This window comes from Oncorhynchus mykiss, chromosome 24 (genome assembly GCF_013265735.2).
Source record: "Oncorhynchus mykiss isolate Arlee chromosome 24, USDA_OmykA_1.1, whole genome shotgun sequence".
Classification (NCBI taxonomy): Eukaryota; Metazoa; Chordata; class Actinopteri; order Salmoniformes; family Salmonidae; genus Oncorhynchus; species Oncorhynchus mykiss.
The window spans coordinates 18,760,850-18,905,028 of NC_048588.1; the positions used below are offsets into that span (position 1 = coordinate 18,760,850).

The 144,179-nt window shown below is 42.9% G+C and overlaps 5 protein-coding genes across 8 annotated transcripts in view; 1 reads left to right on the plus strand and 4 right to left on the minus strand.

Moving 5' to 3' along the window:
• slc47a3 (solute carrier family 47 member 3) overlaps window positions 1-3,847 on the minus strand; it is a 7,351-nt gene extending 3,504 nt beyond the window's left edge. The window contains exons 1-11 of the mRNA XM_036961084.1: window positions 3,581-3,847; window positions 2,666-2,767; window positions 2,363-2,431; window positions 2,003-2,151; window positions 1,707-1,749; window positions 1,548-1,592; window positions 1,188-1,326; window positions 934-1,001; window positions 639-747; window positions 422-497; window positions 27-96 (exon numbers count right to left, since the gene is read on the minus strand). Of these exons, the coding sequence (XP_036816979.1) occupies window positions 27-96; window positions 422-497; window positions 639-747; window positions 934-1,001; window positions 1,188-1,326; window positions 1,548-1,592; window positions 1,707-1,749; window positions 2,003-2,151; window positions 2,363-2,431; window positions 2,666-2,767; window positions 3,581-3,724 (1,014 nt within the window). The 5' untranslated portion in view covers window positions 3,725-3,847. The remainder of the gene's footprint in view (window positions 1-26; window positions 97-421; window positions 498-638; window positions 748-933; window positions 1,002-1,187; window positions 1,327-1,547; window positions 1,593-1,706; window positions 1,750-2,002; window positions 2,152-2,362; window positions 2,432-2,665; window positions 2,768-3,580) is intronic.
• A 10,559-nt stretch (window positions 3,848-14,406) lies between these two features.
• Window positions 14,407-27,078, minus strand: slc13a5b (solute carrier family 13 member 5b). 2 transcript variants are annotated; one of them, XM_021582599.2, is made up of 12 exons: window positions 26,789-27,061; window positions 25,559-25,687; window positions 24,437-24,573; window positions 23,821-24,038; window positions 23,449-23,623; window positions 23,215-23,337; window positions 22,867-23,079; window positions 21,228-21,334; window positions 20,961-21,082; window positions 17,425-17,586; window positions 15,040-15,177; window positions 14,407-14,785 (listed from the first exon to the last, which is right to left on the minus strand). In XM_021582599.2, exons 1-12 carry the CDS (start codon window positions 26,888-26,890, stop codon window positions 14,660-14,662), a joined length of 1,752 nt encoding a protein of 583 aa, XP_021438274.2. In that variant the 5' UTR covers window positions 26,891-27,061; the 3' UTR covers window positions 14,407-14,659. The 2 variants fall into 2 exon arrangements, with proteins under 2 accessions (XP_021438274.2, XP_036817976.1); XM_036962081.1 differs by lacking the exon at window positions 14,407-14,785 and adding an exon at window positions 17,242-17,334 and having other exon boundaries at window positions 15,066-15,177; window positions 26,789-27,078.
• Window positions 27,079-28,369: 1,291 nt separating this feature from the next.
• On the minus strand, window positions 28,370-33,963 carry LOC110503941 (alpha-2-antiplasmin). Its single transcript, XM_021582606.2, has 9 exons — window positions 33,694-33,963; window positions 32,759-32,832; window positions 32,590-32,664; window positions 32,191-32,497; window positions 31,626-31,769; window positions 30,101-30,289; window positions 29,835-29,977; window positions 29,352-29,556; window positions 28,370-29,130 (listed from the first exon to the last, which is right to left on the minus strand). Exons 2-9 carry the CDS (start codon window positions 32,819-32,821, stop codon window positions 28,757-28,759), a joined length of 1,500 nt encoding a protein of 499 aa, XP_021438281.2. The 5' UTR covers window positions 32,822-32,832; window positions 33,694-33,963; the 3' UTR covers window positions 28,370-28,756.
• Window positions 33,964-34,404: 441 nt separating this feature from the next.
• Window positions 34,405-52,951, minus strand: wdr81 (WD repeat domain 81). 2 transcript variants are annotated; one of them, XM_021582600.2, is made up of 12 exons: window positions 52,795-52,951; window positions 48,633-49,145; window positions 44,854-48,422; window positions 42,093-42,200; window positions 41,592-41,794; window positions 41,161-41,342; window positions 39,630-39,795; window positions 39,287-39,452; window positions 38,286-39,140; window positions 37,950-38,095; window positions 37,464-37,646; window positions 34,405-36,437 (listed from the first exon to the last, which is right to left on the minus strand). In XM_021582600.2, exons 2-12 carry the CDS (start codon window positions 48,983-48,985, stop codon window positions 36,111-36,113), a joined length of 6,258 nt encoding a protein of 2,085 aa, XP_021438275.2. In that variant the 5' UTR covers window positions 48,986-49,145; window positions 52,795-52,951; the 3' UTR covers window positions 34,405-36,110. The 2 variants fall into 2 exon arrangements, with proteins under 2 accessions (XP_021438275.2, XP_021438276.2); XM_021582601.2 differs by having other exon boundaries at window positions 52,704-52,897.
• A 5,427-nt stretch (window positions 52,952-58,378) lies between these two features.
• rpa1 (replication protein A1) lies at window positions 58,379-113,138 on the plus strand. Of its 2 annotated transcripts, XM_021582603.2 has the most exons (17): window positions 58,379-58,539; window positions 58,734-58,784; window positions 59,045-59,123; window positions 60,645-60,753; window positions 60,957-61,045; window positions 61,199-61,270; window positions 63,491-63,620; window positions 63,968-64,070; window positions 64,163-64,231; window positions 64,549-64,741; window positions 73,590-73,726; window positions 75,855-76,003; window positions 85,006-85,135; window positions 94,210-94,386; window positions 95,876-95,983; window positions 96,298-96,384; window positions 112,237-113,138. In XM_021582603.2, the coding sequence occupies exons 1-17, from the start codon at window positions 58,507-58,509 to the stop codon at window positions 112,342-112,344; spliced, it is 1,824 nt and encodes a 607-aa protein (XP_021438278.2). In that variant the 5' UTR covers window positions 58,379-58,506; the 3' UTR covers window positions 112,345-113,138. The 2 variants fall into 2 exon arrangements, with proteins under 2 accessions (XP_021438278.2, XP_021438280.1); XM_021582605.2 differs by lacking the exon at window positions 61,199-61,270 and having other exon boundaries at window positions 58,393-58,539.
• The last annotated feature ends 31,041 nt before the right edge of the window (window positions 113,139-144,179 follow it).

A 144,179-nucleotide genomic window follows, 5' to 3' on the forward strand; every position in this document is an offset into this window, starting at 1 on the left:
ATACAGTAGAAGCATTGACTCCTTACCGATATTGCATATAACAGAAGAAAAGGGGCGTAGAAAGCCATAACTTGAGCAACCCTCTCTCTGATCTGCCTGTTGGTAGAAATTCAGGGTGAATAAATACATTCAGTTATGTAGAATCAATGACAGAGACACCTCACCCTAGTTAAAGTGTAAAGGAATATGTAAGCAAAGTTCATGACAGTGTACGTCTGTATTACAGTGAGTGACTTAGTTATGTCATAGAGAAAGGTTATTAATGTTCACTCTCATACACAGGTCTGGTGATAACGATACAATAAAACACACCAGTGATGTAGTAAAACACAACAAACTGTTGCCATGGTGACGATCAACAGATCCCAAAGCCACAGGAACAAATCTGGAGTGGTAAATTACCATAGACTACATTACTCACTCATCATATGTAAAGACGTAGGAGATTTTGTCCTTTAGTATCCCAACAAGAACCGACAAGCACACAGAAACGGACCCTGGACAGAGACAACAGATCATGCACAGACGGAACACATATCTCCAGTAAAACTTTGAATCCTTTAATTATTGTATGAATGCTTCATTTGCTGTTGTCAAGCTTTGAAATATCATTTGAGGTGTTTGGCAGGCACATGTACCAGCACAGAACATGGCCAGCTTGGCAGACAGCTTGGCCTGCTCTGTATCTCCAGCCCCCAGAGCACTGCCCACCCTCACACTGCCTGCCACACTGAACCCTAGAGGGAACTGACAACACACACACACACACACGCACACGCACACGCACACACACACACACACACACACACACACCATGATCAATCTCTGGGACTGCAACCAGATCATTCACTTCCTATGTGCCTGGTGTGAATATATAGTATGATGGATGAACATTTGCCGAAAAGTTCAAGTAAATCTCAACTATATATTTACCATGTAGCAAATGCTTGCCAGTTCGAAGACGACTGATTGTGCTCCAAGCTCCACCTCACTTATCAGACCTGCCATTGAGAGGTAGTGAGACAGGATATCAAACCAAAGTAGAAACACTGTAGTATCTAAACAGTTTGTAATGTGTAGAAGTATCCACAAGAAAATAGTCAAATATAGAGCAACATTTCACTTTAAAAAAATAGATCAATGGCATTCACAGACATCAAAACAACCCAAATATCTATCTGTCCTACCTGCTAGAAAGCCTCCAATCTCATAAGTCCACCACTCCACACACAGCATGATCATGCTAGGAATAGCCAGGTGGATGTAGGTGCCCCAGTCTTCCAAGCACTCCCAAGACCAACCTACAGGGGAACACAAGGCTCGTCCCTGAAAGGTTCATGCTAATGTTCTCTCAGAAGGTGTTTGGGTCTAAACCAAAACCATGCTGTGTTAATACATTAGGAAGCCACAAACAGAGCACTTGGTTTGACATGGCGCTGCTGTTCCCCTCAATAAATGCATACTAATAAATGTCTCATTCAGATCAAATGGTCAGGTTATAATTCTCTTTGCAGGGTGACTGACCTGAGGTCTAGGTTAGCTCTAACCTGATTCTGTAGATATCTGGCCTCCAGCTGATAAATAAATGTGGCCTGTTAAAAAATAAATGATAAACATGTTTTAGTAAGTTATTGACATGGGAGATTAATTATTTTCTTAATTGATTGTGTGCAAGTGTGTCTGGGTAGATAGATAGGTATACTCACTGGGAGTGCTGGCATAAAAATCTTCACATACACCTGAGACAGCCTAAAGTGAAATAGGAGAGCTCTGTCAGAATGATCCAAAACAATAATCACATTCTACAAACCAATCTCTACATGTCACTTTGTGAATGAGAGAAAACAGCCAAATTCAGAGATCTAGTCTGCGTCCCAAATGGAATCCTATTCCCTATGGGCCCTGGTCAAAAGTAGTGCACTATATAGGGAATAGGGTGCAATTTTAGACATCTATTAGATCTGGGGTAACTGTTTGCAGTGACTGGAGGGGTCTGATCTACCTGGCGACCTCTGGGCTCTGTTTGACAGCCAGGAGGATTGGTTCTGTGTTGATGAGAACAGCCCAGCATGGGAAACAGGCCAGAAGTTGAATGAGGATGGCTCTCTGTACAATGACCCCAACTTTCAAGAGGTTACGGCTCCCAAAAGTCTGCAAGGAACCATAATCAAGTTCACCTTTGAGTGGCACGGCAGGATAATGTAGCTCTGGTCCAGGGCGTTAAATGCTCCTTGCTGAAGCTGAGCCCCAGCAAGCCGCGTGTGACCCCCTGGACCAGAGCTAGGGTGAAGGCACCTTTGATAACATTTTGGAGACAGTGCTCTGTGTTAGGAGGAGGAAACAGACCAGGTTTCATTCCTACCTGAGATATGAGTGTGTCACAAGCTGATGATAAACCATACCCAATGGAGACACCTGTAACATTAATCACCTGGAAGACCAGAATAGAGATTTTGAGAATTTGTTGAAAATGTCAATATCATGGTGTACTGTAATTTCAATATTACCACAGCCAGGTACCAGTCTGTTTGTGCCATCATGTTTGGCATGACAAGGAGTGGCAAAAGTCACATGATGGCACAAACAGACAAGTACCCGGGATAATATTATCCAGAATTGTTGTAATAAAAAAGTGATATAAACTCATAAATCAATCAATACTTACAGCTATGGCGAGAGTGACCCCTGCCAGTTCTGTCTTCCCCAAATGGCCACAGAAAATTGTACTGACGAAACTAACTAAAAAGACCATGAGCTGAGCCATAACCTGGTAAGAATAGAATACATCCACAACATTTGATAAATCAGTTGATGTCGTTGTACATACTATCAGGCATATGTGGAGTGAATAGGCCTAACACTATGAAGTGTTAAACAATCTACGGTTTGAGGTAATTCCAAGTGATTCAGGTTAAACAGACCAGGTTATATATGAATCAATGATTCAGGTTAAACAGACCAGGTGATAGATGATTCGATGATTCAGGTTAAACAGACCAGGTGATAGATGATTCGATGATTCAGGTTAAACAGACCAGGTGATAGATGATTCGATGATTCAGGTTAAACAGACTAGGTGATAGATGAATCGATGATTCCGGTTAAACAGACTAGGTGATAGATGAATCGATGATTCAGGTTAAACAGACTAGGTGATAGATGATTCGATGATTCAGGTTAAACAGACCAGGCGATAGATGATTCGATGATTCACAGACCAGGTGATAGATGATTTGATGATTCACAGACCAGGTGATAGATGAATTGATGATTCAGGTTAAATAGACCAGGTGACAGATGAATCGATGATTCCGGTTAAACAGACTAGGTGATAGATGAATCGATGATTCAGGTTAAATAGACCAGGTGACAGATGAATCGAGGATTCAAGTTAAACAGACCTATATAGTATGCCAGATACCAGTAACCTATAATTATCCAGTGTGCCAGTGGCATTTAAGTGAATTCAATCATATGCAAGCATCACTGCCAAATAACAATAATAATGTAATATAAAAATGCAAAGTTTTATATAACTTTGACCTAATTGTGGGCAAAATGTAATAAAGATGTTTCTTACCACAGGCCCAGCCATTGTTGATAATTCAATAATTTCTTTTTTGAATTCAACAGGAATCAACCTGCGAATACATCTCAAACAGCTCCCACATATTGTCAATTCATTCCCATTCATCCTGCTCTCCACAATTCCATTAGAATCCATTTCTAAAGACTGTCGCTCAGAAAAGTCTGCATGGTCAAGTGAGAACAAGGTGGTATTCTAGCTGCCAGCTGCCAGAGCGAGACTTCCTATCTGATGACATCCTTTGTCACTCCCTAGCTCTGATTTAGCTGTACACTGGCAATCTCAACTAGCATTGTTAAACATGATTTCCAATCAACTGCTGGACAAAGTTCACCGTCTTTTGTCAATTCTGCAACTGCACCACATGATGGAGCTCTTTCCTTCCTCTGCAAACATCAACATTGTTTGAAAATAAAGTATTTCTTCTCTAAAGCCGTGTTCTAGAGCAGTTGTTCCCAAACTTTTTATAGTCCCTTACCCCTTCAAACATTCAACCTCCAGCTGCGTACCCCCTCTAGCGCCAGGGTCAGCTGTACCCCCTCTAGCGCCAGGGTCAGCTGTACCCCCTCTAAGCACCAGGGTCAGCTGTACCCCCTCTAGCGCCAGGGTCAGCTGTACCCCCTCTAGCGCCAGGGTCAGCTGTACCCCCTCTAGCACCAGGGTCAGCTGTACCCCCTCTAGCGCCAGGGTCAGCTGTACCCCCTCTAGCACCAGGGTCAGCTGTACCCCCTCTAGCACCAGGGTCAGCTGTACCCCCTCTAGCACCAGGGTCAGCTGTACCCCCTCTAGCACCAGGGTCAGCTGTACCCCCTCTAGCACCAGGGTCAGCTGTACCCCCTCTAGCACCAGGGTCAGCTGTACCCCCTCTAGCGCCAGGGTCAGCTGTACCCCCTCTAGCGCCAGGGTCAGCTGTACCCCCGCTAGCGCCAGGGTCAGCTGTACCCCCTCTAGCGCCAGGGTCAGCACTCTCAAATGCTGTTTTTTTTTTACCATCATTGTAAGCCTGCCACACACACTATATGATACATTTATTAAACATAAGAATGAGTGTGAGTTTTTGTCACAACCCGACTCATGGGAAGTGACAAAGAGCTCTTATAGGACGAGGGCACAAATAATAATATAATAATAATAATCAATAATTTAGCTCATTATTTAGCCATCTTACATATAAAACCTTATTTGTTCATCAACAATTGTGAATAACTCCCCACAGGTTAATGAGAAAGGTGTGCTTGAAAGGATGCACATAACTCTGCAGTGTTGGGTTGAATTGGAGAGAGTCTCAGTCTTAAATCATTTTCCACACACATTCTGTGCCTGTAATTAGTTTTCATGAAAGTCCGTATTGCCCAGCGACAGCCCCGAAACCTGAAGGATCTGGAGAAAGTCTGTATGGAGGAATGGGCCAAAATCCCTGCTGCAGTGTGTGCAAACCTGGTCAAGAACTACAGGAAACTTATGATCTCTGTAATGCAAACAAAGGTTTCTGTAACAAATATTAAGTTCTGCTTTTCTGATGTATCAAATACTTATGTCATGCAATAAAATGCAAATTAATTACTTAAAAATCATACAATGTGATTTTCTGGATTTTTGTTTTAGATTCCGTCTCTCACAGTTGAAGTGTACCTATGATAAAAATTACAGACCTCTACATGCATTGTAAGTAGGAAAACCTGCAAAATCGACAGTGTATCAAATACTTGTTCTCCCCACTGTAGGTACATGGTTGCAAAGGTTATCAGTGTCATAACAGCGCGATTTGCCAAGGCAGTATACTCTGAGTACAGACCTATCCATAAATCTGGCAGTGGCTTCTGATTAAATCAAATTTTCACAGAACCGCTTGTTGCAATTTCGATGAGGCTCTCTTGTTCAGATATTGGTAAGTGGACTGGAGGCAGGGCATGAAAGGGATAACGAATTCAGGTGTTTGTGTCATCCGTTTCGGGAAAGTACCTGCGTAATTGCGCACCCAGCTCACTCAGGTGCTTCGCTATATCACATTTGACATTGTCCGTAAGCTTGAGCTCATTTGCACACAAAAAATCATACGATGATGGAAAGACCTGTGTGTTTTCCTTGTTAATGCAGACAGAGAAGAGCTTCAACTTCTTAATCATAGCCTCACTTTTGTCCTCCACATTGAATATAGTTGCAGAGTCCCTGTAATTCTAGATTCAGATCATTCAGGTGAGAAAAGACATCACCCAGATAGGCCAGACGTGTGAGAAACTCCTCATCATGCAAGTGGTCAGCCCATATCATTGCATAATGCATAAAATACACGATTGTTCAGGGGCCTTGCTTTAACAAAGTTAACCATAACCATTTTCACTACAGTGAAAACGTATTTCAAGCTGTCAGGCATTCCCTTGGCAGCAAGAGCCTCTCGTTAGATGCTGCAGTGTACCCAAGTGGCGTCGGGAGCAACTGCTTGCACAAGTGTTACCACTCCACTATGTCTCCGTCATTGCTTTTGCGCCATCAGTACAGATACCAACACATCTTGACCACCAAAGTCCATTTGACGTCACAAAGCTGTCCAGTACTTTAAAAATATCCTCTCCTGTTTCCCTGGTTTCCAGAAGAGGATGGCTTCCTTAATTGACCCTGCATGAACGTAACGGGCTCACCACGTCTGTTGACTCATCCAGCTGTAATGCATAGAATTCACTGGCTTGTGTGCGAAGCAGTAATTGTTTCAAAACATCTCCTGCCATGTCACTGATGCATCATGAAACATTGTTGTTTGATGAAGATATTGTCTGTATAGTTTTTTGGGCCTTTTCCCCCAGCACTGTCCCAGCCATACCCACGGCAGCAGGAAGAATTATGTCCTCCACAATAGTATGGGGCTTGCCTGTCCTAGCCACTCGGTAGCTCACCATATAAGATGCTTCTAGCCCCTTCCTATTAATGGTATATTTTGCTTTAATACATGTCTTACTATTCGAAATTGTCTTAATTCTTGCAACAAACAAAAAACGGTGGCTTATTTTTCAAATTGGTATGTTTCGTTTTTAAATGTCTGCGCAAGAGTGAAGGTTTCATCGGGTTGTGAGAGTACCTTTGCACCTATAACACACTGGCTGAGGAAAGGCACTGCTCCCAATATAAGTGAACCCCAATTCGATGTTCCATCGTCCCTGTCTGTAAGGTGCTTTCCCGGGTAAGGGGGCAGTAGCTCTTCGGCCGCATCAGATTCACAACTGTCAGTGTCCATGCTAGCTGGGTTAACAACAAATGTAGAATTACTAATGCTAGCATTGGATGTGATCGTGGAAGCAGAACAACTTGTCATCGACAGGTGCTGGTGCCGGACTGCTGGTTGTAGCAGTACTACCAGTACAGCTGTTATGTGTCTTACTTGTTGAACCATTTATCCATTTTGGAGCAAACGGAAAGAGCAGCAGCTACGTTTGGCTACATACGGAATGTTAGTGGAATTCCCGCGAGAGAGTAACGGTTAATGTGATTGGATGTTAATTATTTGAGTCGACTACCTGTATTTGACATTGTGTTGTTATATCGCTGAACAATAGATGGTTTCATTTTATTTTTGGCAGTGAAATGAGGCTACTCAGGCGAGAAAAAAACATCACCCAAATGTATAACCCCGTTGGAAAATATAAATGGACTATGAAAATGTGAATCACACTTTTATTTGGCGTACCCCCGATGGCATTATCCAGTTTGGGAATACATGTTCTGGAGCATACATTTTGCTCAGTAGCTGATCACCGACTGAGCAGACAAATAATGAGTAGTCATTTGAGATGATTTGGAGATCAGTCAGTCTGTTATGGGCGACTGCAATATAGTCGATTTCCAAAACACCCAGGCAATTTTAACAATGACATTTACAAAGGTCTAAAGCTGCAAAAGTCTCTGAAAGAAAGTCGATGGTAGGTGCCAGTCCCATCAGTTGAAAGATCAAACATATGAGGCTCTAGACACCTGACTCAGAGTATGACCCAGTGAACGCATTAGTGTAGATAATAGTGCCTGTCTAAAAGTAACACAGACCGTACAGCCTAATGGGTCTTTAAGACAATTTCAAGTATGTTTAAAACACACTTAAACCATGAGTATTAGGTATCATACAATCTTGTGCTATCTAGAACCAAAAAGGGTTCCATGGCTGTCCTTAGGTTCCAGGTAGAACCCTTTTGGTTCCAGGTAGAACCTTTTGAGTTCTATGTAGAGGGTTCTACATGGAACCACAGAGTTCTGCCCAACAAATAGAATCTACCTGGAACCTGCCGCCCCTCCTTTGGCAGGGGCGGCAGGGTAGCCTAGTGGTTAAAGCGTTGGACTAGTAACTGGAAGGTTCCAAGTTCAAATATCCGAGCTGACAAGGTACAAATCTGTCGTTCTGCCCCTGAACAGGCAGTTAACCCACTCTTCCTAGGCCGTCATTGAAAATAAGAATTTGTTCTTAACTGACTTGCCTAGTTAAATAAAGTTAAAAAAATCTGGACAGCCTCAGAACCCTTTTGGAAATATTTTTCTAATAGTGTGTACTGTTTGACATTGTATGTACAGTGTTTTGCTTTGTTTTGTTTCATATTAATGCTTCATATTAATAGCTCTTATAATGGGATGGAGACTTATATTCATGGAAACATTACATTTGGTTATTCCAATTTAGTTGTGTTGAAAACCAATTGATTGTCAGAGAATTGATTGTCAGGGTACTTCTCTCGGGTCAGCGTCAACTCAATTTGGGTACCAAGGACACAAGGACACAAGGACACAAAGAAAGGCTTTTTGTCCCACTGTCTTGGCTCTTTTAGCTTGGATGAGAGAAAATTCAATGAGTTAAGAATGTCTGGTTCATTTAATTAGAGAGTGATTTGGCCTGTGGGAAAGCATCAAACACTATCTTCTGAGTATGAGGAGAGGTTGATTCTATCAGACAGGCCACATATTGTCTGCTTTAGTAACTGATACAGTGGCTAAGTAGGGGGGCAACAGAAGCTTAGACATCCTGTAAGGCTGATCTATGAAACTATCTCCATGTCTGAATCAGCATGACTCAGTGGATACAACTCAGGTGTATCAGGTACACAGATACCACACAGAGCTCCCATTTTCCCTGTCCTCACAGACCTTAGTGGTGTCATTGACTTTTGCTGTGTTTGAGCTGAGGTAATAGATATTACTTCGGAGGTCCCAAGTGACCCTAACATGCACCATTGAACAACTATGTGTCTTATTGTCCGGTATGAAATAGTGTTCAATAGCACACACATGGTTAATAACAACACGAGTTCTGCTGTGCTGTGTAAATTTACCAAAGGCCTTTACTTGTCTATAGAATATTTTTTTATGCAACCTCAGCAAAGAATATAGCTACCATTCTCCCTTTCTTGCTGAACACTTAAATGTATATATAGGTAATAATAGAGGCTATGATACACGAGGACTTGTTTCAATTGGATAATGAGTGGGTGTTGCAGAGGCAGCAAAGAGAGAGAAAGGCACTGTAATTACATAAGCTTCTACCCCCTTAGGACGTTAGATCATAGTTAGATCACAGTGATCTGAGCTGTACTATACACCCAGCTACTCCTTAAGTATCTAACATTTTAAATTCCCAAGACTGTGGTCAGGGTCAGGGCTTAGCTAAGATATTATATTTTCTTCCTTCCTTCCCTTTCTCAGTCTCCTCTCTGCCCCTTGAGGTTCCAATCCTCCTCCATAGCCCACAATAAAGTGCAGTTTTGGGATGTTTTAGCTGTCAATGGCCATATCGTCTTGTAGGATTCAACCATTAAAAACCTGTAGAGTGTCTGTGAAATGTCTGCTGTCTTGTCTAGACTGTGAAACATGCCCTCTCTATACAATTCTTTCATGTTAGTGAGATGTTTCACCAGGTCTCCACTGTGTGTTGTATTGAAGTGGAGCTATAGTCCTGGATACTATCAATAGGAGGTTGTGAAATTGACTATGTTGTCTGTACAACAATACTGGGTTTGTAGTGAATCTCCTGACCTCGCCAGGTTCATGCAATCTCTCAGTGGTGGGACAATGACACATTCTTTTCTTTCTCCACAGGTAGAGCCATTCAGCCAAAGCCTGTGTGCTAAGTTTATTGGATCATCTGGGCCTATGTACCAAACCACCAATCACTGAGAAAAGGAGCAGACGAAAACAATAGTACTGTCAGAGTCAGCTGTGAAACTCTGCATGTTTTAGTCATGAAGTTGAGAAATAGCTAAGGAGTAGCCGAGGAGGACTGCTACTGAAACGTTGTCATCTCCTGCTAGCTGTTCAAACACGTTCTCTAGAGCCACGTTTATAGCTGGTTCTAACATGTGTCCTTTGTCTTGATCTTGTCCACATTCTGATTGTATCCACATTTTTAGACAGGTGTAGGCGATTAAAAGACTCATTGTAATCTGACTGTAATCAGAACTTTTTGACCACCTCCGCAGGTAGTTAGGGACCCATTGTATCTGGATCAATCATGTGTAAACAGACATGGATGGTCAGACCATTTAAATCATCATTATACCAGTCTCTAAAATCATTGACAGGTAGCACCATTGACTTATGGCATCAATAATTGTCTTAAAATAAAAACATGCATGTTATTTTGAAATGTAAATATCTGTCAAATAATCTGCATACAGGGAGGCAGCAGTAAATCAGGAAATCTGGAATCTCCCCCACATTTAGTCAGGAATATGAATAAATGTACAGTATTTCTTACAAAGGGCTTACTTTGATCATAACTTACAACATGTATTCCTATGATAATTGTTTATAGGTCTCAAATAAACAAATAAAATAAAAAATAAACATCCTCTCACTGTCAACTGCATTTATTTTCAGCAAACTTAACATGTGTAACTATTTGTATGAACATAACAAGATTCAGCAACTGAGACATAAACTGATCAAGTTCCACAGACATGTCACGCCCTGACCTTTGATACCCCTGCTTTTCTATATATTTTGGTTAGGTCAGGGTGTGACTAGGGTGGGTACTTTAGTTTTTGTACATTCTATGTTTTGTATTTCTACGTTGGCCTGATATGGTTCCCAATCAGAGACAGCTGTTTATCGTTGTCTCTGATTGGGGATCATATTTAGGAAGCCCTTTCGCCCACTTTCTGGTGTGGGATCTTGTTTATGTATAGTTGCCTTAGTGCACATCTGTAGCGGCATGTGTTGTTTGGTTCAGTGAATTTCGATTTATTAAAATGATGTGGAAATTTACTCTCACTGCGCCTTGGTCCGATCCTTACGACGAACGTGACAAGACGTGACTAACAGAAATTGAATAATGTGTCCCTGAACAAAGGGGGGTCAACATCAAAAGTAACAGTTAGTATCTGGTGTGGCCACCAGCTGCATTAAGTACTGCAGTGCATCTCCTCATGGACTGCACCAGATTTGCCAGTTCTTGCTGTTAGATGTTACCCCACTCTTCCACCAAGGCACCTGCAAGTTCCCAGACATTTCTGGGGGAAATGACTTGAGCTCTCGCCCTCCGATCCAACAGATCCCAGACATGCTCAATGGGATTGAGATCCGGGCTCCTCGCTAGCCATGGCAGAACACTGACATTCCTGTCTTGCAGGAAATCACGCACAAAATGAGCAGTATGGCTGGTGGCATTTTCATGCTGGAGGGTCATGTCAGGATGAGCCTGCAGGAAGGGCACCACATGAGTGAAGAAGATGTCTTCCCTGTAACGCACAGCGTTGAGATTGCCTGCAATAACAACAAACTTAGTCCGATGATGCTGTGACACCGCCCCAGACCATGACAGACCCTCCACCTCCAAATCGATCCAGCTCCAGAGTACAGGCCTCATTGTAACGCTCATTCCTTTGACAATAAACATGAATACGACCAGACAAAACCACGACTCATCAGGGAAGATAAACTTTTTGCCAGTCCTGTCTGGTCCAGCGACGGTGGGTTTGTGCACATAGGCGACGTTGTTGCCGGTGATGTCTGGTGAGGACCTGCCTTACAACAGGTCTACAAGCCCTCAGTCCAGCCTCTCTCAGCCTATTGAGGACAGTCTGAGCACTGATGGAGGTATTGTGCGTTCCTGGTGTAACTCGGGCAGTTGTTGTTGCCATCCTGTACCTGTCCCCCAGGTGTGATGTTCGGATGTACCACTCCTGTGCAGGTGTTGTTACACGTGGTCTGCCACTGCGAGGACGATCAACTGTCCGTCCTGTCTCCCTGTAGCGCTGTCTTAGGTGTCTCACAGTACGGACATTGCAATTTATTGCCCTGGCCACATCTGCACACGCAGGGACCCTGGGCATCTTTCTTTTAGTGTTTTTCTGAGTCAGTAGAAAGGTATCTTTAGTGTCCTAAGTTTTCATAACTGTGACCTTAATTGCCTCTGTCTGTAAGCTGTTAGTGTCTTAATGACCGTTCCACAGGTGCATGTTCATTAATTGTTTATGGTTCATTGAACAAGCATGGGAAACAGTGTTTAAACCCTTTACAATGAAGATCTGTGAAGTTATTTGGATTTTTATGAATTATCTTTGAAAGACAGGGTCCTGAAAAAGGGACGTTTCTTTTTTTGCTGAGTTTATAACTCTTTATTCTATAGGGGTTATAATGAATGTAAGGTTACAATGGGTTTCTTTACATTCCAGGACCTGCTGGGAAGAACATAACTCAAGCATACAAAATAATACATTCAAAAAACTCTTGACATTCCTGCTGGCACAGCTCCCCTCTGTCTATATATTTAAAACTGCACTCTAAGTCACGCTCTGTAGAGCTAAGCAATGTCTTTAATCTATTTGAGAATAGGTCATTTCTTTATATATAAAGAAAGGCACACAGTGATCTTGGCTGCATTTAACAATGCTTCTGCCCAGACTGAAAGGTGGACACGTTACACTAGGTTTTCACAATGTTCCTGGGAGGACAGCATTCCATGTTCGATTCTCCTTGAAACAATTTGCCCTGGGTTAGTGGTCCATTTTTCAAGACAACCAACACTTTCCCATTTCATTATGTAACTAATGGCACATGGATGAATGAAGTTATTAGGAGCAATTTAGGTTAGGTAACAGTATGCTTCCCAGGCAACACTAACAAAATGTACTGTTTTTTGTGTGAAAGTGATTGTTTTATATACACATAACAATTATGGAAAAAAAATACATATTTGGTCCGTTAAGATGATTACATATTTTATTTTCCTATATGAAACTGTACAGAGATGTATTTTGTCATTTGTATTACACTGGGCTGAACTACACTCCAATGTATTTTGTAACAAGATACTTTCAAGAGCTGTACAGTAATTCGTATTTTCATTTTGTATAGCGGTTCACCATTTTGTGGCTTCTTTTCACCTTGCATTGGTATCAGAAGTCTAACAGCACTATGGTGTGCTCTGCTAAATGAACTAAACATAAATGTGTATGTAAAAATGGACAGTTGAAAAGCAAGCAGAGTATTATTCTAATGAGCTCTGCCCCGAAACAAGATTTTGTGTAAAAGCGACACAGCTTTGTCAAAATTGACTTTTCATAGCAGGTTTAGGAGGACTTACGCAGTAGGTTAGGAGAATTAACTTAGGTTAGAAAAGGTTAGAAAATGAGGTTAAGCTGTATCCATTCTAGACATGACCCCAAAACAAGGCCAATAATAATACACAGTGTACTTTGCAGTTCAGTTTGATATGTTCATTTTCACATATGCAGTCAGTGCATTCACCTAAGGTAGATAAACAACAACATATCACAGTCATAGCAAGTAAAACATTTCTGTAACCGTTACTGAGAATGTTGTTGCAGTTCGGGCCAGCAACTTGCAAATCTATTTCTGTATTTTAAAATACAAAATACATGTCATTTAATTAAATACATTTCAAAATACAAGTATTTTGTAGTTTATTTTGATACATTGATCTTTATGGTATTCTGTAATTGTATTCTGTAATTGTATCTTGTAATCTTTGCCCATCTCTGACTGTACATGCAAGCAGCCCAGACATTACCTTTGACATTTTGTCAATTTCAAAGGGTGCAATAGCAAACACCATATACAATAAACTATATATATAAACTATATTACATCTCATGAATAAACAACTTTTGATCAAGATAACATACCAATAATTCAATAAAAAGTATTGAATTACATATTATATTACTGTTATAATAAAGGAGAAACGTCAAAGTGTCCGCACACAGTAACCATTGTACAGTGTATTCACATATCTGAGTTTTCAATATGTTTGCATTTTCCAGCCCCAATGATTCAAGTTTAGAAAAGTGTGTACAGAGGGATCTCAAGTTATACAGTCATACAGTATTCAAAGTTCAAATGGGGTCGGAAGTACAATGCACCATGTTTCACCATTGACTACGAGCAAAATGAAAACAAGTTAATATAAGACTATAGATTAGCTAAAAGAGAAGATGGCATACATTATTTGGTCATGGAAACATAGTTCAGAAGCTATTTTGTGCAAATGAACAGTTTATCAAAAATCTTAAACCCCAAATGGATATGAACTATGGGTCTTGAGATATAAACAGACCAACAAATATGAGGCAGAACCTTCTTCTGAGAGTGAGAAGTTGAGAACATGATAATTTGATGGAGATAATACTTGGGCATTTTAAATGGAACTGGACATACTCTGTATAACACATTACAGCATTAAAAGTACAGTAGTGCTACTTTTAACCTCATCTCTGCAGTTAAACTCATCCTCCAATCCCCCCACCCACCTGACCACCCACCCACCCACCCACCCACCTGACCACCCACCCACCCACCCACCCACCCACCCACCCACCCACTCATCCACCCATCCATCCATCCATCCATCCATCCATCCATCCATCCATCCACCCATCCATCCATCCATCCATCCATCCATCCATCCATCCTCTCTTTCCACAGGGTTATTCAAGTGTCCTTTGTAATGGAAGCCATGTGGCTTTTCTCCCAACAACCTAACACGACCAGTCACGTTGGTGCCTTTCTCGCCAGAGGTCCATGGCACATTAGGGGCCCTCTATGTGCATTCCTCATGGTGTGGACCGTGGCCCCTCGGTGCCCTCAAACCCCAGTAGTGTTGGCCCAAGTAGGGAAGGTGTCTAGGTGGAACATGGCCCTGCCCCAGCTGTTGATGGCCAGAGTGATGCACAGGATGCCGATGATGTTCATCACTATACCTGTCCTAGCCTGGGAGAGAGCAGGGAAGTAAAATGAGGTGCAATGAATTTCAAGTTCTGTTAGCAATCATTCAAACAGAAGAAGGCAATCAAGTGATCTGTGGCCCAGGACAATTGTCCTCAAATAATTTGGAAATTGCACGTTAAGACATTTCCTAAATTAATTTAGGATTTGTTTGCTATTATTTATTTTTGTTAATAAATAATAAGATAGACAATTCACTAGATTATATTATCTTTATAAAATGATGTACTGTAACTCACCATGTCAGAAACCTTGAGGTAGCCGTATGAGAAGACGATAGCATTGGGCGGTGTGGCCACAGGTAGCATGAAGGCAAAGGAAGCACTGAGAGTACAAGGCACCATGACGTACAGAGGATTCATTCCAATGGACTGGGACTGAAATAAACACACAGACAGACACACATCTTTAGCTGTCTGAGCCTGGGCTGAGGAGGACACTCTTACTATGAGTCCCAAATGGCACACGTTTTCCCTACATAGTGAACTACTTTTGACCAGAGGCCATGCACCCTAGTCAAAAGTAGTGCACTATATAGGGAATAGGGCGCCATTTGGGACGCATCCCTAATGACAACACTCAAGTCTGCTTTGGTGCTTTTCTGAACCGTAATCACTGGCTCATAACACTATCTCTGATTTTAGTGTTTGTAATTCTAGGGTTCAAAATCGTCCATTAGGCGTGTGTAATTAAGATGTAATTCTTATACATGCTATGTTGTTTGGGGTCTGAGTCATGGCAGGCAAAATGGAAACGCACCACAGAAACGCATCCAGAACGGTGTAGAACCACATTGTAATAGCAAAACATAGATTAGAATGTAAGCCTCGGTAGAGTTGAATATTATCCCCCAAAAATTCACACGACAGTAATTAGTTTGAAAATTATTACTGGCTGAGATTATTTTTCATGTCATAATACTCATCCCTCCGTCAGAACCTTCCTCAACAAATATAATGGATGTTATATCATTTAGTTGGATTCATTTTTGTAGCAGTCTGGAAAGACAATACAGACATAAAACAAGCAGCTAGACACAAAATCACACATCCTAGCATCCTCTCTTTCCCAGACTTCACTGTAACTAGTAGTTGGTTCACTAACCCCATTTTTCTTCCTCTCCTTCCCCTCTTTCACTCACCCTTTTCTATATTTATGTCATCTTCATGCACTCCTGTTGGCTTTGACCTCAATAAATCCTTCTCTCTATACCCAAGCTTGGCACATTCCGGCATGGCCCAGCTTGGGTCCTCTCTGAGTGCTTGGGCACTGGGCACAGTGATACCATTCATCAGTGTAGATGGGGGTGGGCACCAGGACAAGTCACAGAGCTCAATTGGTGTGTTTGGCAGGGTGGCTATAGAAGGAGGGGCCCAGGGAAGGGGACCAAATATATTCATCTCAAATGACTAACAACACAGGCCAGGGCAGCCAAACAAGGACATGTAGGCCGGCTTCCACGGGGAGTAGTTTCAATGCTGCACTCCTATAGGGGAGATTTCTGAATGGGCTTACACTGGTAAGCACTGTACTTCACATCAAGGAGCTACAGTGTTCAGGCTATTGAAAGTATTGCTGCTGCATGTACTATACGTATCCGTGTGTCAGAGCAGTTTACCAGACTGGATAGCTATTGTATTCCTGCTTCCAGCACAAGCATTTCGCTACACTCGCATTAACATCTGCTAACCATGTGTATGTGACAAATAAAATTTGATTTGATTTGATTTGTGTAATACTGTAATATTGTGTAGTAGTGTAGCATTGTGTAGTAGTGTAGTATTGTGCAGTATTGTGGAGTATTGTAATATTGTGTAGTATTGAACAGTATTGTGTAGTAGTGTAGTATTGTGTACTACTGTGTGGTAGTATAGTATTTTGTAGTATTGTAATGTAGTATTGTGTAGGATTGTAGTAGGGTGTAGTATTGTGCAGTAGTGAAGTATTGTGAAGTATTGTGTAGTATTGTGTAGTGGTGTGGTATTGTGTAGTAGGGCTGTTACATCTGCTTCTGCCACGGCCTCTACTGCTCATCCTGTGTCTCCTTGACCTGCCGCCACTCCCCCAGTGCTCTCTCCCTCTCTCTCGCTCTCTGTGAGATTGTGTGGGCGGAGACAGGTGTGCTGGAGTCAGAGCCGATCGCCACCAGCTGCAACCTGTTCCAAAATCAAGACCTCTACAAATACTCAGTCCTGCCACTTCCACACTGCCAGATCGTAATCTCTGCTCAGTCAGTCTACGCTTCTAGCCATTTGTTACTATTTAGATCCTGTTATCTTGTTGTGCCTGTTTTCCTTGCCTGATGCTGTTTTCCGCTCCGCTACAGTTCAGCCCGCTCGGACTCTGGTCCCTGTCTCCAGTCCCACGTCTCTTCATCCTGCTACTCTGTCCTGTATTCCCCACTCTACTACTCCCTTGGATTCCCCAAAGGACCTGCTTACCCTGTCCCAACTCCTCTCGCTCCAGCCTCAGCCTCCGCACCTGGTTTCCTGCAACCTGCTCGAGCTTCCCCTGACCTGCACTCCATCTTCCCCCTGTGTTTCAATTAATACCTTAGTTACTTCATCTCATTCTCCTCGTCTGAGTCTGCTCTTGGGTTCCCAGAGCTGTGTGTTGAGTCTTACCATTGAGGCGAGGACAGGTAGGAAGAGAGTAGCAGTGGCCACATTACTGGTGCACTCTGTGAAGATGGCGATCAGCAGACACAGGATGACAGCGATGGCCCAGGGTGGGATGGTGTGGAGGGGAGTCATCTGGTCCCCCATCCACATAGACAGACCTGATTCCTGTAGGGGCGTGTACAAAACCATGCAATCAGTCTCAAACAACCATGGCACTCTTTTTTTTGTATCCGACACTTAACCAGACTCACATACATCTATCTACACATGTACAGGCACTGTAACTACCAAAATAAAGGAAACACCTGAGTAAATGAAGCAGGTGCTTCAACACAGAATTGGTTCCTGAATTAAATAAGCAATTAACATCCCATCATGCTTAGGGTTATGTTTAAAAATGTCCAGTTGTCCATTATTTTGGCTACCATGGCTAGAAGAAGAGATCTCAGTGACTTTGAAAGAGAGGTTTCAAAGTGGCATAAGGTGTTTAAAGTGTGTGTGTGTGTGTGTATATTTGTGTTTGTATGTGTCTCAGTCGCCGGAACTCAACCCAATTGAACACTTATGGGAGATTCTGGAGTGGCACCAGAGACAGTGTTTCAACCACCATCAACAAAACACCAAATTATGACATTTCTTGTGGAAGAATGGTGTCGCATCCCTCCAATAGAGTTCCAGACAATAGTAGAAACTATGCCAAGGCATATTGTGCTCTTGGTGGCCTAACGCCCTATTAAGACACTTTATGATGGTGTTTTGTTTCCTTTATTTTGGCAGTTACCTGTACATATTGTGAACAGTTTTTCAAAAACAGAAAGGTTGATTTTAGTCTACTTTAGCAGCTAAGTAAGCAGCTAATATGTCACCTGTATCATCCCACATTATATGCCCTACGTTTCATCGTACTTGGGAAGTGAACAGGGTGGAGCTGTATTGACTAATCAAAAATGTCCCTTTGTCACAATGATCCTGATGAAATATGGGATGATTCAGTTCTCCGTGAGGATCTGACTTTTTTGGTTAAAAAGTTTCTGTGGAAAGCGAACAAAGATTATACTGTAGAGATATAGAATTTTAATGTGAAAATAATCCTGCAGCAACAGGAAATGAATTATTATGTGGATTATGAAGGTGAAGGTGGTAAATGACCTTTTAATGGCATCAGACCGAGGCTCTGCATCTGTCCTCGTGCTCCTAGACCTTAGTGCTGCTTTTGATACCATCGATCACCACATTCTTTTGGAGAGATATGAAACCCAAATTGGTCTACACGGACAAGTTCTGGCCTGGTTTAGATCTTATCTGTCAGAAAGATATCAGTTTGTCTCTGTGAATGGCTTGTCCTCTGACAAATCAACTGTAAATTTCAATGTTCCTCAAGGTTCCGTTTTAGGACCACTATTGTTTCACCATATATTTTACCTCTTGGGGATGTCATTCGAAAACATAATGTTAACTTTCACTGCTATGCAGATGACACACAGCTTTTTTTTTTCAGATGACACACAGTACATTTAAATGAAACATGGTGAAGCCCCAAAATTGCCCTCGCTAGAAGCCTGTGTTTAAGACATAGGGAAGTGGATGGCTGCAAACTTTCTACTTTTAAAATCGGACCAAACAGAGATGCTTGTTCTAGGTCCCAAGAAACAAAGAGATCTTCTGTTGAATCTGACAATTCATCTTAATGGTTGTACAGCCGTCTCAAATAAAACTGTGAAGGACCTCGGCGTTACTCTCTACGCTGATCTCTCTTTTGACGAACATATCAAGACTGTTTCAAGGACAGCTTTTTTCCATCTACGTAAGATTGCAAAAATCAGAAAATTAATCCATGCCTTTGTTACTTCTAGGTTAGACTACTGCAATGCTCTACTTTCCAGCTACCCGGATAAAGCACTAAATAAACTTCAGTTAGTGCTAAATACGGCTGCTAGAATCCTTACTAGAACCAAACAATTTGATCATGTTACATATTATTCCAGTGCTAGCCTCCCTACACTGGCTTCCTGTCAAGGCAAGGGCTGTTTTCAAGGTTTTAGTTGGTCAGGACGTGAGTTGGGTGGGCATTCTATGTTTTGTGTTTCTAGGTTGTTTTTCTGTGTTCGGCCTAGTATGGTTCTCAATCAGAGGCAGGTGTCGTTAGTTGTCTCTGATTGAGAATCATACTTAGGTAGCCTGGGTTTCACTGTTGTTTTGTGGGTGATTGTTTCTGTGTCTGTTCGCCACACAGTACTGTTTTGGTTTTGTTCACGTTTATTTATTGTTTTGTATTCATTGAGTGTTCAGTTTATGTTTTTAAATAAACAGCCATGGACACTTACCACGCCGCATCTTGGTCCGATCCTTGCTACACTCTTCAGACGAAGAGGAAGAAAACCCTTTCACATCTCTTCAGTGGGTCATATGATTGAGTGTAGTCTGGCCCAGGAGTGTGAATGTGAATGGAAAGGCTCTGGAGCAGCGAACCGCCCTTGCTTTCTCTGCCTGGCCGGTTCCCCTCTTTCCACTGGGATTCTCTGCCTCTAACCCTATTACAGGGGCTGAGTCACTGGCTTACTAATGCTCTTTCATGCCGTCCCTAGGAGGGGTGCGTCACTTGAGTGGGTTGAGTCACTGATGTGATCTTCCTGTCTGGGTTGGCGCCCCCCCCCCCCCCCCCCCCCCCCCTTGGGTTGTGCCGTGGTGGAGATGTTTGTGGGCTATACTCGGCCTTGTCTCAGGATGATAAGTTGGTGGTTGAAGATATCCCTCTAGTGGTGTGGGGGCTGTGCTTTGGCAAAGTGGGTGGGGTAATATCCTTTGTGTTTGTCCCTGTCCGGGGGTATCATCGGATGGGGCCACAGTGTCTCCTGACCCCTCCTGTCTCAGCCTCCAGTATTTATGCTGCAGTAGTTTGTGTCGGGGGGCTAAGGTCAGTTTGTTATATCTGGAGTACTTCTCCTGTCTTATCCGGTGTCCTGTGTGAATTTAAGTATGCTCTCTCTAATTCTCTCTTTCTTTCTCTCTCTCGGAGGACCTGAGCCCTAGGACCATGCCTCAGGACTACCTGGCACGATGACTCCTTGCTGTCCCCAGTCCACCTGGCCGTGCTGCTGCTCCAGTTAGCCTGCGGCTATGGAATCCTGACCTGTTCCCCGGACGTGCTACCTGTCCCAGACCTATTATTTGACTATACTGGCAATTTCTGAACATCTTAGACATGTTCTATTATAATCTACCACCTGGCACAGCCAGAAGAGGACTGGCCACCCCTCATAGCCTGGTTTCTTCCTAGGTTTTGGCCTTTCTAGGGAGTTTTTCCTAGCCAACGTGCTTCAACACCTGCATTGCTTGCTGTTTGGGGTTTTAGGCTGGGTTTCTGTACAGCACTTTGAGATATCAGCAGATGTACGAAGGGCTATATAAATACATTTGATTATAATTAATGAATAAACCTCAAATACACTACAAGTTTTACATTGCAAGGATGTCAGGACAGTTCCCCTGCAACAGGGTGATCCTACATCTGTATGCACATCCTGGCCCTTGTCTCTCACCTCGCTGCCTTTGGCCAGGGCGAACCCTCCCCCCAAGAGGAGAACGATGCTCCAGGGTAACTTCTTCTGGGCCACCTTCCAGGTCAGCAGAGCTGGTGTGGGGTCAGCTGGGTGTTGGTGCTCTGTAGAGGGGTTAACGAATCACTGTTACAGATATGCTATTGTAATGGTCTTCAAGTCTTCATATCCTTAGATACTAAAGTAGCATACTCAAGATCAGGTACCGTGCTTGTTACATTTTATGTGTTGTTTTAAAACATGGTTTACCAGTGTCAAAGCTTTGGGACCTCCTGCAACAGAAGCGTGGGGGCTTGGAAGGTAGGACGAAGAGAAGGACAGCAATGAACACTGCCACTGTGGCATCAGTTACATACCTGGAGGGAAGAATGGATAAAGATAGGGTGGTTATCTGTCAGCATTCAGACATACAATTCATGTTTTCTTGCTTATTTTTTCTTGTGAATTATTGAAGCATATGGGAAGTGAGATACACCACATTACCAAAAGTATGTGGACACCTGCTTGTCAAACATCTCATTCCACAATCATGGGCATTAATATGAAGTTTGCTGCTATAACAGCCTCCACTCTTCTGGGAAGGATTTCCACTAGATGTTGGAACATTGCTACAGGGACTTGCTTCCATCCAGCCACAAGAGCATTAGTGAGGTTGGGCAATGATGTTGTGCGATTACACCTGGCTCACAGTCGGCATTCCAATTCATCCCAAAGGTGTTCGATAGGGTTGAGGTCAGGGCTCTGTGCAGGCCAGTCAAGTTCTTCCACACCAATCTCGACAAACCATTTCTGTATGGACCTCGCTTTGTGCACGGGGACTTTGTTATGCTGAAACAGGAAAGGGCCTTCCCCAAACTGTTGCCATCAAGTTGGAAGAATGTCATTATATGCTGTTGCATTAAGATTTCCCTTCACTGGAACTAAGGGGCCTAGCCTGAACCATGAAAAACAGCTCCAGACCATTATTCCTCCTTCACCAAACTTTACAGTAGGCACTATGCATTGGGGCAGGTAGCGTTCTCCTGGCATCTGCTAAACCTAGATTCATCCACCGGACTGCCAGATGGTGAAGCGTGATTCATCACTCCAGAGAACGCATTTCCACTGCTCCAGGGTCCAAAGGCAGTGAGCTTTACACCACTCCAGTCGACGCTTGGCATTGCACACGGCGATCTTAGGCTTGTGTGTGGCTGCTCGGCCATGGAAACCAATTTCATGAACTTCCAGATCGACAGTTCTTGTGCTGACGTTTCTTCCAGAGGCAGTTTGAAACTCGGTAGTGAAGTGACCCGTTCTGTGAGCTTTTGTGGCCTACCCCTTCGCAGCTGAGCCATTGTTGTTCCTTGACATTTCCACTTCAAAATAACAGCACTTACAAATAGCAGCACTTACAGTTGACCAAGGCAGCTCAAGCAGGGCAGAAATTTGACGAACTGACTTGCTGGAAAGGTGGCATATGACATTGCCACGTTGATAGTCACTGAGCTCTTCAGTAAGGCCATTCTACTGCCAATGTTTGTCTATGGAGATTGCAGGGATGTGTGCTCAATTTTATACACCTGTCAGCAACGGGTGTGGCTGAAATAGCTGAATCCACTAATTTGAACGGGTGTCCACATAATTTTGTATATATAGTGTATAATTGGTCAATTATACAATGGTCTCAATTATTGTAACGGTCTCAAGTCGTCTTTGTTTTGATTAGGGCTGCATCTCAAATGGCACCATATTCCCTTAATGGCTCACTACATTTGACCAGAGCAATATGGCCCCTGGTCAAAAGTAGTGAACTATAAAGGGAATAGAATGCCATTTGAAAAGCATACTAGGCCTGTGAAATATGCTGTGTATGTACAGTGTAGTATGCATGAACAGTAAAGGGCCGTACTCTGCGTCAGCATTGAAGATGTATGTGGCCCAGCCTGCCACGAAGCCAGGATCTCTGGTGAACCACAGAACCACCAGACAACTGAAGAGACCCAACACACTCAGCTCTCCAAAAGACATGGAGCCCAGCTGACGATGCTGCTCCTTGATCACATTGTACACAGCTATCTCTTTCTCTGTCTTTACTTCCCCACAGCCCCACGTCTTCTTAAAACTGGGAATGGAGGGAGAGAAAGGGGTTGTGGCTTAAAGGGTGACTTCAGTAGTAAATTGAAATCAGTTGAGTGATTCAAATGAGGATGATCTCTGACTGAAAGATAAAAACATCATATTTTGATCTGAAACTCACTTGAATCCCATGAAGACAAACTGCAGCCAGAGCCAAGCCAGGGTCAGCATCAGGATCATGTTGGGGAAAGCAAAGCCGAACCAGGACGCAAAATTGATGACATCGCCATTGTTAGGAAACAGCCTGAGGGAAACATAAAATATTATTAACATTAACACATAAAGAAAAATATTATTTGAAAGATACATGACTTGAAAGTACTGAAATATACTATCCATAGCTGAAGGTACCCACTGGTTCATCTGTCCCTTGAGCACCAGGTTGGGGCCAGTCCCTGTGAGGGTGGCAGTGCCCCCGATGCTGGCAGCGTAGCACACACACAGCGTCATGCCCTTACACATCTTCTTCTTGTCTGCAGCCTCCTTACGCCGGATAGCCTCCACAAACGGGTCTAAACAGGTCACCACAACTGGACAAACATAGTCCAAATAGGAACGTTAACAGCATAAATAGTCTCAAAGCAAACATTTGCAATGCACACTTCTCATATATATGCTCCATAATAAGCTTACATGGTCCCCGAGCTCATTCAACGGATAATAAACTCTTTCATTAAACACACAAATGAACTGTTCATTAATTAGTCCTTCTCTGCTCAGTGCTCACCATGTCCCTCTGCCTGTTTCTCCGTCTGTTTGCTGTCAGTGGGTTCCTGAGGCTGGGTGTCCTCCTCAGAGCTGAGGATCACAGGCATCTCAGTCTCTGTGTAGTTGTTGAGCTGCTCCAGAACAGCCTGGACGATGGGCACCATCATGGCTGTGGTGGCTGTGTTACTGATCCACATGGACAGGAAGGCTGTCACCCCCATGAAGCCCAGCATCAGACTGGAGAGACAGGAAACCATAGAATGTGGAATAAGAATATTCTGTAACACTTTACTTAAGGCATAGCATACAGGTTAAATGCTTTATAACTTGTTATAAGCAGGTATGAGCTTTTAGAAGGTCATAAGACAAAAAAATTATCAGTTAAAAGGCTAAATACACTCTGACACAGAGAGAGTGAAATGTTAGGTAATATGTCCTCATCATGTATAACGGCAAGGTCAATACAATATTATATATCTGTAGATAGTCATACAGATTAACTGATTTCCCTTCTCTAGAGATATATATAGTCCCAAGAATAGCAAGGGATTTGTATTGATGGGTTAGTTAGGTAGTTGGCTAGTTGTTTCATTCGTTCGTTCGGTCGGTCGGTTAGTTAGTTGAGGGTCACTCACAGAGCGGGGCGCACCCCTACAAAGAGCAGCACTCGAAGGGCAATGCGTTTGTGCAGGTTCCAGTGCTCCACTGCCACCGCCACCATCAGTCCTCCCACAAACAACATGTTGGTGTCCTTCAGGTACTGCATACACACCTGGAAGACACACACAGACAAGTGACTCATGGGTCCACAGTGTATTTGTGTAAGCATATGCAAACATCTACCAATACTGTAGACAATGTGCAGACACCATTGTGAAGTATACTAAACACAAATATAAACACAACAATTTCAACGATTCTACTGAGCTACAATTCATATAAGGAAATCAGTAAATTGAAATAAATTCATTAGGCCCTAATTTATGGATTTCACATGACTGGGCAGGGGCACAGCTATGGGAGCCAGGCCCAGCCAATCAGAATGAGTTTTTCCCCACAAAAGGGCTTTATTACAGACAGAAATACTCCTCAGTTTCATCAGCTGTCCAGGTGGCTGGTCTCAGACGATCCCGCAGGTGAAGAAGCCGGATGTGGAGGTCCTGGGCTGGCATGGTTAAACGTGGTCTGAGGTTCTGTGGCAGGTTGGACGTATTGCCAAATTCTCTAAAACAACGTTGGAAGCGGCTTATGGTAGAGAAATTAACATAAAATTCTCTGGGTACAGCTCTGGTGGACATTCCTGCAATCAGCATGCCAATTGCATGCTCCTTCAAAACTTGAGACATCTGTGAGATTGTATTGTATGACAAAACTGCACATTTTAAAGTGGCCTTTTATTGTCCCCGGCAGAAGGTGCACCTATGTAATTCATACGGTTTATTCAATTTCTTGATATGCCACACATGTCAGGTGTATGGATTATCTTGGCAAAGGAGAAATGCTCACTAACAGGGATGTAAACAAATTTGTGCCCAATATTTGAGAGAAATACCCTTTCTGTGCTTATGGAACATTTCTGGGACCTTTTATTTCAGCTCATGAAACATGAGACCAATACTTTACATGTTGCGTTCATATTTTTGTTCAGTATATATTTAATATTAGTAGGCTATTATAGTACAGTTTCATTAGACAGTTTTATAGTAGTTTCATTCATCATGTTATTGAAAGATGGCTTGAAATAGAGGCTGTCTTACATCTTTGGACTGCATGATGCCAAACATGGGGAAGAGGACAGCAGGGAGCAGGGCAGTGACAGCCAGAGGTAAGGCCTCTGTACACCAGTACACTGCCATCAGGATGATCACATAGGCACATGCTGCCTCCTGCACAACACATACATAAGATCTAACAGGTCACCAACAGGTCAGAACATCCAACACACCACAACACCTGGGAATGAATACTGCTGGCTCATACAGATGCAATATCTTAATTTGACCCTGCTTCTCACAGCAGGAAAATAATCCTGCAGACAGGAAATGTTAATTATTATCTGAATTATAATTCATATAATTTTTTTTAGGGGTGGATACATTTTTTGTTAGGGCAAGTCTGACATTTCAAAATGGAAATTACAAACCTTAGAAGCCTTTTCAAGCCTTGAATATACTACAATTTGCATTTCCTTCTGCGCAGGAATATTCTCTGCGACAACAGTGTGATCAAATTTAGATAGCAGATCTGTACTGCTGTTAGTGACAGGAAAGTTATACGACACAAAAGTTACATTATATAATCCTAAATTGGAGAGATTATAGTTGATTGGTACCGAGGTATGTTGATTGGGGTTAAAGATCACTTTGTGTTGTAGTCTATGGCAGCACCTGCTAGTCTCTACTGTACACTGACCAGTCCACACGTATTACTCAGCAGTCCTCTATGATGCATGTGTGTGTGTGTGTGTGTGTGTGTGTGTGTGTGTATGTGTGTGTGTGTGTGTGTGTGTGTGTGTGTGTGTGTGTGTGTGTGTGTGTGTGTGTGTGTGTGTGTGTGTGTGCATGACAGATTAGGTATGATGACGTAGTTAGTATTGATTCTGATACACTGAAACTACACACCAAGAATTAGACAAAGATAACATGCTTATACTGTAGCTTCTGCCATGCTGCAACTCACTGTTCAGGCTGCATCAACAGGTGCAAGACTGAACAAAACTTATGCAATGACTAAATGTCTCTCAACCACAGATTAGACCTGCTTCAATACATTTTCCAAAAAGTGTCTAATTGAAGGTTTAGGATCAATTTAATTATACAAACATCTTTGTAATAAAGTAAAGTATTCATAAATTACCAGCCACTTTTGCATTTTACAAATCAAACAATATAATTAAACAACAATATAAAACCGCTTTCAAGATACATAAAATATATTTGAAACAGAAAAACGTGTGTATGAATCTGTGCAAAACAAATGTGACATACCTTTGTTCCAATGACTAAAGGCAGCGGGAGAAGAAGTAACGGGGTAGAGAATAGAACGATCTCATTCTTCAGATTCCGAAGGGATTTCAGAAATGCTGCCATCCTATGACTTTAGGAGATGCAGAGGCAAAGAAAGTTGGAGCACTAGGGACGGTCGTTTTACTTCAAGCAGGTCGGGGAGGGGAGGAAGTGAAAGGGGGAGTCCCGCAGCTGATAATAGGAGAGGGAAGAGAGCTCACAAACATATAATGATGGGAGACAGATGGAGAGAGAGAAGGCTAAACCTAGATTTAACGGTGGTGGGATCCTGAAAAACTTTACCACAACGTTTTCAATAAATATCAATTAAAAAAAAAAAAAATCTGAGAGACTAAACAATCAACAACAATTATGTAAACTATGACCAGTAATCTCAATATTTATTATCTAATTTTATTGTACCTTCGATTATAGCTTTTTCAAATGGAACTGAACTCAAATTCTGACAGAGAAATGAAACCCTGTACTAGCAGGACACCTAAAATATATATTTTTTAAGTATGAGCACAAAAATTAACAGAAATTATAAACCTAACTTTCTTTACTCCCTAAAATTGATAGTGTTTGCAATTGTGCCTGATGAGCCATGAAGTGTCATGCTGTTCAGTGACATTTCCCTGTACAGTCCTCTGGGTCTGCACAGACAGCAGTAATGATAATGTTCCCTTTGGTCTCCAAAGCTCTGTGGGTTATGACCCAGTATATGGGCTTTCCACTATCATGCCCAGTCACATTTCTGCTTCAAGAATTGCTTCTGCCAATTCTTACATGTTATTACAGCAAATGTCATAACTATTTGGACAAGATTCAATTTTTTTGTGCTTAGTCATTGCCCTTATAACATTAAAACATATGTGTACCATACATGTCATTCTCAAGATTAAACTTTATCTTAGTAGTAGCTCATTGAGATTGCGAAAGAGGCACAACAGAACATGCAGAAGATAGCCTACTGTTTTAGAGCGAACTGGCTCTATAGACAAACTATATGAGATCATATGATGAGGTATATGAGGTAATTGTATCTGTCCGGTGCAATACTTTATTCCAATCAGTGTTTTATTAGTTACAAATTATACATATTTTTTCCCACCATATAAGACCCATAGGATCCAGGATCACTGACGAACCCTGAGCTGATCTCAAAGGATCTTATATCGCCACCTTGTGGGTTTTCTGATTAGCTGCAGTTCAGTGATCATTAGGTAATTTGTTTGCGTACCTGGATTTGTGTGGCATGATTTGAATTCTGAAAATACCAGAATTTAACAGTAAATATAAGGGAATAAGCACTTTGTAATGTTTGTGAGGATTATTGTGTATGTCTCTAGTCTACAACCACTGCCTGAGTGCTTGACCTAAGCTTGGACAGAATAAGCTGGACATGAAATTATCATTTGTTCATATCCATTTGTTGGTTTCTTCTACTTTAGACGTACAAAATCACTACAGAGTTGACCTAAATCATTGATAGGACATGTTTATCACTCATAAATTATGAAAAATGTATGAATCAGGGCAAAAATGTCCAAAACTCACATAGGATTTTGACATGTTTAATGTCTTATCATGTAGCCTAATACACAATATTGCATTTTCATGATACATTTAATCCAAAACAACAGATAGAAATACTAGTATTTTTAATCAGCAGTAAACTTCATTAGAGAATGTGGGGCACCTCAGTGTGTTGTGTATTTAAAATAAAAATAAAGAAAAAATAAAAAAGTATTTGTATTTAAAAAAAAAAAAGTTTCACATTTAGAAAAATGGTTACATTTCAATCCAGCTGACCATTTGGATAACTTGGGCTGTTGTCATACATCTGAGTTGCTCATCTGGATTTGCTTCCTCTCTGACAGACAGCAGTACAGTTCAAGGTCAATAGATAAGACCATTACCTCTCCCCTCATTGAATGAGGTTTCGGCTTACTTGGGTGGCCCACCAAAAGAGTGACTATAATGCTTGTCATTCTTGCCATTCTTGTCATCAATGGGGTAGTGTACTTTATCTAGGTTGGCAGACCCTCCACTACTCTGCATAGCAGGAGCTCCAGGGTTAGGGTTGGTGATGACGCCCAGGAAGACTGGTGCTTGTGTCTTATCGTCCATGAGGGCAAAGAAGAATGGCTGGTTGAGGCTAAAAGAGGGGTTGGACCGTGAGATGACCAGGCTGGTAGCTGCAGCAGCCTCTGCTCCCTCCTCAGTGATCTCCATACTAGACTTGTGCTGCACACTGGACACCAGCAGAGGGCCCTCAGCTATGGCAGCCAGGTTGGGACTAGCAAACAATTCCCCCATACCTGAGAATAGAACAAATCACACACTTAAGTATATGAGAAAGAGTGGCAGTTCTAAAGTTTTCAACAGTTTTGTTGAAGAATAAGATGGACAATTGTTTTTAAAAATCTTTATCTCACCTTTCCTTGTGCTTCAAGCCTTATTATCTACAGTATGAATGTTTTCACTAGTATACCTACCTCACATATTCATCTTATCTGCTTATGGATCCTCTACTACTTACCAATGTTGGTCAGAGCCTCCTGCAGGTCCTGGCTGTAGTCCAGTTTAAATTTGGGCAGCTTGACCTGCATGGGTCTCTCTCTGGGCAGGCGGTTGTACAGGTCAGAGATGTTGAGCTTTGCTGTGAGGGCTGACACGTTCACCTGGCCATTCATGGGCATCACTATCAGCAGGCTCATCTGATTCTTGAAGGGGAAGCGAGCCACCTGCACAGGAAGACGAGGACAATTATGAAGTGAGGTAATATAGTGCGCAACAATTTTGTGACTCAGGAAAATTGGAGGGTGATTAGAGAAATTCCAGGAGAGAAAGGACAAAAGGAAGACAATATGTCAAAAAAAGGAGGCAAGTACCATTTGGGAGTCATATTTTAAATATAATATAGCATACAGGTATGTACTACATGTAGAGAGTGATGGGTGGTGAAAGTATGAAAAACATAAATGCTCAAGCAGGAGGGGACAAGAGGGAGTGAGAGTCTTACCTGAGCCTCCAGATCATTATCAATGAGCAGACTCAAGGGGTATTTGGGCCCCATCATCATGTCAACATTGACCATGTGCTTGTCGTCAACGTAGAAGACATCTTTGGAGGTAAATCGTGGGTCGAAGCGAGCCTTCCATTCTCCTGTTTAGGACAAATGGGTGATTATGGAGATCATATTAGAAAAAAGCATTTAAGGAAAGACAGACTGATAATGCCAGACATTAAATATAATTGTGAATTGAGTATATAGATACTATGACAAACCTTTGAAGTGAACAGCATTGATGAGCATGAGAAGCAGATTGGGTGGCAGACTGGTCAGGAAGTCGGTCACTTTTCCATTAGTGGCCCTCTCTACCCACTCGTTGACCTCAGCCAGCCCTTCCAAGGTCACTGGCTCTGAGTCATATACATCCTGAGACTGATGAACAAACTCTGGTTTGGGCTCAAACCCTGAAATAGACATCAAAAGACTCTTTCAGTAATGTTATCGTGAAGTCATAAAGTCAGTAACACATCAGTACTTTCTTATTTAAATCTGGCCATTTAGAGTATTGTTTCATTCAATGTCACTTGTTTGAACTTCTGTACACTCAAGCCTAATATGTGTCTATTGTCTTTATCTTCCTTCCATTTCCAGGTCCGTTTCCTTTATGTTCCATTAACTTCCTAACCCTCTTACTCAAGTAACCAGTGAAGGGTTGGGGTCAATTCCATTTCAACCCCTTATCTGCAGTCAAATGACCAAATCGCACTCTGGTGGCCTCATGGGTGGAATGTTACTCATATTTTTTATAATTTCATCATCAATGCACATGCACACAGCAGGTATATCTCTCTAGTCACCCCCAAAACCAATTCTTTCTTTGGCCGCCTCTCCTTCCAGTTCTCTGCTGCCAATGACTGGAACGAACTACAAAAATCTCTGAAACTGGAAACACTTATCTCCCTCACTAGCTTTAAGCACCAACTGTCAGAGCAGCTCACAGATTACTGCACCTGTACATAGCCCACCTATAATTTAGCCCAAACAACTACCTCTTTCCCTACTGTATTTAATTAATTTATTTATTTTGCTCCTTTGCACCCTATTATTTTTATTTCTACTTTGCACTTTCTCCCATTGCAAATCTACCATTCCAGTGTTTTACTTGCTATATTGTATTTACTTTGCCACCATGGCCTTTTTGCCTTTACCTCCCTTATCTCACCTGATTTGCTCACATCGTATATAGACTTGTTTATACTGTATTATTGACTGTATGTTTGTTTTACTCCATGTGCAACTCTGTGTCGTTGTATGTGTCGAACTGCTTTGCTTTATCTTGGCCAGGTCGCAATTGTAAATGAGAACTTGTTCTCAACTTGCCTACCTGGTTAAATAAAGGTGAAATAAAAAAATAAATAAATAAACATTATTTTGTTGAAAACGTTGAAAATCCGGTGTTTCCATGTGATTTTGTTATACTTCACTCTTCTGTGATGTATATGAAGTGTAATATTGGGACGCAAACTCAAAATTACATTTCAACTCCATATCTGACATGGTACAGGTGTCGTCTTCTTTATTAAGCTCCTAATCATGTGTGAGGTGTATACTTTTGTTTCAAAGTAGATTTGTTTAAGATCCTGGATACAGCTCACTGTAGTTATTAAGAAATAAACAAAATTCTAATTCCAAATGTTCCTCTATGAAAAGCATTTAAGAGAATTGCAATTTCAGTGTACTTGCTGAATTGACTGAAATTGAAATGGAATTGACCCCAACCCTGAAGCAGTGAACACTGACCTGGTTGCAGGTAGAGGCGTGTAGCCACTTGCAGGTCACTCTTGCGGAAGCGTTCCAGGAAGTTGTGCAGAGACATGTGGTAGCAGGGCAGAGTGTCACCATGGAGATGGTGCATCAACAGCTCCTCGGTCTCATTCATGGCTCCTGAGAAACATACATAGATAGACATGATGATGATGCAATGTGCTGCAGCTTATTGATTGTGTTATTGATTATTGGACTGCAACGTTGAGTGAGCTAGCACACAAGCATTTAGCTGCACCTTTTACTCCTGCTCTAAACTGTACACGTGACGAATCCAATTTGATTTGAGCTCTCAACATTTACAGCAAACAAGTACCTAACAGGTTATGTTGAGTCAAATTTGACACTTCCTCTGGTCTAAAGTAGCATACTATATAGGGAATAGAGTACCATTTGGGACAGAGCAAAAGAGGTTGTGATGCTGGTACTGTAAACCATGCCAAGTACAGTTGATACTGAAAGAGCATAGATGCACAACACCTACATTTCTAAAACGTTTTAATCACTCCTACAAAAACACCAAAAACAGAACATGTTATACCCAGAGCCAGCTGGGAGAGTGCCAGGGATATGCTGAGGGGGGATATGATGACATTGGGCTGCTCAGGTCCTGTCTTCATCTGGCCCAAGAGCTTCATGCCCAGCCTCTGGATGGCACCAGCTAAGGCCTGCCTGGATTTTGGCCTGCGGGCCTGGGCCCTACAACCCCCATCCTGCTGCTGATTATCCTCCTCAGACGAGCTCCCACCTGGGGCACTGGTCGTCACGAGGGGAGGTGGGGTGCACGTATATGAGGTGGGACTTGTGTTTGGAGGCTCCTGTGTACTAGGGGCTGAAGTCCCTGATTCCTGGAAGAGTGGATTGTGTTGGGTTAAGAGAATGTAGAGTGAAAAGGCACATGGAGGGTATGCGAGCTGTGTATTCTGCTTTGGCAACAGACCTCTTTAGGGTGGCTGGGCATCAATGGGATGAGAGGGACCAGAGGGATTGGAGCATCATTTGACACTTCTCCATTCTGCTTGTAGGGAAAAACAGTGATATGAGAATATTGCACATCTTTCAGAAAAAGCAGTCACGATTGATGTTGATGATTAGTTTCAGTGCTTTACAGTTAGTCCTTGTCTGCAGACACAGAACAACAGGAGTGATAGTAGACGAAGGTCCATGTCCATGAACAGCCAGCCTGAAACAACAAGAGGGTAACAAGCTATTACCCAATAAGGCTGGCCTATTCAATTCCTGTCAATGGAATGAATCACAGTTGAAGGACGACAGCAACCTGACATTTAGGATAGATAATAGTCTTTCGCAATGACAAACAAAAAACTGTTGTATCAACTTCTTTAGTATGGTACAGCAGTGTATCTCCTTTTAAAATAGAAAACATTAGAAAACAGACTATTCCCTTGAAGAAAACATGTATTTACTGAGGTATATCATACAAAACATTCACACCTGTAGTTAAACATTTAAAAATAATAATAATTTGTGATGCACATTTAATTTAGAAGTACATAATCCCATCTCTCCCTCTCTATATGGCACCTGGATTCTTAATTTAAAGAGACCACCTGAAAGATGGTGACTCAGTACAAACAGTAACATTTTGGGCTCTCTTGTTCTGGTAAAGCTGGTTAGCAAGACCAGCAGCTGGTAAATCTGGTTAGTTGAGAACACCATCTAGCTGCGTATCTACATAATGGCAAGCCTTGCCACAAGTACACATCGAGGGGAATTACTTTAATACTTTATGACCAAGTACATGAACTACTTGCTATTTCTTCATAACAGACCAAAAACAGGAAAACAAAATGTTAACTGTTGGCAATTGAATGTAAAATGAGGTGATATTTGGTTTAGATGAACACACAATCAAGGGGCAACCTCAAGTGTTACTCTATTACTATAACTATCTCTTACTATTAGGCCTACTACTATTACACTGAGGCAAAGGTTTCGCTGAAACATTATGACTTGAATAAATGAAAGTGTAAGTCAGTTAAATCATAAGCCATAACATAAATTCCCAAATGTTTGATCTTACCTTGACAAAATGAAGATGGGAGACCTGCTATCCTGTCTAAAAAGAGAGAGCGACATACACACTAAACGTGCAATGGCAGAGTTCTCATTTGCAAAATACTGCCAGTTGCTCAGCAGGCTGTTAAACTTCAACTTTCATTGATCTGTGCTTCATATATGTCACTACTTGTTTGTAAATGTAAATATTGAGACCGATTCAGGGGTCAAACAGTGAGCCTGACAGAGCCGGACACTTTGAGAATCAAAGCATACTGGCAAATCTGCAGACTGAAACACTAGGACTAGGTGTGAAGCAACACGTCATATGGCTTGATTACATTAGTGAGTTGTAACAGTGTTTGTGTGGGACAATAAATAAAAGCAGATAAAAAGTAATGTGGATGGAATCGCTGATTCCCAACTTACAATTGTACGTACAAGAAGTAGCCATCTGGGTATGGAGCAACTCCAAACCTGAACAAATCTGAATGTTGCTACACTGCATAAGACAAATATTTTTACCACTCAACATAAACAGTAGGTGTTATCAGATCACATGACTGCAGCTGAGCTGACAGGCATTTTTCTACAAAAATCAAGAGGGGACTTTGTCCAATAAAAACCAAGAATATTGCTCACTCGGAGTCACTTGAAACAGAGAGAAGAATGAGAGAGTAAGATTTGGAGAAGACTGACATTGAACAGACATTCTTGATTTAACCTGAAACAAGCACATCGTGTAGGTAATATTTTATTAAACCTGTTAAATAAAATAAGAACTTTGTGTACTTCTCATCAAAATGTTGTAATGGACATTAGTATGACCTTTTTCTGAACGTCAAGGTGGTACTTGATTCCTTTTGAAAACAAAGTACATGTTTTATTATTAGAAAAGTCACAGGAAACATAAAATAAAAAAAATCTGAGTGAGCGAGCCTCGTGGGAACATGGTGACACTTGTGGCCTGTTAAACAAATGGATGAGTCAAGGTTGACCTTTCTCTCCTAAAATCAACCATAGGACTGTGTTGAGGTCAAGGATGGTAATGCACGTCATAAAAGTGAAGAAGAGCATAGACACCCTTGTGAGCAGAGTCTTGAAGGTTGACCAAGAACAAGAGTGAAAACATTGGCAACAGGATAACAAGGTACATACAAAATTCGGTCAGATAACAAATGCCTCCGCCTAAGTACTGAAAATACATCAGGAGTTAGTTTCGATCACAAATAATTTTTTTTTTTTTTAATGGCTTTTTCTTGCCATTCTTTTCTTACACTGCCAATTTGTGATTACATACAAGGCATACTTATTACATTATAAAAGTAAATTGTGTCTTGGCTATGCTCATTAGTCTATGTTATGGACAAGAGTCCAAACACATCGCTTGCTTAATGTCTGAGTTGGTTTCATCATGATACATTACATCAAGTCAACATTCTTTAATTAGGCCTAGATCACACAAACTGATTATTTCTATCAACAGTTTAATCTTTCGGCAAACATGGTTTAGGTTTTTTCAAAAGAAATAACACTAATATTAAACCACTGATTCATTGTAAAATAATAATCTTAAAATGTGATCTATGAGAATAGCTTGATAATGGAGCTCCTTATTGTGCAGTAGGATTTGACCATGTGACCTTGGCACACAGCAATAACAGGTTGAAGAATCACAATGTGACCGCCGTCCCGCTCGTCAAGCCTTAAGCTGGAGAAAATGCACACTGTCAAATGAAAAGGTCTTGTGTAGGTTTACATTTTTTTCTAAATGAAATAAAAGGTGAGAGAAAGCATTACTGCTTTAGAAAGACATGGCAAACATACATACATTTTTATTTATTTTATCTACGAATACTGCATAGTTATTCAGTGCATCTGGTGCGATCTAATGTCAGGGAGAGAATGATGGTATGTTTGGGTGTGTGAAATGTCAGTCTTTTTGGTTGGTAGGTATGCATCTATTTGGAAAGGGCAAACACTACATCCGAGTCATTTTAGGCTCCACCTTCCTGAGCAGTTCCTCAGATCCATTCTTTTGAACAGAATATTGACCTAGTCACAGATAAGAATCTTCTTCATAATATAAGATCTATAGATGGTCATAATCAAGTGTTTCGTTGCCCCGTACGGTAGATCTATCCTCGACAGTGACATAACACTTCATCTTTATTTTGGTCGTTGACTACAGCAGAGAAGACAAGCAAAGTGCTCTCAGTTAGAGGCTCATAACTACTCTTGGTGCTCCTCTCTCCCTCACCCTTGTAAAAGGATGTTTTGAGGACCCCACCACTTGCATCAGTGGGGGTCTAGCCTCGATCCCACACAGGGAGGAGCTGAGAGGCTCAGGATACAGGTAAAAGGCTTTAGGAATAGGACACCTTCAGCAAACGTCAACAGCAGAATCTATAGCTAGCTGAGCCAGTGCGTTATGTGTTAGCCCTAAGCTAGCAGCCTGATGGCCCCGTTCTCTGAACCCAGCAGCAGGAGCCTCTTGGTGGGCAGCACAGCCAGGCTGGTGAGGGTCCCACGGAAGTTCTCTGAGCTAAGCTTGGTGCTGCTGGCCGGGCTGGCAGAGATGTTCATCATGGAGTACACCCCTATCTTGTTGGCCAAGGTTCCTGCAACGATCTCTGCCCCGTACAGGTCGAAGGCATGGACCGGGTCAGAGGGACACTTGTACTGGTGGAGGGGCTTGTGCTCCAGATCCTTCCACACGGTCAGAGTGTGGTCAGTGGACGAACTGATGATCAGATTTCCCCCAGCAGCCTGCAAAATACACAGGTCCATAGTCAGATACCACAGCCAGAGACAACAGCAACAGGGCATCGTGTGTGTTTACACAAACACCAAGCCACGCTCACACCCACACTTACATAACTAGAAGACAAAGAGCACTTGTGTCCTAATATTCTTTGCCAGGACATTTCTATCATCAGCGCTATTGAGGTGTGTTAGATTGAAGAGTTTCCCCGCCAAAAGGCGCACCTCAAATACGGGAGTACTGAGAGTAATACATAAATATTACAGCAATGAGGAGTATGGGTCAGATCTGGATGGAGCAGTGAGACTCAGTATAGAATTTTTAATGAGTAACTCCTGTCCATATTTACCTGAACTTGAGCCTCTAAAGCCAGAGAATCCTTGACCCCACCAATCAGGGCTAAATCAAGTTTGCTCAGCTCTAGTGCTTTGTTGACTGCTTCTGAACAAACCCTCTGGGTACAACTGTCACTTGACTCATGTTAAAATTTCACCACCCCCGCCAATATGCAACAGCAGAATAAAAGAGTAAGCTGCAACTCTGCCTCTTGTTTATATCAGCTGACTGACCACTGAACATTTCATAGCCCTACATACTCCCAGAGGAGCATGTGAAGGACTGACTGGCCAGAGATAGTGCCTGCGTCTGAAATGGCATCCTATTCCCTGTGTAGTGCACTACTGTTGACTAGGGCCCAAAGGGAGAGAATAGTGCCATTTGGGACACAACCAGCATGTCTAGCAGCAGAAACATGTTGATGGGAAAAGGCCCATTACGTACCAAAGCCCCACAGGCCAAATAACTGACTGTGAGAGTGGGAGCAGTCAGTGGTAGGAGACAAGGTCCACTTTATATCTCTCAATATTCTTTGTTTATGCCGCTGGTGAAATCCAATAGCTAACCGCAGTAAAAAAGAATCACTATTCAACGGGAACATGAATGTGTATTTATTTGGAACCATTGCTCTAGCCATAGTCACTGTGAAATTACCAATACACACAGACTGAACACACACACACACCTACACCCACCTTAATCTGCAGGATGTCTCCCTCGTGAGCGGGCCAGCCTCTCAGCACCAGGCCTGTGCGTGCATCTAGCAGCACGATGAAACCAGAGGAGAAGCCTGCAGCCACGGTGCGCCCTCCAGGGCTTACGGCCAGGTAGCGGATCAGACCGGCACTCACGTTGTTGTACGCCAGCCGGAACTCATGCTGTCCAAAGGGAGCACACAGGGAAAGCCATAGACAATATAAGAATAAGTGTATAAATAAGAGTCTTCTATATTTATGGGAAGAGCATCATCTTTGGCAGGCCAAGAATAGGCAGAGAAGCAGCAATAGGCAACACTGATTAATAACATGGGATAGAAAGAAAATCATCTATCCCAAATGGCACTCTATCCCCTAGATCGTGCACTACTTTGACCAGACCAGGAGATTAATATAAAAAGGATGGAGACTAAACAGGGAAGAAGTGGGCAGGGTAGCTATTCTCCAGCTGGGTTTGGTAGGTACCTGCAGGCCAGGTTTGCGTGGGTCGATGAAGCGGAGGACAGAGTCTGCACTGCCAAACACCACACTACAGTGAGGAGCAGGCATGGTGGTCACTGCTGTGATGGGGTTCTTTCCATCCAGGGCCTCATAGGAGCGGATCTGTTTACCTGGACACACACAGAGAGGGCTTTATTTCCCAATACTGTATGTTCAAAAGCTTTCACATTTTATTTACCTAATTTCTTATTAAATATGTAGTGGTATTAAAATAAAAATCACTCTGTTAAATGGAAAACATTGTGTACTCCAACAGAACAGAATCAGAGATTCAACTCAACAGGTCTCCTCCCCACTGACCTGTGAACTGGTCCCAGAGGTGCACGGTGCCGTCACAGCTGACCACCTCCTGGAGCGCCTCCAGTTGGCCAACATAGAACACAGACTTCTTATGATCCGTGTAGGTCAACCTTGGCTCCACCTCCCGTGTCCCGTCGCCGTGGTTATAGAGGGGCCACAGCTTCACCGTCTTGTCCTTGCTGCCAGACAGAAAGTAGTCCTCTCCAGCCAGTGGTGCCAAACACTTAGCAGCGCCCGAATGGCCCAGGAAGCTCTGCAGGCGGATCTGGTGGAAGTGGAAGTGGGGATCCTGCTGATTGAGACCAATCTCATACTGCCAGTAGGCCAGCCAGTTGCCCTGCAGGGAACGGCCACTGCGAGGGAGCTCTTGCTTCAGAGCGCTGTCCTCGGGGGTAGGACCCACCATCCAGGAGTAAGAGGAGAAGGAGGGGCCCAGGGATGGAGTGGTGAAAGTGGAGGCAGATGTGATGACAGGCTGAGTATGACTAGGCCGGGGGTGGCCCCAGTTGTCTAACGAGCCCAGGTTGGGGCTCCCACACCCTGGCTCAGAGTCACGGGCCACCTGGATGCGGTTGCCCACCAGATGGCTGCCAAAGGTGCCTGACTCTGGGAGGGTGTCTGAGCCCAGGGGTGTGGAGGAGCTGTAGGGGGCAGGGAAGGGGCTGCGGCCCACATGGCGTCCCAGACCTGGGGAGGGGCCAATGGAGCAGGTGGTAGGGGGCATTTCTAACCTGTCCTTGGACCCTGCTGGGGGGTTGGCATTAGGACTGCCAGGGCTCACCCTGGAGTGGTAGGACTGGGCCAAACTCCAGACCAGCTCGTGGTTGGAAACCAGCTTACGGATCGCTACATCGCCTTGAAGGGCCAAAGGACACAATGCTTTGAGTACCATTCAGGACATATAAGGAACATGTAGAATTCAGATTTTAAGATGGATTGTATGTATTTATAAACTGGTTTGTGTGTGTGTCTACCTGTCTGTGTATGTGTGTGTGTGTCACCTATGAGGCAGTAGAAGGGGATGTAGGAGGCGTATGCCATCTCAGGGTTAAACACAGCCTGCAGTTCCTCCAGAACCCCCAGCTCACACGTCACCTCTGACCCGTCCGGCGTACGCACATCCAACAAGATGTATTCTCCCACCTCCCTGCGGGGGGCGCTCTCCATCTACACCACACAGAGGAGAGGACAGAACTATGGAATGAAATAAAAGTCTCACCATTTAACATATGCTAAAAGATCAAGCTCACATATCAAAACTAATACATTTGCATTTTCTGGCTTTTAACCAGCCTAACTTCACTTAAACATTTTTGCCTGTTTTCCAGTAAGGGAAGTGTTTACCTGTCCCTGTAGGCACTGCAGCAGGGAGAAGACTGTGAAGAAGCGTTTCAGGGTTTCTACCATGTGTTGCTGCACCATCTCCCTGCCGATGCGCAGACAGATGAGTGCCATTAGGCTGAGGGTCTTCAGACACACAGCCGAACGTGTCTGCACTCCACTGGGGAACCTGAGGACAGAACAGAGTGGCAGAGTCAATAAACTGTTTCATATTGTCTATTTCAAGTCAATGTAACACTATGAGAATTTATGTGGGGAAATAATTTTCCGTCTCCAAGGTCCAATGTAACACTGAACAAAAAATATAAAACAACATATGAAGTGTTGGTCCCATGTTTCATGAGCTGAAATAAAAGATGACAGAATTTTCCACTCACAATAAGCTTATTTCTCTAAAATGTTTTTTTGTTTACATCCCTGTTAGTGAGAATTTCTCTTTTGTCAAGATAATCCATCTACCTGATGTGGCATATCAAGAAGTTATCACACAACAATGCCACAGATGTCTCTAAGTTGAGGGAGCGTGCAATTGGCATGCTGATTGTAGGAATGTCCAATAGAGCTTTTGCCAGATAATCAAATGTTAATTTCTCTACTATAAGCCACCTCCAACGGCCTCTAAAATGTTAGAGTTATACCATGGCTTGCATACTCAGACATGTTACCCATTGAGCATGTTTGGGATGCTCTGGATTGACATGTACGACAGTGTGTTCCAGTTCCTGCCAATATCCAGCAACGTCGCACAGCCATTGAAGAGGAGTGGGACAACATTCCACAGGCCACTATCAGCAGGCTGATCAAAGCTATGTGAAGGTGATGTGTTGCACTGCATGAGGCAAATGGTGGTTACACTAGATACTGACTTTTTTTTTTATCCACAGCCCTACCTTTCTTTTAAGGTCTCTGTATTCCCAGTCATGTAAAATCCATTGATTAGGGACTAATTAATTCATTTAAATTGAATGATTTTATTATATGAACTGTAACTCAGTAAAATCTTTGACATTTTTGCATTTATATTTTTGTTAAGTGTACATTAAACTTCTGGTATATAAATGGAAACTACAGTAAAAAGTGCCTTTAGAGTGTTGTGAGGTGCATTAAGGTGCATGAAGGTTAACCATCCTGGGCTAGGTGAGCCGTTCCATAGGGTTAGTTGTTTAGCCTGACCACTAGAAAGACCTCGATCCCTAGAATGTTTATATCTGCCTTCCAAAAAACGATCACCAGGCACCAGCAGCGAACTCATTGTGCTCCAAGCCAGAGCACACTGCTTAGAGCAGTGCAGTTCACAATGCTCTAGCAAGCCGTGAGAATACGTGATACATGATGGTAATAGCGCGTTTTAATTATTTGGTTTTAAGCCTTCCCCAAACCAGTCATAACCACTCAGAATGAATACCTAAACTTAACCATGTGACCATGTGGAAATAATGCATCAAAAATAGAGACGTTCATCCAGAACACGTTGAATTCCCAAGGGAAACTATAAGATCGTGTTGAGTTGTTAGTGTGCGTGCGGTTTACCCACCCCATCCTGGGTGAGGTGAGCAGGTCCAGCAGGGGCAGCAGAACATCCTGGTTGATCTTCATCAGCATGTCCATGAGGGTGGAGTCCGACAGAAACACAATGATCTTCTGGGTCAGAACCACGGCACCCAGCAGACCTGCCTCCTTACGGGTGTTCAGACGACAGGACACAGGGGGAGACACCTGGGGGGAAAACATGCCATACAGGGTTACAACTGTGAGCCAAAATAGAGGAATGACCTCAAGAGTAGTGAGACTGTAGAGCTCTCAGGAAATACTGAAGTCCATTACCATAAAAAACTAAGTATATATAGATTGCGTCTCAAATGGCACCAGCCACTGGTCAAAAATAGTCAGCCATAGGAAATAGGAAATAGGGAGCCATTTAGGATGCACCCATAGTGAGGGCAATGAAATAAAAGACAGTATTACCAGGTATCCAATGTAGGGCAGGTACTGGTAGGTGAGTACAGGCTCTCCATAGAGGTGTGCGATGTAGATGAGACAGTCCAGAACTGGTCCTGCTGTCTGGTCTCCAACCACAGGCTTCTTCTCATACACACTGCCCATCCCAACACTCTCCAGGCTGCTCTCCTCCGACACCACCGGAGCCACAAACTGGTGCTTCTCCGGGCCTGATTGGTTAGAGGGAAACGAGAGAGAGCGCATACACTTGATGGAAGAAAAAAAAAAACATTTCCATCAGTAGGCACTACAGAATGACAATCTTAATTGATAAGGATCTCTGTAGTATACACAATCACATTTATTTTGAAGTGTGAACTGGCTGATTGTGTCATAACTCAACCAGGACAATAGAGAGTGCTGTGACTTGGTGTTTTCTGTAATATAGTATGTATGACCCGTTACAGCAAACTCCTCAGTATTTTAAAATCCTGTAGTTTCAGTGCCGACTATTGATCAGTTACTCACCAATGTAGCAGGTGGTGAGCAGCCGGAGCAGATTCCTGGCCACATATCGAGACGTCACTGTTGGTCCAAGCTTTGCAGACAGCCATCTAACTGTCTTGCAGACCGTATCTGTAGAGAGAAATCAGTTATATACAGTCAACACAATATTGACAATTGATATTCTCAGCACCCAGAACCAACTCTTGCAAATCGATTTGAGTTCTGGAGGAAAAAGATTTCCAATCTCTCCTAACAAAATCCCCATCGCCTCTGCCAAAGCCCATTCCCAGTTGGGGATGAGATATCAAAACACACTGAGCAACTAAAACTTGAACTCTGCTGCCATGCCTGTTCATGTGGGGTAAAGTTCAGTTCAGCACTCATTTTTCATAGCCTGGGTTTAAGTGTTTGTGAAAACATTCCACTCCAAACATTGTTTGGCTTAAAAGAATAGAAGGAGCATATTGTTAGCAAAACAATACGTCTGGAATTCAGGCTACATTTGTCCAGGGCAAAGTCCAGCACTGGAGCATTCAACTTGGTCTTTTCTGAATGTGTATAAAGCATTTCACCCAGTAAACTACTGTAGAGATGTCACGACAAGGCATCGTTTAAGAATGAAGGGTGCTGCTGTAACTCTGTTGGTGTTGCTGGTCTGTCTGTCTGTCTGGGGGGGGATGGGCTCAGGGGGATTGTGGAGGGAGGGTCAAAGGGAGTGAAAGTACCAGCCCTGACATCTGGACGGAGCTGAGAAACATGGTGGTGGAACAGACAGTGGAGCTGAGAAACAGGGAGGCCAAATTGAGGGACAGTGAGAAACAGGTGGAGGAGCTGAAGAGAGAACACAGGTAATCTGTCACCATAGGACGTACACTGAAGGGAGCACTACTGCAAACCAAAGGTGCTTATCATCAGCAGTGTATGATACATCTACGGTAGTCAAGGAGTGACGTGAGAGAACATCAACATAAAACAGTTGCAGATGTTAAGATAATCTATAGTAGGATGGCCAGAATTCGTGACTAAATCAATCCAAAAAATAATTAATTAATTCAGGAAAATTGCGTCGCATCAGCTAGGTTGGATTCTGTGCAAGAATTTCGGCTAGTGGCTACCGGACAGACTCACTTTCCCGTTGAACTCATCTTTCTTCTCCAATCAGCAGGGCATAAAAATAAATGTAAAAAAAAGAGGTAAGATTGATATTTATTTTTAGGCATTACATGTAGTATTTTCATATTTTAGTTTATGATTTATGTTCATTTGAAATTCCTGTTCTTTTTAGAAGATTTCACAAAAAAAAACAAGCGTATCTCTGAAATGTCAACAGAGTGTATAACAAGCGTTATAATTTCAAAGCCTTTTATATTTTATTCAGATTGTGTAGATTGTGTTTATTCAGATTCAGAACATATCTTTTTGCGACCCGCAGAAAACAACTTTGAAGATGACCACAAAATGCAAAATCCTCAACAGCTGTCTCAACTGATATGTTAATGATGTGTTAGAGCAACACCGCACTGAACGATCCAGAACATGAAGAATCCTATTTTTCTAGGCAACATGTATTTTATAAACATAAGGAAGTGAAACTTCATGGCCAAAGAGCATTTTCACCCACAGATTGGGTTGCTATCATATGACTGTTTACTGTCAGCCCGAAAACCTTTTTTCCCCCCACACAAACGGCAAAGATTATTTTACTGGAACTCTCGTTAGAAGTTGAAAATGTGAACAATGGAACATTAGGTCTATTTAAGATTTTTTTTTAATTAAACTTTTGAGGTGACACTATGGCAAGACTACTTTTGGGGTGAAACTATAGCAAGACTACTTTTGGGGTGACACTATAGCAAGACTACTTTTGGGGTGACACTATGGCAAGACTACTTTTGGGGTGACACTATAGCAAGACTACTTTTGGGGTGACACTTTGGCAAGACTACTTTTGGGTGATGGTAGAGTAAAAAGATCTGTAGTAACAGTCTAGGCATTCATACATCAGATATTTGCTACAAACATTGAAGGGTAGGGTATATTTCAGACTGCGACAGTGGAATGTCTTTTAAGTGCACTTTGGAGCAAATAGGCCTAATTGCTTCTCAATGTTGAATGCCTTTTTTCTTTGTCATTTTAGCCTTGGATGCCAGAATGACAACCAGTGAGAGCCAGGTATGGGCTCTGAAGACAGAATGCAGGTAAAACAGATGTGAATTTAACACCAATTTTACGCAAACAATTAACTATTGTTCAATAAATCCCATTCAACATGATTTATTGAACAAACAAGATGAATTGAACAATAGTTAAAATTGTTCATGTGTTCTCTCCTGTGTCCGCTGAGCAGGCAGACCCAAGGTGGCATTCTATAACTCTTTGTCTAACTCGGGAGCAATGCATGTCGGGCCCTGCAACAGTGAAACCACATTGGTCTACAAAACCGTCATCAAACATTGGCAAGGGCTACAACCAAACCACAGGTAGTGTCTTCAGTGCTTACACACCAACCTACATGTTCACAGCAGTGGAGGCTGCTGAGGGGAGGTTAGCTCATAATAAATGGCTGGAAAGGAGCAAATGGAATCAAATACATGGAAACCATGTGTTTGATACCATTCCACTCAAGCCATTACCACAAGTCCATCCTCCCCAATTAAGGTGCCACCAACATCCTGTGGTCCACAGTGGCCAGCAAGACAATGAGTCCAACATCCCTGGCAGGCAGCTCCAGTGTCTAAGAGACACCACACAGTGTGGTTATGGTATGTCAGTAGAATCTCACCTAGAAGGATCTTGTGCTCTTTCTCCTCCGAATCCTCTGAAGAGTCATGCTCATCCTCCACCATGTCTTTCTGTGCGTCCTCCAGCTCCATGCCATTGACAAACTCTCCCTCCAGGGTGGCCACTGTCTCCTCTGTGCAGCCAGATAGAGTCAGTTCTAGGCTGGGACCACTGCCCTCCCCTGTCCCTCTCTCCTTCCCCTCCTCAGTCTCCTCCTCCAGCTCCCCTCCCTCCTCTCCCTCACTGGCCTGCTTCAGGTCCTGGCTGCTGTCAGCTGACTTCAGACTGGCTCGGTCCCGAGTGGAGTCGGCGTCTCCGATAGAGACCTCGCTAGTGCTGCTCTTGTCGCTCAGTCTCCCCACGCTCAAAGACTCCTGGTCCTGCTCATTGCCTCCTGCTGCTGAGTTCTGGCTCTGCAGTTTCCCCCCAGTGGCTCCCCCTGCTCCATTGTTGACATAGAAGCCATTCTGGAAGTCCTCCCCCTCTGAGAGGAACACCTGGTCATTGAGGCTGATACCTGAGGAGTAGTCCACCAGCCCTGGGTCTCCCCCCACTCCTACACCCCCAGCCCCTCCACTTCCCCCTCCCACCTTCCCACTCACAGAGCCTGAGGACGGCCTGCCTTCCTGGTAGTCCTCCTCCTCCTCTCCTAGGTCACATGCCCCTCCCCTCAGGCCTTTGCTGGCCTCCCATTGGGGCTCAGAGCCCGAGCTGCAGCTCTCGAAGCCAGATATGATCTGGAGCACGTGTGGCAGGAGGCTGGACAGGAAGGCCTGCAGACCCAGTCTGACGATCAACTGCAGAACAAAGCAGTCTGTGTAGAGGTAGAAGCGACCTCTGAGACACCGCGGGTTCTCATACACACTGACCAAGGGCTTCAGGAGATACTTGGCTGCGTTTCGAGGCCCGAGTACCCTAGAGATGGGCTCAAACAGGTACCAGGCAGCATACACAGCAGTAGACTCCTCTAGCATGAGCGCCAGCACAAAGGGCAGGAGGATCTCCAACCCCTCAGCTGTGATGACTCCCTGTAACAGTGTCTCCAGCTGCTGCCATAGGTGGAAGACCACATCGCGACCTTGAAGGCTGCAGGTGGTCTCCATCTTGGAATGGTAGGAGTAGATGAAATGGTGGAGGGCAGGGAAATATGTGGGGAAAGGCAATGGGGAGAGGATGGGGCTCAGTAACTGACAGGGGTTTGGGGGCGGGAGACCCTCATAAATGGGGTCGTATTTAAAAAGAAGAGGTCGAGGACCACATGGTTTCTCTACTTTGGCTTTGGAGGAGTGCTGGCGTAGATGTAGCAGTGTCTCCAGAGCATGATGCAGTGGCAGGGGCACGTCACGCAGGCTGGCCGAACATAGCTTTATCACAGCCTGGAAGCGCTCACTCAGGGGAGTGCCTGGTTTCACACCCCGCAGTTTAGACGAGTAGAAGATCTCTGCTATGAGGACGCCAAGAGCCTGCATGTCCCTCTGGTAGAGTTCTGTTAGCGAGGGGAGACATTGTGGAGGTCCTGTCCTCTCCTTCCTGGAGTCAGACTGGTGCCAGACTTGTGCATGCAGGCTCTTCACCAGGAAGTTGTCGAGTTTCTCCAGCTCTTCCAGAGGTTGAAGGGGGCTGAAGCCCTCAGGCAGGGTGATCTTCAAGTCCTCTGTGTTGGTGGCACCACTCAAACTCCCCTCTCCATGCTTCTTGTTTATGATGCCCCCTCTCTGTAGCATGGCACTGCGTATGCCAGAGCCCAGGGCACTGGTGGCATTACCTGCTGTCCCCTCCCCAGGGAAAGAGCTGGGAGACTGGGACACCACCATGGCTGGGTGCTCTCCTCCAGTCTTCCCCCCAGACCTTGCAGTGCTGATGAGAGGTAGAGGAACTGAGGAGGTAGTGGAGGTGCCAGTAGAGATCCCTCCACTGAGTGAGTCCAGAGCCTCCATACCTTGTTCTAGCTCTTCATCTCGGTCCACCATGGTCCAGCCACTGGACTCACACCCCATGGCCTCTGGGACCATTCCGTCCACCATGGCATCTAGCGGTGGGATCTGTAGAGGTGGCACGTTGAGAGTTGCGGGGCCCAGGAGAGGGGGTTCAGGTGGCGAGTACTGGTAAGGTGCAAGGCGGGGCGGGTGGGGCTGGTCAAACAGCTGGACCACCCCGTAGCTGGTCAGATGGGTGTGGTTGTCCACCAGGTGCAGGCACACATTCTTGGCCTTGACGGCTTCTTTACCGGACAGCTTGTAGCCGAACGTCAGGTCTATCCAGTAGTGCAGCTGCTGAGACACCTCTCGGCTCTCCAGGAGGCATCTGTGAACCTCAATGAACTCCTCACAGGAGTTACACCACGTGGGAACTTCCAGATCTGGCATGTCAGGGTGGATGGAGCGGAATATGGAGGGATCTGTGTAGAACTCTGGGATACACTCATCCGGGGTCCAGCTCTGGATGCGTTCCATACTGGCTGGGTATTCGTTCGGTTCCCACTGAGACCTGACGTGGCTGCACAGCACTGACTTGGGTGTCTGCCGGGCCCTGTAGACATAGTAGGTGATGTCTGACAACACGTCTGAGATGTGATGGGGCACGTGTAGGTGTTCAGACTGCCCTGAACCACCGGCACCTACAGATCCACCCAGACCCAGGTCTCCTATAATACTGACTGCCCCACCTCCATTAGCCACCGCTGCTGCAAGGGCTTCTTTGGTCATCTCATAGGTAAAGTCCAGCTGTTTGTCTCCTTTATTCAGCCTGAACTTGGACCGCCTGAGGTCACGGAACCTCCCATATGGCACAGTGAAGTCCACCACCCAGGGCAGGACCGGGTGGTAGTTAGGGTCTCCCTCCCTCCGTCCAGCTAACCGGTTCAGCTCCATCAGGTAGCGGAAGTTGCTGACTCTACCATGGACCCAGTCCAGGACCAAGGACTTGAGCTCATCAAAACAATCTCTGCACAGCCTCTTATCACGGTCACTGTACACACCTTGGCCCTGGTCCCTCGCCTTGATGCTTCTTGGCACTTGTCCCTCAGTAACATAGCATTCAGCCTCTCTGTCGTCCCCCAGCACTTCATAATGGGCCAGGGTGACCTTGAGGCGGCTGCAGAGCTGTTCGTCCACCGCTATGTCCTGCAGGGAGAGCTCTCCACAGGACAGCCCTGATGCCTGACAGGCCCGCAACGCGATCAGTAATTGGTAGAGGATGAACAGCACTTTGGCATGGCTGTTGGCCAGCTTGGCTGGGCTGTAGGTGACGATGTCGTGGAGTGAGTACTGGGTGTATGGGAGAACCACGTAGAGCATCTCTGCTGACTCTAGTAGGCACTCAGCAGGGAGGACGTTAGGACACAGTTGGTCTGAGGGGTGCTTAGAGGAGGAGCTGCTTGGGGATAATGGGTTGTCTTTGTCCTTATCTCTGGCAGGGGAGAGGGATGGCGACAAAGGGATGGAGACAAATGTTGAGCAGAAGAGCTTCTGCAGCGCTTGGCGCACCGCATCTATGGCTGCTACATGCATCTGCTCTGTAGCCCCTGAATAGGGCTGCACGTGGCTGTGATGAGCATCGCACCACAGATTTCTGTGAAAGGACCAAAACAGATATGAGTACGGTAGAGACTCTCAATCATGTTTTATTAGACATATCCATAAATGTATTACATTTTGAGGGCCACATTTTACAATGAATTTATTATGAGTTTAACATTTGAACTTATATTGAAATTCTTAAAATACTGTATTACATTATTTCACAATTAAAGTATTTATGCCATTAAAATTGGATTAATACCTGAAATTACGTTGTGATACACCCTGCATGGTCTTCATGAAAGAATCCTGGGAGACTAGTTGGCAGCCTGGGTCCCTTGTCAGCCTGTAGCTCAGCTTGATCTTCCTTAGGCCCTGGATGCACACTCGGGTCCAGCCAGGAGGCAGCTTCACAAGGGAGCACTGGAGGTAAGTGCGAATCTCTGCTTCACTAGCGCTCTCTGAACGGGCACAACGGGTGACCCTCCTCTCCCTTAGGCCCATCACCCAGCGGGTGGGGACCAGGGCCACCAGCTCTTGAGGCCGGGGCCCTGGACCTAGCTGCCGACGGTCCACCCCTAGGTCCTTCTCTACAGCCGACACTAGCCACTCCATGGTGACCTACTCTTCAGACCTGACAGACAGGAGAGTCACACTGTCCTGCTGTCGTCCCACTCCCTCCTCACTATCAGCACAGAGGATGCCTCTCTCTCACCCTTCCATGGAAGGCATAAGTGCTGACCTGTAGGAGCAGGGTTGTGACTGACAAGGTTTCCTGTGAAGACATTTGAAACAGAATATAAACAGAATTTTGGTAAGATGGACCTGGTTTTAATGGTTTAAATAAAAATAAATCTGCATAGAAAAAAACACTTCATTATACAGTAAAACTAACGAGTGAGCTTGTCCAGGGGTGGTGCTGCTGACATGAATGATAGCTAAGCTGCTACTGCTTATTATCTATCCTGTTGCCTAGTCACTTGGCTCCTACCCATATGTACATATCTACCTCAATGACCTCGTACCCCTGCACATCGACTCTGTACTGGTACTGTATAAAGTTAGCGTTACTCATTGTGTATTTATTCCTTGTGTTATCTTTCTCTCTGCATTGTTGGAAAGGGACAGTAAGCATTTCAATGTTAGTCTACACCAGTTGTTTACAAAGCATGTGACAAATAAAATTTGATTTGAGCTGAGGTTGTCAACTTCACTCGTTAGGCTAAGCTCTACTCAAGTGACTCTCCTACTGCCTATCCAATGGCTTTTCAAGGAAATAAATTGATCAAGCCAGCTAATCAACCCAAGTGCAGCAAGTGAAAGCTCAGTGGAAAATGAGGGAATATGAAGTGACAGCTGCTAGTTATTATTATACTTCATCTTCCACTGAGCCATTGGATAAGCAGTAGTAGAGTCATGTGAGCAGAGCTTAGCCAAATAAGACGAGAACTGTCTACATGCCATGCATCACTTACTACGGCCATTGAGACTCCCAGCTAGCTAGGACAGGTTCTCCCATTGAGACTAGAGGTCAACCGATTAATTGGAATGGACAATTTATTAGGGCCGATTTCAAGTTTTCATAACTATCGGAAATCGGTATTTTTGGATGCCGATTAATTTTTTTTGTAAAAACACTTTATTTAACGAGGCAAGTCAGTTAAGAACACATTCTTATTTTCAATGACGGCCTAGGAACGGTGGGTTAACTGCCTTGTTCAGGGGCAGAACGACAGATTTTTGCCTTGTCAGCTCAGGGATTCAATCATGCAACCTTACGGTTAACTTGTCCAACGCTCTAACCACCTGCCTCACGAGGAGCCTGCCTGTTACGCGAATGCAGTAAGCCAAGGTAAGTTGCTAGCTAGCATTAAACTTGTAAAAAACAATCAATCATAACCACTAGTTATAACTACACATGGTTGATGATATTACTAGTTTATCTAGCGTGTCTTGCGTTGCATATAATCGATGCGGTGCGCATTTGCAACAAAGGACTGTCATTGTTCCAATGTGTACCTAATCATAAACCTCAATGCCTTTCTTAAAATCAATACACAGAAGTATATATTTTTAAACCTGCCTATTTAGCTAAAAGAAAGGTTAGCAGGCAATATTAACCAGGTGAAATTGTGTCACTTCTCTTGCGTTCATTGCACGCAGAGTCAGGGTATATGCAACAGTTTGGGCTGCCTGGCTCATTGCGAACTAATTTGCCAGAATTTTACGTAATTATGACATAACATTGAAGTTTGTGCAATGTAACAGCAATATTTAGACTGATGGATGCCACCCGTTAGATGAAATACGGAACGGTTCCATATTTCACTGAAAGAATAAACGTTTTGTTTTGGAAATGATAGTTTCCGGATTCGACCATATTAATGACGAAAGGCTCGTATTTCTGTGTGTTATAATTAAGTCTATGATTTGATAGAGCAGTCTGAGCGATGGTAGGCACCAGCAGGCTCGTAAGCATTCATTCAATCGGCACTTTTGTGAGTTTTGCCAGCAGCTCTTCGCAATGCTTCAAACATTGAGCCGTTTATGAATTCAAGCCTATCAACTCCCGAGATTAGGCTGGTGTAACCGATGGGAAATGGCTAGCTAGTTGGCGGGGTGCGCGCTAATAGGGTTTCAAACATTGAGCTGTTTATGAATTCAAGCCTATCAACTCCCGAGATTAGGCTGGTGTAACCGATGGGAAATGGCTAGCTAGTTGGCGGGGTGCGCGCTAATAGGGTTTCAAACATCACTCGCTCTGAGACTTGGAGTAGTTGTTCCCCTTGCTCTGCATGGGTAACGCTGCTTTGAGGGTGGCTGTTGTCGATGCGTTCCTGGTTCGAGCCCAGGTAGCGGCAAGGAGAAGGATGGAAGCTATACTGTTACACTGGCAATATTAAAGTGCCTATAACATCCAATAGTCAACGATATATGAAATACAAATTTGAGAGAAATAGTCCTATAATTCCTATAATAACTACAACCTAAAACTTCTTACCTGGGAATATTGAAGACTCATGTTAAAAGGAACCACCAGCTTTCATATGTTCTCATGTTCTGAGCAAGGAACTTAAACGTTAGCTTTCCTACATGGCACATATTGCACTTCTACTTTCTTCTCCAACACTTAGTTTTTGCATTATTTAAACCAAATTGAACATGTTTCAATATTTGAGGCGATTGGTGTATTATATTAAGTTAAAAGTGTTAATTCAGTATTGTTGTAATTGTCATGATTACAAATAAATAATAAAAATCGGCCGATTAATCTGTATCTGCCCTTTTGGTCCTCCAATAATCGGTATCGGCGTTGAAAAATCATAATCGGTCGACCTCTAATTGAGCCTGCTAGCTAGCTAGGACAGGGTCTCCCATTGACACTGCTAGCTAGCTAGGACAGGGTCTCCCATTGACACTGCTAGCTAGCTAGCTAGGACAGGGTCTCCCAAACTAGGTCCTGGAGCCCCTCCCTGGGCGCACCTTTCGGTTTTTGCCCAAGCACTACACAACAGATTTAAATAACTAACTCATCATCAAGCTTGGATTGTTTCAATCAGCTGTCTAGTATTAGGGCAAAACCCAAAACGTGCACCTAGAGGGGGCCCCCGAAACGAGTTTAGAGAAACCTTGAGCTAGGACACTGCCAGTGTTGTTTGCCCCGCCTGCCGAGCACTGCTTTCCAGCAGTTATTTTAAAGTTAAAAATCCTTCTTTGGTGGGGGTTTTCGGCGGTTGGCATTCAACGTTGGTGCATTACGTTACCGCCAACTAATGTACTGGAGTGTGGGCCAGAGACAGCGCTAGCACCCTCAACGGCAGTTGGCGCTGCATGTAGTAGTAACCAGTCTTGCATAGACATTACTGAACGTGACTGGTACCACAGACAGAAGAGGAAGCGAGACACCACTCGATGTTTTTTTCTGGTTCAATGAAAGTCAACAAAATAGCTAAGTAGACAAGACTCAGGTGCCATTGCTTTAGTGTCTATGTGATACATAGTTTTTTTCCATGGTAAATGCCCTTAATGAACTACCTTCATGTATCCACCATCTTTGGTATAGTACTAGCAATGTCAGTGTTGTAACTAGCTAGTGAGCTAACTAACTAAAACTACTCCATTTCAGTCTCCAAGTCCTACGAAACTTTATAATAATGCATACACAAAACTGAAATGCATTCAGCGAGACACTCGCTAGCTAACTTAAAATACAAGACATAAAAGATTGCGAGCAATTTCATTAGCTAACGTTAGCTAGCTGCAAGCTGTCTACCTAACTTAGCTCCCTATTTATTTTGCTAGCTAACTTAGCTTGTATGAGCTCCTCACGTACCTGTGAGAGTAACTTATACAACGTCTGGTTCCATACTGAGTCCGAAATAAATTCGTATGTTCTATTTGAGTGGATGCACAAGTGTACTCACTCTTTCAGAAGCAACTTCGGTTAATTGGGTAACAGGAAAGAAGTAGCCAGCCGAGGATGTTTTGAATCCGATAACTCACATGACCCCCTTCCCTATTCCGTGCGCGCTCATGTGATTCCTTCTTCTTCTTCTTCTTCTTCTTCTTCTTCGATACGGTTTAACGGCAGTTGGCATCCAATAAAACGTTGCATTACCACCACCTACTACACTGGAGTATAACTCCCCTATACTTTCCTTGAAAATGAATAAATACCCTACCATCTAACACTACACTCACAAAAAAAAACATACTCCACTATTTAAATAGCCTGAAAGGATGGGACACCACCACTTAACACACCCTGTAGCTCTTCTGACATCAAGTCTCGCACACCCAAATAACTCTGCAGCTGCCACCACAACCTACATTTTCTGTGACTTACTGTTTCATCCCTACAGTACAGTTAATAGCCATTGCTATGAATGCAAAAAAATCCAATAATACTGAAACATATACCACTTGTTGGTTTATCCCGCTGTACTGGTACAGATCTACTACTCACATCACTCCTTTCAGGATCCCTCCCCCATCTTCCTTTACTTTCTTCACTGCCTCAGCATATGACAACTTCTACACTACTCTAACCCTGGAAACCTTAACTTGCCTCTTTCACACTGGACATTTCTGAACCCCAGCACCATCGGCACCCCTAAAATTAACACATACCACTAATTTCCACAATGCTACAAATGTCTTTGTCTCATGCCCTTCCGTACACTTCTCACACCTAGGAACATCCCTCCTACACACTGCTGCCACATGCCCATAAGCTTGACACCTGTAACAACATAATGTATTTAGCACAAAAGCTTGGACAGGATAACTTTTATTAGAGGTCGACTGATTTATCGGCATGGCTGATTAATTAGGGCCGATTTCAAGTTTTTATAACAATCGGTAATCAGCATTTTTGGACGCCGAATATGGTCTATTACATTGCATTCCACGAGGAAACAGTGTGGCAGGCTGAGCACCTGTTACGTGAGTGCAGCAAGTGTGTGAGAAAGATGTACACTCAGGGAGGAACATAATACTGTAACACAAGAGAAAGATACACTTAGAGTGCATTTGCCATTCTGGTAAAATGCATTGTCTATGGTATAGGACAGGAGGCCAGAGTAAGGCCATGAGAGTATAGGACAACTGGACACACAAGATAGAGGAGTCTGCTGATCCTAGATAACACACATACAAAAGAACTGCATTAAGCTAAGTGCAGGGCCAAAGCATAGGCCTGTAGTATAGTATTTTTAGTATAGCTGGACACGCTAAAAACAGAGGAGACACATAGTCTACTGATCCTAGATAAAACACATACAAAAGAACGCATTAAGCTAAGTGCAGGGACAAAGCAAGCCTATAGAATAGAGGAATGTATAGTATTTTTAGGACAAAGCAAGGGTCTTGCCACCATTATAATCTGACGAAAAGCAGATATGGGCGTTATTGGGCATGAACAAGCAGGAAGCATGAACTAAAAAGATAATGGTAGGCAAAATAATTAGGGGAAGTATGCTTATCAGCATATGGGTTGGACCCATATGTGGATAAATACAGGAGCCGGGGCTCTGGGAAGGTGTGTGTTCCGCGGACCACTCCGGCTTGCAATACGTTGTATTAAAAGCCTATTGATTTCACAAGTGTCATATTTGAACCGATTTTCTACGACACAAGGAGCCAAGGTAGTTGCTAGCTAGCATTAAACTTATCTTATAAAAAACAATCAATCTTCACATAATCACTAGTTAACTACACATGGTTGATGACATTACTAGGTTAACTAGCTTGTCCTGCGTTGTATATAATCAATGCGGTGCCTGTTAATTTATCATCGAATCACAGCCTACTTCGCCAAACGGGTGATGATTTAACTAAAGCACAATAGTTGCATGAATATACCTAACCATAAACATCAATGCCTTTCTTAAAATCAATACACAGAAGTATATATTTTAAACCTGCATATTTAGTTAAAAGAAATTCATGTTAGCAGACAATATTAACTTGGGAAATTGTGTCACTTCTCTTGCGTTCATTGCACGCAGAGTCAGGGTATATGCAACAGTTTGGGCCGCCTGGCTGGTTGCAAACTAATTTGCCAGAATTTTACATAATTATGACATAACATTGAAGGATGTGCAATGTAACATAAATATTTAGACTTAGGGATGCCACCTGTTCGATAAAATACTTCACTGAAAGAATACGTTTTGTTTTTCAAAATGACAGTTTCCGGCTTCGACCATATTAATGACCAAAGGCTTGTATTTCTGTGTGTTATTATATTATAATTAAGTCTATGACTTGAAAGAGCAGTCTGACTGAGCGGTGGTAGGCAGCAACAGGCTCTTAAGCATTCATTCAAACTTTACTGCATTTCCCAGCAGCTCTTTGCAATGCTTGAAGCACAGCACTGTTTATGACTTCAAGCCTATCAACTCCTGAGATTAGCCTGGCAATACTAAATTGCCTATTAGAACATCCAATAGTCAAAGGTCTATGAAATACAACTGGTATAGAGAGAAATAGTTGACGTGTCATAATTCCTATAATAACTACAACCTAAAACTTCTTAACGTGGAATATTGAACCACCAGCTTTCATATGTTCTGAGCAAGGAACTTAAACATTAGCTTTTTTACATGGCACATATTGCACTTTTACTTTCTTTTCCAACACTGTTTTTGTGTTATTTAAACCAAATTGAGCATGTTTCATTATTTATTTGAGACTAAATAGATTTTATTTCTGTATTATATTAAGTTAAAATAAAAGTGTGCATTCAGTGTTGTTGTAATTGCCATTATTACAAATATATATATATATATATATATATATATATATGTATATATATATATATATATATATATACAATATATATATATAAAATCGGCCAATTAATCGGTATCTGCTTTTTTTGGTCCTCCAATAATCAGTATCGGTATCGGCGTTGAAAAATCAGAATTGGTCAACCTCTAATTTATATATCCTAACATCTATGTTGGGCAAAGACTCAACATCAAAACTCAAAAGATCAGACAAAGACTTCTGTTTCACCACTCACACCACCCTGTCTGCGTCGCACCAAACAACGAGCATCACAAACACCGGGAATCTTCCCCTACAGTTGGTCAGCTTTCACATTTACATCTACCCCAGTAATCACTCCTTTCAATGGCACCCTTTTCTTGAATCAAAATAATTAACATATCTTGCCCCCATTCGTTTAACGCAGAGCACCTGCTCCTTCTGATCAGAAGAAACACAACCATCAGATACTTCGCCCTCATTCACTTCCATTTCTCCTCCTGTCTTCAACTCATTCTGCTTACACATTGTACCATTCTTCTTTAACAAACCATCTCCCTTTTCCCCATCATTTTTAACCGACTCAAGCTCACCCTCTTTCTCCCTCTCTCTCTTAGACCTCCTCTGCCTCTCCTTTTCCCTCCATTCCTCCTCCGTATTCCAGGTATACGTCTCCTTATGATAATATAGCACTTCTCCTGACATACATCTTGTTATTGCCTTCTCAAGGGACTCCATTTAACCGGAGGTCACGATCTCCGTACAATCAGCTCGAACCCCTCGGGATGTAGCGCTCAACAGTCCCTTTGGTGTGAGATCTCTATACATTTCTATCATATATGACGCTATTTGTTGGATGGGGAGAAAAGTAGGATACCTTTAAAACTCAACAATAAGTTCAGAGCAAATTCCTGCTTTGCATTGCATTGACTCCAATCAACGTAAAGAAAATATGGTCTCCATGTTTTAATAAGGAGTGCAAGCATACTGTAGCAGCAGCTTGTGAACTGTGGCTGAGTTACCATTAGGCAACTAAGGCAATTGCCTGGGGCCTCACACCATCAGGGGGCCTCGTGAACTTTGTATAATTTTGTTTAATAATACATTATTTATGTTATCTTGTCTTCCTCTTCCGCTTGAGGCCCTCCTCCTCTCGTGAGTAATCTCTGATGTGGAAAATAGATCCGTTTCTGTTTTCTCCCTCCGAATTTGGCGCTAGCTTTTGAACGGTTGGGACTATTATAACCCCATGCCTGAAAGCTAATACTCTTAGGGACACAAACATGTCTTCTATTTTCCTACAACGCTCATAAGCAATGCAGGACACTTTAGAATGGACTGTGACAAAACCACAGTGGTGTAAAGTAACTAACTAAAAATACATGGGCAGGGCCTCCAAATCACTAAAAGACAATTGCATGATCTGAAATGTGTGGTCAGAGACTCTGTATGGAGGGTGTGACGCAAATACGGAGCCTCCAGAGGCATGCAGAGGCCAAATTGAGCACTATACCACATGATGCGCACATTCCACATGTTGTAACAATGCGGAGGGCTTCATATAGCTCTGCATTGACATGATTGGTTGAAGGTAGGTGGGGGCGGGAGGTCCTGTATAAACACAAACTCACTTCCTTGACAACTTCCTTCACAACAGCTCTGCTCAACAGCTTTGGTGCCGGCACGTCTTTCTTTTTCCCAACGTTTTTTTTAACGTAGTTAAGCCAAAACCAGCAAACGAACGTAGTAGTAGAACGCCCCGTTATTCAGAGGGGCGTTCTACTACGCTTTCCATTGGCTAGCGTTTTTTTTGCTCACGGCAACTTTTGCCTCACAGCCTGTTGAGAGACATGGACGAACACACAACACCACATTTGTCCATTTATTTATTTTCAGAGTTTCAATGAGTTGTAAAAATGTCTCAGAGAACTCTGCTGAATTCCCTCAATTGAAGGTCAGCTAAATTAACCTAGGCTAGTTAATTTTACTAGCTCGGTATGTAAAGTTGTTATATTAGTTGTCTATTATCAGGTAAAAGCACATGCTTATTATTTATAATTTATGAAATATTTATTAGATAATAATTTCTATAAAATTGTTAAAGTTGAAATATAACGGCAAACATTATTAATCAGTGACTGAAATTTCGCGCTACGTGATATTCACTTCCGGACTTGTAGACCGCCTCTCTGAATAACGGGGCGTGGTTTTGGCTTAACTGCGTTGGGAAAAAGAAAAGCGTTGTCGGCAATGCGTAAGAAGTAGGAATGCCCTGACTTATGCAGAAACGTATCACCGTAAATACTGCATAGTCAATGCAGAGGTCAGACTGACCATGAAGCGCCTTTAAATCCGCTCGTTTTTCTTCAACAAAGATGTTGTTCATAAATGTAAAAAAAAAAAAAAAGGATAATAAATGTTGTTAATAAATGTTGCAGAATTTGCAGGACATCTAATAAAAGGAGCAGCTATTCATACAACAGTTATTTTGTGTCTTCTTATAAAGCAATTTTAGACATTGTAACGCCGACTATAAAACACTTTTTTTATTCACACGTTTAACCATAACCAAAGGCACGTTCCATAGAGGCACGTTGGCTCGGCAACCTGGTCTAAGGTCAGTTTCACGTTTTACCCCCTGTTGCTAAAGGTGGGTTTAGCGAGTGTAAACTGATCCTAGATCTATAAGAGAAACCGGAAGGCTTAGCAGTAAATTACGCGATGACGTTATGAACAGTTCGCGCGTTCAGGGATACATTTGGCGCCACAGACACAACACGGAGGAAGCGCTGTCACTGTAGAAGTGAGATTGTCCTCTCCGAGTTCGCTTTAAAACGTACATTTTCACTCTACATAGCTTCAACATGAATAACATGCTGACAAAGGGAGCGATAGCGGTAGGTGGGGCATTTTATGACATCCCAGAAAGCTTGTAAACAAAGTTTACCTAGCATCGCGAAAGATGGTTTCGGACAGGGACTGCACGGAGTGCTGCTGCTCAATGCTTTGTTGCGTTAGCTAGCCAGCCACAATGCTAGCTAACTAGATATATTTGCCATCTGTCTCAAGCTGTTTTCTGCCTTTTCAACAGGATCTAACCAAAGGCTCTAATGATTTACCGAACCCCATTCTTCAATTAGTGGTGAGTATGAGTGTATGTTTTTGTGGAAGTAGCGAATTAGTTGGCCAAGTTACTGTAGGCCAACTGTAGAAGAATGGCTACTGGCCTGGTCAACAGTTAGCTAGCTAACTTGGACAGTATCGACCCATGTTTTAGAGACCAACATTTAAGACAAGGATATTCACCAAGATGGTAATACGGATTTGGACCACTGCTACATTTGTCGAAATTGACCAATATGATATGATGTCTACCGCACTCCTGTATTCATATTCTTTCAGAACATCCGTAAACTGGATGGAGGCAGTGGACCAGCCCGCTTTCGTCTGATGATGAGTGATGGACAGCACACAATGTCCTGTGAGTAGAACTATTCAAAATCCACTCCACCACCTGTTCAAAGTACACACAGAAATGGTTGTATGGCACGAGGCAGGTGACCATGACAGGTAGCAAATGCATAGCATTGCTTTGTAGAAGTGGCATGTAAAGAAAACAAAAGTGTAATATTTGGATAATATATGGCAGTATTTTAAATTAATGCAAGGTTACAACTGTATTATTTTTACACACACACACACACACACACACAGTAAATATCAAATTGAGGTAATATAGTTAGGGGTAAAGTGACTATGCATAGTTAATAAACAGAGAGAAGCAGCAGTGTTAAAAAATAAAAATTGTGGGGTGGGGTGAATGCAAATAGTCGGTGTAGTCATTTGATTAACTGTTTAGCAGTCTTATGGCTTAAGGGTCGAAGCTGTTTAGAAGCCTCTTGGACCTAGACTTGGCACTCCGGTACCGCTTGCTGAGAGAACAGGGTGTCTGGAGTCTTTGACAATTTTTAGGGCCTTCCTCTGACACTGCCTGGTATAGAGGTCCTGGATGGCTGTACGCTGGGCCCCAGTGATGTACTGGGCCATACGCACTACCATCTGTAGCACCTTGTGGTCAGTTGCTGAGCAGTTGCCATACCAAGCGGTGATACAACCAGTCAGGATGCTCAAGGTATCAGTTTAAATTAAAAGTCAAGGATATTCATAATAGAGATGTTAGACCTGCCAAATTAAGCTTTTGAGAAACTGCACCCCATTGTTTTAAATCCATATTGCGTGCAATAGTCGTAATCTGAATTACACCAGGAGGTAGACTAAAAAGACAACAGGGCTAATTAAAAGTTGTTTTAGTCCTTCTCCATAGTCTCACCCAGAAAATATCAAGGTAAATAGCTGAGCTTAGCAACGGGGCACTTTGGAGTGTTTTATGCTGTGGATGTGTTTTTATGCTGTGGATGTGTTTTTATGCTGTGGATGTGTTTTTATGCTGTGGATGTGTTTTTATGCTGTGGATGTGTTTTTATGCTGTGGATGTGTTTTTATGCTGTGGATGTGTTTTTATGCTGTGGATGTGTTTTATGCGGTGGATTGCCTGGGGCTGACCAGCAGGAGGTAGTCAGGATTCAGTAAAATGAATAGAGAGCTGGAAATCATCAAAGAAAAATAATACGTTTCTTCCTTTTAATTTGACGAAGTTGAAGAAGTGTTGTGAAACCATACAAAGTCATAAAAAATAGTATATTTTAAGACATATTTAGAAACATATTTTTGGGATCTAAATTGATCCTCATCCCAGACTAAACTGGGCTGAATTTGGCTCTTCCATGTTTATTAACAAGGATGGCATGTTGTTTGGAACTGTGTGTGGGGGGGATTAGTTGGGAGATGCATATCATCATCTCATAGACAAGACAGACTAGCACACGCAATGGCCATGTGCAGTGGAAGTGCAGCACTTGGCTGTCCTCTACTGCACTGCCCATGTGCTTGTTGGTCTATCTTGTCCCGAACATCTCCTATCCTCTCCCAATCCCTCCTGTAGCGTTCATGCTCTCCACCCAACTCAACCCAATGGCTGAGGACAACCGACTGGCCCAAAACTGTATCTGTCAGCTGAAGAGGAATGTGACCAATGTCCTAAAGGATGGACGGTATGGTGCTTCTATTTTTTGATGTTTTCCTACAGAATGACAAACCCTTTTCTCTCCATTTTTATACTTTAAGAGCTGTCAGTATGGACACACAATGGATATGCACAGACACACTTTTTGTTGTTTATCAACCATGTGTTTAGTCTTTGGAATATAATTAACAATGCAATTGTTAATCTGTTTATTGCTGTTCTTCTGTTCAGGCATGTGGTGGTCATATTAGACATGGAGGTGGTGAAGTCTGCTGATGAGGTGGCTGGAAAGATCGGAGAGCCCACGCCTTACGTGGAAGGCGAGTCTTCATCCCATACTCCATCACCATATCATAAGGCTTAGGGGGAGTGAAGATGAACAAATGTTTGAATCCAGACATGCATATAACCTACAATGTTGAATGTGCAGCTTACTTGAGTTTTTACCTTTCACTCCCTCACCTCCCTTGCAGGTCAGAGTAAAGCCCCACAGTCAGCCCCCAATCCCTCAGTCCACCCCCTGCAGCCCCCGAATGGAAATTATGGTAAACAATTCCAGATCACCCACTGTGCTTTTAAATCTAATGCCTTTTCACATCCTATAGCAGGATTTGAATTGAGAGATTGGTCATTAATGGACTGTATTCTCAAGCTAAATTCCTAATGTTTTGCAGCTATATTCATTCATAGTCGGTTTGAAGGTTGCAAAACACTTCAATATAGGTTATTGGATAGGTCATTTAGTTTGTTTCCAGTAGATGGCAACATGTATGCAAAATGGACAAATCTTGGTTAAAATCCTCAGATCTACTGAACATATGACACTGCTACTGTTTTTGTCAGAATGCTTAGTTAAAAAACATTTGCCTCTTGGGTATATTGTCATCTGTAACGTTCTACTGATCTTACTAAGATAAGATGGTGGTTGACCAATGTGATGCTGTTAAACACAAAATACTAGGTATATATTCTGTCTCCTCTTTGTTGCAAATAAGGTGTTAAAATCGGTCTTAGAGAGAATGTATAAAACAGACATGCTGCGGGTGAACCATCTGAACGCCACACTGGTTATTTCCAGTAGTCCTGATGTGCTCATCAGTCAGACTATACATCTGGTTTTGAATTGGATATGATCTGAATATACAGTACTATTGACTGATACGTTTCAGCTCCTTAAATTTGTAATTTTGCTGACACTCTTATCCAGAGCAACTTACAGTAGTGAGTGCATGCATTTTCATACGGGTCCCCCATGGGAATCGAACCCACAACCCTGGTGCATGCGCCATGCTCTTATCAACTGAGCTACACTGGACAAACTTAATCTTAACTTCGACAGTTCCCTTTTCATCAAGTAATTAGCTAAGCACTTAGTTATAATTAGTACCAGGTTAAAATGGTAATCATGCCATGAGAGATAATATGCTACTGACATTGATTCCAAAATATACATATAGTATCATTCAAGGGTTTTTCTTTATTTTTTACTATTTTCTACCTTGTAAATAACACACATGGAATAATGAAGTAACCAAAAAAGTGTTAAACAAATCAAAATATATTTTAGGTTCTTCAAAGTAGCCACCCTTTGCCTTGTTGACAACTTTGCACACTCTTGGCATTCTCTCAACCAGCTTCACTTGGAATACTTTTCCAACAGTCTTGAAGGCGTTCCCACATATGCTGAGCACTTGTTGGCTGCTTTTCCTTCACTCTGCGGTCCAACTCATTCCAAACCATCTCAATTGGGTTGTGGTCGGTGATTGTGGAGGCCAGCTCATCTGATGCCCTTACACAGCCTGGAGGTGTGTTTTGGGTCATTGTCCTGTTGAAAAACAAATTATATTCCCACTAAGCGCAAACCAGATGGGATCACATATCACTGCAGAATGCTGTGGTAGCCGTGCTGGTTACGTTTGCTTTGAATTCTAAATATATCACTGACCGTGTCACCAGCAAAGCAGGTAACTAAATAAATGTTAATCATCGCTCGTGACATAAACATTTCTAATCATTACACAGTACAAGTGTTTAAGCAGGGATTTCATGGCTAAAGGAAGGTTTTCTTAGTGCTAACCTACAGTATCATAGGGCATTTTGTGAACCATGTCCGATGAACTCTTAGCCCAATCTATGACTTCAGGAGCTTATTTTATGGTCTGGGTCGTAGGTATTCATCCCACTAATCTGGTGTTAGGGAATTGAAGTAGTGATGGTGAGCTTCATCCTCCTCATCAGCACAGTTGTTATTGTTCAGTTGTGTGGCTGTGCTGTGCTGCTGGATCTGGGGGCTTAATTACTAGAAATGCAGTTGTTGGCAAAGTTGACACTTTGAACTGTAATCCATAGTGTGAGACGCGCACAAATCAAATGTGCAGTTAGTGCTTGTCCGAACAGAGAACCCTCTGTCAGGCCGTATGCACCAATCTCGTGTGGGAAGAGCAGCTTTGGTTTGTTGTTTCACACTTCTGTCTGCTTTGAGTCTGTGATACACAAATCATCTCTCACAAACTCAGAACTTAGTTGGTCTTGGGGTGTTGTCTCCTCTCTCCTACTATCCCAAATCTACCGCAATAAATCGGCTACTCTTCCTGATATAAGTTTTTCTGTTACGTGAGACTACTCTCATGAAGTGAGAATTACAGTGATCAGGGAGTTTCAGCCCTGATAAGTTATGGATGTCTATTTTGTTGAGTTTGCCACTCTCACTGCTCTCTATATGCACCAATAGCTCTCTGTTCTCTCATTTCCCTATCTATCATTAGGCACCATGAACAAAGGTCCCAGCAGAGAGTTTGGGGGGAAGAAGGCCATGCCTCTGTCTGCAATGCCCAGCACTCCTGGGGGATCCTCCAAAGTCGTGCCCATTGCCAGCCTCAACCCCTACCAGTCAAAGTGAGTAGTCTTCTTATACCCGTCTATGGTTGCGTCCCAAATAGCCCCGTATTCCCAATATAGTGTACTACTTTAAAGTAGTGCACTATATAGGGAATGGGTGCCTTTTGGGATGCAACCTATCACTTTCGCGAACATCTCAAACAACATGATCTCTTGCCCAAAGGTTTATTCTTAAGTCATGATAATGCTGTTATTCCATACTCTTTAGTCATAGAATGGAATGATGACTGTTTGATTTGTATTTGGGGATGTTTTTGTGATTTATTCCATAGATAGTTGGTCAAGGTATTTTCAAGGAATAGAGGTCCATCCAACAGCAACATAAACTGGTTATTTTCTCTCAGGTGGACCATCCGAGCACGTGTCACCAACAAGAGCGGCATCCGCACCTGGAGCAACTCTCGTGGGGACGGCAAGCTGTTCTCTATGGAGATTGTGGATGAAAGTGTGAGTAACCCTTTCTGTTTGCGTTTTCTCATGTTGCCGTATTGGATCGTGTGGAGCTAGTCCATTGCTGACTGTGTTGTGTGTTGATACAGGGAGAGATCAGAGTGACTGCCTTTACCCAGGAGGTGGACAAGTTCTACAGCATCATCGAGACTGGCAAGGTGAGAGGAACTGCCTCCTATTAAGGATGCTTATCTACCATATGCTTGTCACTTTCACAGATTTGGGTCAACTGAGTAATTCATCTCAATGTGCTATTGCCAATAGTTTTTGATTTGTACAATGTGCTGAATTGTATATGATTTGGTGTAATGAGATGAATGATTCTCTCCAAATTGAGTCAAAGGACAGTAGCAAAATGATCCTCTGCTATAGATCCTCTGCCAGGCTTGATTTAGTCCCTACATCAATATTCAGCTGAAATGAATCCTGTGCCCAAATCCACTTTAGATTTAAACCTACTTTTATTCATGCCCAGGTGTTCTACATCTCCAAGGGATCACTGAAGATCGCCAACAAGCAGTACTCGTCCCTGAAGAATGACTATGAGATGACCCTAAATGGAGAATCCACCATCATCCCCTGTGAGGACACCCAGGACGTACCCATGGTGCAGTGCAACTTCATCTCCATCGCTGACCTGGAGGCCCGAGAAAAGGACGCCATTTTGGGTAAGGTGCAGGTGTAGCAAGGGAGGAGCAAAGAGGAAGGGTGGTCCAGGCAGGGCTGGCGGGGTGTGATAACCGTCAACAGACTTAGTTTATTATTATCCTATCATAGGGATGGATGCTACGGTAGCAGGGGGTTGTGCTGGGGTGGTTTAGGTAATTATAAGAGCAGGGATAAAAGTCATTAATAATGCTGATGACAGTAGTGTCCTGTGGCGCAGATTGACTTTGGGCCCAATGGCGGAGCCCGGTGAGGAGGGGGAATAAGAAACCATAGACAGCATCCCAAATGGCAGTGCACACTACCTGTGAACTATATGGCTCCGGTCAAAAGTAGTGCACTATGTAGAGAATGGGATGCCATTTGGACTCATCCCTAGTTGTAATGATGGTAATAGCAGGCATCAGCCCAGCCAACCCTGTGATGTTGAAGATATCTTCTTAATCATGCTTAAATTAGTTGTAACCTAACAAGACTGAATGAATTAAGATGGCAGAAAGAATAGGCTGCTCCCAAATGACACCCTATTCCCTATATAGTGCACTAGAGGTAAAGTGATAAACAGAGAAGCAGCAGCGTTCAATGGGGGTGGGGGGGTCAATGCAAATAGTCCGGGTAGTCATTTGGTTTGCTGTTCAGGAGTCTTATGGCTTAGGGGGAACCTTCTTGGACCTAGACTTGGCACTCCGGTACTGCTTGCCATGCAGTAGCAGAGAGAACAGTCTGTGACTGGAGTCTTTGGCAATTTTTAGGACCTTCCTCTGACACCATCTGGTATAGAGGTCCTAGATGGCAGGAAGCTTGGCCCTGATGATGTACTGGGCCGTACGCACTACCCACTGGTGTGCCTTGCGGTCGGAGGCTGAACAGTTGCCATACCAGGCAGTGATGCAACCAGTCGATGGTGTAGCTGTAGAACTTTTTGAGGAACTGAGGACCCATGCCAAATCTTTTCAGTCTCCTGAGGGGGAACAACTGTCGTGTTGTGTTTGGAGCATGACAGTTCGTTGGTGATGTGGGCACCAAGGAACTTGAAGCTCTCAACCAGCTACGCTACAGCCCCGTCGATGAGAATGGGGGCATGTTCGGCCCTCCTTTTCCTGTGGTTGACGATTACCCCCCCCCCCCTGATCATGTTGAGGGAGAGGTTGTTATCCTGGCACCACACTGCCAGTTCTCTGATCTTCTCCCTGTAGGCTGTCCCATTGTTGTCAGTGATCAGGCACTGTTGTGTTGTCAGCAAACGTAATGATGGTGTTGGAGTCGTGCTTGACCATGCAGTCATGTGTGAACAGGGAGTACAGGAGGGGACTGAGCACAAACCCCTGAGGGGCCTCCATATTGAGGGTCAGTGTGGTAGATGTGTTGTTACTTACCCTTAGCACCTGGGAGGGGTGACCCGTTTGGAAGTCCAGGATCCAGTTGCAGAGGGAGGTGTTTAATCCCAGGGTCCTAAGCTTAGTGATGAGCTTTGAGGGCACTATGGTGTTGAATGCTGAGCTGTAGTCAATGAGCACATAGATGTTCCTTTTGTCCAGGTGGGATAGGGCAGCCTGGAGGGCAGTAGCGGTTGGGGCGGTATGCAAATTGTAGTGGGTCTAGGGTTTCTGCTATAATGGTGTTGATGTGAGCCATGACTAGCCTTTCAAAGCACTTCATGACTACAGACATGAGTGGTATGGGCCAGTAGTCATTTAGGCAGGTTATCTTGGTGTTCTTGGGCACAGGGATTATGGTGGTCTGCTTGAAACATGTTGGTATTACAGACTCGGTCAGGGAGAGGTTGAAAATGTCAGGGAAGACACTTGCTAGTTGGTTAGCGCATGCTCGGAGTACACGTCCTGGTAATCCTCTGGCCTTGTGATTGTTGACATGTTTTTGAAGGTATTAGTCACATTGGCTACGGAGAGTGTGATCACACAGCCGTATGGAACAGCTTGTAACCTCACGCATGCTTCAGTGTTGCTTGCCTCGAAGTGTGCCAAGAAGTAATTTAGCTCGACTGATAGGCTCGTGTCACTGTGCAGCTCGCGGCTGTGCTTTCCTTTTGTAGTCCATAATAGTTTGCAAGCCCTGCCACATCCGACGAGCAACAGAGCCAGTGTAGTAGGATTCAATATTTGTCCTGTATGGAGATGAAACAGTATGAACATTTCATATCACAATTATAGTGACATGATCACGGTTATCAGTATTATCGCCCTGTTAAAACGTGCTGGAGATGTTTAAAATGTACTAATACACACACTGAAATCATGTCACCCAAGTTTTATATTGAAAACCAACAAATACAATTAGCAGCACTATGCACTTTTTGTGCCTAATCACTAAAATAATAGCATTAACATTAAAGTTGGCACCATGTGGCCATGAGAGGTAAACGTTTCCCTCTTGCAGGTTTAAATGAACACAACCTCAAGTAAGCAAATCAAATAAACAAACAACAAATACAATTAGCAGCACTCACTTTGTAGTGAGGCACGGCAACCATCCGCCTCAGAAAGCCAGGCCTCTCAACAATTTGAAATGACATCATGTCCTTTGTCCAATGATATATGAAAGGGCTGCAGTGAGGTCTTGACATTTTATGATGTGGGTCCATAAGCAGCCTGCCTTTTTAAATGCTTGCTCAGTGTCTGTCACAACTGTAGACGAGGAGGGACCGGTAGCATCACTGGGTTTGCCTGCTGCATGCCCACACTGTAAACAAGGGAATAGCAAATGTTGTATTATTATTCACACAGTCTATCTTCTGTGTTGCATTTGAGTATATGCAATGACCCCATGCACAATTTACATAAATGCAAATTAGTCTTAAGAAGACCGTGATAGTAATTGCAATGAGCACAACAATTTGACTTGTTTAGGAGTCTATAGTGTTTCTCTCGTTGGAGCACTTACAACCAAGTCTGTCGGATTTTAAATGAACAAAATATGTTGGTTGTGTGACTAAACTACATAACGTGTTATCGTGTGCAATGGGCGAATAGTCTGCATACAGCAGCATAACAACTTGTTTTTACAAGAGTAGGTAACACTGAAAGCTTCAGTTTACGTTATTGACAAGCTATTAGCAAGTTAGACAGACAAACCATGACATTTTCCCCCGTTCCGAAGTCCCCACATCATGCATTGAGCTAAATGTTAATTTGCCTTGCATTTGCTATAAAATAGTGGGAAGTGTTGCCCCGATTATTATTTATGTTTTTGTGTGTTCTGCAGACAGGGTGACCATCTTCGATTAAGTTTCCCTCCGCACTCTTGTGTGAAATAGCAGGTTAACATGAATCTATACTCAGGATAAATTAGCAGCAATGTCGGTTTTGTTTTATTTTTGTTTCCCATTCCAATACATGCATCATGATAAACATTAGTAATGCATGTGCCATGCGACCAGGAGATGCTGGATAGGCAGTGACCTCACACTTAATCTGAACAGGATAAATCGGCCCATTTCCCTGAGTGAATGTGTTGTGGACAACTGTTGGACCTTGAGTGACCCAGGAGACTCACACACGATCAATATTTATATGTGGAAATGTGATTTATTTAGAATGGGAATGGGTGTTTGTCTTTCTGACTTATTCCATAGATAGTTGGTCAAGGTCTTTTCAAGGACTAGTGGTGGGCAATTACATAGTAAGGTCAACCTGAGCATGAAAACACTTAATAGCTTATTTCCTAATTCAACTACTTTTGTATTTACCTTGAATGTGTGTATTTTTGAAGTACAGACTACCGTTGGCCTTTATGTTTTCCAAATGTAGTGTTATTGTTACTATAATGTAGGATACAAAGTAAAAATGTTTTTTAGTCAATCAGATTTCATAGCTCTTGGCAATGGCTGTGTTTCGGATCAAGTCGGAAGGTTAATAAAACAATAGCAAACACATTTTAGTCCATTGAGTGCTAAGAAAGAACGCTGTTTTGGGCAGGAAGTGTCACATCGTAATGTTTTTGAAGAAAAGTTATTGTAAATGGTTTCGAGTATGATTGTATGTAAGACATCAACTATGAAATTACACACATGTAGTAACCAAAAAAGGGTTAAACAAATAGCCACCCTTTTGCCTTGATGACAGCGTTACACTCTCTTAGCATTCTCTCAACCAGCTTCATGAGGTAGTACCCTGGAATGCATTTCAATTAACAGGTGTGCCTTGTTAAAAGTTAATTTGTGGAATTTCTTTCCTTCATGCATTTGAGCCAATCAGTTGTGTTGTGACAAGGTAGGGGTGGTATACAGAAGATGGCCCTATTTGGTAGAAGAGTGAGTCCATATTATGTCAAGAACAGCTCAAATAAGCAAAGAGAAATTACTTTAAGATATGAGGGTCAGTCATTCTGGAAAATTACAAGAACTTTGAAAGTTCGTTCAAGTGCAGTCAATAAATCTACGGTGGTCGAGAATTTGAATAAGCATTTTTCTACGGCCGGCCATGCTTTCCACCTGGCTAACCCCCCTGCTTCTCCTTCACCCAAATCCAGGCAGCTGATGTTCTTAAAGTGCTGCAAAATCTGGACCCCTACACATCAGCTGGGCTAGACCCAAACTCTTACAGACCTGTATCCATCCTGCCCTGCCTTTCTGATGTCTTCGAAAGCCAAGTTAACAGATCACCGACCATTTTGAATCCAACTGTACCTTCTCCACTATGCAATCTGGTTTCCGAGCTGGTGGTGGGTACACCTCAACCACGCTCAAGGTCCTAAACGCTATCATAACCGCCATCGACAAAAGACAGTACTGTGCAGCAGTCTTTATTGACCTGGCCAAGGCTTTCGACTCTGTCAATCACCGTATTCGTATCGGCAGACTCAATAGCCTTGGTTTCTCAAATGACTGCCTCGCCTGGTTCACCAACTACTCAGAGTTCAGTGTGTCAAGTTGGAGGGCCTGTTGTCCGGACCTCTGGCAGTCTCTATGGGGATGCCACAGGGTTCAAATCTTGGGCAGACTCTTTTCTCTGTATATATCAATGATGTCGCTCTTGCTGTTGGTGATTCTCTGATCCACCTCTATGCAGACGACAGCATTCTGTATACAGCTGGCCCTTCTTTGGACACTCATAACTTCTTATGGTATAGCGGACGCTTGCGTCCCACTTGGCCAAAAACCAGGGAAAATGCAGCGCGGCAAATTCAAATAAATTGATATAAAAATCTTTCATTAAATCACGCATGTAAGATACTCAATTAAAGCTACATTCGTTGTGAATCCAGCCACCATGTCAGATTTTAAAAAGGCTTTTCGGCGAAAGCATAAGAAGCTATTATCTGATGATAGCACAACAGTAAACAAAGAGGGTAGCATATTTCAACCCTGCAGGCGCTACACAAAACGCAGAAAATATAAAACATGCCTTACCTTTGACAAGCTTCTTTTATTGGCACTCCAATATATCCCATAAACATCACGATTGGTCCTTTTGTTCGATTAATTCTGTCCATATATATCCAAATTGTCAATTTATTTGTCGCGTTTGATCCAGAAAAAAACAGCTTCCAAAATGCGCAACATCACTACAAAATATTTCAAAAGTTGCCTATAAACTACTTTTGTAATACAACTTTAGGTATTTTTAAATGTTAATAATCGATCAAATTGAAGACTTGTCTATCTGTTTTCAATAAAGGACGAGAGAAAACTAACACTACTTTTCAAGTAAAGTAACTCTCAACAGCTTTACCCTTTTCCAGGATGGCCCTACTTCTTCATTGCACAAATGAATAACCTCAACCAAATTCCAAAGACTGGTGACATCCAGTGGAAGTGGTAGGAAATGAAAACAAGTGCCTAAGAAATATCGTTTCCCAATGAGAACTCACTGAACAGACGGAAACCTCAAAAAGAAAAATTCTGAACGGTTAGTCCTCTGGGTTTTGCCTGCTACATAAGTTCTGTTATACTCAGACATGATTCAAACAGTTTTAGAAACTTCAGAGTGTTTTCTATCCAAATCTACTAATACTATGCATATCTTATATTCTTGGCATGAGTAGCAGGAAGTTGAAATTGGGCATGCTATTTATCCAAAAGTGAAAATACTGCCCCCTATACCTTAAGAACTTAACAAACCTCCAAAGAGCTTCAATGCCATACAACACTCCTTCTGTGGCCTCCAACTGCTCTTAAATGCAAATAAAACTAAATGCATGCTCTTCAAACGGTCGCTGCCCACGCCCGCCCGACTAGCATCACTACTCTGGATGGTTCTGACTTAGAATATGTGGACAACTACAAATACCTAGGTGTCTGGTTAGACTGTAAACTCTCCTTCCAGACTCACATTAAGCATCTACAATCCAAAATGAAATCTAGTATTGACTTCCTATTTCGCAACAAAGCCTCCTTCACCCGTGCTGCCAAACACCCTTGTAAAACTGACTATACTACCGATCCTTGATTTCAGCGATGACATTTACAAAATAGCCTCCAACACTCTACTAAGCAAATTGGATGTAGTCTATCACAGTGCCATCCGTTTTGTCACCAAAGCCCCATAAACTACCTACCACTGCGACCTGTATGCTCTCATTGGCTGCATATCTGTCGCCAAACCCACTGGCTCCAAGTCATCTAATTCTTTGCTAGGTAAAGCCCTGCCTTATCTCAGCTCACTGGTAACCATAGTACGCTCCAGCAGGTATATTTCACTGGTCATCACCTTTAGCCGCCTTTCCTTCCAGTTCTCTGCTGCCAATGACGGACAAATTGCGCAAGTCACTGAAGCTAGAGACTTATATCACCTCAGTGCACCTATACACAGACCATCTGTAAATAGCCCAACCAACTACCCCATCCCCATGTTATTGTTATGCTATTTTGCACCCCAGTATCTCTACTTGCACATCTATCACTCCAGTGTTAATGCTAAATTGTAAATATTTCGCCATTATGGCCTATTTTATTGCCTTACCTCGCTAATCTTACTACATTTGCACACTGTATATAGATTTGTCTATTGTGTTATTGACTGTACGTTGTTGTTTTTGTCGCAACTACTCTGCTTTATCTTGGCCAGGTCGCAGTTGTAAATGAGAACTCGTTCTCAACTGGCCTACCTGGTTAAATAAAGGTGGGGGGGAGTGTTGTAAAAAAGTTGCAAAAACTATGATGAAACTGGTTCTCATGAGGACCGCCACAGGAAAGGAAGACCCAAAGTCTGCTGCAGAGGATAAGTTCATTTGAATTAGCAGCCTCAGAAATTGCAGCCCAAATACATTTTTCACGGAGTTCAAGTAACAGAGATCTCAACATCAACTGTTTAGAGGAGACTGCGTGAAATCAGGGCTTCACGGTTGAACTGCTGCAAAGAAACCACTACTAATGGACACCAATAAGAAGAGCCTCGCTTGGGCCAAAAAACACGAGCAATGGACATCAGACCAGTGGAAATCTGTCATTTGGTGTGATGAGTCCAAATGAGAGATTTTTGGTTCCAACCACCATGTCTTTGTGAGACGTGGAGTAGGTGAACGGATGATCTTTGAGTATGTGGTTCCCACCGTGAAGCATGGAGGAGGAGGTGTGGTGGTGTGGGCGTGCTTTGCTGGTGACACTGTCAATGATTTATTTAGAATTCAAGGCACACTTAACCAGCAAGGTGTCCACAGTACTCTGCAGCAATACGCCATCCCATCTGGTTTGCACTTAGTGGGACTATCATTTGTTTTTCAACAGGACAATGACCCAACACACCTCCATGCTGTGTAAGGGCAATTGACTAAGAAGGAGAGTGATGGAGTGCTGCATCAGATGACCTCAACCCAATTGAGATGGTTTGGGATGAGTTGGAGTGAAGGAAAAGCAGCCAACAAGTGCTCAGCATGTGGGAACTCCTTCAAGACTGTTGGATAAGTATTCCAGGTGATTCTGGTTGAGGGAATGCCAAGAGTGTGCAAAGCTGTCAAGATAAAGGGTGGCTGCTTTGAAGAATCTCAAATATATTTTGATTTTATACTATTGTTCATTCCTACATGATTCCATATGTGTTCTTTCATAGTTTTGTTGTCTTCACTATTATTCTACAATGTAGAAAATAGTAAAAATAAAGAAACTCTGGATGTAGGTGTCCAAATGTTTGACTGGTACTGTATATATGATAATGTTAATATTTTCATTGTTGTTTTTGTGTGTAGCCAAGCCTTCCTTTCAAAGTGTCTGTTTATATTTTACCGTAAGACTTTGAGATTCTGACTTTTTCCTATGTGTCTGTTCTCCCAAAAATGACTGTCCTTTTCCTTCACACCTGTAACGCAAGTTGTTCCGTTTCTTCAATGTGATATTATTTAGCACTTTGTAATTTTGTCTTTACACTTCCCCATATAATGGTTCTACAAAAATACACCGAGTTCTGTTTAGAGCACATAAAGGAGAGTTGACTGCTTTTAGTTTATGTAAAAAAAAAACTTCAGACAGTGATAATATTAACAATGAATAGGCTATATCCGTCAGGCTGGGAGAGTGATGAGAGGCTGTGTTAGAGAGCATCACACTGACTGATCTATAAATTATTTATATTTGAGCTTCCATCCAGAGTTACTTACAGGCGCAATTAGGGTTAAGTGCCTTGCTCAAGGGCACATCGACAGATTTTTCACAGATTTTTATGCAGGACGTATAGTGACTTAGATCAGTCAGTGTGTCTGACTTCAATGGAGTGAAAAATCTGTACTGTACTCATGTCACCTGTGTTGAAAATATATTCAACTATCTATGGACATTCCACATACGTGATCAATACTTATAATATAAGTCTGTTTTTTCTCCTGGGTCATTTAAGGTTCTCCATAGTAATGCTGCTCATAGTCTACTGTGCTAATAAGTTGACCGTGTGTGTTTTCCAGATGTGATTGGAGTGTGTAAGAGCGTGGCTGACGTGACCCGCCTCACCACCAAGAACAACCGTGAGGTCTCCAAGAGGACGCTCAACCTGATGGACCAGTCTGGTAAACTGGTGGAGGTCACCCTGTGGGGAGAGGAGGTGAGGACTGGGGGAAAGACCAGCACAGCCATATAGATGGTCTATATGTGTCTGGACACAAGGGGACAGTCCTGCTTGATAAAGAGAGGATGAAAGTCACTTTCTCTCATGCTGGGTGACATGCAGTAGCACCTTCATGATTTGTGTCCCTTTGTCCTGTCAGCCAGCGTCCCAGGAAGGGGTACAGTACACCTCTCCTAATTGAAAACGTGGTGTGAGCCGAGCCGTATGCCTCCCTGTGTTTGGAAATGTCTGTTAAGCAATTTGAATAGGCAGAGGAGATTTGAGCAGTGGGCTCTCTCTGTGGGTTTAATAGAAGCTGATGTGGTTGAAGTCACTGAGTAAATACCATGTCACATTGTGATGAAAAAACCCAGCTCCAGCATTTGATTTTATACGTGGCCGTGGCTATGCTTAGTTTGCCACCATTTCTTTCATTATGACAACTACAACACAATGTTCCCTCTTTATTTGTTCTGCAGATATCCCCTATCCAGGGGGCTTGCAAAGGTACACATGTGTAGTTCATAAAGAACAATAAGCTTTAGTAAATGCAGAATTGCATTTAATATTTTTCACTTTGTTTTTCTTCCCTGCTGCTGATACTTTTTATTTTTTTAAACAAATTTCGTGGTATCCAATTGTTGTAGTAGCTACTATCTTGTCTCATTGCTACAACTCCCGTACGGGCTCGGGAGAGACGAAGGCTGAATGTCATGCGTCCTCCGATACACAACCCAACCAGCCGTACTGCTTCTTAACACAGCGCGCATCCAACCCGGAAGCCAGCCGCACCAATGTGTCGGAGGCTACACCGTGCACCTGGCCACCTTGGCTAGCGCGCACTGCGCCCGGCCCGCCACAGGAGTCGCTGGTGCGCGATGAGACAAGGAGATCCCTACCGACCAATCCCTCCCTAAACCGGACGACGCTAGGCCAATTGTGCTGCTGATACACTACATGGCTAAAAGTATGTGGACAGCTGCTCGTCGAACATCTCATTCCAAAATCATGGTCATTAATATGCAGTTGGTCCCCCCCCCCCCCCTCCCTTTGCTGTTATATCAGCCTCCAATCTTCTGGGAAGGCTTTCCACTAGATGTTGGAAAATTGCTGCAGGGACTCCGTTCAGCCACGAGCATTAGTGAGGACAAGTTCTTCTACACCGGCCTTGACAAACCATTTCTGTATGGACCTCGCTTTGTGCACGGGGGCATTGTCGTGCAGAAACAGGAAAAGGCCTTCCCCAAACTGTTGCCACAAAGTTAGATGCACAGAATAGTCTAGAATGTAATTTTATGCTGTAGCATTAAGATAAGGGATAAGGGGGCAGTTCCAGTGAAGGGATAAGGGGGCTAGTTCAAACCATGAAAAATAGCCCCAAAACATTATTCCTCCTCCACCAAACTTTACAGTGGGCACTATGTATTGGTGCAGGTTGTTCTGGAATCCGCCAAACCTAGATTTGTCAGTTGGACTGCCAGATGGTGAAGCGTGATTCAACACTCCAGAGAACGCAAGCTTTACACCACTCCAGCCAACGCTTGCCATGGCGATCTTAAGCTTGTGTGCTGCTGCTCGGCCATGGTAACCCATTTCATGAAGCTCCCGACGGACCGTTTTTATGCTGACGTTGCCTCGAGGCAGTTTTGAACTGGCTTGTGAGTGTTGCAAGGACAGGCGCTTTTTTTGTGTGCATTTTTTACACGCTTCAGCACTCGGCTGTCCGTTTTGTGAGCTTGTGTGGCCTACCACTTTGTCACTGAGCCATTGTTGCTCCTAGACATTTCCGCTTCACAGTAACAGCACTTACAGTTGACCAGGGCAGCTCTGGCAGGGCTGAAATTTGAGGAACTGACTTGTTGGAAAGGTTGCATCCAATGACGGTGCCACACCGAAAGTCACTGAGCTCTTCAGTAAGGCCGTTCTACTGACAATGTTTGTCTATGGAGATTGCATGGCTGTGTGCATGATTTTATACACCTGTCAGCAACGGGTGTGGCTGAAATACGGGTTTGGCTGAAAAATCCACAAATTTGAATGGGTGTCCACATACACTTTATATGCAAAACTATGGCAAAATGTATCTTGTTGGTATCCTCAGTCAACCTATCTATTCTATTTGCAGGCAGAGAACTTTGATGGCTCTGGGCAGCCCATCTTGGCCATCAAAGGGGCCAAGCTGTCAGACTATGGGGGAAGATCTCTGTCTGCTACGTTCAGCAGCACCGTCATGGTCAACCCCGACATCCCTGAGGCATACAAGCTGCGGGGCTGGTAAGTATCTCTCTCTTGTCTGGAGCCACATAGCTTTAGGTGCTAAAGGCCTCCCTAACTGTGTTACCCAGGCTGTTCTTGTATATGTATGGTGCTGCTATTAGGTCATATTTTGGGTTCGAAGACCTGGAGTGAATCTCTCACATCCTCTGCTCCACCGTTGAGAGAATTCTAAAGGACTTAAAGGAATTTGAATGTTAAATATCAGATCCCCAAACTCGGTGAGGGTGCGTGCTCCAGCTTGGTTCGTCAAGATTAGCCTATCTCCCATTAGTGAAGATGTGGGAGGAGGTTACTTCAATTAAGCATTACATATGAATGCTAGTCATTCTTTACCTGCAGAAAATGCCCCTTTTCTCATTTTAATCTGCCCTTCAAAGAAGCAACAAATAACGGGTACAGCTCTCCAGACCACAGAGTTTGATTGTGGTGTTGGGAGCATTTGTGTTTTTAGCACGTTGATGGGCAGAACATACATTTTTCATATTAATGACAATAACAACTACATTGAAAAAATATTTGTAAGTAAACCTAAAGCCTATATTTTATTGGAACAAATATAGTGAATGTAGGCCCAGATTTAGTATGTGAGAGTAGTTGTTTGGGCAAAGAGGTAGTTAGTAGCACATCTACATAAAGTGGTTTAAGATGGCATACACAGAGGAACAGGCTGTTATCCCTTGAAGATAGCCTATTGGCTGCTCCAGCAAAGCAATGGGAAAACAGTTACTATGACTCATGCTTTCATCTTTTCTTTGCGTTGTCTTGCCAATTCCCGTTATTCATTACCTAAATAATGTTATTCACTCTGTACCATATCCCAAAATAAATACTCTGCTTTTCCAATCCCATATCTAGTTTGGAAACGAGGCAGCAGTTTTTAAGTTTATATCAAAGCCATGTCTTGTTAATGGCTGGGTAGAAGCATAAAATTGAATCTTGTAATTCAAAGGGATTGATGGAGGAGGTGGGGTGATCATAGGGACTGAAGGGACAGTCATTGCTCCTATTTAACCTTTACCTCAGCTTTTTGGCACCTTGATTGATCTGTCCCTCCATCTTCTATGTCCTCTCCTCTTCTGCTCCACTCTGACAACAGACCAGGCCTCCCAGTCAAAAATTTAAGGCAAAATGTCTCAAAAGTTGAGATCCAATCGATTCTCACCCAAGGTGCTTTATTTTATTTACCTTCCAACAGCAACACCGGCCCCACACTCCACAGGGAAATAAGATGAAAGGAGGCTGAGGAATGAAAGGGAAAAGGACCCAGTAACAATTCCAATTTATATTCTGGCACGTCCTGTGTGTCTTGACATGTGCTCAAATTCCACTTTCCTGTGCCTTGAAAAAAAGTTGGGCCGCTGTAATTATTTTTGAGCTGATCAGAAGCCTTGGTCTGCATAATGAGAGAAGTGAAATGTGACTACATAGCAGGAGGGAGAGAGGGGTGGCAAGTCCACACAATATCCTAATTTCTGCCACTTCACTGGGTGTCTTGGCTGGGGTGATTTCTTTCCAGAATTAGGACCAGTTGGGTATTTTGAATGGTATTTGGCCATTACAAAGAGGTCATTCTCCAAACATAATGTGGTAGGAGTGTTAAATGCTTCTCGACCATTGTCTGAGTGGTAGCCTGTCTCAAGCATTTTGCATTAAATCGTATAGCTTGTTTACCAATATGGCTTTGGATAATGATGTGGATGTAGTGGAGAGACTTTATGTGAATCTTCCACCTGCTCACTTCAACAATGCAGGTGTTCCACTCCCACACCCTCTGAGCTGTGGGAGCTTCCTTCACTTTCTCGCATGTGTCTCAATGACTCCCTATTCCCTATATAGTGCACTACTATTGACCAGAACCTTATGGGCCCTGGTCGAAAGTAGTCTACTACATAGGGAATAGGGTGCCATTTGAGATGCAGACACTCAGTCACTTCTCACATGGACAACCAGAGATAACGAGGCTAAGTGTTGATGTTTTCCAGTGCAGAGCCTGGCTGCCATGGGATTATGCAGGTCCTCAAGGACCAGTGGGCTCCTGCAGGTTCGCAGGCATCCATCAATTAAGCAAACAGTTCAGAGGTTGCTGATATGAGTCCTGACCTCAGCCATTAGTCTAAGGACAGTGGTGCACTAAGTCCTATATAACACTTATTTTTTGCGTGTGGCAGTGACCCAAAATATTTTGGGATGATATTGGGAAAAGGGTTTGGGAAAATATTTTGGGACTGAACAAAAAATAGAAACGCAACATGGACAATTATTAGTCCCATTTTTCATTTTCCATTTTTCATGAGCTGAAATAAAAGACCTGGAAACTTTTCCATACGCACAAAAAGCGTATTTCTTTCAAGATTTTGTGCACAACGTTGTTTACATCCCTGTTGGTGAGCATTTCTCCTTTACCAAGATAATCCATCCACCTGACAGGTGTGGAATATCAAGATGCTGGTTAAACAGCATGATCATTACACAGGTGCACCTTGTGCTGGGTACTTCTCATGGCTGCTCATCCCTGCCCAGTCATGTGAAATCCATAGATTAGTGCCTAATTAATATATTTCAAGTGACCGATTTCCTTGTATAAACTGTAACTCAGTCAAATCTTTAATGTGTATATTTTTGTTCAGTGTATGTATCGATTGACTCAAAGTATAGCTTTTTTTGCTAATATAGGTAATGTTAGCTACCACTAGTCTGCTGTACCTACACCAAAACTTCAGTATTTTTCCTTCATAGCTTGTAATCCGTCTTCTTTTTATATAATGAGCCAACATGTTTTCAGCACTTTTATTTTCCTGACTGATCAAAACTAATTTTGTCATGCTCTTTTGTCTCTGCAGGAGAGATATATATATATATATATATATATATATATATATATATATGAGTGAGCAATATGTTTGAGACCTCAAATTGCAGTTTATTTAACTTTTATATAGCTAGATTGATCAGTCAAGAACAAATTCTTATTTACAATGACGGCCTACCGGGGAACAGTGGGTTAACTGCCTTGTTCAGGGGCAGAACAACAGATTTTTGCAATGTCAGCTCGGTGATTCGATCCAGCAAACTTTTGGTTACTAGCCTAAAGCTTTAAACACTAGGTTACCTGCCACCCTGTATTGAATCGCAATACATAGAGAATCACAATACATATCGCATCGGCACCTAAGTATCGTGATAATATCGTATTGTGAGGTCCCTGGTAATTCCCAGCCCTACTGTACATGACTGTCTAAATATGGAAGACTCTCAAGTATTGTAAGGAAGTAAAAGGTTGTACGGAGAACAAATTTATATTTTCTTTTCAAGTAGTACGGAGCAATATGTTGATTTAAAACTAGGTTAGTAGTGAATGATTTAGTGATTTTAGGCCTAGCACAAGTACAAAAGTACATTCAGTTCTCTGGGAGAGAAGGATGTTGATCATCAGTGAGCCATGCTTTTAGCAGTCTGAGTCTGCATTGCATATTTCACCCTATTCCAAATATAGTGGTCCATGGGGCTCTGCTCAAGAGTAGTGCACTCTATATGGAATAGGATTCCATTTGGGATGTAACCGATCTGTCCACAAATGAGGTCTTTTATGTGATCGTTTCATCTGGCAAGCATTGAAAACCCAGAACCTATTTACAACTGAAAATGAAGTCGAGCTCTGAGAGCCAAGCTCTTGAAAAGCATAATTTTGCAAAGTACAGGTATCTTAATTTGATGATTTTTGCTGCAGACTCTTTGGATATCCGTAAGTATCTATCCTACCCTGGGTAAGCTGTTGACTGAAAGCCATGCAGTGGATCAGGGGTTCCGCTCAGCCTATCCCTGTGTGTGCTGGACTGAAAAAAACATTTCTATCCCTTTAATGTCAATCTAATTCATCTTATGGAGAGAAAGTGTTTAATTTCCTCAAACAAGTATGCTGCACTACGCAGCAATTATCTTGAGCCCTGATTTGGTTCTGAGCTCCATAATATATATTATATGATTCCCTTTTTGTCTTTGAAATAGACTTCTACAGCTTGCCATGAAATCTGTGTTCTTTTTTGGGGAGAATTGGGAATATGAACTACTGTGCATGAAAGAAACATGGATTTGTCTTTATGGAGAGCATCAAATGCGATTTCTGTGGTGCTGCAGTAATTTAGAGCACTGTCTTAGCCCCTTGCATAATTTAAATGCTTAAAGATTAATTTAGCTCGATTAATTAAGGGTTCCTTACTCAACTGGCGCTGCTTTTACCTTTGCTTTCTGCAACTTTGGTACACGCTCATTTGGTGCCCTCATTATTTAGGCATTTTAAAAGATGCTTAACCATGATTTATTTACCTTATCATAAAGCACATCTACTTAATTATAGCTTAATCTAGTAAATTACCCTGCTCTTCCTCAGCAAAAAAAGAAACGTCCTCACTGTCAACTGTGTTTATTTTCAACAAACTTAACATGTGTAAATATTTGTATGAACATAACAAGATTCAGCAACTGAGACATAAACTGAACAAGTTCCACAGACATGTGCCTACAGAAATTTAATAATGTGTCCCTGAACAAAAAGGGGGGGGGGGGGGGGGGGGGGGGGGGGGGTCAAAAGTAACAGTCAGTATCTGGTGTGGCCACGAGCTGCATTAAGTACTGCAGTGCATCTCTTCCTCATGGACTGCACCAGATTTGCCAGTTCTTGCTGTGAGATTTTACCCCACTTTTCCACCAAGGCCCCTGCAAGTTCCCAGACATTTCTGAGCGGAATGACCCTAGCCCTCACCCTCCGATCCAACAGGTCCCAGACGTGCTCAATGGGATTGCGATCCGGGCTCTTTGCTGGCCATGGCAGAACACTGACATTTCTGTCTTGCAGGAAATCACGCACAGAATGAGCAGTATGGCTGGTGGCATTGTCATGCTGGAGGGTCATGTCAGGATGAGCCTGCAGGAAGAGTACCACATGAGGCAGGAGGATGTCTTCCCTGTAACGCACAGCGTTGAGATTGCCTGCAATGACTACAAGCTCAGTCCGATGATGCTGTGACACACTGCCCCAGACCATGATGGACCCTCCACCTCCAAATCGATCCGGCTCCAGAGTACAGGCCTCATTGTAACTCTCATTCCTTTGACAATGAACATGAATACGAACATCACCCGTGGTGAGACAAAACCGTGACTTGTCAGTGAAGAGCACTTTTTGACAGTCCTGTCTGGTCCAGCGACGGTGGGTTTGTGCCCATAGGCGACGTTGTTGCTGGTGTTGTCTGGTGAGGTCCTGCCTGACAACAAGTCAACAAGCCCTCAGTCCAGCCTCTCTCTGCCTATTGCGGACAGTCTGAGCACTGATGGAGGGATTGTGCGTTCCTGGTGTAACCCAGGCAGTTGTTGCCATCATGTACCTGTCCCGCAGGTGTGATGTTTGGATGTACCAATCCTGTGCAGGTGTTGTTACACGTGGTCTGCCACTGCAAGGAAGATCAGCTGCCCGTCCTGTCTCCCTGTAGCTTTGTCTTAGGCGTCTCACAGAACGGACATTGCAATTTATTGCCCTGGCCACATCTGCAGTCCTCATGCCTCCTTGCAGCATGCCTAAGGCACGTTCACGCAGATGAGCAGGAACCCTGGTCTTTTTTCTTTTGGTGTTTTTCAGAGTCAGTAGAAAGGCCTCTTTAGTGTCCTAAGTTTTCATAACTGTGACCTTAATTGCCTACCGTCTGTAAGCTGGTAGAATCTTAACGACCGTTCCACAGGTGCATTTTCATGAATTGTTTATGGTTCATTGAACAAGCATGGGAAACGGTGTTTAAACCGTTTATAATGAAGATCTGAAGTTATTTGGATTTTTACGAATTATTTTTGAAAGACAGGGTCCTGATAAAGGGTTGTTTCTTTTTTGCTGAGTTTAGTAACATACCCTGAAAATGCCTGCCTGCTCAGTTGCTATTTGGGACGATTTAGATCAAATCCACATAAAATAAAATCTAATTTGTTTCATAAGCAAACCTGAACGTAAAATGTTTCATTTTGATCCACCTGGTCCATACAGTAGCAGCCTTTGTCCATTAGATGGCATCATCAGACATCTGGAGTGGCTCCTGTCCTCCCTCTCGCTCTCCTAGCTGACTGGACAACTGTGTCTGTCTCCATCTTCTTGTCATTCCTCCCCTTCCTGACACAACCTCTTGTTCCTTTCCTCTTGTTGTCCTCAGTCCTATTGCCGTCTCTCACTTAGTGACACTTGGCCACTCTCACTCTTTCTGTTCAGTGTTTTCCTGCAGTCCTCCTCACTGAGTCATCTGATCTCCCTTACACACTACATACAGACTGGAATGTGTCCCAAATGGCACTCTATTCCCTTTATAGTACACTACTTTTGACCAGTGTCCTATGGTCCCTTGTCAAAAGTAGTGCACTATATAGGGAATAGGGTGCCATTTGGTAAGTGGACACACTGTTACCCACTAGTGGGGCTGCTCTGCTCACAGCAAAAATATATTTGTCCTTTTCACTTTTTACCCCAATGAATAAAATAGCATAAACCTTTTGCGTGCGGACCCTCTACTAATGAAGCAGCACGCCAGTTAGGGATTTCAAGAACCTTTTGATTGCCCTCCTCCACTTACACGTTGGAATTGTGCTGTTGCTGTCCAGTAGTTGTGCTGCTGCTCTCCACTAGTTGTGCTGCTGTTCTCCAGTCCAGTAGTTGCTGCGCTGTTCTCCAGTCAGTAGTTGCTGCTTTCCGGGGCCGAGGACTTAGTATGCTCTCCACTAGTTGTGCTGCTGTTCTACAGTCCAGTAGTTGCTGTGCTGCTCTCAGTCCAGTAGTTGCTGTGCTGCTCTCAGTCCAGTAGTTGCTGTGCTGCTCTCAGTCCAGTAGTTGCTGCGCTGCTCTCAGTCCAGTAGTTGTGCCCTGATTGTGCTGCTGTCCACTACTTTTTTTTTTCTCTCATTCATTCCGACTGAGTCTCAGTGTTCCAAAATAACACTTAATATTTTTTAGTTAAACATGTAGCTTAACTATGTGGCTATTCTACTTGATCTCTCTCCTCTTATTCCCTCATGTTGTTGTCAGTAGTTTGTCCCACCTTAGTTCCCGCCTGGCGCATGTCCTTTTGTGAAATCAAAAACTGTTTTGAGATTGACAATTTGGAAATGTTATGTTGGAATAGAATACGTTCCTATTGAAAATGACCTCATGTTCTGCGTTCAACTCCACAACTACAGGGACTGGTTTCTTGAGCAGACCTCATGGATGACTAGTCATACCTGTTGTATGTTGTCCGCCAGTCAGAGACACACCATGAGAGCCATAGCTGGGGGCAGGGAAGGAACAAAACAGTGCTTACAGAAGGGTTTCTGTCATGCTCAGCTGCTCTATCTCCTTCCTTCTGTCACATGCTCACTGTCATGTCGCCCTGCTGTCCTGCCAGTCCTGTCCTCTACTTGGCTGTATGGCTCGTTGTGACGGTGCCATGCTATGCACATGAATCTGTTCTTTTCCCTTCCCTCCTTCTTGTCGTTGTCGTCTCTCTCTTCCAGTCGGTTAGTCTCACTTCATCCACGCTCGGAGCATCTCCCTGCCTGTCTGTCAGACCACTGTTGCACATCTTCTGCCAGCTCCAATTTGTCCTCCTTTTGTCTCTTCCATCAAGCCCACTGACTTACTGTACTCTGCCTGTCGTAGCGGTTTCCTACAGAAAAATCTTCTGTTGTCTGCCTTTATAGTCTGCGTTACATAGTCTCCAGGGTATCTTGTTTAGGATTTTGTAACTCGAAAAGAACGTCTTGAGAAATAAGATATACTGTACATTAATGATAATCTGCTTACCTACCAGGAGTCGGCCCTGTCTGGATCTGAAAACGCCACAAATGTTTAATTCCTTTCATTCTATTCCAGCCTATTTCTCTTGGCGAAACACCAGCAGCTTCATGAAAGGAGTTATTGTTCATCAGAAACAAATAAGTATTTTCAGGTGGATTTCAGAACTAGGTTGATGTTGTTTTTAATGCATCATCAGCCAGGTGCTTTTGTTGATACCCCCTATCTGCACGAACACCGGTACAATTATAACAAAGCAGGGATGCTAGTGCAGAGATGAGGGAATAGGTGCCACAGGAAAGAATTACTCACATTTTTCAGTGGAGGGGAAATTGGCAGAGGCCATAGTGGCCGGGCCACATGCTCACAGGCCATTAATGGGGATATTTTCAATTAGTCATGCTTCTAAGAGCAAGGCCCGGCTCCCTGTATTTACTGCCTCCACCCAGCGCTACACAATACCTGCTAGCAATAGATTAGTAAGTGCTATTGATCTCTTGCACCATTCCAACCTGAGTGTTCTATAGTTTTTCCCTTTTTACCCCTGTCCCCTCCCCCTACTCACCATCCCTCTCTCCTTCCCACTTGTCTTGTGTGAATCACCTGGAGGTAACGCTGAGTGAAAATTGGTTTCTGATTCCGCCATCACTGCTGTAGATTCATTTCACTGCCACTCAGCCTGCTTTGCTCTCTGCACAGACTATATCTGTATCCCAAATGGCACCATATTCCTTATTTATTGCACTATATAGGGAATAGGTTGCATCCTAAAAGGGAACTCTATCTCAGCTTTGTCAAACAGGGAAGGCTATGTTGGCCAGGATGGATTTTATTAAACCCCTACTAGACAACTGACAAGGCAGTGGTCTGCAGGGCACGAGGCTACAAGGCAGTGGTCTGCAGGGCACGAGGCTACAAGGCAGTGGTCTGCAGGGCACGAGGCTACAAGGCAGTGGTCTGCAGGGCACGAGGCTACAAGGCAGTGGTCTGCAGGGCACCTCTATGTATTACACTTTGTCTCTTCTATTGTGATTGATGGGGTTGTTTCTGCAGTGACATGTTTGTGGTTTTAGGCTGGGTTTCTGTATAGCACTTTGACATCTGCTGATGTAAAAAAAAAGGGGGGGGGGGGCTTTATAAATAAATTTGATTTGATGTTGACCAAAGGGGGGGGGGGTGTGTGTGTGTGTTCGTCCAGGTATGACAAGGAGGGCCACTCTATGGATGGCCAGTCTCTGACGGAGGCGAGGACAGGTGGAGGAGGAGGGAACACCAACTGGAAGACCCTGACTGACATCAAGACGGAGCACCTCGGACACGGAGACAAGGTTTGATACGCACGCACGCACACATACGGCACGCACGCACACATACGGCACGCACACACACATACGGCACGCACGCACACATACGGCACGCACGCACACATACTTTTATGTAGATAAACACATGTACATCCAAATATTGTCAAATATAATAAGGTCCTACATGCTTTTCTTTGTTGACTTGATTCGAAGCAAGAATATTCAAAGACAACCTGAAAGACAATATTGAATACAAGCCATCATTTATTTTAATAGTGTGAGGTAGACCAACCTGCATTGTGGATCCAACAGACAGCAGGCAGCATACCATACAGCATCTCAGTCACTATGGAGCAGGATTCTCTTGTCTTGGCTGACAGTCATTATGTTAAATATTTGTAATCAGAGCGACTCAGTAAATGACTGCGTTGCTGGTTCCCGAGTTTGGTTTTAAAGCAGAATGCTGGCTTGTTTGTGTCCAAAATGTGACCATGTTCCCTATATAGTGCTCTACTTTAGTCCAGGGCCCAATGGCACTCTGCCATATGGTACCTGGTCAAAAGTAGAGTGCTGAATAAGGAGTAGGGTGCCATTTGAGTAGGGTGCCATCACAACCCTATGGTGTTCTGATGTTCTCCATCATTAATCACCAACATTAGGTGTCCTCTGCATCCCTCTCCCTACCTAGGTATATGCTTAATGTGAAGTCACTTGTCTCCCATATTGATTGTGAAGAGAAGAAGGGCTCCATTCATTCAGCTTGGAAATGAAGTGGTTGCACTCGGATAAGTCAAGTAATAAATGTGCTTGTAATTTCAGCTTCTTATTTACATTTTATGGAAATGGTAAATGACAAATTAATCTATGGTTATGGTTAACTGATTTTTCCTTTGATATTTGGAATATATAGCTATAGTAATTGGGCCTTGATTTTTAACCTCCGTATTGGAGTAAGTAAGAGGGGTGAGAGGATTTGAATTAGGTTTATTTGACTGACGTTGTCTGAGGAGAGTCCTTGGGTTAGAACAGCACTGGGAGGGAGGTGAGGATGGAGAGAGGATAGTGCGCAAGCCCAGGACAGAGGTAGGATGGGACTGGGAATGTATACCGTATTTGACTATATACCGGTATTGATGCACGGACCGGTTGGGCTTTTTACTTGACCTTTTTATAACGATATTTAAATGTTTGGTTTGTTAAATGTGATACGCCGTGTGTAATGTACATTTGTATAGTTGACTCAGCTACTTGAGTCATCCCTCTCCGCTCTCTCTCCACGCCGCTTTCCACACAGACCTAGTCCCACCCCCTGTCATTCAAGGAGCGCATTTGCTTGACCGCGAGACACTTGAGTTCAGTCTGCATGGTCAATGCAGCACATGCAACAATGTTGATGACAGCGATGTTTCCACTTTGATTTTAATATAAATCCACAAGCGTTCTATAATTACAATATTAGTTTGTGTTTCTTAGATCAGCAAACAGCTAGTTTGTATTTTCTTAGCAAGTTAACCTAAATCGTGTTAGCCACTAATGCTAATCGCTGGCTAGCTAACAGTCTTCTAAATCAAAGAGGAATAGGCGAACCATGAATGTTTTCTATATGAATAAAGATTTAATGTAGCCAAAGAATATAGGGTCCACCTAGGAAACACGGAACATCACTTTGGTTCCTACCCTGTCAAAATAATTTAACCAGGTAAGCTAGTTGAGAACAAGTTCTCATTTACAACTGCTACCTGGCCAAGATAAAGCAAAGCAGTGCGACACAAACAACAACAGAGTTACACATGGAATAAACAAGCGTACAGTCAATAACACAATAGAAGAAAAAAAATAATATACAGTGTGTGCAAGTGACGTGAGGAGGTAAGGCAAATAGGCCATAGTAGCAAAGTAATTACAGTTTAGTAAATTAACACTGGACTGATAGATGAGCAGATGATGATGTGCAAGTAGAAATACTGGTGTGCAAAGGAGCAGAAAAGTAAACAAAAACAATATGGGGATGAGGTAGGTAGATTGGGTGGGCTATGTACAGATGGGTTATGTACAACTGCAGCGATCGGTTAGCTGCTCAGATAGCTGATGTTTGAAGTTAGTAAGGGAAATATAAGTCTCCAGCTTCAGCGATTTTTGCAATTCGTTCCAGTCATTGGCAGCAGATAACTGGAAGGAAAGGCGGCCAAAGGAGTGTTGGCTTTGGGGATGACCAGTGCGATATACCTGCTGGAGCGCGTGCTACGGGTGGGTGTTGTTATCGTGACCAGTGAGCTGAGGTAAGGCAGAGCTTTACCTAGCACAGACTTATAGATGATCTGGAGCCAGTGGGTCTGGTGACAAATATGTAGCAAGGGCCAGCCGACTAGAGCATACAGGTCGCAGTGGTGGGTGGTGTAAAGGGCTTTGGTGACAAAATGGATGGCAGTGAGATAGACTGCATCCAGTTTGCTGAGTAGAGTATTGGAAGTAATTTTGTAAATTACATCGTCGAGGATCGGTAGAATAGTCAGTTTTACGAGGGTATGTTTGGCGGCGTGAGTAAAGGATACTTTGTTGCGAAATAGGAAGCCGATTCTAGATATAATTTTGGATTGGAAATGTTTAATATGAGTTTGGAAGGAGAGTTTACAGTCTATCCAGACACCTAGGTATTTGTAGTTGTCCACATATTCTAAGTCAGAACCGTCCAGAATAGTGATGCTAGTCGGGCGGGCAGGTGCGGGCAACAAACGGTTGAAGAGCATGCATTTGGTTGACCCCCTCCTTTGTTTTTACGCTGCTGATAGTCACAGTTTATTATCTATGCATATTAATTTTACTCCTACCTACACAAATTACCTCAACTAACCTGTACCCCCACACACTGACTCTGTGTCCCGGTAGCCCCTGTATCTAGCCTCTTTATTGGTATTTTCTGTTACTTTTTATATTATTTTTTACTTTAGTTTTAGTCAATATTTTCTCAACTCTATTTCTTGAACTGCATTATTGGTTAAGTAAAATTTGATTTGATTTAATTTAGGCTAACTAGTTACTTGACACTCCCCTCACATTGTAGAGTGTATGGACACCTATATAGGCTAACCAGTTACTTGACACTCCCCTCACATTGTAGAGTGTATGGACACCTTTATAGGCTAACTAGTTACTTGACACTCCCCTCACATTGTAGAGTGTATGGACACCCAAATAGGCTAACTAGTTACTTGACACTCCCCTCACATTGTAGAGTGTATGGACACCTTTATAGGCTAACTAGTTACTTGACACTCCCCTCACATTGTAGAGTGTATGGACACCTTTATAGGCTAACTAGTTACTTGACACTCCCCTCACATTGTAGAGTGTATGGACACCTTTATAGGCTAACTAGTTACTTGACACTCCCCTCACATTGTAGAGTGTATGGACACCTATATAGGCTAACCAGTTACTTGACACTCCCCTCACATTGTAGAGTGTATGGACACCTATATAGGCTAACTAGTTACTTGACACTCCCCTCACATTGTAGAGTGTATGGACACCTATATAGGCTAACTAGTTACTTGACACTCCCCTCACATTGTAGAGTGTATGGACACCTATATAGGCTAACTAGTTACTTGACACTCCCCTCACATTGTAGAGTGTATGGACACCTATATAGGCTAACCAGTTACTTGACACTCCCCTCACATTGTAGAGTGTATGGACACCTATATAGGCTAACTAGTTACTTGACACTCCCCTCACATTGTAGAGTGTATGGACACCTTTATAGGCTAACTAGTTACTTGACACTCCCCTCACATTGTAGAGTGTATGGACACCTTTATAGGCTAACCAGTTACTTGACACTCCCCTCACATTGTAGAGTGTATGGACACCTATATAGGCTAACTAGTTACTTGACACTCCCCTCACATTGTAGAGTGTATGGACACCTATATAGGCTAACTAGTTACTTGACACTCCCCTCACATTGTAGAGTGTATGGACACCTATATAGGCTAACCAGTTACTTGACACTCCCCTCACATTGTAGAGTGTATGGACACCTATATAGGCTAACCAGTTACTTGACACTCCCCTCACATTGTAGAGTGTATGGACACCTATATAGGCTAACCAGTTACTTGACACTCCCCTCACATTGTAGAGTGTATGGACACCTATATAGGCTAACCAGTTACTTGACACTCCCCTCACATTGTAGAGTGTATGGACACCTTTATAGGCTAACTAGTTACTTGACACTCCCCTCACATTGTAGAGTGTATGGACACCTATATAGGCTAACCAGTTACTTGACACTCCCCTCACATTGTAGAGTGTATGGACACCTATATAGGCTAACTAGTTACTTGACACTCCCCTCACATTGTAGAGTGTATGGACACCTATATAGGCTAACCAGTTACTTGACACTCCCCTCACATTGTAGAGTGTATGGACACCTATATAGGCTAACCAGTTACTTGACACTCCCCTCACATTGTAGAGTGTATGGACACCTTTATAGGCTAACCAGTTACTTGACACTCCCCTCACATTGTAAAGTAGATTCTGTAGGTGACATGCACTGCAGTAATGCCATTATTGTGGTTAGTCAGATTAATAAAATAGTTTAAAACGTTTACTTGCAAGAATAACAATTTCCCTAATAATCCTTTTTACATGGACCCTTCTGACATCAGGCTTCCTGATGGGACTTTTGATAAATTCAGGAAATCGCCAATGAAATAAATATTCTACCACAGGGACCATGTTATTTTTGCGACATCTTTTTGGTTCCGAGTTCGAACATGTAACGTTTGTATGTGAGAACTATTTCTAAGAGGCATGCTTTCAGTTTTTTCTGAACACATTTCACCCGCACATAAGAGGGAGGCTTGTGCTACCGGTGCTGGCACAGGCATAGATCAAATACACCACTAGAATGCCAATTAAGCCATTTACATGTCTTAATCATTTGCAAGATTGTTCAGAAATCCAAGTGTTTTAATCGCCGTATGCTTACTTAGATTTTGGCCTTCTGTCGATTTTTAAGATAAGCAGAGTAAGGTGTTTACATTACTGTTTCAATACTCTGCCTACTGCCATGATCGGTTTAATATAGAATTATTAGTGTGCATGTAAACGTACTCACCATCTCATTGTAGAGTAGGCTGTTGGCACTATATGCTAACCAGTATTAGCATTGCTGATTCACTAGTTCCCTTGACCTTCATTAGAGTCCTCCAGACTATCCTGTTGGGTTAAGGCAATTTGTCTTGGCACTAGGAGAGAGGAAGGTAGAGGTGTGACCCAGGGCTCTAGTTCAGCCTGTAGTGTCTGAAATGAGGAGCTGACTCAAGCACAGTCTGTCCTCTCCTGGTACCGCTCCTGCTCAGCCCGTGGAGACACAGGGTCACAAGGTCGGCCCTCTGAAGGCCCTCCGCAAGTCAGCAGCAATTAATTGTCCCTGTCACAAAGTCTCTGTCACAATCTCAAATTTCCACAACACCGGCTTGCCCTCTCGACAGCAAATGGCTAACCCCATCCACAGCCCGCTCCCTCCCGATTCCTTGACACTGCCCGCGTATGTAAAGCCTTGTGACAAAGACAGGAGGGGGGGAAATCAGGAGGAACATTTTTCATCGGTCTCATCTCTCCCTCTCTCTCTCTGTGGTGAGTGACTCGTTAATTTCAGAGGTATTAACTTGATTCATTTGTTTTACAGATTAATTTTGTGTTTTGAGAAAGTAGATAAATGTAATACTAACAAATACATGAGTATGAATAATTTAGGTAAGTTGGATATTAAATGTGTGGTCTGTTATAATATACAGCTTGTCCCACAAAATGTGTATTTATTTTTATTCATGTAACCTTTATTCTACTAGGCAAGTCAGTTAAGAACAAATTCTTATTTACAATGATTGCCTACCAAAAGGCAAAAAACCTCCTGCGGGGACGGGGATAATATATATATATATATATATATATATATATATATATATATTATCTATATCTGACAAAACACACATCACGACGAGACATTACATTGAGAGAGACCTAAGACTACAACATAGCAACACATGACAACACAGCATGGTAGCTACATGAGAACATGGTAGCAGCACAAAACATGGTACAAACATTATTGGGCACAGACAACAGCACAAAGGGAAAGAAGGTAGAGACAACAATACATCATGCAAAGCAGCTGTAACTGTCAGTAAGAGTGTCCATGATTGAGTCTTTGAAGAGATTGAGACAAAACTGTCCAGTTTGAGTGTTTGCTGCAGCTCGTTCCAGTTGCTAGCTGCAGTGAACTGAAAAGACGTGTGTGTGTGTATAGATATCATATATACAGTGCCTTGCGAAAGTATTCGGCCCCCTTGAACTTTGCGACCTTTTGCCACATTTCAGGCTTCAAACATAAAGATATACAACTATTTTTTTGTGAAGAATCAACAACAAGTGGGACACAATCATGAAGTGGAACGACATTTATTGGATATTTCAAACTTTTTTAACAAATCAAAAACTGAAATTGGGCGTGCAAAATTATTCAGCCCTCTTAAGTTAATACTTTGTAGCGCCACCTTTTGCTGCGATTACAGCTGTAAGTCGCTTGGGGTATGTCTCTATCAGTTTTGCACATCGAGAGACTGAAATGTTTTCCCATTCCTTCTTGCAAAACAGCTCGAGCTCAGTGAGGTTGGATGGAGAGCATTTGTGAACAGCAGTTTTCAGTTCTTTCCACAGATTCTCGATTGGATTCAGGTCTGGACTTTGACATGGCCATTCTAACACCTGGATATGTTTATTTTTGAACCATTCCATTGTAGATTTTGCTTTATGTTTTGGATCATTGTCTTGTTGGAAGACAAATCTCCGTCCCAGTCTCAGGTCTTTTGCAGACTCCATCAGGTTTTCTTCCAGAATGGTCCTGTATTTGGCTCCATCCATCTTCCCATCAATTTTAACCATCTTCCCTGTCCCTGCTGAAGAAAAGCAGGCCCAAACCATGATGCTGCCACCACCATGTTTGACAGTGGGGATGGTGTGTTCAGCTGTGTTGCTTTTACGCCAAACATAACGTTTTGCATTGTTGCCAAAAAGTTCAATTTTGGTTTCATCTGACCAGAGCACCTTCTTCCACATGTTTGGTGTGTCTCCCAGGTGGCTTGTGGCAAACTTTAAACGACACTTTTTATGGATATCTTTAAGAAATGTCTTTCTTCTTGCCACTCTTCCATAAAGGCCAGATTTGTGCAAAATACGACTGATTGTTGTCCTATGGACAGAGTCTCCCACCTCAGCTGTAGACCTCAGCTGCAGTTCATCCAGAGTGATCATGGGCCTCTTGGCTGCATCTCTGATCAGTCTTCTCCTTGTATGAGCTGAAAGTATAGAGGGACGGCCAGGTCTTGGTAGATTTGCAGTGGTCTGATACTCCTTCCATTTCAATATTATTGCTTGCACAGTGCTCCTTGGGATGTTTAAAGCTTGGGAAATCTTTTTGTATCCAAATCCGGCTTTAAACTTCTTCACAACAGTATCTCGGACCTGCCTGGTGTGTTCCTTGTTCTTCATGATGCTCTCTGCGATTTTAACGGACCTCTGAGACTATCACAGTGCAGGTGCATTTATACGGAGACTTGATTACACACAGGTGGATTGTATTTATCATCATTAGTCATTTAGGTCAACATTGGATCATTCAGAGATCCTCACTGAACTTCTGGAGAGAGTTTGCTGCACTGAAAGTAAAGGGGCTGAATAATTTTGCACGCCCAATTTTTCAGTTTTTGATTTGTTAAAGTTTGAAATATCCAATAAATGTCGTTCCACTTCATGATTGTGTCCCACTTGTTGTTGATTCTTCACAAAAAAAATACAGTTTTATTTCTTTATGTTTGAAGCCTGAAATGTGGCAAAAGGTCGCAAAGTTCAAGGGGGCTGAATACTTTCGCAAGGCACTGTATCTCTTTCTGGAAAACTCTGAACCTAACTTACATAAATTAAAATTGGTGGTCAGCTAGCTAGAAGGTTGTCTTTAGTCGCAAAATGTACCATTATTTTCCAGGACATTTAAATGTTGAGTTCGAATCCTCCAACCACTAGTGTCTGAAGTTAGGGGTTGTCTGATGTTGGGGGGAAATGTGCTAGTTTTAAAGAGACCAGCAGTTAGCCTGTAGAGGAGGGGGGGGGGGGGGGTCAATTACGGCAGAAACGTTCCCTTTTGTTTTTCTATTTATTTCCTTCAAAAGCTGGAGGTTAAGATTTTGCCTGGGGCCTCCATCTAGATTGTAAAAAAATGAAGTGCACCATGCAGAAATGTCCTGTTTCCTAACCCCTACTTTCCTTTCGGTACGCCAGGCAATGTTCCCCTCCATGAATATGAGTCAGGATGTCCAGGTTATTAAAATTCCCCCCATTGTAATCCTACTGTAGGTCTTTATTTTGTATTATTATGGATCCCCATTAGCTGCTGCCAAGACAGCAGCAACTCTTCCTGGGGTGTAAGGAAGTGTTATGATTTCTTTTAAAGAGCACACCCTGTTTTGTCCTCTGGATGAATCATAATGACTGACTGATGAAGGCACTTGGCCTCATAGGTTCTCGTGTGTGTTTACATAATGAGATATTACCATGTGGTATTGCCTATAGGTCCTGGTCGAAAGTAGGCAGCCTGCCTTTGCTGTTTTGCATTTGTGTTTGGAGCTATGCTATGCAGATTGCAGTTGGTTTGTATTTTTTTCATCCCACTGCAATAATGTTTCTTTTTAATACCATTTGAAAATATTCTTATTGATGTTCTCTCAGATCTGCGCTTTATGCTTCTGTTGTTAGTTCTGCGCCGTGTAATGTAATGGCATCAACCTTTACATAGAAATCATGGACCAAGCCTGCACATATTGTCCTTTACAATATTGCCTGCCACAAAATATCTACGCTTCAGAACGATTGACAGAACAATTCTGTTATGTTTTGTGTTTGTGTCCAGGAAGACTACTTCAGCTTCATGTATTGCAATATGGTCTTCCACAAAACATCTGGTGTACACATTTTGAAAACAACTAAGAAATATGTTCAGGAATGTTGTGTGTTTGTCCCTCCAGGCAGACTACTTCAGCTGCATCGCCACCATAGTGTACATCCGTAAGGAGAACTGTCTGTATCAGGCGTGCCCTAGTCAGGACTGCAGTAAGAAGGTGGTGGACCAGCAGAACGGCATGTTCCGCTGTGAGAAGTGTGACAAAGAGTTCCCCAACTTCAAGTACCGACTCATCCTCTCTGTGAGTGACTTACCTCTGTCTAAACTGTCTGGCCTCACAGTCACAAAGAGGACACACACACACACACGCTGAGTCCCATTCTGCCACCCCATTCACCCACACTGTTACAGGGTACCTACCCTCTCCTGACCCTGTCCCCTAGGCCTCTTTTCATTCTCTCCTATCCTCACAGGTCCCTGAGGGTGGGGGCTGTGGTTATGGGTTTGGCTGTGGCTGAGGGTTTTCTCTGGGGGACTCATCTACTGCTTCTCATGACTCTCTCTCTCGCTCGCTCTCTCTCGCTCTCACGTTTTCTTTCTGTCTTTGTTCTTCCTTTCACTCTTGCTCTCTCATTCACCCCTCCTTTCTTTCGCTCGTTCTTTTGTGTGCTCTTTCCCTTTCGCTCTTTCTCCTTTCTTTTGCTCTTCTCTTTCTCATAGGCCTCCAGCCAGTCTCCCTTATGGTACTTCTTCTCTCACTGTGCTTAACTAACTCTCCATCAGATCTCTTTACAGTCATGTTTGAAGAAGATTATTATTTAATCCATTCTGCTGTCGCTGCTGCAAGCGTCAAATAGTGGCCGGCTATTTAGGATTCATTTTGATTTGTTTTGTTGAGTGTAAGTCAGGATTATGTTCTGTTAATTGCTCTATTTTCCCCTCAATGCTGTTGCTCGATGCTGAGGCATTTTGTCTCTGCTTGTTTAAAATAGCAGCATTCAAATACTACCTCATTTAGTCAGCAAACAAGCTCTTGCAGCCAGACATCTAAAATAAGTACCTTTTGTTTTGCACCTCTCGCCAGTCAGCATATTGCTTTTCTCCACAGAGCTGGAACATAAGCTGTAAATATGCTTCCATTGCGCGCGGCTCACATCACACGTACACCTTGGATCTTCTGGTGTTTGAAGTCCCTGCCTGTCAAATGTATAGAACAGAAGAGTTCTATAATAATGATTTTCCCAGCAATATAAACTTGTGCAATTGACAATACATTGATTATTCAGTAGCAACGTGACATCATACATGGGCGGCAGGGTAGCCTAGTGGTTAGAGCGTTGGACTAGTAACCGGAAGTTTGCAAGTTCAATCCATCGAGCTGACAAGGTACAAATCGGTCGTTCTGCCTCTGAACAGGTAGTTAACCCACTGTTCCTAGGCCGTCATTGTAAATAAGAATTTGTTCTTAACTGACTTGCCTAGTCAAATAAAGGTTCAATTTAAAAAAAAAAAAATTAACAACAATAAACCAAAGTACCAAATCCCTGAGAAGCCTACCTTTTTAATAGACTCTGCCTGCGTCCAAATGGCACCCTATGCGGCGCACTTATTTTGACCAGGGCCCATTGCACTCTGGTCAAAAGTAGGTGCACTATAAAGGGAATAGGGTGCCATGTGTGTTGCAACCTATGATCAATAAAGCCCAGATGACCTTTCCCTGTCCCTTTGACTTTCCCCAGTACTCACTCCTACCATGTGTCTGTCTCTATGTCCCTCCTCTCGTCCTGCAGGCCAACATAGCAGACTACGGGGACAACCAGTGGGTGACCTGCTTCCAGGAGAGTGCTGAAGCCATCCTGGGACAGAACGCTGCTTACCTAGGGCAACTCAAAGACTCGGTGAGCCTTACTCTCCCACCCGTCTGCCTCCCTGTCTGTCTGGTCTGAGGAAAGGGCCTGGGGAGGTGCTGAACCCCAGGCACTGTCTAGCCACCAGCTACCTCTGCTCTGCATGAACAGGCTGCTGTGCCCTGTGGTCTCTGTAGGCTCTCATATAGCCTACATGAAAAAATACATTTTTAAAAAAGATGGGAAGAGGCTTTGATTTAGGACCCGCCATTTTGATTAAAACAATGGCTTTTTAATGGAAACAAGCCAAGTTTTTGAAATGTCATTAAAGTTTAATTGATCACATTTTGTTAATTTTCATGCAGAATGAAGCTGCCTTCGAGGAGATCTTTCAGCAGGCCAACTTCCACACGTTCATCTTCCGCAACAGAGTCAAGCTGGAGACCTACAATGTAAGTATCGCTTGACATATATTGGATTTTTGGGTCTGATACAATACTTATATTTGGGAGGCTACACTGGTTGCAATTTGGCCGACGCATTGTTTTTCAGATATGAGATGTAAAAATTAAAATTAATTATTTTCTTTTTTTTCAAAAAAAAAAATGTATCACAGATTTTGCTCCAAGTGAAAACGTCTTTTCAAAGACACTTTAAAATGTAATTGCATATATTTGAAAAATGAAAATAATTTAAAGAAATTGAAGTGCTCAGATTAGCATAATTTATTTTGTTCATTATTTATCGATAACGGTGGTGTAAAGATCACTATGATCAGTATCACCCGATTGAAAAATATATATATATATTTGTCAACCAAATAGACATTAGACTTTGGCAGTATCCAGATTGTCATACCATTCCGGAATATTCAGTAATACCGACACTGAACACACAAGGTGCTGTTTTCAAACCCCACTAATACTCTGTAATCCAATGCTAACAAGTACATGTAAAATCCCATAGAGAATGCTAACCAAATGCTAATGAGCACATTGCGAACATTTTGTACATTTTCTGACCTAAACTATACAAGTAACAAAAAAATGCTACACTGTTTGTTGTATGCACAAAACAAATATTAGCCAGCAAGGCTGTTGATTCAGGAAGGGTTTCTCTGCTGTTACCAAGCGAATGCTTGATTTTAGAAGAAGCTAACCACTTAGCTAGATAGCTAACCAGATACTAAATTAGCAAACCAAATGCACAACTGTTGTGAATTCCATTCTGTAATTAGATCACCTGGCACATGCTGTATACAAACACCATGTGACTGGGGACTACCGTAAGCTTCATAATGTGACAGGTGAAATGAAGAACGCAATGTTCTACATCTCCTAACGTATTGCACAAATTGACTGAAGGTATTTACTTAAAGTAGTGACAAGTATAAAAAAAAACGTAAAAGAAAAAGTCTCAACGCTATTGACGGTATTGAAATACCATCCTGTGGCTTTTTCCAACGGCCCCAGTATACCTCCCAAGCCCAACAGACATTTTGGGACGGAAGCTATACTGTTACACTGTCAATACTAAAGTGCCTAAAAGAACATCCAATAGTCAAAAGGTTAATGAAATACAAATGGTATAGAGAGAAATAGTCCTATAATAACTACAACCTAAAACTGGGAATATTGAAGACTCATGTTAAAAGGAACCATTTCATATGTTCTCTTGTTCTGAGCAAGGAACTTAAACGTTAGCTTTCCTACATGGCACATATTGCACTTCTACTTTCTTCTCCAACACGTTGTTTTTGAATTATTTAAACCAAATTGAACATGTTTCATTATGTATTTGAGGCTAAATTGATTTTATTGATGTATTATATTAAGTTAAAATAAGTGTTCATTCAGTATGGTTGTAATTGTCATTATTAGAAATATATATATTTTTTAAACGGCTGATTAATCGTTATCGGCTTTTTTGGTCCTCCAATAATCGGTATCGACGTTGAAAAATCATAATCAGTCGACCTCTAGTTGAGATGTGTCTCTTACTTGAACTCCATGAAGCATTTATTTGGGCTGCAATTTCTGAGGCTGGTAACTGTATTTTTTTAATTTAACTGGGCAAGTCAGTTAAGAACAAATTCTTATTTACAATGACGACCTAGGAAGAGTAGGTTAACTGCCTTGTTCAGGGGCAGAACGGCTTTTTACCTTGTCAGCTCGGGGAGTCGATCTTGCAACCTTTCGGTAAATGCCCCAACACTCTAACCACTAGGCTACCTGCCACCCCAAGTAACAAACTTATCCTCTGCAGCAGAGGTAACTTTGGATCTTCCTTTCCTGTGGTGGTCCTTGTGAGACAGTTTCATCATAGCGCTTGATGGTTTTTGCGACTGCACTGGGGAAAAAAGTGAACATTTCTTAAAATGTTACGGATTGACTGACCTTAATGTCTTAAAATAATTATGGACTGTCGTTTTTCGTTGCTTATTTGAGCTGTTCTTGCCATAATATGGACTTGGTATTTTACCAGATAGGCCTGTATTCTGTATACCACCCCTACCTTGTCACAACACAACTGATTGGCTCAAGCGCATTAAGAAGGAAATAATTTCCACAAATTAACTTTTAACAAGGCACACCTGTTAATTGAATGTGTTCCAGGTGACTACTTTATGGAGCTGGTTGAGAGAATGCCAAGAGTGTAAAGCTGTCAAGGCAAAGGGTGGCTACTTTGAAGAATCTCAAATATAAAATCTATTTTGTTGTTTTACACTTTTTTTTTGTAACTACATGATTCCATATTTGTTATTTCATAGTTTTTATGTCTTCACCATTATTCTACAATGTAGAAAATAATCAAAAATAAAGAAAAACCCTTGAATGAGTAGGTGTATCCAAACTTTGGACTGGTATTGTACAGTATGTTCACCTGTTTGACATTGATATTCCAGTTGGCCTGACAAATATTAGCAGTTGGCTGTGACATTTCTCCTTACATTGTTTGTATTCCCGCCTCTTCTCCTTTACCTCTTCTTGCCCTCTCCTTCCATCCGTTCGTCTGTAGGATGAGCCCACAGAACAGACGGTGTGTTTTCTTTAGACGGCTCGTTTTCAGGGGCTATGTGAAAGGTGCACACAGATTACTTGTGGTCACCCTCTTCAGGAAACTACACAGATGGAGCCTTGTTTTGAGGGCACAGCATAAAATAATTGATTGAGTTGGGACTGTGAGCAGGGAGAGTTGGAGCTTTGCCAGGGAGGCCCATTAACAACAGAAGAGTCGACCACAATCTGTCACACCATTGCTGTGCTGGGGAGAGAGCGAACACGACAGCCAGCTCAGCCTCGGCAGCTTACAGGATTCTGCTGTTTCAAGGATGTCCTGACCATTGCCTCAACCCAATGTCTCCTTAACCTGTTGACTATAGGGGGCAGTATTTTGATGTTTGGATGAAAAACGTACCCAAATGAAACTGCCTATTTCTCAGGCCAAGAAGCTATAATATGCATATATTTGTCAGATTAGGATAGAAAACACTCTAAAGTTTCCAAAACTGTCAATGTTGTCTGTGAGTATAACAGAACTGATATTGCAGGCGAAAACCTGAGGAAAATCCAAATAGGAAGTGCCTCTTATTTTGAAAGCTCCCTGTTCCATTGCATGCCTTCCCTCCATTTTAAAGGGATATCAACCAGATTCCTTTCCCTATGGCTTCCACATGGTGTGAACAGTCTTTAGACATAGTTTCAGCCTTTTATTCTGAAAAATGAGCGAGAACGATCACATCGGGTCAGTGAATGGCTGGGTGCCAGCAGAGTTTTGCATGTGCAACAGCTTAGAGCAGACATTTTCTCTCTCTCTCCTATTGAAAAAGCTACGGTCCGGTTGAAATATTATCGATAATTTATTGTAAAAACAATCTGAAAATTGATTATAAAAAAAATTAAAACGTTTGACATGTTTCTACGAACTTTACGGATACTATTTGGAATTTTCGCCTGCACCATCGTGACCGCTTGAGCCTGTGGATTTCTGAACAAAACGTGCCAACCGAATGGAGGTATTTTGGATGGAAAAATAATCTTTATGGAACAAAAGGAACATTTATTGTGTAACTGGGAGTCTCGTGAGTGCAAACATCTGAAGATCATCAAAGGTAAGAGATTCATTTTATTGCTTTTCTGACTTTCGTGACCAATCTACTTTGCTGTTTAATGTTTTGTCTGCTGAGAGAGATGTCCTTACATAAACTCTTAGTTTGCTTTAGCTGTAAAGCTTTTTTGAAATCTGATTTAACAACGAGCTTAACTGTGTTTTGCTATATTGCACTTGTGATTTCATGAAAATTAAATATTTTTGTGATTTAATTTGAATTTGGCGCTCTGCAATTCAGTGGATGTTGACAAATGATCCCGCTAATGGGATGGGTGCGCCAAGAAGTTTTAAAACACACCTGCAGATTTTTTTTCCTAAGAAAAGGAAGTGTTTTTAAAAAAAAATTTAAGGTTTGTTTTTACGTGGAGTTGTGTAGCTAGGTTGTAGAGAATGTTTTCTGATGTAGCTCGGTTGTCTCCAAGTCTGTCCCCAGTCAATTAGATTTTCTGGAATTAAACTTTCCAATATCTCTTTGTTGACTTGCTGGGTGCTAATTGTCCTCCATCAGCACCGGCCTGTACCCTACCTGCCCTAAGCTCTCTCCTGGCCCCTTACACCAAGTTTGAATTTGTCCTGCTAGGTGACCTAAACTGGGACATGCTTAAACCACCTGACCAAGTCCTAAAGCAATGGGACTCCCTAAATCTTTCTCAGATTATTACCAATCCCACAAGGTATGACTCCCAAACACCCAGAAAAGGCTACTCTTCTTGATGTTATCCTCACAAATAATCAGGCCAAAGTTAGTTACTTTAAAGGTCCTCAATGATATCACCATTGCCCGTGATTCTAAGCAATGTTGTGCTGCTATTTTTATTGACTTGGCCAAAGCTTTTGATACGGTAGACCATTCCATTCTTGTGGGCCGGCTAAGGAATATTGGCATCTCTGAGTGGTCTTTGGCCTGGTTTGCTAACCTGGTTACCTCAGAGTGCAGTGTATAAAGTCAGAAACTCAGCCACTGCCTGTCACCAAGGGAGTACCCCAAGGCTCAATCCTAGGCCCCACACTCTTCTCAATTTACATCAACAACATAGCTCAGGCAGTAGGAAGCTCTCATCCATTTATATGCAGATGATACAGTCTTATACTTAGCTGGCCCCTGCCCAGATTTTGTGTTAAATGCTCTACAACAAAGCTTTCGTAGTGTCCTACAAGCTTTCTCTACCCTTAACCTTGTTCTGAACACCTCCAAAACAAAGGTAATGGGGTTTGGTAAGAAGAATACCCCTCTCCCCACCTGTGTGATTACTACCTCTGAGGATTTAGAGCTTGAGGTTGTCACCTCCATACAAGTACTTGGGAGTATAGCTAGACAATACACTGTCCTTCTCTCAGAACAGATCGAAGCTGCAGGCTAATGTTAAATCTAGGCTTGGTTTCCTCTATCGTAATCGCTCCTCTTTCACCCCAGCTGCCACACTAACCCTGATTCAGATGACCGTCCTACCCGTGCTAGATTACGAAGATGTAATTTATAGATCAGCAGGTAAGGGTGCTCTCGAGCGGCTAGATGTTCTTTACCATTCGGCCATCAGATTTGCCATCAATGCTCCATATAAGACACATCCCTGCACTCTATGCTCCTCTGTAAACTGGTCATCTCTGGATACCCTTCGCAAGACCCACTGGTTGACGCTTATTTATAAAACCCTCTTAGGCCTCATGTCCCCCTATCTGAGATACCTACTGCAGCCCTCATCCTCTACATACAACACCTGTTTTGCCAGTCACATTCTGTTTAAGTACCCAAAGCACACACAATCCCTGGGTCGCTCGTCTTTTCAGTTCGCTGCAGCTAGCGACTGGAACGAGCTCCAACTAACTCTCAAACTGGACAGTTTTATCTCAGACTCAATCATGGACACTTGTAGCTGCTTTGCGTGATATATTGTTGTCTCTACCTTCTTGCCCTTTCTGCTGTTGTCTGTGCCCAATAATCTGTGTACTTTGTTTTGTGCTGCTTCCATGTTGTGTTGCTACCATGCTGTCATGTTTTGCTACCATGCTGTTGTCGTGTCTTTGGCTATGCCGGATTAAGTGATACGACATGCTATTCTATAAAATCCTTTGTCTGTAATTAATATTACCTCATGTAAATGTAATTAACTAGAAAGTCAGGGCACCACAAAATAATATATATAGAGCTGTTAAATTCCGAATAAACTCTTAAAGACCTAGTAATATTTTACATCAATAGCAGTCAATATTAATCGTCACCTTATTTCAGTCTCATCTGAAAGTTGTAAATTCTTGGTTATCTTCACGAACCCTGGCTAACAAGTTCAATCAGCAATACAACATTGGGTTTAATTATTTATTTACTAAATACCTAACTAATCACACAGAATTGCATATACACAGAATTAATCATACCTTGATTAGAAATTGTCATAAAGGAAAACGTCCCTAGCGGACGGAGCAGATATGACAACACAAAGGAAAGTGGATTGGGTTTGAGTGAAAGAGCGGGAAGACTGAGGACCAAAGGGAGAAGCTGTGCTATCGTAAATACAATATCCTATGCATTCTAAATTACCACCCATTTGGAAAAGGAAAATGCAATAAATATTTACTCTGAGCTGCGCTTCAATAGGTTGGTGGTAGATGGAAGGCCGTGTTGCCCAACAGAGTCCTTTGAAGAGTGTCTGGTTGTGAACGGGATACGTTGCAGTGTCGTCGTTGTGTGGTAGACAGGGTACTCTGTCTGTCCTTTCCTAGCCCACGTTGACAGCTGCTGTTGCTAACTCAACGGCTAGGATGTCTCACTACTTTAGTGAATAAGAGTTCACAGTTCATACCATTCACAACCAAAGCTCACGCTGAGGTTGGCTTAGTTCTGTAGTTGCACGTGTTAGTCCATTTTAACGTATGGACCGTCGTCCTCGGAACAGGAAGTTATATTTTCGTCAAGGGCTTATAAAGTGGAGGGAGAAGGGTGTGTTTTCATAGTTTTATAACCCATGTCTCTTCACGTGGGAGGGCCACTGAGACAAGCCTAATTCACTCATGAAAACCCAATTCTCACATTTTGGAAGCTAAAATCACATTTAATCTCCTCACAAATATTTTCATATTCAAACATTTAAATTGCACAACAATTCCATGTGAATCTGATAACTATAATGTGTAGACTTTCCACTGTATCGTTTATGTCATCCTTTCATTGATGAGAATGTCTCAGATGACAACCGAACTGACATCATATTCATCTTGATTCCAAGATGGCATAGCAGTTCAGACGTCTTTTGTCCTCGTCTTGTCGTGTCCCGTGTGTGTGTGTGTGTGTGTGTGTGTGTATATATGTATATGTGTATGTAATATAACTTTTTTCACATACATTTTTTTAATTTTCCATCAACTCATCTTCAAAACGCTCTCCTGCAACCCGCCTCACCAATTTATAGTTATAAAAAAGTATTACCTCAAATCTGTAATCCTCCAAGAAGCTAGCCAGAAACTCCAAGAAGCTAGCCAGAAACTAGTCAGAAGCTAGCCAGGAGCTAGCCAGAAGCTAATCAGAAGCTAGTTCAGAAGCTAGTTAGCTTCTTTACTGGCAAATCGTTAGTATTCAGCTAACCACGGTTTGTGGTCATCAGCTATCCTTTAGCTCAAATCTATCGCCAGTTTTGTACGGCTCGGAACGGAACATACCGGACCAATTTTTCTCTCCATGTCTCTGGATTTCAACCGCTAACTCTGGACATTAATACCTGGATCTCACAGCTAGCTAGCTGCTATCCGTGTGACTATCGGCTTTCGTCGAGTCCGGAGCAAACATCAATTATTCCGGAGCTAGCCAGCTGAAGAGTTCCATCAATCACTCCTGGGCTGCAGTCACCTATCCGGACCCGTTTTACTGCCTACGCGGAGCCCCACCGGGCCTTCACAACTGGACTGCCGACGTTATCTACCCGAAGGAGTTATCCGGCTGGCTCCTCCGTCGCGACGTTACCTGAACGCCCATCTGCGGTCTGCTAACCGTTAGCTGTCTTATCGGCTGCTATCTGAATAGACAATCGGACAATTTATTTATTTATTATTATTTTTTCTTCTTGGGCCTCTAACTATATCTATTGTTTTTATTTTTGTTGTTGTGTGATTTGGATTAATCCCCTCTACCACACGGAACCCCACTAATCTACTGACAGAACGCAAGAGGTGGCTAATAACAGACTTCCATCCTATGCTAGCTTGCTACCGATGACCTGGCTAACTGTCTAAATCGCCGTGACCCCCAACCAACCTCTCCACTCACCGGTCCCTTTTGATCACTCGACTAAGCATGCCTCTCCTTAATGTCAATATGCCTTGTCCATTGCTGTTCTGGTTAGTGTTTATTGGCTTATTTCACTGTAGAGCCTCTAGTCCTGCTCACTATACCTTATCCAACCTATTAGTTCCACCACCCACACATGCAATGACATCTCCTGGTTTCAATGATGTTTCTAGAGACAATATCTCTCTCTTCATCACTCAATACCTAGGTTTACCTCCACTGTATTCACATTCTACCATACCTTTGTCTATACATTATACCTTGATGCTATTTTATCGCCCCCAGAAACCTCCTTTTACTCTCTGTTCCAGACGTTCTAGACGACCAATTCTTATTGCTTTTAGCCGCACCCTTATTCTACTCCTCTGTTCCTCTGGCCATGTAGAGGTGAATCCAGGCCCTGCAGTGCCTAGCTCCACTCCTATTCCCCAGGCGCTCTCTTTTGACGACTTCTGTAACCGTAATAGCCTTGGTTTCATGCATGTTAACATTAGAAGCCTCCTCCCTAAGTTTGTTCTATTCACTGCTTTAGCACACTCTGCCAACCCGGATGTTCTAGCTGTGTCTGAATCCTGGCTTAGGAAGACCACCAAAAATTCTGACATTTTAATTCCAAACTACAACATTTTCAGACAAGATGGAACTGCCAAAGGGGGCGGTGTTGCAATCTACTGCAAAGATAGCCTGCAGAGTTCTGTCCTACTATCCAGGTCTGTACCCAAACAGTTTGAACTTCTAGGGTAGAGAGAGGAAAAAAGGGTGGGTATTTATAACTGTCATAAACCTACCCCCGGGCCAGCGTCATGACACTGTTGTCATGTGTTCCTGCTTTGCTATGTTGTCATCTTAGGTCTCTTTTATGTTGTGTTGTCTTTCTTGTTGTGATGTGTGTGTATCCCAGCCCCCTGTCCCTGCAGGCCTTTTTGGCTTTTGGTAGGCCGTCATAGTAAATAAGAATTTGTTCTTAACTGACTTTCCTAGTTAAAGGTTAAATAAAAAATAAATGTAGGATGAACAATGTAAGGGTCTCGTATTGACATTAGGGCTGGAAATTGCCAGGGCCCTCACAATACGATAGCATCATGATACTTTGGTGCCGAAACCATATGTATTGTTGTACTCACGATTCTATATGCATTTCGGTTCTGTGATTTTATTGCGACTCAATGTTCCAAACATATTGCTCACCATATGTCTGCTGTAGAGGGACAAGAGACCCAGACTCAGTCATGGGAATAAAAGTGCTGAAAACAAATTGTTCCCCTATTTAAAAAAAAGATGGAGAACAAGCTATGAAGGAGTTTTGGTACAAGTACAGCTGGTGCAAAAATTATTGCAATATTGTCAAAACGATAGATAATATATATCTTCAAATAATATCCATAGGTAACTATCGATTACCCCCCCACCCCCCATCACTAATTGACAAAAAGCCCATGTTTTTGTTTCTTGGTTGCCATGATTAATGACTCCTACCAGCACTACTAGAGCATCAGTACTATAGCATCATGAGAGCAGCAGTGTTGGACAGGGGAAATTACCGGCAGCTTTAAAAAAAAATATATATATCTTTTTTTTCTCAAGCAGCAGTTTGCATCAGTCATTGGAGATTGGCGTTTTCTCATCTAATGACAGTGCCTCCGGAAAGTATTCAGACCACTTCACTTTTTCCACAGTTTGTTAGGTTACGGCCTTATTCTAAATTTGATTTTAATTGTTTTTTCCCTCATCAATTTACACATAATACCCATAATAACAAAGCAAAAACAGGATTTTCAAAATATTTGCAGATTTTATAAAAAAATTAAATTTAAATTAAAGATCACATTTGCATAAGTATTCAGACCCTTTACTCAGTACTTTGTTGAAGCACCTTTGGCAGCAATTACAGCCTTGGGTCTTCTTGTTTATGACGCCACAAGCTTGGCACACATGGATTTGGGGAATTTCACCCGCTCTTCTCTGCAGATCCTCTCAAGCTCTGTCAGGTTGGATAGGGAGTGTTGCTGCCCAGCTATTTTCAGGTCCAGAGACGTTAGATGGGGTTCAAGTCCGGGCTCTGGCTGGGCCACTCAAGGACATGCAGAGACTTGTCTTGAAGCCACTCCTGCGTTGTCTTGGCTGTGTGGTTAGGGTCGTTGTCCTGTTGGAAAGTAAACCTTTGCTCCAGTCTGAGGTCCTGAGCGCTCGGGAGCAGGTTTTCATCACGGATCTCTCTGTACTTTGCTCCATTCATTTTTCCCTCGATCCTGACTAGTCTCCCAGTCTGAAAAACATCCCCACAGCTTGCTGCTTCTGCCACCACCATGCTTCCCCGTAGGGATGGTACCAGGTTTCCTCCAGATGTGACGCTTGGCATTCAGGCCAAGGAATTCATTCTTGGTTTCATCAGACCAGAGTCTCTTGTTTCTCATAGTCTGAGTCTTTAGCTTCAAGCGGTCTCTCGTGCCTTTTACTGAGGACTGGCTTCTGTCTGGCCAGTCTACCATAAAGGCCTGATTGGTGGAGTGCTGCAGAGATGGTTGTCCTTCTGGAAGGTTCTCCCATCTCCAGAGCTCTAGAGCTCTGTTACAGGGGCCATCGGATTCTTGGTCACCTCCATGACCAAGGCCCTTTTCCCCCGATTGCTCAGTTAACCCGGGCGGCCAGCTCTAGGAAGAGTCTTGGTGGTTCCAAACTTCTTCAATTTAAGAATGATGGAGGCCACTGTTCTTGGGGACCTTCAATGCTGCAGAAATGTTTTGGTACCCGTCCCCAGATCTGTGCGTCGACACACCATGTCTCGGCGCACTATGGACAATTCCTTCAACCTCATGGCTTGGTTTTTGGTCTTACATGCACTGTCAATGGTGGGACCTTATGTAGACGGTGTGTGCCTTTCCAAATCATGTCCAATCAATTTAATTTATCACAGGTGGACTCTGATCAAGTTGTAGAAACATCTCAAGGATGATCAATGGACACAGGATGCACCTGTGCTCAATTTTGTGTCTCATAGCAAAGGGTCTGAATACTTTTGTAAATAAGGTATTTTTTTGCAAACATTTCCAAAAACCTGTTTTGGCGTTGTCATTGTGGGAGTATTGTGTGTAGATTGTGTAGAAGGTCAAGGGGTCTGGATACTTTCCGAAGGTACTGGATTCATTATACAAAGTCCCTTTCAGCGCTTCCAGAGGCTACCTACCTGCTGTACTGACTACAGACAGACTAGCAGAGACATGATTTTGTGTTGATAGAAGAGATGCAGCTCAGCCATGTCTGCTGACAATATATTTGATCATTGTTTGAGGAATCAGGCGAGAGAAGCATAGTCAGAATTTTGTTTCAAGTTATAATAATTAATAAGTAAGTACGATTGGCCTATATGTGATCGTAACCCAGCTATAATGTCGTACAGTGCTCTTATTCCTCACCTTCCTCTCTTGGCCCAGACAGCCTAGTCCTTGTAACTGGTTGTCTGGGTGACTAGTAAAGAGGGCACATCGGACATAAAACCATGTCAAGCTCTCATAGAAGTCTGCCTTCCATCCAAATCCCACCCATGGTGGGCCCAGTGCAGTAGTACTACGCAAGGAGAAGCAGAGAAGTGCTGTGGATTTGCATAGCAAGCGGCAGCCTGATTCGCCTCGCTTTGCCCACAAATTCTGCCTTTCTGGCAAGATGTGACCAACACTAATTGCTTGACAAACACTGTCACACTCCCTTGTGGAACTGCAGTGCGGTGTGTGAGCCTGAGAGAGCCCTGTGTGCTAGGGGGAGGAAGAGGAGGTGAGGCTGAGTTAGTTGGGGGTCTAGAGCAGAGTCCTGAGGTAGTCACTCATTAGACGGTAGAGAATGAGGAGATACCATTTCTAGACCACCCTTCATCTCTGCTGCGTCTGAGAGACTGATGCCCTTTTCATGTGTGATTTGGTTAGTCAGGTTTCTGCTCCAACTATCTACCATAGATAGCAACACTGGCACATTTAGGACTATTACAGAAAGGGGGCCTCCTGAGGGGCACAGCGGTCTAAGGCACTGCGTCACTACAGATCCTGGTTCGATCTCAGGCTGTGTCGCAGACGGCTGCGACTGGGATACCCATGAGGCGGCGCATAATTGGCCCAGCGTCGTTAGGGGATGGTTTGGCCAGCCGGGTTGTCCTTGTCCCATTACGCTCTAGCGACACCTGTGGCGAGCCGTGTGCAATTCATGCGGACACGGCCCCCAGGTGTACGGTGTTTCCTCCGACACATTGATGCGGCTGGCTTCCGCGTTAAGTGGGCATTGTGTCAAGAAGCAATGCGGCTTGGCGGGGTTGTGTTTTGGAGGATGCACGGCTCTCGATCTTCTCCTCTCCCGTGTCCGTACGGGAGTTGCAACAATGAGACAAGACTGTAACTACCAATTGGATATCACGAAATTGGGGAGAAAGGGGCAACGCAAAAAATAGCTATATACAGTTTACATACTTAGCCAAATAGATTTAAACTCAGTTTTTCACAATTTCTGACATTTAATCCTAGTAAACATTCCCTGTCTTAGGTCAGTTAGGATCACCACTTTTAATTTAAGAATGTGAAATGTCAGAATAATAGTAGAGAGAATGATTTATTGCAGCTTTTTATTTCTTTCATCACATTCCCAGTGTGTCAGACATTTACATACACTCAATTAGTATTTGGTAGCATTGCCTTTAAATTGTTTAACTTGGGTCAAATGTTTTGGGTAGCCTTCCAAAAGCTTCCCACAATAGGTTTGGTGACTTTTGGCCCATTCCTTCTGACAGCTGGTGTAATTGAGTCAGGTTTGTAGGCCTCCTTGCTCGCACACACCTTTTCAGTTCTGCCCACAATTTTTCTGTGGGACTGAGGTCAGGGCTTTGTGATGGCCACTCTAATACCTTGACTTTGTTGTCCTTAAGCCCTTTTGCCACAACTTTGGAAGTATGCTTGGGGTCATTGTCCATTTGAAAGACCCATTTGCGACCAAGCTTTAACTTCCTGACTGATGTCTTGAGATGTTGCTTCAATATATCCACATAATTTCCCTCCCTCATGATGCCATCTATTTTTGTGATGTGCACCAGTCCCTCCTGCAGCATAGCACGCCCACAACATGATGCTGCCACCCCCGTGCTTCACGGTTGGGACGATGTTCTTCAGCTTGCAAGCCTCCCCCCTTTTCCTCCAAACATAACAATGGTCATTATGGCCAAACAGTTCTATTTTTGTTTCATCAGACCAGAGGACATTTCTCCAAAAAGTACAATCTTTGTCCCCATGTGCAGTTGCAAACCGTAGTCTGGCTTTTTTTATGGCGGTTTTGGAGCAGTGGCTTCTTCCTTGCTGAGAGGCCTTTCAGGTTATGTCAATATAGGTCTCGTTTTACTGTCGATATAGATACTTTTGTACCTGTTTCCTCCAGCATCTTCACAAGGTGCTGCTCTTCTGGTGATTGATTTGCACTTTTCGCACCAAAGTACGTTCATCTCTAGGAGACAGAAGTCGTCTCCTTCCTGAGCGGTATGATGCCTGCGTGGTCCCATGGTGTTTATACTTGTGTACTATTGTTTGTACAGATGAACGTGGTACCTTCAGGCGTTTGGAAATTGCTCCCACGGATGAACCAGACTTGTGGAGGTCTACAATTTTTTTTCTGAGGTCTTGGCTGGTTTCTTTTGATTTTCCCATGATGTCAAGCAAAGAGACACTGAGTTTAAAGGTAGGCCTTGAAATACATCCACAGGTACACCTCCAATTGACTCAAATTATGTCAATTAGCCTATCAGAGGTTTTTAAAGCCATGACATCATTTTTGGGAATTTTCCAAGCTGTTTAAAGGCACAGTCAACTTGGTGTATGTAAACTTCTGACCCACTGGAATTGTGATACAGTGAAATAATCTGTCAGTAAACAATTGTTTGAAAAATTACTAAGTAGATGTCCTAACTGACTTGCCAAAACTGTTGTTTGCTAACGACATTTGTGGTGTGGTTGAAAAACAAGTTTTAACATACATCCAACCTAAGCGACTTCAACTGTGTGTGTGTGTATATGTATACTAATAATATGCATATCTTATCTTCTGGGGATGAGTAGCAGGCAGTTGAATTTGGGCATGCAATCCGGACGTGAAAATACTGCCCCCTGTCACCAAGAAGTTAACAGACACAATGCAACCATGATTATGTCATTCTTGTTTCTTGCTGTAGAAATGAGAAGATATCCACTGCAGCTAGCACTCAAATTATTTAAAAAACACTAAGGACAATTCAAACCATTGTTCATAAAATGTTTTGCTGTAAAAAAAAAAAAAACTGCTATTGTAAATGTGAAGTGTTCAGTGGACCACAGGCTGCATATGTCATCCACTAAACCATAAGGTTACTGGGGCGGCAGGGTAGCCTAGTGGTTAGAGCGTTGGACTAGTAAGTTCAAACCCCCGAGCTGACAAGGTTCTGCCCCTGTCGTTCTGCCCCTGAACAGGCAGTTAACTAGGCCGTTGTTCCTAGGCCGTTGAAAATAAGAATTTGTTATTTGTTCTTAACTTGCCTGCTTGTTTTTCCAAGCCCATGTGAGAGAGAGGTGCTTTTTCCTCAGACTGCCAAGCCCCAAGCAGCAGAAGCTCTCTAAAGTTTTGCCAGATGTTAATCACAGCGCTGTGGGTCTGTCGAGGCTGACTGTTGTAGCTGCTGTACTCTAGCAGAACTGTTAGTGATTTAGGGCCAGGCAGTCCAGGCTACTAAGCCTGTGGTGTGTTTTTGTCTTATTCGTTTGTGTCTGGATGGCTGTGTGGGCCTGACTCACTGCCCGCAGTCTCAACATCCCTCATTTCCTTCTGTCACGCACCCTATGACACTCCCTTGCCCCGCTTTGCGCCCTGCCACCTGCACATACATTAGCAGTCTAGAACAATGCTCACTCCGCACGGGAAATGGGCATTTCTTCTCTGAGAATTCTATATTGACAATTGGTTGCAGCATTTTGATCTTTTGTGTCCGCTGTGTACAATGGTGATGTCTGTCGAATCAAACTTTCATCTACTGGGTCGCAGTCATTACGCACATATTAGCTTTCCGTATGACCCTGTGTTATGTAAGGGCTGCTAGAAGGATGGGAGTTCTTGTTAGGCTCTAATAGGAGTGAGAGTCAATTGACAGAACATGTCTTCCAGATCACCTCTAGTGGTTCCAGAGCGATTAACGAAGACAAAGTGACTGACTACGTCCCAAATGGCACCCTTTTCCCTACATAGTGCACTACTTTTGACCAGGAGTGATATGGCTCTGATCAAAAGTGGTGCACTATGTAGGGGAAGAGGGTGCCATTACGAACGAGCAGGTGACTGTAGCCGCCTGTTTAAAGAGTGATGGACCAGGTGGATGACCTTCTCTAGTCTAGACAGATGCGGAGGTGGTGAAAACATTTAAAATCCGTCGCAGTGCAGGGAGGTTGTATCATCCATCTAAATGCCAGACAGCAGATTTTAGTTGATGATTTTAAATAAAGGCTATTAAAATATCAACTCTTCTAATGTGTTAGAGAAGTAGGCTAATCTCTCTGGTACCAGGCTGCTATCTCCTCTCACCACAGAACACCAGCCATGTTTTTCTGTTAATTTCCCAACGATTCTAATAGTTGAATGGCCACTGTTCGCCTATACCCAGCAGGTTATCTATTGCACATGGCCATGGTTTGTGTTGGTCCGTCTTATCTCGAACACAGTGGGTGCTTCCCAATAATATACTACTTCCCACATATCTAAAAGCATTGGATTGGTGTAGGCATATGGGCTATAGGGAATTTCCGCCACATTTCTTGTACCAGTCATTTAGTTTTAACTTACTAGGATAGATAATTGAGAGGTAGCTAGTGTAGGAAAGGGCACGGAGGGTGACACCATGTTACATCTATGTGTTCCCCTGTCTCTTTAGGACGAGTCCCGGATCAAGGCCACGGTGATGGAGGTGAAACCTGTGGACCACAAGGAGTACAGCAAGAGACTCATCATGAACATCAGGAAGATGGCTGCCACCCAATAAGAACGATCGCTTTGCCCCCTCGGCTACATACAAGCTCTTTCCTCTGATCTGCAGCTGCAGCTCTTCCCAACCTGCCAGGCTGACTGTGAACCAGTCTTATGTTCCGTCCCAAATGGCACCCTATCCCGTATGTAGTAGTGCACTACACGGGGAATTGCGTGCCATTTCAGACGCAACCTAAAATGTCACTCTTCTATACTTAAAAAAAAATATTATTTAGCTGTGTCCATGTACCGAACTTTGAATATGTTTTTTTATGCGTAATGTACTGGTAGTTTGTTTTCTTGGACTAACCAGTAATCTAGAGAGAGTGCTGCTGGGGCAGTATTATATCCCTCTGTGTTATGGTGTTGTGTGGGGGGTGTCTTCTGAAACTGCTGACGTTTTGGGTGGTGGATAAAATGGAACCACAGAGGGATTTTGGAGGAGGAGGGCTGGAGACGCAGATGGGACGGTCTTAACCACAGAAATCATTGTTGTGTGTTCTGCCGTAAGTCGGACGTGTGTATTGTATAAGTAGAGGGGGGTCTGTGCTGTAGCTAGCTCCTTCTTTCACACTGTCGCTCCCACCGTCACTATGCCTGGTCTGGACCTGCCCATTCACTCTCACTCAATGAGCAGGCAGACTTCTGGGAGATGCTCTTCACTGTATTTATGTAGATACATGGTTGGCGTGGTTGACCTTTTGACATTAACTTCATTATCTCTTACGTTAAAATATTTTGGACATTTTTCTTTCCATCTATTTGGTCAGTTGATTGCATAAAAATAAACCTGTTTGTGATCAAACGCGATGCAGTTGTCAGGTGTGTTTTTAAATGAATATTTTCTGCTTTTTCTTTTGACAGATATGAATAAAAGGTCCAGGTTAATGTGATGTGTTAGAATGCACTATGTCTGAATGTAACCATGTACAGCAGGCAGGTTAACCAGGTCTCAGCCCATTTAAAGAGAAAGGCGCGGGGTGGAGGCCGTGGGGCGTGTCTGGAGCCTGCTTCTTTGTTGCTGCATTTTAAAAGATTTATTCAGTATCTGGCTCTCTGGGTATATCCCAAATGGCACCCTATTCCCTTTACCGTGTGCTACTTTTGACCTGGGTCCATAAGGCTCTGGTCCAAAGTAGTGTACTATATAGGGAATGGGGTGCCATTTGGGACTCACATCGATCTCCAGAGGTGGAGCTCAGATGTGCCTCAGATTCCCTCCTGCAGTCTTGACTTCCATGTTGTATTAAAGCAGAACATCAATAAAGCTCTTCTTCCCCGTTTTTCTTCTGATAACCATCGCGTTTCCGCTGAACGCTGAGTCTCCGGCCCCTTGTGTGTAGATGGATTAAAGCAGTCTTCCCACTGTTACATTTTTTATTTTTAGCTGTGCCTCATCGCTCAATCTTGTCTTCGTTCCCCCCACCTCACAAACTGACACCCTCTACTTCTTTATGTGGTGGTTTTCCCCTAGGAAGAATTCCTAGAGATTTCCTCCATGTAACACCGTTGTCATTTGTTGGCTGGGATGGCTGTTGTCTTTTGGTTCCGAAGTTAACTAGTGTCAAAGCAGAGCGGATCTCTTTGTGAATCCCCCCCCGACTCCCGGCCTGTCAGTCTCACATGTAACCATGGATACAGCCTCTGGGCTCGGTGAGTGGTGAGCCCGTGATTGTCGTTGTGCGCAAACACTTCATTTCGTGACGCACTCACACTCTGAGAGGGAGGCACTCCAACTATTAAACCAAAGCACATTTTGACGACTTTGGGGAGTCAAGTCTATCACATTATAAATAGCTCTTACATCCTGCATGTAGACTACTCATTTAAAACATGGTGAACGAATAATTCACTTCATTCAAGCTTACCCTGAGGAGTCGTCACAAGATGCCAGCCGTTTACACCTAGCTAGATTATTTCATTCCAATTTCCATTATGCCATGCAGACTTCCAATTAGAAAGAAAATTAGATATTAATGCACTTTTAGAATAGATTTTACACTTGTTAGCATGACACACATTGGCCGACTGCCATTCAATTAAACTGAATGCCATTTCTGTGTAATATTCAGAAGTAGTTCCCACTGAACTATTACCTTGACAACAGATGGGCTTTACAGATGGGGACCTGGGGGTTGGCAGGTGAGCTGCAGTGGATATAATAAGTATTCATCCCCCCTTGGATTTCTTCACACTTTGTGTTACAAAGTGGGATTTAATTAAACATTTGGTCAGTGATCTACACAAAATACTCTCAAAGCAGAAGAAGTAAAAATATTTTTTTTACGATTAATGAAAAATACAACACTAATAACCTTTCAATAGCTAAGTATTCAACCCCCCCAACTCATTACATTTTAGAAACACCTTTGTCAGTGATTAGTGAGCTGTGAATCTTCTTGGGTAAGTCAGCTTTGCACACCTGAATTGTGGAAAATTTATACTTAACCATTTTTTTTTTTTTTTTTTCTTCAAACTATTAAGATTTTTGGGATCATGGCTAGACATCAATTGTCAAATCCTGCCATAGATTTTCAAGCAGATTTAAGTCAAAACTGTAACATGGCCCCTCATGAACACTGTCTTCTTGGTAAGCAACTCCAGTGTAAATTTGGCCTTGTTGTAATTTATTGTCCTGCTGAAAGGTAAATTCCTCTCCCAGAGTCTGGTATAAAGCAGACTGAAGCAGGTTTTCCTCTAGGATTTTGCCTGTGCTTAGCTCCATCCTGTTTATTTTTACCCTGAACAACTAGCCAGTCCTTGCTGATTTCAAGCATACCCATATCATGATGCAGCCACCGCCATGCTTGAACATAAGGAGGCAGTTACTCAGGGATGTTGGATTTGCCCCAAACAAAAAGTGTACTCCTTCGCCATGTGTTTTTTTTTATAGTATTATTTCAGCGCCTTGTTGCACACAGGATGTATGCTTTGGAATATTTTTATTTTGTATAATTGCATTATTTTCTTCACTTTTAGATCCTTTATTGTGGACTCACTATAATATTGTTGATCCATCCTCAGTTTTCTCCAAACACAGCCATTGTACTCTATTTTAAAGTCACCAAATGCCTCATTGTGACATTCCTGTGCAGTTTCCTTCCTGTCCTGCAGCTCAGTTGACAAGGATGACTATCTTTGATGCGTCAGGGTGATTTATACATCAACCACAGCATCATTATTAACTAGACCATACTTAAAGAGATATTCGATGTCTGATGTGTTATTTTTACCCATCTACCAATCACTGCCTTTCTTTATGAGGCTTTAGAAAAGCTCCCTGGTCTTTGTAGTTGAATCTGTGCTTGAAATTCTATACTTGACTGAGGGACCTTACAGATGTTGTATGTATGGGTGACAGAGGGGGTAGTCATTCAAAAATCATGTGAACCCCTATTATTTCACACACAATGCGTCTACTAAGTGATTTGTTGAGACAAATTTGACTCATTAACTCATTTAGGTTTGCTAAAACAAAGGGGATGAATACTTATGCAGTGACTATATGTTAGTTATTTCATTTGTATCTGTAATGTCTAGAATTTTCATTTCACTTTGTCATTATGGAATATATTGTGTAGATCAATGACAAAAAAAATCACATCTATTTCAATCTGACTTTGTAACCCAACAAAATCAGTATTATAATTGAATGAATTCATAAATAAAAACTATATTGAAGCCTAAAGGAAGGAGTTAGATTGTCATCAGCATCAGACACATACAGGGACAATACAGACAAGCATCAGACTTGGGATCAGAGGACATTCCTAGATCTTTCCCTGAAAGCAGATGTCTGAATAGTACAGTAGAGGATCTTCTTAATCTATAATATGCTCCCATATGCTACACTACTGTTAAACTACAGTGCATTCAGAAAGTGTTCAAACCCCTTGACCTTTTCCACATTTTGTTACGTTACAGCCTTATTCTAAAATTGATTTGATTGTTTATTTGCCTATCAATCAAAACACAATACCCCATATAGACAAAGCAAAAACAGGTTTTTAGAAATGTTTGCAAATGTATAAATAAAAGAAAAAGAAAACTGAAATATAACATTTACATAAGTATTCAGACCCTTTACTCAGTACTTTGTTGAAGCCCCTTTGGCAGTGATTACAGTCTCAAGTCTTCTTGGGTATGACGCTACAAGCTTGGCACACCTGTACAGCTATTTTCAGGTCTCTCCATTGATGTTAGATCGGGTTCAAGTCCGGGCTCTGGCTGGGCCACTCAAGGACATTCAGAGACTTGTCCCGAAGCCACTCCTGTCATTGTCTTGGCTGTGTGGTTAGGGTCGTTGTCCAGTTGGAAGATGAACCTTCGCCCAAGTCTGAGGCCCTAAGCACTCTGTAGCAGGTTTTCATCAAGGATCTCTCTGTACTTTGCTCCGTTCATCTTTGCCTCGATCCTGACTAGTCTCCCAGTCCCTGCCGCTGAATCAAATCCCCACAGCATGATACTGCCCCACCATGCTTCACCGTAGGGATGGTGCCAGGTTTCCTGCAGACGTGACACTTGACATTTAGGCCAAAGAGTTCAATCTTGGTTTCATCAGACAGGAAGAGCCTTGGTGGTTCCAAACTTCTTCCATTTAAGAATGATGAAGGCCGCTGTGTTCTTGGGGACCCAAGAACACAGTGGCCCAAGAACACAGTGGCCTTCATCATTCTTAAATGGAAGAAGTTTGGAACCACCAAGACTCTTCAATGCTTCAGAAATGTTTTGGTACCGTTCCCCACATCTGTACCTTGACACAATCCTGTCTCGGAGCTCTACGGACAATTCCTTCGACCTCATGGCTTGGTTTTTGCTCTGGCTCCAAATCATGTCCAATCAATTGAATTTACCACAGGTGGACCCCAAACAAGTTGTAGAAACATCTCAAGGATGATCAATGGAAACAGGATGCACCTGAGCTCAATTTCATGTCTCGTAGCAAAGTGTCTGAATACTTACGTATGTAAATAAGGTATTTCTAAAAACCTGTTTTCACTTTGTCATTATGGGGTATTTAGTGTAGATTGCTGAGGAAATGTTTTTATTTAATCCATTTTAGAAAAAGGCTGTAACGTAACAAAATGTGGAAAAAGTCAAGCGGTCTGAAAGCTTTCTGAAGGCACTCTATATCTCTGCTAAGACATCAAGTCTCAGTGGAACAGAACAGACAGAATGGTGGAGTGGGACCTGTATAGCACCAAAATGGCTGCTTCTGTCTGTCTGTCTGGCTACCTGGGACATGGCCTCCCATACCCTCCATTCACAGGGTTCAGATTAGAGAGGACATCTATCTTAACCTGGTTAAGACCTCAAACAGCCTTTGCTATGGCAAACTGCTCCGATTATCTTGAAGGCATGTACCGTTCTGCCTTCCTAACTGTGACAAGGCTGACTTTTATAGATAGTGTGTGCAGTGCTCCCAGCCTGGCTAAGCATACTGTGATGGGTGGATACGATAGAGTTGTAGAGCAGTGCTGCACACTGTCTGTTATCAACAGCTGCTTGGTGAGAACCTTTGACTGCCAACGCTGGTGCTGCTCATCTGTTTCACTCCGATGGTTAGGAATTTGATGAGTCTCGGTTCTTATTAAGGATTTTGATTTGTGAGATGAATTGTAAATATTCAGATTTGTGTTCTGCACTTGTACAGGACACTTAAACTGGAGAAATCAGTTGATCCGCTGATTTTCCATGCAATAGATGGAGCACTGTGAACCGTATGAACCTGGTTACCCCTGGAGCATTTACAAATATATTGCTTGTAGGTTTACGGTTGTTTTTTGCCTTCTTTTAGCTGGTGTTAAGTAATGGTGACATTTTACCAACATGTTGGATGAGGGGAACAGTATTGTCATTTATGTAAACTGTACCAGTCACTGAGGGGGGGTCCATGTGTTCACGTAGCTAAGGGTTGACTGCAGAAACAGTTTTACACATGCAGTGTCACACTGGACCAAGTGTGTGGAGAACGTGAAGAAGAAAAAAATTGTGTGCTGATGTGTGTACATTCATGTGTAGACGTTTGTATTTGACTCAGGGGAAAGAGTGGTCTGTTTCTAAGACAAGCACTTCGGCATTCATGCTGGGTAAGAAACTGTTAACTCTCCGTGGAGTCAATTAAATATATTCATAGAAACTGTTGTAATGGGGGCCATTAGAGAAATACAATCTGCTCCATGACTGACTGTCCACTCTGCACTGAACTGGATGGGAAATCTGATCACTGAGTCCAAGACCCCAATAAATCTAATCTGATCATCTATCGGTCTCATCTTAAAATGGGTCTCTAATTGAGACCCTGAAATGGCGAAATAAAGTAATCTAATGATAATAGACTAACAATGTAACTTTTAGTGCAGTGTATGTATGAGTCAGCTGATGGCTACCATTGTTTTGGCAGTAATTGCACATTGTGAAGCTCTGTTTACCATTTGGGGGACACAGCCCCAGTCCTTGTTTGTTGTGATGCTCCATGTGTCCTCTCCTCTGGCTAAGCTTGTGCATGGTGAGCCCCAGTGGGTTGGTAATGCATGCTGTGCTGAGCTGTGCTGAGCTGAGGAAACAGAGCGTTAAGGCCCACAGGCCCCAGTATGGCCCTGACACCATGGAGACCGTTGGGCTGGAGGCCCTTTGGGGTGCTGCTGTAATTGTAATGGATGGAGCGCTGTGTTTATCGCTCAAGATTCATGACCCTGGCTGGTGCCCAGTCACTAGTACCTGGGTGTGTGTGTGCACACATCGCTGTGGTTCCTACCGATGGCGCATAGCCCTAAAGGATTTACCACGGTGTAAAAATATATATATATATATATATATATATACAGTACCAGTCAGAAGTTTGGACAGACTTACTCATTTCAGGGTTTTTCTTTATTTGACTATTTTCTACATTGTGGGAAAGTAGTGAAGACATTAAAACTATGAAATTACACACAGTGCCCGCAAAACACCAGTCTCAACGTCAACTGTGAAGAGGCGACTCCGGGATGCTGACCTTCTAGGCAGAGTTGCAAAGAAAAAGCCATATCTCAGACTGGCTAATAAAAAGAAAAGATTAAGATGGGCAAAAGAACACAGACACTGGACAGAGGAACTCTGCCTAGAAGGCCAGCATCCCAGAGTCGCCTCTTCACTGTTTTATTTATTTATTTATTTCACCTTTATTTAACCAGGTAGGCAAGTTGAGAACAAGTTCTCATTTACAATTGCGACCTGGCCAAGATAAAGCAAAGCAGTTCGACAGATACAACGACACAGAGTTACACATGGAGTAAAACAAACATACAGTCAATAATACAGTATAAACAAGTCTATATACAATGTGAGCAAATGAGGTGAGAAGGGAGGTAAAGGCAAAAAAGGCCATGGTGGCAAGGTAAATACAATATAGCAAGTAAAACACTGGAATGGTAGTTTTGCAATGGAAGAATGTGCAAAGTAGAAATAAAAATAATGGGGTGCAAAGGAGCAAAATAAATAAATAAATAATAGTAATTTGGGCTAAATTATAGGTGGGCTATGTACAGGTGCAGTAATCTGTGAGCTGCTCTGACAGTTGGTGCTTAAAGCTAGTGAGGGAGATAAGTGTTTCCAGTTTCAGAGATTTTTGTAGTTCGTTCCAGTCATTGGCAGCAGAGAACTGGAAAGAGGGGCGGCCAAAGAAAGAATTGGTTTTGGGGGTGACTAGAGAGATATACCTGCTGGAGCGTGTGCTACAGGTGGGAGATGCTATGGTGACCAGCGAGCTGAGATAAGGGGGGACTTTACCTAGCAGGGTCTTGTAGATGACATGGAGCCAGTGGGTTTGGCGACGAGTATGAAGCGAGGGCCAGCCAACGAGAGCGTACAGGTCGCAATGGTGGGTAGTATATGGGGCTTTGGTGACAAAACGGATTGCACTGTGATAGACTGCATCCAATTTGTTGAGTAGGGTATTGGAGGCTATTTTGTAAATGACATCGCCAAAGTCGAGGATTGGTAGGATGGTCAGTTTTACAAGGGTATGTTTGGCAGCATGAGTGAAGGATGCTTTGTTGCGAAATAGGAAGCCAATTCTAGATTTAACTTTGGATTGGAGATGTTTGATATGGGTCTGGAAGGAGAGTTTACAGTCTAACCAGACACCTAAGTATTTGTAGTTGTCCACGTATTCTAAGTCAGAGCCGTCCAGAGTAGTGATGTTGGACAGGCAGGTGCAGGTAGCGATCGGTTGAAGAGCATGCATTTAGTTTTACTTGTATTTAAGAGCAATTGGAGTCCACGGAAGGAGAGTTGTATGGCATTGAAGCTTGCCTGGAGGGTTGTTAACAGTGTCCAAAGAAGGGCCGGAAGTATACAGACTGTTGATGTTGAGACTGGTGTTTTGCGGGTACTATTTAATGAAGCTGCCAGTTGAGGACTTGTGAGGCGTCTGTTTCTCAAACTAGACACACTAATGTACTTGTCCTCTTGCTCAGTTGTGCACCGTGGCCTCCCACTCCTCTTTCTATTCTGGTTAGCGACAGTTTGTGCTGTTCTGTGAAGGGAGTAGTACACAGCTTTGTACGAGATCTTCAGTTTCTTGGTAATTTCTCGCATGGAATAGTCTTAATTTCTCAGAACAAGAATAGACTGACGAGTTTCAGAAGAAAGATCTTTGTTTCTGGCCATTTTGAGCCTGTAATCGAACCCACAAATGCTGATGCTCCAGATACTCAACTAGTCTAAAGAAGGCCAGTTTTAATGCTTCTTTAATTAGAACAACAGTTTTCATCTGTGCTAACATAATTGCAAAAGGGTTTTCTAATGATCAATTAGCCTTTTAAAATTATCAACTTGGATTAGATAACACAACGTGCCATTGGAACACAGGAGTGATGGTTGTTGATAATGGGCCTCTGTTCGCCTATGTAGATATTCCATTAAAAATCTGCCGTTTCCAGCTGCAATAGTTATTTACAATATTGACAATGTCTACACTGTATTTCTGATCAATTTGGTGTTCTTTTAATGGACAGAAATGTTTGCTTTTCTTTAAAGGACGAGGACATTTCTAAGTGCCCCAAATCTTTTGAACGGTAGTGTATATGTATATTTGAGTTGAACTTGAAATTATAACCGAAAAGGCTATTTTTAAACAGAGGATAAACCATTCTTAATGATCTACTGGAGAACCATTTTGGGTTTAAGTATAACTTTTGTACGAGTGAAGATTTTAGTGAGAGGTTCAATGCTTTTATATTTAATCATTTCAGCCTCCCAAACTCAGGTTCATTATATAAACATGCACATTTAATTTAGTCTGGTTTACCATTCCAAATAAATGTAAGTATATTTTGTCATCTAATTTGAAAGACAAGTTCTCTGGAGTAGGCAGCGCCATAAGTAAATAGCCAAACTGTGATATGATTAAAGAGTTAATCAGTGTGATTTTTCCATACATAGACAGGTATTTACCTCTCCATGGTTGCAAGATCTTGTCTATTTTGGATAACTTACTATTGAAATTAGTCTTGGAAGTTAATTTATATCTTTAGGGATATGAATACCAAGTATGTCAATTTCTCTACTATTACATAAGGGTGTATACACCAGTTTAACACTGGTGTTACAGTCAAAAAGCAGTGTTGTATGTTTCTGCGCTGGGATCTATTTCTGCTGCACTGGCTTCTGCTCAACACTAGAACAGCTGCCCAGTCAAGGCCTGTGTTTAGAGAGAGGAAAGATACTTGGTAGAATCTCTCCCTACTTGCCTGCTTCCTCAAGTGAGTGCAGAACATTTCTCTGACAATCAAATGTCTGGCAGGTGGAAAGCCGATATTCGCAATTATTGTTGTGGTCAAATAAAGTAATAATCCATTGTAGCTTGTCAAAAGCGCTGTAGATTGAATCTGTAAATAGAAGTGTGTCTCTGGCTCCTATCCTGTTTCCACTTTAATTGGATTTGGTTATAGATAGGGGCTTTTTGTCTGCTTTTCTCAAGCACTAGATTATAAGGCCATGCCAATGAATAAAACATGCTGATAGCGATGGAGAGAGTTGCTGTTGTAATTTTTCTCTGCTGCCTGTTTCCCTGCCTGTCATTTTTTCCCGGTGCTAGTATTCTTAAAAAATACATTTTCTTTGGATTCAATCACACTGACTCTTCCTCACTCCCTCTCTTGATTGTCTCCTTTGCTTCCAGTAGAGGGTCTATATATACTGAAGGTAAAGTCACAAAGACATAAGACGAGATATTCATCAACATCACCTAAAATACAATTGGCTGGCTTGTCTCCACACAGTAGCAGCCACTGATATGACTCATAGCAATTTCCAGGCGATGAACAGACAGACAGGCTAAGTATAATATCCACATATCAGGTTGAGTAGGTGGCATGTTTGATTCTATTAGTCAACAAAAATCTTTGTCTTAAACATGTTTTAAAGTGGGTTAGAATAATAAACAAACGTCTGGAAAAGAAGTCAAAAGCATGAGTCTCCTTTTTCTAAATGGGTGGTGTGTGTTAATGGGGGGGTGTGTGTGTGTGTGTGTGTGCTGTGCTGAACAGAATGCACTTACCGGGTTGCGAGGTACTGGAGGTAAATGTTTACCCAGAGTTAAGAGGGAGAACACATGGCTGTCTATTGTTCAGCTCCAGTCTGGTCGAGATCATCATATTTGGTCATCCCTGTTTTATAGATTAAAACATCACAAGCTGTTGTGTGTGTGTGCATGCTTGTGTTTAACAGATGCAGTGTTTGGATCCTGATCCTGTCAACAACTGTTGGCTGTTACAGGAACATGGTCAGAGAGTGCTTTTGGATGGCGCAGGCAGATTTTTGAGATGCACAATAAATCATACATCACAAAGAAAAAATTGTAGAACAAATGGGAGGACATCAAAGGTCTGGCACATCAGTGAAACTGCTATGCCTGATAAGGCTTCCCATTTCAAAATAACTGAAGTTTCATGTAGCTCTTTTGTTGAATCTGACACAAGGCCCTTTGAAAACCAATGTGGTGTATTTCTGGGTGTACAGGTGTAGCTGACCTTGTCTGGGTTTCTTTTAATTGGATGACCCATTGCGTTGAATAAGGAGCTGCTCATCAATGAATACTGAGGAGTGATATCATCTGAGAGTTCATTGAAGTGTCAAGATAACAGGTGTCATGACTTTGCACTCTTTGGGTACAGCAAGCCCCATCCCCCTCTCAGGCTGCTGTGGTCAGAGAGCGGTCATACATTCCTGGAGGAGATTATCTCCTCATGGCCACAGTATAGAGACAGAGTGAATTTTCATAGAGAACAAAGGAATTTCTTCCACCTCACAGAACTTGAGGTCCGAACAACATTTATGTTCTGGAGAAGGTATAAGAGATCGGTGAAGAATCCAGCTACAAACTGGTCCGTTTGGTACAATTTTGTGACACTCATTGGGAGGCAATAAGGCCACATTACCGTAACTCTGTTTATATAACAACCTCAGATGTGAGGTTTACATCTAATTGTTGTATAAGATGAATGAGTGAGGATGATACTGTTTGTAAAATTGTGTAATGTGATTTTGGACTGTTTAATGAAGGAAACTCCAATTCCCTTTTGAGTTCAACTAAATCAGAGGACCGCCCATGAGCCCATTTAGGGTCGGTTATCCTGGGACAGGCCCTTTTCTGCAACTCCTGAATAAAACCCCTCCTTTGAGAATTTCCCAACAGACCATGTTTCCCTCAATTACGAGAGGACAAAGGTTGCAGACCAGCTTACCTCGATAACGAGAGGGCCGAGGTTTGAGTAGATGTAACCATATTTACTTTCTTTGTTTGTGTGTGCACTTCTGTGATTGTTTAGTTAGTTAATAAATAAATGATTTAAGACAATTGATGTATGGATGACTCATAGTGAAGACTGGGTTCGTGCAGAAACCAACAATTTACGACGTTTGGAATGAGACTAACGTGAGGTAAAGCACATTTCATTAATCAGAAGACTATTGATCAGATATGAAAATATCTGAAAAGTTATATTAGGAAAATGATAACTTTGTAATCTGAATATTTTCCTTGGCGCCCCGACTTCATAGTTAATTACAGTTACATAATTAATCAGTTTAATCGCATAATAATAATTACAGAGAGTCATTTGATAAAGATTCATCTTCAGTTTAATGATGCCAAAGACATGACACAGGTGATTAGACAGCAGAAAGGTCAGGGTGTGAATACTGCTTTGGTCTGTCAGAGCTCATTGAAGTGTCAAGATAACAGGTGATTAGACAGCAGAAAGGTCATGGTGTGAATACTGCTTTGGTCTGTCAGAGCTCATTGAAGTGTCAAGATAACAGGTGATTAGACAGCAGGAAGGTCATGGTGTGAATACTGCTTTGGTCTGTCAGAGCTCATTGAAGTGTCAAGATAACAGGTGATTAGACAGCAGGAAGGTCATGGTGTGAATACTGCTTTGGTCTGTCAGAGCTCAGTGAAGTGTCAAGATAACTGGTGATTAGACAGCAGGAAGGTCATGGTGTGAATACTGCTTTGGTTTGTCAGAGCTCATTGAAGTGTCAAGATAACAGGTAATTAGACAGCAGGAAGGTCATGGTGTGAATACTGCTTTGGTCTGTCAGAGTTCATTGAAGTGTCAAGATAACAGGTGATTAGACAGCAGAAAGGTCAGGGTGTGAATACTGCTTTGGTCTGTCAGAGTTAATTGACATGTAGAGGAATATTAGACATACACCCACTCTCCTGCTTTCCTCTGAAATGTCTCTCTTTTCCCTGATGTAACAGGGAGGATGAAGAACAGCGAGTCGTACCACCTGATGTGTATCTATTATCACCTTCCCTCTTACTGCCGTTAACGTTAAATGACTTGGAAAAGTGCAAAAGTACCCCACCGATGACTACTATTCTTAGACACTCACACCAACTCCACCACCTTCTCTCCCTCCATCCTTCTCTCCCTCCCTGCTTGTCTTACTTTCTGCTTGTCTACCTCCCTGCTTGTCTCCCTCCATCCCTCCCAACCTGCCTGTCTGCTTCAGAGTTTGCACCATTCTCCTCTTCACACCTGTCATGACATTAAGCCTCTTTGGGTATAGCAAGCCCATCCCCCTCTCCCTGCCTCCCCCTTGCCTCCTTCAACTAGGTTGCTGTGGTCAGAGAGATGTCGTAAATTCCTGTGAATCTCCTCATGGACACACACTATAGAGAGAGTACATTTTCATAGAGGACAAAGGAAATCCTTCCACCTCACAGAACGTGAGGTACAAACAAATGTCATGTTCCGGAGAAAGAATAAAAGATCGGTGAAGAATCCAGCTACGAACTGGTCCGTTTGTCACAACTTGGGGAAGCTCATGGAAGACGGTGTGGGCACATTACCATAATGCTGTTTATGTAATAGCCTCAGATATGAGGTTTACATCTAATTGTTGTATAAGATGAATGCCTGAGGATGATACTGTTTGTATATTTGTGTAATATGATTTTGGACTGTTTAATGAAGAAAAATACAATTCCCTTTTGATTTGAACTAAATCAGAGAACTGCCCCTGAGCCCAGTTAGGGTCAGACATCCTGGGACAGCCCTTTTCTGCCTTCCGAATAAAACCCCAACTCGGGTTTTCGATCAGCAGACCGAGCTTACCTCAATTACGAGATGGCTAAAGGTTGCAGACCATGTTTTTCTCCATTAGGGGAGACACAGGTTGTAGACCATTGCTGAATCTTTTAACCATACCACGTGGTTAAACTCTTAGACTATCGATACCGACAGAATAAGAACAAGTCTTTGATATTAATTACTAATCGGCAGCTAGGAATTTGGTATCATTGAACGCGAAGAACGACAACCACCGAAACATCCATTCTATAATGAAACGAATGAATGTCACTCGGAACCAACCACTATAACCACGACAGAGAGGGAGAGAGACGGACAATTCTACAAAATAAATGAACTTTTCACCAGCGATCCTGACGACACACTGAGCGTAAATATATATTGATTGCAATTGTTCCCGAATGAGTGAGCATTCATGTGCAAAGGATTAGCATTTCAATTGTTATAATTATCACTTTGTAGTGACATCTTAGTCGACCCCCACTTCCCCTTTTGTCTAACAAGCCGCCATGCCGGTTTAACCCACTAGGGCACATTCCCCTATCATTTCATGTAACCACATTTACCTTGTTTGTTTGTTTATGCATTTCTGTGAATTACTTAGTTAGTAATAAATAAACGATTTAAGACAATTGATGTATGGATGACTCATAGTGAAGACTGGGTTCGTGTAGATAACCAACAATTTACGACGTTTTGAATGAGACTAACGTGAGGTAAAGTAAATAATTAATTAATTCGAAGACTAATTGATCAGATAAAATATCTGAACAATTATTTTAGGAAATGATAACTTTGTAATCTGAATATTTTTCCTTGGTGCCCCGACTTCCTAGTAATTACGGTTACATGATTAATCAGTCTAATCGCGTAATAACTAATTACAGAGAATCTTTGATAAAAACTATCAGTCTTCAGTTAATGATAGTAAAGACACGACACACCCCTCCCTCTGTCTAAAAACAGGTATTTTTAGGTCCCTCTGGGGGAGGTTAGGACAGGCTGTTTGGTTATATAACAAGGCCCTGCTCTCATGCTGCCTCTGTGGCTGGCTGGCTGCCCTTCTTTCTCTCCTCTCCTTCCTCTCTTTCCCTCTTACTGTTTAAGGGCCTTTAATTGTTTGGTGGTGCTAGTGGGTTCCCCTCCTGCCCAAAGAGTGTGTGAGCCTTTGGGACATGGGTGTGCGTGCATAGGGAGGACACCACAACTGGAGAGAAAGCTGTTCCACATCAATACAGATCCCCCTTTCTCTCACAACCCTCTCCACCCCTGCCCTCTGTCTCTCTCACACATTGTAGTTTTGTTTTTTCAAAGGGTTTTTCCCTGCAATGTTATTCTAGTTATGAGGGTTAGCCTGCTGGTCCTGTGAGACTGGGAGAGACTATGGCTGGGTTTATTCATGTGGGCTTCAGAGACAGAGTAGTACATTTGCAGAACATTTGCTGGCTTCGCCAACCTTTTTCTATTTGCACAGATTCAATGGCTTGAGTCTGTCCCTACTCAGTCTCTCTAGTCTACACAGTATTATGGGAACTGATCAGAAGCTCATCTAGTCATACTGATTTGTTTGATTTATGTACCAATAAAGTCTTGATGTGCATCCCAAATGGCACCCTATTCCTAGTGCACTACTTTTTTTACCAGGACCCATAGTGCTCTGGTCAAAAGTAGTGCACTGTGTAGAAGGGAATAGGGTGCCATTTGGGACTTAGCCTCAGAAAAGGAGCCTGTAAAGTCTGTATGTCTCCAGGATGCTGGTCTGTTCTTATTTCCATGTCAAGCAGGCCAGGTTCACCCCCTGAAACTCTGCCGGCCCTGGGGAGAGCTAGAGGCCTTACCCTGTCTCTGGGTGCATCCCAAATTGCACCGAATTCCCTATATATTGCACTTATTTTGACCAAGGCCCATAGGGCAAGGCCATTATATATGAAATAGGGTTCCATTAGAGATGCAGCAGATGCAGTGATCTGGGCTTCCTGGTGCTCCTTGCCCTGGCTTTAGTGATCTGGGCTTCCTGGTGCTCCTTGCCCTGTCTTTAGTGATCTGGGCTTCATGGTGCTCCTTGCCCTGTCTTTAGTGATCTTGGCTTCCTGGTGCTCCTTTCCCTGTCTTTAGTGATCTTGGCTTCCTGGTGCTCCTTGCCCTGTCTTTAGTGATCTGGATTTCCTGGTGCTCCTTGCCCTGGCTTTAGTGATCTGGGCTTCCTGGTGCTCCTTGCCCTGTCTTTAGTGATCTTGGCTTCCTGGTGCTCCTTACCCTGGCTTTAGTGATCTGGGCTTCCTGGTGCTCCTTGCCCTGTCTTTAGTGATCTGGGCTTCCTGGTGCTCCTTGCCTTGTCTTTTGTGATCTGGGCTTCCTGGTGCTCCTTGCCCTGTCTTTAGTGATCTTGGCTTCCTGGTGCTCCTTGCCCTGGCTTTAGTGATCTGGACTTCCTGGTGCTCCTTGCCCTGGCTTTAGTGATCTTGGCTTCCTGGTGCTCCTTGCCTTGTCTTTAGTGATCTGGGCTTCCTGGTGCTCTTTGCCCTGTCTTTAGTGATCTGGGCTTCCTGGTGCTCCTTGCTCTGTCTTTAGTGATCTGGGCTTCCTGGTGCTCCTTGCCTTGTCTTTAGTGATCTTGACTTCCTGGTGCTCCTGTGGGTAATTTCTCCTGCTGCCTTCTACAATACACACACACACATTTTGCTTATTTACTCACTGTCAGTGCAACCTTTTCTGCAATGAAATGAAGAAAATGGGAGTCTGGGTGTTCAGGGCTGTACTGTCTTGCTGGCTGACAGAGTGCCTGCACATCTAGCTTTACACAAGCCCTGCTGCAGATTTTATTTTGACATCTTTCTACAGACCCTTGAAGACAGGGCTGAATGTGAAGAAGTCCTGTAGTCCTTCATGTGTGTGTGAGGGGGGAGGCAAGACAGGCAGGCAGGTGAAGACTGAAGGATGGAGATTTTCAATTAAACAAATCCTCCTAAAAGTATTTACACAGAAGCTAGGAGGTTCCACTCCCTCTATTAATATTCTGCCATTTTGAAACGGTACTTCCCCACACTGATATAACCTCATCTCAAGTTATTACCGAGATGCCATAGGCTTATATGGAGTCATTAAATAATTATTCCTCCCCACCGTTCTAAATGACTACCATTTTATTGCTACTCAAAGAGAGGAGAGAGAAGAAAACCTACAGAGACTACAGTAACTGGTGAAGTAGAGCAAACCCACCACCCAGATGCCTCTTTAACTCAGCCAAGTCAATTGCTCTCGCTAGGCAGATGATATTTACCCTACAGCCATGATTCTAGATCATTAATTACCAACCATTGTGCCTCACATTTCCCTAGTAAAAACAACAAACTCAGGGCATATAAAAAGGAAGGGAGAGAAGCAAAGGGAGGAATGCTTTTGTGACAAACATTAAGGAGGAAAAATGTAGCTAATATGTAGTATCATAAACTCTGAAGTGCTATAATTACAAAGAGAGGATGCTATGCGATGTCAGAACTATCTTTCAGAGGGGCTTTAGGCGCTGCATGCAGGTCTGTAGAGACACAGATAACACTGCAAAGCAGCATGGGAGGACTCTGTCCCCTGAAGCCTCCACTGGTCTACGCCAGGCTAGCTAGCCCCCCATTTGAATTGCTTAATTGAAGTCCCTGTTTGGGCCATTAGTGACCCCAGTGTTTCCAGGCAGGTATTTGATGTGTGCTAATGAAGCGCCTGTAGGGTGTGTGTGTGGGGAGGGGGGGGGGAGTGTGTGCATTTTTGCCTGCATGCGGGGGGGGGTGTAAGTGTGTGGGTGTGGGTGTGTGTGAGGGTACGTGTATGTGTGCCCGCGTGCATTCATGCTTGCGTGGGGGATGTCTGTAGATTACTGAAGCGTGGTGTATAGCCACAAGCCCCACATCACTAAGACTCTGAGACCCTGGAATGCAACACGAGCGAGGGGCAGATATGTCACCTTTGATCGTGAGGATGTCTTTTAAGCGGAGGCGTGCTGGGGACTTTACCTCGGTGAGCCGGCCAGAAGGGCAATGTAACGCCAGGTCTGACTCGGGGGCTTTTAAAGCCCACTGAAACGGCGGGTGGGGCGACATCTAAATCCCCCTTTCATGCCTCTCAGTGCTGGTGCCTTGGACAGCCCCCCTCCCACCGGACGCTCCGATGGATGTGGAGGGGTGACTGTGTCCCCAGCCGAGCACCGTACCCTGACAGATAGAGACAAGACAGAAGAGCAGCCAAGGATGTGTGACACTGAGGGCAATACTTCAACCTCCCAGGATTAGATATGCCTGTTTTTCTACTGCAGTGAAGAAATAGAACAGTGGAAGAGAGAGAGACCGTGTGTTTCTGAGAGGAATACAAATATATATATATATTTCTGAGCTTCCGGTACAATTTAAAAGGCCTGAGGTAAACTGAGCACTTTGCCACTGGAGATTTAAAAAGACACAGCGATTATGTTGAACCTCATTAAGCCTTCAGATAGAGATGTAGGGTTTGTAGCCTGTAACACGTACAGGCCTTCAAAGGTGCCAATCGTCATCTAGTGTCTTTTGATGGCCTGCCATACATTATATCAAACTTCTAACTCTATTCAGGGGCTTTCAACTCCCCTCCTTTGATATCTTCCTAGAATCAGGATGAGAGGTGTAATGTAGCATGACCGTCATGTGAAGCTACAGTCTCTGGATTCTGTATAAATCAATAATCAGCCCTTCTCAGAGCTGGACAGATATACTCAGAATAGTCAATAGGGGTTGTCAATGTCTATTTGGATAAAAGCCCCCATGACTTCTTAGAGACTGAGCCTTACACAAACATTGGCACAGTTGACAGCATGTTGAATCTTTAATACTGTCCCTCAGCTCTGCTGGGATTCCATTCCATCTCCAAACAATCCACATTGTGCATTCCTCTGAAGGAGTCCGGGACAGCTAGCCACTGAGTAATGCCACTTAACCAGGTGGGCTGCAGGTCTGTAGGAGAACAGACCTTTTTGTTGTACTTCTCCTTTTCTATTAGGAACGACAACCTGGAGATATGTTGGTTCCCTGTGAATGGGAGTTGACAGGTTGTCAAGCTGCAGGACGTTCGATGCCATCCTGGTTCTCCTGAAAGACATCAGGCAATTATCTGGAGCAGACACCTCGCTAGCTCCCAGCCTCTAGCCAAAGTTCCTACTTAAATCACGCTGCCCCAAAACCACATCATTTGTCATTTCATGGAATGCTGCAGTGATAAATACATTTCAACTCAGTTTTTCACAATTCCTGATATTTAATCCTCGTAAAAATTCCTTGTCTTAGGTCAGTTAGGATCACCACTTCATTTTAAGAATGTGAAATTTCATAGTAGAGAGAATGATTTATTTAAGCTTTTATTTCTTTCATCACATTCCCAGTGGGTCAGAAGTTTGTGATGGCCACTCCAATACCTTGACTTTGTTGTCCTTAAGCCATTTTGCCACAACTTTGGAAATATTCTTGGGGTCATTGACCATTTGGAAGACCCATTTGCGACCAAGCTTTAACTTCCTGATTGATGTCTTGAGATGTTGCTTCAATATATCCATATAATTTTCCTACCTCATGATGCCATCTATTTTGTGAAGTGCACCAGTCCCTCCTGCAGCAAAGCACCCCCACAACATGATACTCCCACCCCTGTGCTTCACGGTTGGGATGGTGTTCTTCGGCTTGCAAGCCTCCCCCTTTTTCCTCCAAACATAACTATGGTCATTATAGCCAAACAGTTACATTTTTGTTTCATCAGACCAGAGGACATTTCTCCAAAAGTACGATCTTTGTCCCCATGTGCAGTTGTAGTCTGGCTTTTTTATGGCGGTTTTGGAGCAGTGGCTTCATCCTTGCTGAGCGGTCTTTCAGGTTATGTCGATATAGGACTCCTTTTACTGTGGATATGGAATCTTTAGTACCTGTTTCCTCCAGCATCTTCACAAGGTCCTTTGCTGTTATTCTGGGATTGATTTGCACTTTTCGCACCAAAGTAGGTTCATCTCTAGGAGACAGAACGCGTTTCCTTCCTGAGCGGTATGACGGCTGCGTCGTCCCATGGTGTTATACTTGCGTACTATTGTTTTTACAAATGAACATGGTACCTTCAGGCGTTTGGAAATTGCTCCCAAGGATGAACCAGACTTGTGGAGGTCTACAATTTTATTTCTGTGGTCTTGGCTGATTTCTTTAGATTTTCCCGTGATGTCAAGTAAAGAGGCACTGAGTTTGAAGGTAGGCATTGAAATACATCCACAGGTACACCTCCAATTGACTCAAATTATGTTGATTAGCCTATCTAAAGTCATGACATCATTTTCTGGAATTCTCCAAGCTGTTTAAAGGCACAGTCAACTTAGTGTATGTAAACTTCTGACCCACTGGAATTGTGAAACAGTGAATTATAAGTGAAATAATCTCTCTGTAAACAATTGTTGGAAAAATGACTTGTCATGCACAAAGTAGATGTCCTAACCGATTTGCCAAAACTATAGTTTGTTAACGAGACATTTGTGGAGTGGTTGAAAAGCAAATTTTAATTACTCCAATCTAAGTGTATGCAAACTTCCACTGTATGATAAACCTGTAGGTATAGAAAATAAATGTCGAATTTTTAAACTATGTTTTACTTCCCCTTTGTCTGCCAGGCAGGCGTGGGGCATTGCAACAAACACACTGCTGAAAAATGAACTACAATGGAATATGATTGCTCAAAACACCAAAAGGCCATGCTGTCTAACGAGAGCTACGTTCTTTAAAAAATATATATATTCCTATTCACCATGCTAACACTTCTCTCTGACAACAAGTGTAAATATGATTTAATTACAATCCTAAATAATTGTTGTGGCTGTTGTAAGAAATTAACCTTTTAGAAATAAACATTATTTATGTGTAGTGGAGCTGTAAAGTGAGAATTATTCAAAACAGCTTTAGTGGTGGTAAGCCTACAAGTCAACATTTGGAAGATGAATTATGATAATTGATTTGAAATGTGTCATCTGCTGAAATACAGTCATTGCAGAAAAACACTGTAAATAAATATGTGTGTGTAGTGTTTGCTTGTTATTGTTGATGGCTGTACTACAGAGATCTTTCCCTGTCTGAGTGCGTGGCCTGAGAGGACCGAACAGCCAGTCTAACTGACAATTCAATGAGACCCCTGTCACCAGATCCTCTCCTCTGACAACAATTATTGATCTGGCTGTAATTGATTATGTCTTAAGATGGCTTTTCAATGGATTATGGGCTAAGGAGAAATAGAGTGATGAGGATGAAGTATGGGTTGTTAGGTTTGAGCGGGGGAGGAGAAGGCGGGAGAGAGTGGGTGGGTGGAGTCAATTTTGGATGAACCGAGTCGGAGAGTCGGAGAGATGTGAAAGGTTGAAAGACGAGGGCAGGGTAAACAAAAAAGACAGTGATGGCTCACTGCAGATAAGGAAAAGACACAGATAGAAAAGCCTTTTCGAACACTGTGTTGACATAAAGACAACAATGCTGTCAGGGAGTCCGCATCAAGTCTATAAAACACACAGTACCATCCTATCATTCTGAACCCGTTTGCTTTCATTCAGGACAGCCCATACCACTAACAGTGTCAACGGCACTAATACATTGTAATAACACTGTAATTGCCTTCCTGATTGGATGTTTTGAACCTTACTGACCCACTGATGTCCTCTTAAATGGGAATGGAGCTCCAGTGCCAGCGTCAGGGTCCCCCCCCCCCCCCAAACCTTTTCTCACCCCTGGGCTTTGGTCCTTTGATTACAGAGGGTTGTTGTATGGAGACTGTGTGACCATGCCAGGCTGATCAAAATTCTGCTTTGGTCCTGGCATTGTTTATTGGCAGTCGCCGGTTGTTTGGATATGCCCAGCCGTGTGTATGTGTGTCTGTGCTCTAAATGCCCTCTCATTAACCAGGCCTTTACTGGCTGGATTAGAAAAGGCCTGTCATAGCACATAGCTGTTTATCGTTAATATTGATTGGCTGATTTGCTTTTAAGTGGCTCTGCTATTTTGTATGTGTGTGAGTGCCTATGTGTACTGTGTATGTTTATCTGTGTTGAATAAGCATCTGTTTTTAGAGATGAGAGGGGGAGAGAAGCTGAGGGTCAGTGGGTATGAACTGTATGTTGACTGTCTCCCCCTGGGGAATGGAGAAGTGCTCTGGGGCATTGGCCACTTTGCTCATTAGTCTAATGCCCTATGTCCTCCCCACTACATTCCTCTCATGGAAGTCAATAGCCTGAAGCAGAGCCTAGCCATGCAGAACTACTGCTGAAGGCCCACTGGCTCTATTCAGCTCCCTTTTTCTGCCTCTGATCAAGTCTACTGTTGTTTAAATAGTTAAATAGTAATATGAGTTCTCATCATTCTCTTTAAAGATTGAAGATGAATCACTGCAACCTTACGTTACTTCAGCCTTTTGTAAACGACAAAAGATTTTTTACTCATTTTCCACTGTCGACTTGAAGAAAGCAGAAACATGGAGTGGTTTTTAGTAAGTCATTTCCCTCTAGCTGAACGCAGGGCAGAGGATGTTAATCCTAGTGTTGGTGGAGTCAGGGGTCCATGAAATAAAGGGTAGAGAAGGAGGAGTGTACTGGAGTCAGTGGAACGCTCTCATTGTGTTGATCCCCCCTCTTTGAAAAGCCCAGGAGGTCCAGAGAGAGTTGTCTCTCTGATACTCTGTAGGAACTTTGGAGAATGCTTCACTGGTTATCTGCAGAACCCCTACTGACAGACATATGGTAATATAGAAATGACTGAACAATCCCCTTGACCCACTCATATCTGTCTGTTCTGAGGCTGGAGTCTGCCATCTTTACAGCCAAAGTGATGAATAATGATATGGGCCCATGTAACCCCTTCTTTGTGCTCCTCCATTTTGTTTCTAGCTGTGCTCTGTCAGTTCAAGGGAGGAGGTGAGGGCCCTCGGAGTGTGGTGTCAGGAATATAACCTCACACTCAACGTCAACAAAACTAAGGAGATGATTGTGGACTTCAGGAAACAGCAGAGGGAGCACCCCCCTATCCACATCGATGGGACAGTAGTGGAGAGGGTAGTAAGTTTTAAGTTCCTCGGCGTACACATCACAGACAAACTAAATTGGTCCTCCCCACACAGACAGCATCGTGAAGAAGGCGCAGCAGCGCCTCTTCAACCTCAGGAGGCTGAAGAAATGTGGCTTGTCACCAAAAGCACTCACAAACTATTACAGATGCACAATCGAGAGCATCCTGTCGGGCTGTATCACCGCCTGGTACGGCAACTGCCCCGCCCACAACCGTAAGGCTCTCCAGAGGGTAGTGAGGTCTGCACAACGCATCACCGGGGGCAAACAACCTGCCCTCCAGGACACCTACACCCCCCCGATGTCACAGGAAGGCCATAAAGATCATCAAGGACAACAACCACCCGAGCCACTGCCTGTTCACCCCGCTATTATCCAGAAGGCGAGGTCAGCACAGGTGCATTAAAGCAGGGACCGAGAGACTGAAAAACAGCTTCTATCTCAAGGCCATCAGACTGTTAAACAGCCACCACTAACATTGAGTGGCTGCTGCCAACACACTGGCTCAACTCCAGCCACTTTAATAATGGGAATTGATGGAAATTGATGTAAAATATATCACTAGCCATTTTCAACAATGCTACTTAATATAATGTTTACATACCCTACATTACTCAACTCATATGTATATGTATATACTGTACTCTATATCTACTGCATCTTTATGTAATGTATCACTAGCCACTTTAAACTATGCCACTTTGTTTACATACCCTACATTACACATCTCATATGTATATACTGTACTCGATACCATCTACTGCATCTTGCCTATCCCGTTCTGTACCATCACTCATTCATATATCTTTATGTACGTATTCTTTATCCCTTTACACTTGTGTGTATAAGGTAGTAGTTTTGGAATTGTTAAGTTAGATTACTTGTTAGATATTACTGCACTGTCGGAACTAGAAGCACAAGCACTTCGCTACACTCGCATTAACATCTGCTAACCATGTGTATGTGACAAATAACATTTGCTTTGATTTGATTTAGGTTCAGTCACTCGTAGCCCTCTAGGATTAGGCCTGGCCTCCTGTGTCGAAGCACCACCATCTTCCTCTCGACCCCTGGAGCTCTTATCTGCTGGAGGGGCAGAAAGACAGTCACAGCATATTTTGGGTTGTGGTGAATGGCAGAACGAGGACCTCCCACCTCCGGGGCGAAGGTAGCGGATGAGCGCAGTCACTGGGGTGCAGTGTAAGTGTCGACCCTCTGTCATGTAGAATGTGTGTGGGGCTGACACACCGACAAAATGCTAAGTGGACCGGGCAGGCGTGTGGAGGGAGAAGTAGAGGTGGTGGTGGGGGGGGGGGGGGGGGGGGGGAGTTCTGACCTGATCTCTGACAGCAGTGGGGTGATTATGTCTTTAAAGCCGGGTGTCTCCCTATGTCCTCCTCATGCGTCATTATGTCAAGGACCCCATGTCCTGTGTTGGGGAGGGTGGAGCGGGGTGAGGGAGATGAGGAATAGAGATAAACCCAGACACAGGGAGTCTTCTCATTGTAGCCCATGTGTGTTAGCCTTGCTACCCTGGTTGATGTAGCAATGATGCATATATGCATTCAGCTTGTGGTGTTTTGTGTTGATCTTAACAGTTAAAGACCCATAGAGAGAACAGATTTTCCATTGCTATGGTTTGTATACACATATGCCTCACCTACAACAAACAGGGAGTATGGACTCCTGTAAAAGAGGGTTAAAGATTTGCACTTAACATGTTCTTGAATGCTGTGGAAATGTCTCATTGAAAAATGTATCCTCCTTGTAAACAACATGTATGACTCATGGGTAGAGCTGGGACGATAACGACCTATACTAGAGAAATGTGAAGTTTGAAATGAAATAGGTTTGCTAATATGGGTGATTGTTAATGGGACAATTGATGGCTACAACCATCAAACTAGTAGTAGTAGTTTAAAGGATCATTTAAAAACAAATTGGTGCACATTAATGTTAAACTTATCGTTCTATTTATCGTTAATGCCTCAGGCAATTTATCGCAATATGGATTTTTGTCCATATTGCCCAGCTATACTCATTGGGTTTATGCAATTACCTGCTATCAATTAATCACAGGTATAGCCTATTCTTTTGCTTTTCATCAAAATAAAAATATCATGAGTTAGTCTATCCTCTTCAACAAGGACACTTCAGTTAATTGTCTTTAAAGTACATGGTTTCATTTCTTCATATTTCACCACCTACTACAATCTGTGGCACTTAACTCCAATCTGACAGCTCTGCAGCCACTGTGGAGTTCCTGGGAATATTTCCAAGGTTCTGATTGGCTGAGCTAAAAAGCGACACAGGTGCTACTCATTATGCAAGCAACCACCCTGCTATCATAAATGGGTGTATGAGGATAAACTTTCAGGAGAAGCTTTCCATTCAGATGAGCTACCGTTGTTTTGGCTGCCAATTATGTGGTTATAACTTGCACTCCAGTTTGACAAAAAAACAAACATTAATTTTTAAGCCTCCAAATATGCAAGGGGCATCTGCCTGCTTCTCATGATATCAGTGAGCTACAATAAAACATGGAGACGGGTAATTGCTTCATTTCACCTGTGTCATCATCAGTACTGATTCAGATTCATTGGCTTTTGAAATCATACTCGCCCGTTTTGACCAAGCAAAGAGTTTTTTGCATGAAGGTCAATGGGAGAGTGTTGAATTTGATAAACAAAAAAATGTAATGGCTTATTTTCTAGGTGTGACTTATTTGATTGAATAAAAGTTTCGTAATGATTTGGTTGTTATGAGTGTACTGATATAATTAGGATGCGTGACATCCTGACAACTTTGAGAAAAAACACTTTATATCGGAGTTGTGCCTGTTCACATGCATATCAGCCATCTCATTGGCTAGAAGGGTCCCACCTGATCTTGCTTCCCGGCCTTCCATCTTTGAAGACATTTCTTTCATTGTTAGAGCGGCCACATGAGTATCTGGTCAATACATTGGATAATCTGTGGCTTTGTCCAGTTTTGAGGTATACCTTCGGACACTCAAAAAAACTGTAGAATGTTTTTTTTGAAAATAGTCATGAAAATCAGTCAACTTTGTCATAGAGAATAGGCCTAGTGCAACCTTTTCTAGGTTCAACACTTTGAGGCAGTCACAGAAAAACAATCTATTATAGGATCTCTATGGGGTGATATCTAATATGCCTGTTCACTTCCAACTACTTTCTAATCAGGCATGTAAAGAGACGACTACATTCAAACTCTAATTATTCCGTTAAGCTACGACTTAAGAGACATCTGCAACACATAGGAAAAGGCTTTGTCAGCAGTTTGCCTTCTTGTACTTAAGATGTAGGAGAAAGCGTCACTGAGCCCTCATTCTTCTCTTTGTTTCAGCCTACTTTTGGTAAGGACATTATAAACATCATTGGATTGCACAGATTTAACTTGATTAACTGGGAGAAAACTGGGAGAAAAGGGCTGGGTTTCCACAAATAGAGCTGCATTGAGAATCTGTAATCCCCAGGAAACCATAGAACCATAGAACGAACCGACCGCTTGGAGATCATGACACTAATCACTCCACTGCATCTGGAATCTTCTAATTGCATGGTTCACATAAAATCATTTTTGGACAGTTGCTATGTGAAATCAGTGTGCCCTCTTGTTCTTCAGACGGTCCAAGAATAGATTGGACTCTAAGGTCACACCCATTTCTATTGTCTTTAATATGCAGTTAGTTTAATAATGCATTCCACACAACCTATATTTGACTCTGTTTGTTGCAATAGATGGTTACAGTGGGTATTCACTTAAAAAATGTAGCCTTTTAGTAACCCTGGATGAAATGTGTATGCATTTGGCATTGTGTATATTGCTGTCAAATTCCTCTAGTTTTTATGATTCTTTATAGCTTTTAAGGGATAGATCTAGGTCTACAGTAAAATGTGTGAAGCACATTGACTCATTCCAAGAGATACTGTGCACTTATTGAAACGCGCTGTACTGTCTATCATAAAACAGGCAGAAAAACCTTCAGCTCCCTGGGGACAATATAGTGTGTTCATGCGCTCATGTTGACATGTTTACACGTGCAGCAGTGTGTATGTGTGCACTTGCATAGTGTGAGTGCCCTGTCCAGGGCTTCTAAAAGCAGATCAAACGCTTTCACAGAGTACGCTCCAAATTGAGTGCTGGGCAGCAGTGTGGGACGCACTGGGTTGTGTGTGTGTGTGTGTGTGTGTGTGTCATTAGATCTATGGGCAGAACACTCGCCTGTCCTCAAATGTCAGCTTTCTTCTCTGGATCCGCTCCTCACCATGAATTTAAGCCATAGCCCTTCCCCTTCATTCTAGAGGGGGTTGTTATGCATGTGTGGCAGGGAGACTAAGTCTGTTTGATCTGACAAGCCTGCATTTAATTGACTAGGTTCGGGCTAGAGAGGGCAGAGAGAGAGAGAGATGGATTCCATCTTTGTCCCCCTATTCATCCTTGTGTTTTGAATAAAGTTAGGTACAAAGGCAGGTTGATAGACACATACATTGGGAGAAAAGTGGCATTTGCTGCTCAGAGCCTCAGAGGGACAGTGTCTGGGCCAGCAAGTAGCACAGGACAGGAGAGCACAGATGGAGACTGGACCTTCGAGGCAGCTAGCAGTACTCTCTGTAGACCTATGGGTACACATCTTAGCCAACTGTGGGTTCAGACTAAGAGCATACAAGGGAATGTGTGAAGTGGGAAAGTATTGTGTTCAGTTCAAAATGGGCAAATCCCAGTTGTCATAAGGACCTTAAAGTCACCCTTGCTTGCATGGTGTGGACTTGTCTCTCTCTCTTGTCTGGTATTAAAAAGCACCCTCAGGGCAGAGCCCCCACTACCACAACATGGAGAGCATTGTTAATAAGATGTTTTCCTCCAGAAAAAGTTATTAGAAAATACATTTGGTGAGCTTGGGCCTGTAAGGTTCTCTGCAAGAAGATGATTTTGAGATAATTGGCTTTAACGTTCCGAACCCTCATTGGTTTGAATGGTGTCATGTTTTTTTATATTGTATTCTTTGGAATGTAATAATGGGTTGGGATATTTAGAGCGTTGTTTCTGGAACTCGGTCCTGCCCCCCTCCCCCCTCCCCCCCTCCAACACTCGACTCAGCAAACTGGAAGCAGTCTATCACAGTGCCATCCATTTTGTCACCAAAACCCCATATACTACCCACCACTGCGACCTGTATGCTCTCGTTGGCTGGCCCTCGGTTCATATTCGTCGCCAAACCCACTGACTCCAGGTCATCTATAAGTCTTTGCTAGGTAAAGCCCTATCTTATCTCGGCTCACTGGTCACCAGAGCAGCACCTACCCATATTACACGCTCCAGCAGGTATATTTCAGCCAATTCCTCCTTTGGCCGCTTTTCCTTCCAGTTCTCTGCTGCCAATGACTGGAATGAATTTCAAAAATCACTGAAGCTGGAGACTCATATCTCCCTCACTAACTTTAAGCATCAGCTCATTGCACCTGTATATAAACTTTTCTATTGTGTTATTGACTCTACGTTTGTTTATATGTAACTCTGTTGTTGTTTATGTCGCACAACTTTGCTTTATCTTGGCCAGGTCGCAGTTGTAAGAGAGAACTTGTTCTCAACTGGCCTACCTGGTTAAATAAAGGTGAAATAAAAATTACGAATTGGTTATTTGAATCAGCTGTGTAGTGCTACGGCAAAAATGTAAACGTGCAGGAGTTTTTGAAACCCTGATTTTAAAATAATATATAGCTAGATAACATTGAACAGATCAAGGATATGTCAATAACTCATTTTTGACAAAAATGCTGCCTAATCCTTATAGCCCCAAACTCTTGATTTTAAGAGTACATACAGTATCAGTCAAACACACACCTACTCATCCAGGGTTTTTCTTTATTTTTTACCATTTTCTACATTGTAGAATAATAGTGAATACATCAAAACTATGAAATAACACATATGGAATCATGTAGTAAACAAAAAAAGTGTTAAAAAATCAAAATATATTTTATATTTCATACTCTTCAAAGTTGCCACCAAGGAACTTGAAACCCTCGACCCGCTCCACTACAGCCCCTGTCGATGTGAATGGGGCCATGTTCGGCCCTCCTATTCCTGTAGTACATGATCAGCTCATTTGTCTTGCTCACATTGAGGGAAAGGTTGTTGTCTTAGCACCACACTGCCAGGTCTCTGACTTCCTCCCTATAGGCTGTCTCATCGTTGTCGGTGATCAGGCTTACCACTGTTGTGTCATCAGCAAACTTAATGATGGTATTGGAGTCATGTTTGGCCACGCAGTCGTGGGTGAACAGGGAGTACAGGAGGAGACTAAGCACACACCCCTGAGGGGCCCTGTGTTGAGGATCAGTGTGGCATATGTGTTGTTGCCTAACCTTACCACCTGGGTGTGGCCTGTCAGGAAGTCCAGGATCCAGTTGCAGAGGGTGTTGTTTAGTCCCTGGGTCTTTAGCTTATTGATGAGCTTTGTGGGCACTATGGTGTTGAACACTGAGCTGTAGTCATGAACAGCATTCTCACATAGGTGTTCCTTTTGTCCAGGTGGGAAAGGGCAGAGTGGAGTGCGATTGAGATTGCGTGATCTGTTGGGGCAGTATGTGAATTGGAGTGGGTCTAGGGTTTCCGGGATGATGATGTTGATGTGAGCCATAACCAACCTTTCAAAGCACTTCATGACTACCGATTGTAAGTGCAACAGGGCGGTAGTCATTTAGGCAAGTTACCTTCCAAAGAAAGCGAACAAGGACTGGTGGTCTGCTTGAAACATGTAGGTATTACAGACTCCGTCAGGGAGTGGTTGAAAATGTCAGTGAAGACACTTGCCGGTTGTTTCCGCGCATTCTCTAAGTACACGTCCTGGTAGTGTTGACCTGTTTAAAAGTCTTGCTCACAATCGGAGTGCGTGATCATACACTCATCTAGAACAGCTGGTGCTCTCATGCATGCTTCAGTGTTGCTTGCCTCAAAGCGAGCATAAAAGGCATTTAGCTCGACTGGTAGGCTCATGTCACTGGGCAGCTCGTGGCTGGGTTTCCCTTTGTAGTCCGTAATAGTTTGCAAACCCTGCTACATCCAATGTGCATCAGAGCCGGTGTAGTAGGATTCAATGTTAGTCCTGTATTGATGGTTTGCCTGTTTGATGGTTAGTCTGAGGGCATAGCGGGATTTCTTATAAGCGTCTGGATTAGTGTCCCGCTCCTTTAAAGCGGCAGCTCTATCCTTTAGCTCGGTGTGGATGTTGCCTGTAATCCATGGCTTCTGGTTGGGATATGTACAGTACCAGACGCATCGACTCGTTCAAGGATTTTTCTTTATCTTTACTATTTTCTACATTGTAGAATAATTGTGAAGTCATCACAACTATGAAATAACACATATAGAATAATGTAGTAACCAAATAAATTGTTTAACAAGTCCAAATATATTTTAGATTCATTAAAGTAGCCACCCTTTGCCTTGACAAGCTTGGCACACTTGGCATTCTCTAACCAGCTTCACCTGGAATGCTTTTCCAACAATTGAGAAAGAGTTCCCGCATGTGCTGAGCACTTGTAGGCTGATTTTCCTTCACTCTGCGGTCCAACTTATCCCAAACCATCTCAATTGGGTTGAGGTTGGGTGATTGTGGAAGCCAGGTCATCTGATGCAGCACTCCATCACTCTCCTTGGTCAAATAGCCCTTACACAGCCTGGAGGTGTGTTTCGGGTCATTGTCCTGTGGAAAAACAAATGGTAGTCCCACTAAGCGCAAACCAGATGGGATGGCGTATCACTGCACAATGCTGTGGAGCCATGCTGGTTAAGTGTGACCTGAATTCTAAATAAATCTCTGATAGTGTCACCAGCAAAGAACCATCACACCTCCTCCGTGCTTCACAGTGAGAACAACACATGCAGAGATCATCCATTCACCTACTCTGCGTCACAAAGACACAGCGGTTACGGAACCAAAAATCTCACATTAACACTCATCAGACCAAAGGACATATTTCCACCGGTCATTTATTTGGGCTGCAATTTCTGAGGCTGGTACCTCTAATCTGAGGCTGGTATCTTCTGCAGCAGAGGTAACTCTGGGTCGTCCTTTCCTGTGGTGGTCCTTATGAGAGCCAGTTTCATAATAGCGCTTGATGGTTTTTGCGACTGCACAAAGTTCTTGACATGTTCCTGTTTGCCTGACCTTCATGTCTTAAATTAATGATGGACTATAGTTTCTCTTTGTTTATTTGAGCTTTTCTTGCCATAATATGGACTTTTACCAAATAGGGCTATCTTCTGTATTCCACCCCTGCCTTGTCACAACACAACTGATTAGCTGAAATGAATTAAGAAGGAAAAAAATGCCACAAATGAACTTTTAACAAGACACGCCTCCATTGCAGGTGACTACCTCATGAAGCTGGTTGAGAGAATGCCAAGAGTGTGCAATGCTGTCATCAAGGCAAAGGGTAGCCACTTTGAAGAATCTCAAATATTTTTGGTTACTACATGATTCCATAAGTGTTATTTAATTGTTTTGATGTCTTCGCTATTGTTCTACAATGTAGAAAATAGTAAAAATTAAGAAAAACCCTTGAAAAACTAGGTGTGTCCAAACTTTTGACTGGTACTGGTCACGGTGGGGACATCGTCAATGCACTTATTGAAGCCGGTGACTGTGGTGATATACTCCTCAATGCCATTGGATGAGCTCGCAAAATAGTCCTGTAGCGTAGCATCCGTGTCATCTGACCACTTCCGTATATAGCGAGTCACTAGTGCTTCCTGCTTTAGTTTTAGCTTGTAAGCAGGAATTAGGAGGATAGAATTTTAGTCAGATTTGGCAAATGGAGGGTCGGGGGAGAGCTTTGTATGCGTCTCGGTGTTTGAAGTAAAGGTGGTCTAGAGTTTTTTTCCCCTCTGGTTGCACAAAAGACATGCTGGTAGAAATGAGGTAAAACTGATTTAATTTTGCCTGCGTTAAAGTCCCCGGCCACTAGGAGTGCCGCTTCTGGATGAGCATTTTCTTGTCTGCCTATGGACTTATACAGCTCGTTGAGTGCGGTCTTAGTGCCAACATCAGTTTCTAGTGGTAAATATACTGCTATAAAAAATGTTGATGTAAACTCTCTTGGTAGATAGTGTGGTCTACAGCTTATCATGAAGTAAGGGCTGTTTTAATGT

Coding starts and splice junctions, on each gene's coding strand:
- LOC110503941 (XM_021582606.2), bottom strand. CDS start 32,821: ATGGACATGGACCTTCGTCTACTATCACTCCTGTTGTTCTGTGTCTGC. Junction 30,290..31,625: donor ACGCCTCTACCTGCAACCAG/GTCAGTGTTCAC, acceptor TGTCTATTTCAG/GGTTTGAGCCCAAACCAGAG. Junction 29,978..30,100: donor CAATGCTGTTCACTTCAAAG/GTTTGTCATAGT, acceptor TGTCCTAAACAG/GAGAATGGAAGGCTCGCTTC.
- slc13a5b (XM_021582599.2), bottom strand. CDS start 26,890: ATGGCAGCATTTCTGAAATCCCTTCGGAATCTGAAGAATGAGATCGTT. Junction 23,080..23,214: donor TTTGTCTTCATGGGATTCAA/GTGAGTTTCAGA, acceptor CTCCATTCCCAG/TTTTAAGAAGACGTGGGGCT. Junction 17,587..20,960: donor CCCTGGCCAAAGGCAGCGAG/GTGAGAGACAAG, acceptor ACGCCCCTACAG/GAATCAGGTCTGTCTATGTG.
- rpa1 (XM_021582603.2), top strand. CDS start 58,507: ATGAATAACATGCTGACAAAGGGAGCGATAGCG. Junction 60,754..60,956: donor AATGTCCTAAAGGATGGACG/GTATGGTGCTTC, acceptor TCTTCTGTTCAG/GCATGTGGTGGTCATATTAG. Junction 96,385..112,236: donor TCAAGCTGGAGACCTACAAT/GTAAGTATCGCT, acceptor CTGTCTCTTTAG/GACGAGTCCCGGATCAAGGC.
- wdr81 (XM_021582600.2), bottom strand. CDS start 48,985: ATGGAGTGGCTAGTGTCGGCTGTAGAGAAGGACCTAGGGGTGGACCGT. Junction 39,141..39,286: donor CCCCTTCTACTGCCTCATAG/GTGACACACACA, acceptor TGGCCCTTCAAG/GCGATGTAGCGATCCGTAAG. Junction 37,647..37,949: donor CACGCAAACCTGGCCTGCAG/GTACCTACCAAA, acceptor CCCTTTGGACAG/CATGAGTTCCGGCTGGCGTA.